At 38.1% G+C, this 144,179-nt stretch overlaps 6 protein-coding genes and 1 pseudogene across 7 annotated transcripts; 5 read left to right on the top strand and 2 right to left on the bottom strand.

The window, feature by feature from the left end:
• The first annotated feature begins 25,754 nt into the window (after window positions 1–25,754).
• On the top strand, window positions 25,755–47,567 carry LOC131153382 (uncharacterized). 2 transcript variants are annotated; one of them, XM_058105653.1, is made up of 2 exons: window positions 25,755–26,198; window positions 46,777–47,567. In XM_058105653.1, exons 1-2 carry the CDS (start codon window positions 25,863–25,865, stop codon window positions 47,305–47,307), a joined length of 867 nt encoding a protein of 288 aa, XP_057961636.1. In that variant the 5' UTR covers window positions 25,755–25,862; the 3' UTR covers window positions 47,308–47,567. The 2 variants fall into 2 exon arrangements, with proteins under 2 accessions (XP_057961636.1, XP_057961637.1); XM_058105654.1 differs by having other exon boundaries at window positions 25,804–26,150.
• A 4,698-nt stretch (window positions 47,568–52,265) lies between these two features.
• LOC131153380 (uncharacterized) lies at window positions 52,266–53,055 on the top strand. Its single transcript, XM_058105652.1, has 2 exons — window positions 52,266–52,399; window positions 52,485–53,055. The coding sequence occupies exon 2, from the start codon at window positions 52,494–52,496 to the stop codon at window positions 52,923–52,925; it is 432 nt and encodes a 143-aa protein (XP_057961635.1). The 5' UTR covers window positions 52,266–52,399; window positions 52,485–52,493; the 3' UTR covers window positions 52,926–53,055.
• Window positions 53,056–74,781: 21,726 nt separating this feature from the next.
• LOC131153900 (WD repeat-containing protein WDS homolog) lies at window positions 74,782–79,400 on the top strand. Its single transcript, XM_058106348.1, has 4 exons — window positions 74,782–75,435; window positions 76,577–76,678; window positions 77,607–78,242; window positions 78,895–79,400. The coding sequence occupies exons 1-4, from the start codon at window positions 74,782–74,784 to the stop codon at window positions 79,066–79,068; spliced, it is 1,566 nt and encodes a 521-aa protein (XP_057962331.1). The 3' UTR covers window positions 79,069–79,400.
• A 3,736-nt stretch (window positions 79,401–83,136) lies between these two features.
• Window positions 83,137–84,315, top strand: LOC131153636 (glucan endo-1,3-beta-glucosidase-like; annotated as a pseudogene).
• Window positions 84,316–93,639: 9,324 nt separating this feature from the next.
• LOC131153643 (uncharacterized) lies at window positions 93,640–109,410 on the bottom strand. The gene is made up of 9 exons (XM_058106093.1): window positions 109,121–109,410; window positions 108,959–109,018; window positions 108,795–108,842; window positions 99,870–100,002; window positions 99,704–99,780; window positions 94,355–94,453; window positions 94,196–94,266; window positions 94,005–94,095; window positions 93,640–93,910 (listed from the first exon to the last, which is right to left on the bottom strand). Exons 1-9 carry the CDS (start codon window positions 109,397–109,399, stop codon window positions 93,800–93,802), a joined length of 969 nt encoding a protein of 322 aa, XP_057962076.1. The 5' UTR covers window positions 109,400–109,410; the 3' UTR covers window positions 93,640–93,799.
• LOC131153641 (probable alpha,alpha-trehalose-phosphate synthase [UDP-forming] 11) lies at window positions 104,457–107,304 on the top strand. The gene has a single exon (XM_058106092.1). The coding sequence runs from the start codon at window positions 104,766–104,768 to the stop codon at window positions 105,792–105,794; it is 1,029 nt and encodes a 342-aa protein (XP_057962075.1). The 5' UTR covers window positions 104,457–104,765; the 3' UTR covers window positions 105,795–107,304.
• Window positions 109,411–136,125: 26,715 nt separating the features above from the next.
• On the bottom strand, window positions 136,126–143,857 carry LOC131154471 (protein neprosin). Its single transcript, XM_058107271.1, has 7 exons — window positions 143,009–143,857; window positions 142,801–142,887; window positions 142,403–142,693; window positions 139,277–139,447; window positions 139,098–139,151; window positions 136,902–137,048; window positions 136,126–136,815 (listed from the first exon to the last, which is right to left on the bottom strand). The coding sequence occupies exons 1-7, from the start codon at window positions 143,213–143,215 to the stop codon at window positions 136,438–136,440; spliced, it is 1,335 nt and encodes a 444-aa protein (XP_057963254.1). The 5' UTR covers window positions 143,216–143,857; the 3' UTR covers window positions 136,126–136,437.
• Window positions 143,858–144,179: the final 322 nt, after the last annotated feature.

Below are 144,179 nucleotides of genomic sequence, written 5' to 3'. Positions count from 1 at the left end.
CTCTCCGAACAATAGCAAGGAAATATCGCTCAAAGAACAACTCCTTAAATTGGTCCCACATCACTAGTACTGGAACCGACCTCTACTCCTTTATCAATCGCGTTAATCTCCACCAGTGCTTCGCCTCCCTTGTCAGTTTAAATGTCGCAAATACCACCTTCTGCTCATCCAAATAAGGAAGCACTGCCAACGTATCTTCGATGTCCTAGACCCAATTCTCAGCAATTGAGTCATCTCCTCCATCAAAGGATGGGGGCTTCATCTGCGTAAACTAATCGATCAAATAGCCACGCTCCCCAAAACTCATGGCTATCTCAGCCATCACCTTCTGAGTGACGCTGCGCAGTATTGCGTCGGTATCACCACCCATGCTAGAAGGTCTTGGCCTGTCTCTTTCAACATTCGTGCCGCTGCTTCCTGGGTGCATCCTAAAAACAAGAAACACACTTAAGAAGCTTATCTCCTACATAGACCTATCCTATACCAATTCAAAATCAACTACCTTCCCTGATCTTAATTTGATATCCAGTTCTGTCACCTAGACACATGACCTGACAATAGTTTACTATGGTTTTCTTGAAATCGTCACCCCAGGAAAAACACAGAAACCACCACGGTAATCCTATACCCAGACCACAGAACAAACCTCAAGTCATTTCCTATACTCTGGTATTGCTTCCGCTACACTTTAAAGTCTAGAGAACCTAGCAACCTAGGCTCTAATACCAAACTGTAACGACCTGCTATTTATTTTCAAGTTCTTTTTTTTTTATACTGTAAAATTTATAATGCTCTGATACCTACTAGATTAAACCAAACCATCAACCTAAGCAGCGAGAAGCGGAATTCATATAAACACAATCAAGAACATATACAATACCAGAGTGCTAAAATGTTCCCCAAAATATACATATATGACTGTTTCCCAAAATACCCTCAACTGGCTAGGGCTATACATAAATATTCCCAAAATACTCACTCTACTGATAAGGCAATACTGAAGCCCCTCTATCTGCGAGCTTGATCTACTCGCCTACCAGGATCACCTGAAAAATGTTAAAGTAATGGGATGAGATGACACTCAGTAAGATGAAATATTCTATTGCTAGTGTGTGGCAAATGAGTTACAATACTATGAAGATATGCATCTATATAATCATATATAACCGAATCTATAAATATAGTACAAATAATATAACCACCACCTTTCCCATGTTGTTTAACATATATGTATTTTAGGTTTCTATACATAATACTTTTAATATATATATATATATATATATATATATATATATACACATTTATTCCCTATTTCTGTGAAACTGTATATATATAATAATAACTGAAAACTTCCATGGATGGATGACTGTATATCATTATTTAAACCCTCATGACAGGGTTGTGCGGCCCGTAGGTGGGATCTATCCTGGCTGACCGACTAGGATAAACCACTATACTCCATCAATCTGATTAGCCCTCCTCAACCCATATCTAATGGGGAGCCTGTCCACACAAAAGCATTTGATCGACCTACTTACCACGTATTATCTAAATAGGTGGTTACACTCTATTTAGTATATTGCAACGGTACCGTGCTCTGTAAACTGTATCTGTAATGGTCCATTAGGGTCTAATACTATGTAATACATCTCTATATACATCTATCTGTTTTACCATGATTCTGTAATAACTGTATTAACCATGACGTTGTGATAAATTGTATCTTTATCAACTGTATTTCTGAATAAACTGTAAAACTGTATGTGATGGTACTGTAAACTGTATAATCATGGTATTGTGAAAATACTATAAAACATATTCCCTGTCTACATATTCTGTAAAACATAATCCTGAAAATACTGTGAAAACATGTTTCCGTACTATATCCATATTTTCAAGTCACACAGTAATTTAAAACATATTATTTATAATTAATAAACTGTATAAAGTTCTGCTGTGAATAATAACCGAGTAAAATATACATTTCACACTGAAAATCATTCTAAAACTGCTTAGCATAACATATTTCCTTTACCTGATTTTTGCTAAAAATCCCCTATTATGATGGGTCCTACACCCGCAGGGTTCTCCACTCAACACCCTGAAAACCATATATCTCAAAACAAAATATCACTATTTTTTCGTCTACAACATTTCATACAACTGCTAGAAAGTCAAATTTCAACAAAAAGGTCTTACCCTAAATTTGGGATGAAATCCAACTTCGTCCCACCGACGATCCGCTCCGATAGACTTGGAGAGAACTTCCCCAAAAGCGTCATGGTGGCCTCAGATCATCGATCCGGTGGGTAACGGGGTCGAAATCGAAGAGATAGAAGGGAGAGACTGTAGAGAAAGAAAAGAGAGGGTTTCGGTGAGTTTTCTACACAAGAAAATGAGTTTAGCACTATTTATACTGCGGGTTTCATCGACGAGCCACGTCATCTCATCAACGAGTCCTATAGAAAGTTTGTCGATGAACCTGCACCCTCGTTGATGAATTTCAGACTCCCAAAAATCCTCTCTTGGTATCTTCTCGTCAACAAAACTTGTCTTCGTTGATGAGACCCTTTTGTACCCTCGTCAACAAATCTCCTGTGTTCATCGACGAGGACAAGATAAATTCTCTTAGGTCATTACATCCCACAGTGCAGCTGCCTCCTTCTGTTACTGTTTCCATTTCCCTCCCTTTTTATTATTTAAATACCATTATTATTTGGCTCATTACATAGGAGGTGTCGTTCTCCTCTATACTGGGATGAGTTAGGTAAGCGGCGAGTTGTGGGGCCAAAGCTAGTGCAGCAGGCATATGATAAAGTTTGGCTCATCAAAGAAAGGATCAGTGCAGCTCAAAATCAGCAGAAAAGCTACGCCAATACTCACCGCCGAAAATTGGAATTTGAAGTAGGTGACACCGAAAATTGGAATTTGAAGTAGGTGACATTGTGTTTATGAAGATAGCGCCATTGAAGGGGGTTATGAGATTTGGGAGGAAGGGTAAGTTAAGCCCTAGGTTCATTGGCCTTTTCGAGATACTTGAAAGAGTGGGGTCAGTTACCTACTAGCTGGCTTTACCACCAGCTTTATTTAAAATTCACGATGTATTTCATATTTTCATGTTAAGGAAATACGTTCCAGATTCCTCCCATATCATCAGTTATGCTGAATTAGAACTTAGTAATACCTTGGCTTATGAGGAAACTTTAGTACAGATCTTAGACAAAAAGGAATAGGAATTGTGTAGTAAGAAAATACCATTAGTAAAAGTCCTGTGGAGAAATCATGCGATAGAAGAAGCTTCTTGGGAGCTTAAGGAAGAGATATGACAAAAATACGCACACCTGTTTAGCGAGGAATAGTAGTAATCAAAAAGAGATACAAGTAGATGTGTAATGTTTCTTTTATACAAGTTAGTCTGTATATGTAATAATTTTCAGTTGTAGGCAGTGTTTTGGTTTTGGGAGAATTTTATTTTATGTATTCTCCTAGAACCCTAAATGTAACCATGGTATTCCTCCGTCATAAGTGAGGGTAAGTAATAAAATAAGTAGCCCATTTTCTTTTAATGGATGGTGTCAATATATATAGTAAATTTTGAGGACGAAATTTTTATGAGGGGAGAATGAAGAGACCCAGTGAATTATAGCAATTAAATAATAAAAGAAGGAGAGAGAAAGGAATTTTTAAAGGGAGTCACAGTAGGATCTCGTCGACGAACTCTTCACGTTCGTCAACGAAGCGTTACAATTGGTATCAGAGCATAACAGTCTTGCAGACTTTAGGAGGATTAATACCAAAGTATAAGTTTGAATTGAATAAGGGTAGGAATGGGTAGAATAGGGTATTGACAAGAGTTTGAGGCTGTTTCGTAGCTTGGAGGTAGAAATCCCTTGACGGACTTCTGTGATTTTCTGAATCAGTCGACGGTTTCATAAAACCATGGTAAATCCATTGACGGTGATGTTTCCAAGTTGTGAAACCAAGATTTGGAATTTAAATATTGGAAGTTCATATGATTGTGGATAAATGGATATTGGATGTTTAATTGAGGATATGGATATTAATTTGGTTTTTCGTTATGATGTGTATGTCAAATATATAAAGATGTGGAGATTCTAAATTGCCTTTGTTGTACATCTATATTTAGGGATAGATCCTAGAGGCAAGAGAGTGGAAGAAGGAGGAGGAAGCAAAATGGGAGCTTCCAGCAGGGATGAGGTTGACACCTCTTGGCTGTTACGAGGAATAGCTCATCAAGTTAGGGAAGAAATGAGACGAGATTTTGGGGGAACAAGTTATCAACTGGTACACCAAGGTTGCACCATTGATCAGTTTACACGTCTGAAACCCTCATTTTTTAGGGTGGCACTGATCCGATAAAGGCTGAGATGTGGATTCAAGAAATGGAGAAAATTCTAGTTGTGTTGAATTGTACTGAGGAGCCGAAGGTCCCCTTTACCACCTTCAAATTGGTCGGAGAAGCTGAATAGTGGTGGTATGCAATGAAATTATTAGAGGAACAGCAAACAGTACCAATAGAAATGACCTGGGGTCGCTTCAAGCAGGTCTTCTACAACCGATATTTTCCTGCCACCACCAGAAATGCAAAGGTAGAAGAATTCTTCAGCTTGACTCAGGGGCGCCTCACTGTTCAGCAGTACGCTACTAAATTTCTAGAGTTATCTTGTTTTGCATCTTCTGTGGTTCCTGATGAATATCAGAAGGCGAGGTGGTTTGAGAGGGGCCTAAATCATAGGATCCATGAGCATATGGTGTGTTTGTAGATTCAGGATTTCACGGAGTTGGTGGAGAAAGCTACGGTGGCAGAGTCAAGTCTGCAAAGGGGTACGGAGGTATCAGAACGAAGGAAGAGGCTTGCGTCTCCACGATCCCAAACAAATGTCCAGCAAGGGTCATGGAGGGGAGACAGAGATGTAGCAAGCCAGGGGTCAGAAAAAGGTGATCGGGGTCGATAGGGCGACTCGTCACGCCCCTATTGTCCTAGGTGAAATCAACAACATTGGGGAGAATGTCGAGGCAAGAGCGTTATATGCTACAGGTGCGGCAAACAGGGACACATAGCCCGAGAATGTCGAGAATCGTCGAATAATGCACCAGCCCCAAACCAAAATCAGAATCAAAGGAACAATCCAATGCCTTGCGGCGGCGAAGGCTCGGCGCGTATCTATATGTCGAGTACACATGAAAAGGGCAACACTAAGGGCCCAAGTAATATGCTTATGTGTAATATGTTTACATTAGAATGTGTGTTGATGTTGTTTGACTTTGCATGATTTAATGTTGCACATGTTAGAGTTGCTTGGGATTTGTGAATGTGATTAATGGTGTGTAAATGGGTAACTAACGAATTTTGGGGACGAAATTCTTTTAAGAGGGGGAGAATGTAACAACCTAGAAAATTTTAAATAATTTAAGATGGTAAAGAAGATAGAAAGGGAAGAAAGAATAAATTCGAAAAGGTGGTAGCAAACATTCGTCGACGAATAGATTGGTCTCATCGACGAATGTTCTTCTTAGCTCGTCGACGAGGGTACGTGTCTTGTCAACGAGGAATTGTGAGAGGGGTTCTTTGCATGAATGAAATTCGTCAACAAGTTGGCTATCTCATCGACAAATTGTGTACTAGGACTCGTTGATGAATCGACGTGTCTCGTTGACAAATCGACGTGTCTCATCGACAAATCGTCGTGTCTCGTCGATGAATTCCTGTGTATAAATAGTGGATTCTTTTCATTCCAGCACGAAATTTTTGCATGTTCTCATTCTCTCTCTAAAAACTTCGGCCATTCCACCTTCTCTCCTCAATTTCGGGCCGGATTTAGCTCAGTTCAACGATCAGAAGCTACCACGAGACTCTTGGGAAGATTCTCTGCATTATAGGCGAAGTGGATCTTTGATTTAAGTAGTTTGGGAAACATCCCAAAACCAAGGTAAGTGAATTATTTTGGAATTTCCTTAGCAAATATTGTCATTTGGAGTTTAGGAAGTGTTATAAGGGTGTTTTTGCTAAGATTTGAGGAATTTGGAATTTCTGAATTACAAGGTCTCGTTTTGTTGATTTTGGGTCAAATTTTGAGGAGCATGTAAAGGGAAATATTTTATAATGGCCTTTTAATAATCTTAAATGGCTAGTTTATTATATGAAATTATATATATATATGTATATATATATATACAGGTATAATTTTCTAAACCTTGCTGGAATTGAAAATATTGTTTTTAGATAGATAAATTATATTGGTAAAAAACGTGTGGTTAAAACCATTTTTGATAATTTAATAATTATGGATATTGTGGAATGAATAATTATTGAGAATGCGAATATTGTTTGATTGTGAATTCTGGCTGGTGGAATATGCTGATGTGGTGTTTATTTGTGGTAGAATTATGAATATGTTGATTGATTGGTTGTTGTTGATTTGGATTGTGGTTTATGTAAATTATGATATAGCGTTGGCAGTGGTATAAGGAGGTCGTTATATTGTATCTGGTATAACCGTCATATAACGTTGGTAGAGGTATAAGGAGGTCGTTATATGGATGATTATATTGGGAGATAAACATTGGCAGTGGTATGAGGAGGTTGTTAACCTATTTACTATAAATGGAGTGTTGTCTTGTATTCCGTGTGGTTTGTATAGTCCTGTGTGGACATTTATGCTATGATTTGGTTAGTCTTGTGTGGACCAGACCTGTGTGGATATTTCTACTGCGATTTGTTAGGGTTCTGTGTAGACGATTATATGATATGTGGATGTAAACCCTGTGTGGGTAAAATAGGAAACTATATGAATATTCTTTGTGGAATGATTGTGATAAAGGTATAAGTGTGACTTTAATTATTAAGTGGTTTGGGTAAAGTAGATTATTCCACCCGAGGGCTTGCTGAGAAAGGCAAGTACTCTGGTAATTAATTGTAGGTACCAGAGTAGAGGGTAGCCACTTGTATGGGCGGGTGATCTTCCCTATTCTCGGTGACTTTACCTGAATACATAACCCAAGGGCTGACTGAGAAAGGTGAGTGCCCTAGTGTTAGCACTAGAGCAGAGGGAAACTACTTGCATGGACAGGTAGATTTCTCTATTCTCAGGAATTACCAATAAAATATTGATGATTACGGAATTTGATTGGTTGGCAAAGCCGTTGACTTTGTATGATTATGGGCACAATATTTTGGGTTACTTGCGGATTGTGGATGCACTTTGGATAGATATTTTTAATTGTATATTAAACATTTTGGCCACACATCGTTATAACTATTTTTTCCCTACTGAGAGGTGTCTCACCCTGTTATATGTTAAATCTATTCAGGCTATCCAGGAGATCGAGCTTAGATAGCTCCAAGGTGGGGTAGTTTTGTGAGTGAGACTTAAACGGTTATGTTTTAGTTATTATGTTTTATTAAATTCCTGTCAGGTTTTGTATTATAGAGAACGTGGATAAGTGAAATAAGTTTGATGATGTATAATTATAGAACTCTAGTATATTATGTTCGAGGTTGCTTTATTATTTTCCACTGTGTTAATGGTATCAGAGACGCGTGTCGGTCTCTTAACACTCTGGGCCCCACGTGGCGGGTCCTGGGCGTTACAGTTAGGAGTCCTGATACGACATTCACCCCTATGCCTGTTATTACATCTCTGACATTGAGAGTAAGACAAATTATTCTAATAACTAGAATAACCCCGATAAATCATCTGAGAATAATATCTAAAAATTCATCACCTATGGGTAAAGAAGTTTGGAATTCTTTAACTCGTATATTTCTTTCATTACTGTTACAACCCTAGACATGTGCCCAAATTCTATCCTTTCACAAGAACTCAAGATGTCAAATATGAGATCTTGTTAGTTAGAAAGAAAACCCTCACTCCATTTGGATTTTTGAATGCTATTTTCTTTTAAAAAAACAAACAACCAGGTGAATGATCAATCGATAACCACCAATGGTTAGCCTCATTTTTAAACAGAGAACTTGCAATAATGACTCATACTCATCAATAACCATACCTGCTAGGACATCCCAGACCAGGATGTGTAATCATTAGCTTGTCAGATCAAATGTATAAAAGCACTTCAAACTCTCATCATAACTTGTGATTCATTTGAGTAAAAACTATATAAGCTTCCAAACATTCTCTGAAATTTTAATTACCTTATTCCTTTTTAATGCCAAACTAATACACAGGCTTACACTTTTAACTTAGGGTAAAGTATCATTTTCCTACCAAATTGGTTTCTAACTTTTCTTGCTTCCAATAGTTTTAAGATTCAACTTCTAGCCTATGTTGGCAAATGTTGAATATCGAAGTATAGATGGAAAATTTCCTCAATGAAAAGCAAGGATTGCAATTATGGCAAGTCTAAGTCCTAGTATACTGACTTCAAGTCAACTATTACCTTACTCCAATGATTGGAAAAATATGCAATAAACACGTATCTTGGTTTTTGGTATAGAATACAATACTAATGAAATTGTTCAATCAGTTATGATCAGTGATTGGACATTGTCTGGCAGCATAAATCTTGTGTGAAATGGACTAAGAAAGACAGGGTGATATTCATTTGTACTAAAAAGTTGCTAATGGTAAAAGGATTAGATTCTAAAGATGGCTTCAAAAGCCATAATCAACTATAGATAACCACATAAGATTTCACATAAAGTTGTATACAAGTTAAATCCCAATCAAGTTGATGCCTAAGCGGTTAAATTAGTGTCTCATTGCCAAATAGGATTCGCGCCGGATAGAGCAGAAAGATAAAGCTCCAGATCCTAGCATACATGGTTTTATGATTTTTCTTCTAAGTAAGTTGATAAAGATGATTATGTTGGGTGTTATTTGATTCACAGGATCCTTCGGAAGACTTGGCAACGTGATGCCCATGACATCTTGTTCCCATGGTTAATTTAAGGTTATGGTGATGACCCCATGTTAGCTTTGGTGCAATCCCAAGAGAGGGGGGGGGGGTAAATTGGATATTAAAAAATTATCGTCTAGGTCAATCGGTTTAACAATAATATTACACAACCTAGGGTCAATCTATGCAATCAATAAATAAATATACAAGTGCAGTAAAGTAAAGTGCGAAAAAAGTAAACGATACACGCGATATGTTATCGAGGTTCGGCCAAAGTGCATAGGTCTCCACCTTGGCTACACCAGCACAAGAATTCCACTACGACTCACTTAAATGGGTGGAGCGGCACCTAATACAACACGCCTTACCAAGGTGGCGCACCTAACTTTCCTAACTGGGTCTAAGCCAGTTTGGGACTATTCCACAGGGCTAGTCTCCCTCTTCAAGCCCATGCCCGGAATACAACAAATGATATGAAATTTTTCTACATGAAAATACGCTTCTTCACAAGCAGATATGTACACCAGTATAGCTCAATATCACAAATCAGTGCGCACTATCGAATGATAAGATACGATAAGCTTAATGTAGTCTTAATGTCTACTCTCAAAGATTAATGCAAATATGACAATTAGTTCATGAGAGTGTATGTGAAAGGATCTTTATGTCAAAATAATAGTATCAATCACAATGTAGCAACAAAGATCTCAAGCATGCTTCAAATATCCTCAAAAAATATTTTTCTCACAATAAATCACAAAAGATATTTGAAATTGATTTGTAAAATAGTGTTTATCTTCAAACACACTTTCAAATACCTTCAACAAATATTTTTCTCAAAATAAACTACAAAAGATATTTGAAATCGGTTTGTGAAAATTATTTGATCTTTGTGTCAAGATGATATTATCAATCAAAAGGTACAATAACAAAGATCTTCACACGGAAATATCCCAAAAGTATTTTTCTCAAAAATAAGCACACGGGGTATTTGAAAACGGATCATAAAAATTAATTTCACAAACAAAAAGCAATACGAACTCTTGAGTATTACAATGATGATGCAAAACTCACAAGCTCTACGAAGTTTTCCTACGAAATTCTTATTAATGAAGTCTCCTAGAAAAACTCAAGCTTACTCTCGGATAAAAATGTATGTCAATCAACTAGAACTAACGAGAGTGTAAGTTAACTAGAAACTCGCAATAATACTCTTACTTAGCAAGGTTTACAATGGGGATGAGTAAGAATAAAAGAATGAAGCTTGAATATGAGAAATAGAGCTTTAGAAAATCAGAGAAAAGTTGCTAATCGTTTTGCTAATCTCTCACTAATTTTTGCAAAAGAGGGGGTATATATAGAGTTCCCAAAATTATAACCGTTCAGGACATGTAGGGTATTATTAGGATTGTTTAAAAATATTTTAGTAAAGTTAACCTCGTTTAAAAAATTTAACCTCGGTAAAAAACTGTCTAACCTGAGAGCACCGGTCGATCAAACTTAAGGTTCGGTTGACCGAGTGATAGAGTTCGGTCGACCGTGCAAAAAATGAACTGAGAGTTTGGTCGATTGGACTTGCATGGTTCAAGGGCAATTTTCCAATTTCGTGCGGTTTGGTCAACCAGGTCAATTTGAACTACGAAGTTCGGTCAATCAGGCGGTTGGGGCTTCTTTCGAGGATGTTCGGTCGACTAGAGCGTGGAGTTCATTTTCTAGTCGGTCGACTGAAGAGTCAATTGTTGACCCAAGGGAGGTTCGGTCGACCAGGGTATTGGAGAACATTTCTGGTCGATCGACCAAGCGGTCAACATATTGACTTGGTGGAGGTTCGATCGACCAAAGGGTTCTGCGTATAGAAGTTTGGTCGATCAAACATGCCCTTTTTGTGCATTTCGGTCTTTTTCTTCTTATAAAATTATCCTTATTCACATGATGATCAACACTAAGATTATGTGGGTCATTTTTATGCAATATTGTGGGTCTTGTGGTCGATCTAAGGCCTCTGAGCATATACCCTAAAAATATGGTGTCGGTCGATCGAATCCCTAAGGTCCATCTATGGTCTTGAGCTTATCTATCCTACCATGCAAGTAAGACATTAATTATTACAGACCATGTTCCTATGTTACTATTACAGATCTAAAATGATAAATATAAATTACAATGAATAAACATTCTGAGTCTTCGTTTTTTTAAGCCATGTGCGTGCACCATATGATACTTCCGATTAGTCCTGCACACAAACTCATCAACCATTAAATATCAAAGCATTTGTCATAATCAAAACGGGATATGACCTATAAGGTCAACACCCTACTTCCTAGGGAATAAAGAATTTCCACAGAACATAGGAGTCCAATTATTGCCCATTTAGTATCTTACATTCTTATGGGCATCCTAACTTTAGGATTACACTGTCCCCACTATTTTGTCCGACTTACGAAAATATGTAACCGATGCACACTCTCATAGACCCATCTTTCTTTTCCCTAAACAATACCGACGCTTTTCAAGGCGAAACGCTGGGCCGAATAAACCTCTTATCTAACAGTTCCTACAAGTGTTCCTTTAACTCTTTTAACTCTACCAGTGCCATTCTGTATGGCGCCTTCAAAATTGGCGTTGTCCCTGGAACTAAATCAATAACTAATTCTACCTCACGATCAGGAGGTAGTCTCGACAAATCCTCAGGGAATACACCGGGAAAATCCCTCACTACTGGAATATCCTTAATTTCCCCTTCTGGTACTTCCTTCACACAAGCCAAATATCCATGGCATCCCTCTAACAATACCCGCCTCGCCTGAATGGTGGATAACAACTATGGTCGGGTGCGCACCCATGACCCCACAAATCTATACCCCTATCCTCTTGGAGGTCTAAACACTACCTCTTTTTGATAATAGTCTATACTGGCATAGTTAGTTGTCAGCCAGCCCATACCCAAAATTATATTGAATCATTGCATGTCTAACATTACAAGATCAGCTGGTAATATTCTTTCCTAAATGCCCATTGGATAGTTTTTAAGTACCCTTCCACATCTCATTACTGATCCAGTTGGCGTGGCTAATGACAAATCAGTATCTCACAACTGTGTTTCAACTCCAGTCATCTTAACATATCCCAACGACACGAACGAATGGGTGGCACCTGAGTTGAATAAATCAACAGCTTTATATGATAAAGCAATAATCATACCTGTCACAACGTCGCCTGCAACCTCAGCATCTCCCGGTGTCAATCCATAGTCCTGCATTGGGTGCATGGAGACCTCCTCGGTATGGTCTAGGAGCAGGTGCAAAATTGGCGGTGCTCAGCAATCTCTCGCCATGTGGCTAGGCTGACAGCATCGATAACATGCCATCTCTCTAACCCGACACTATTCCCGGTGTCTCATGTAGCATATGAAACAAAGAGGGGGCATCGGTCTATCTTGTACCGCTCGACCTCCCATCACTTGTCTCTGACCTCCACTGCCCCCATTCCTTCTCCAAGGCCCCTGACTAGTACCTACCTGAAATCTAGAGGCGCGAGCCTCTTCCTCTGACTCTGTGCCACAGCACCTCTCTATAGGCCACTCTAAATCGCCATGGCTCTATCAACTATCTCTGAAAAGTCTGATTCCAGAAGCCTACAACCTGCTCATAGAATCCCTGACTTAGGCCCTTCCCAAACTTCCTTGCTTTTCTTTCCTCATCTGTCACCAAATACAGGGCCAACTGGAATAGCTCGATAAATCTGACTGCATATTGTTGTACCATCATCTGCCTTTGTGTCTAGTGCAGAAACTCTACTGCCTTCGCGCTTCTAACAATAGTGGGAAAGTATTGCTCGAAAAAAATAATTCACTGAAGCCGCTCCAGGTCACCACTATAGGCTCAGGTCTCTGCTCCTCTACCAGTTTCGTTCATCCCCACCAGCATTTGCTTCCCCAGTCAACTTAAATGCAACAAAGGATACTTTCTGCTCTTTAATACAAGGGAGCAATGCCAACATGTCCTCAATATCCTGAACCCAATTCTCAGCCACTAATGGGTCGGCCCTTTCGAAAGAACAACAGGGCTTTATACACATGAACTGCTCAATCATACAGCTCCATTCCTCTAGACTCCTAGCCATTTCCGCCATCACCTTCTAGGTGATGCTACGTAATACCACTAATACACTTAACAAACTAGGTTCCAAAATAATCTTCTATGACCATTCATTTTATCATCCTCAATCCTAATTTAGGATTCAGTCCTACCCCTCAGAAACAAGACCCAACGATAGTTTACTATGGTTTTCTTGAAGTCGTCACCCTAAGAAAATCACAGAAACAATCATGGAATTTCCTGCCTCCAAGCTGCAAGATAGAATCCTAAATTTCAATCTCATCCTCTAACAACAGCTGACTCATATCTCAAAATACCCATTTCCTATTCTCCTCAAAATCCATTCATATACTCTAGTATTGTATTCCGTTGTTTACTAAAGTCTGCAGAACCTAGCAACCTAGGCTTTGATACCAAAATGTAATGACGTGAAATTTCATACCATTTTTTTTTTCATATAATATATAAAATATACTGATAATCATTTTACTCTGATACCCCTTAAATCACCTATGCAGTGAAAAGCATAAAGTCATACATCCATAATTACAATACCAGAATCCAGTGTTAACCCAAAGCATACATACCTAATTATACATCATCCCAGCACCTTCTACCCAACACTCTTGAACACTACTCAAAAATACAATCCCTTGATAACACTTACCCTTCAGACAAGGTAGTGTAGATGACCTCTCTACCTATGAGCCTGATCCGCTCATCTAGCTAGAACACCTAAAAAATGTTAATTTTCTGGGATGAGACAACACTTAATACGAAGAAATATGCTATTACTAGTGTGCGGCGATTGAGTTTCGTAAATACTATATTGACAATATTTGAAACTGTAAAAGCTGGTAAATCAATGTACAGTATAACTTGCATCTAACATAGTTTAAAGTGTAACTGTAATATATGAGTTTTCTACTTTTTCAAACTTCTAGTATCATACTATATCTGCTGATATTCTGTAAATTTGTATACATATACATAACTGTGATGTTTACCCTGGAAAATTGTAAGTCATGTTTTAACCCCTCATGATAGGGTTTTGCGGCCCATAGGCGGGACTTAATCCTTGTTGGCCTATCAGGTAAGTCAATTGTAACTCTACCAATCCTCAACTTGGCCAAACTACAACCTCTCCTAAGCACGAAACTGGTAACTACCTCATCAAACCAGCCACCTCAACCCAGTCTTCTGGGGAGTCTGCAATCACTCCAGGCACGGTTGATGGAAACCTCCTACACACTATCTAAGATGTGTGGCTGCACTCTGATCTTGTAATAGCAACGATACCATGCTTTGCTGACTGAATCTGTATGAAATAATTCTTCAGGGATCTGATACTGTATGATACTAATATATATAATCATCTTGTTGTTTTATCATGATTCCAAAATAACCATAACACTATAAATCTGATATGAAATATTGTAATTTCTGACTGAAATAACTGTAATATCTAACTGAATAATCTGTAATGTCTGAGTGTTATGGTTTTGGAAATCATGACATTCTATAAATATTGTAAAATATATGTCTGTATAATATCTCTAAAATATCTGTTTGATAATATCTGTCTACAAAATATATATGCCTGTATAATATCTGTCTGTAAAATATATCTATTTATATATACGTTGTAATTCCTAATTCTGTAAAATCTAGTAAAACATGTTTCTATGCAAAAACACTGTAAATCATGATATTCTGAAAAACTGTATAAATCCTAAACTGATCCAATATTAACTCATGCCACACAATTAAATAAACAAAAATTCCTATAATAAAATATGTATTTTCCAATAATAAAATAATTTATACCCTGTAGAATTCACCCCAAAACACATATATACTACTAATGAAATTTCTGAAATTTCTAGCATAGCATATTTCCCTTACCTTGGCTAATTGAACTCGTCTACCAATTCTAACTCACGCCCATGGTGTTAATAATTATATTTCCCTGAAATCCTAAACTGATCCAATATTAACTCATGCCACACAATTAAATAAATAAAAATTCCTATAATAAAATATGTATTTTCCAATAATAAAATAATTTATACCCTGTAGAATTCACCCCAAAACACATATATACTACTAATGAAATTTCTGAAATTTCTAGCACAGCATATTTCCCTTACCTTGGCTAATTGAACTCATCTACCGATTCTAACTCACGCCCACGGTGTTAATAATTATATTTCCCTGAAAACATCATACATATATATATATATATATATATATATATATATATATATATTCCTGTCAAATAACTGAATTCCCAAAATAATCTCATACTCACATTTCCTAAATTATAAACTATTCATTATCTTACCTAAATTCCTAGGAACACCCCCTAAAAACCTAGCCTGCCTATTTTGTATATACCAACCCTAAATTGTATAAAATCTCAATTTCTCAATTTAATCTTAGAAATACATTCATATCTAAGCTTATACCTTCAATAAATTAATAATCAATCCAAAAATACCCAAATAACACCTTGAATTCAATAACCCTAATTTAATCAAATCAACCCTAAATAAAATACTATTTTAACATTTCCTATGCTCATAAATTCCTAATAAACATTTAAACCTCCAAATATAACCAATTTACTTAATTCCCTAAATCTCACTCTCGCTTTGGAGTGGTGCCTAGGATCCCCAAATTGAAAATATGCTCCAGCCAAAATGTCGACGATCGAGACTAGGATTCCATGGTGGTGCTTGATCTTTGATTTAGCTTAAGATCTAAGGAGAAATTGAGTAAAAAGTGAGGGTTTACCTTTCCGCAGGAGTGGTGCCTACGCCACGTCAATGACAAATCTGCTCCAGTAGAAATGTTGGTGGTAGAGATAGGAATCCAACGGTATCTTTTGTTTTTCGATCGGCCTAATATTTGTCGAGAAATTGAAGAGAGTGGAGAGGAGACGAGAGGAGAGATGCTGGAAGAGAGAGAGATGTGAGGCACATGCGGGGGGCTCTGTCTAATTGAATTTCTCAATTCAATTTCATCAGGAAGCTAGAAGCTTCCTAGTGTTAACCTATATATATATAATATACTTTATTATATATATATATATTAATTAATTAATTAATTATTTATTATTTAATTACTATTTAAATAAATTTAATTAATTAATTTTTTTTTGGGTTACTATAGTTTAGTTTAGTTTCAGGAGCACGGTACCATAGCTATATGTTCAGAATTATACTAATGCTACTACACGACCAGTAGTGTGGGAGATGGCAGTCGATATGACTTTAGTGTAGAGTAGAGTTGTCCCCCCTGGCAGTCCAAGACCAGGTGGGGCAGGTCCATCGTACTTACAGACTTATGTTTGATCTAGCATGGTCGGCCAGCTATTGCTAGGTCCTGCCTTCGAGCTACACAACCTAGTTATGTGGGGTAAGACCTAACATTAGCTAGTTATCCATCTTGGGTGTTATTTCAGTATTGTATAGTTATATAAGATGATTTTCATGTATAGAAATCTAGTATGCTTTATTATGATTTGACAATCATGTTTTACTCAGTTCTGCTACAGTCAGATGTTAGCAAATATGCTTATTATACTATTTATATGTATAACATGAAAATGCTCATAACGTCACATACTGATATTAGTTTATTTATTTTACTGAGAGGTGTCTCACTCCAGCTATATAAATATTTCAGGAAATCCAGGTAGAGGAGCAGATAGAACTCCGCGACAGTAGGGTCCGACCAAGCTACCCTGTCAAAAGGGTGAGTTGTAGAGCCAGGGTTGGATTTATTTTTGGAAAGTAACCCTAAGATACTTTTGATCTTTTGTGGATGATTGTATATATATATATAACAATTTTAGTAGGACTATAGTATTGTGATTGGTTGTATGGTATGTTGAAAATTACGTTTCCTGCTGCTTAGGTTTTAGAATTGTATTTTGGGTATATCCTTGGTACCCATGGGTCCAGGATGATTATGTTTTTCAGTTGGACATGTTATCAGGATTATTATATTATATGTTATTATGGGAAAAAAATGGGTAAATTAGGTAGGTTGTTACATGTCATGTATATTTAAGGCTTGCATGTCTAGGGATCCATGTGTTGTATTGCTTAAGCTTAGAGATCATTGCGCATCTTAATAAGTATCAATGTTCTAGAGGCTTACTTTTACTTTTTTTTTTTTTTTTGAAAGAGCTTGTTGATGGCAGATTCTGTTCAAGGTGTTGACGAAGAGGTAATGACGGTTCTCAAATGATAAAGCAACAGTTTTGATGAAAAAGGGATAAAAATAGTTAAAAACGGAGTCATCACTTTTTTTTTTTGAAAATGCAGGGGAAATAAAGAAAAACCCTAAAACTGGACTACAAAAACTAGATTAGAGTTTGGGAGTACATTTATGCGTAGGGAAGGTGATTAGTTAATCATCTCAATGATAGTTAGCATTTTAACACCCCTAACGACACTCGTTCATAGAACGATTATTGCAATTATGTAGGTGTTGCCTTCAAAAAGAAAAGAAACGTAAAATGAAAGATAAAAAACTCCTTTTGGTCCTCTAATGATTGAATCATTGTCCGAATACTTCAACATGGCTTCAAGGAGCCTAAAGTATTGCTCTAAAAAGGTTGACCTCAAAATATTAAGTTTTGATGAAAGTATGATGATGATGATGATGATGATAGTAGGATGAAAAAAAATTGTTGGTTTGAAAATGTTAGACTTGTATTATCAGCTTAGAAGACCAAAGTTTTAGAAAAGGGGACCGATCTTGTATTATCAATATTTGAAAATGGTGAGTAAAAACAATGAGCTTGAAAGTGGGAGTTGAAGTTGAATAGTATGGTGAAATGCATGAATTTTAGAAATCTAGGATTTCATCATCGGCATATTGAAAATCGAGAAAAACACTGCAAAATACATATTTGGGATTTTTGAAAATATTTTTAGAAAAGGAAAAACTTTGACACTGAATAAAACATGATTCGTTTTAGTCTAAATCTGCTGATTAGAGACATAATCTTTCTCAAATCATATCATTCTTGAAAGTTAAAACTCTTGTCGTGCTTAGAGATAAGGGAAGAAAACACTATACAGTAAAATTTTTCCCTTTATCACATCATCAGCTAGAAATTGATTGTGGGAAGCCCTACTTTCAACTCAAATTTAGGATTTTCTAATTTTCTACTTTTTTTTTGTTGTTGAGATTTTCAATGAAAACAAAGTAAAACACACACAAACACAAACACACATACACAAACATACATTACACACTTATGTGACAAGCATACGTATACACATGTTACATATATTGAACACCAAATACATAGAGTGAACACACACACACAACCAGTAGAGGAGGGTGGGGAAGAACTAATAAAGAAGAAGAATAAGAAGGAGAGAGAGAGAGAGAGAGAGAGAGAGAGAGAGAGAGAGAGAGAGAGAGTGAGCCTCGAGCAAGAGGAGGAGAAGGAGAAGAATAAAAAGAAAAATAAAAAGAAGAACAAATAGAGGAGAGAGAGAAGGAGAGTACTCGATAGACCCTTCCTACTGCCAGGTCCTTCGGGGCTTTTGTAGACAAGGTGAAGGAGAAGGAAAGAGATGAGGGAAAGGGAAAAGAAAAAGGAAAAAAAAAATAATAAAAGGGGTGGCAGTGCAGCTCTGACGTGGCCATTGAAGCCATATTGTTGGGCGGCTGCAGAGGAGGCAAGGGGGGCAAGAGGTGACGAGAGAGAGGTAGAGGAAGCGTGGGGGGCACGAGAAAGTGATAAGCTAGAGGGGGAAAAGGAGAGAGAAAGGGGAGGAAAAGAGGAGGATGTCTCCCAACCGCTGAAAATGGCGGCTCTAATAGGAAGGGCCCCGTCAGAGTAAGGAAGAAGATGAAAGAGGGTTCTAATGCCAAAATGGCATCGTTTTAGCCCCCTCAACATATATTTTTCCTTTTTTTATTTTAAAAGTTGGCAAAAATGGGGATGTTTTGTTGAGTGGGAAGGTGTGTGCAAGCACACACCCACCTATTTTTATTTTTTTAATTTTCCTTTAAAAAAATTATTTTAATTTTTAATTTTTAAATTTCCAATACTTTAGTACTAAAATATTATAATATTTAATTATTTTTTAAAAAAATTAATTTATTAAATTAAATAAAAATTTAAACAAAGTCCACCAAAAATGGCTAAAAATTTTAGAAGTGTCCAAAGAAGCCACAAAATTACAATAAACCTAGAATTTTACCTCGATTTATGTGTAAAAGCCAAAATTATGGTTTGACCCCTCCTTACCATTTCAGACTGTTTCGAATCACCTGGTATGGTCAAATCTGGCATAAAAAAATAAAAAATGTCAGAAATAATAGGGCTTTTACCTCAATTTTCGTGCTAGAAGGCAAAATTATTAAGGAACGCTGTCGTATCATTTTGAACTGCTCTAGATCACGTGTTGCAATTAGAAAGAAAAGTTAGAAAGAATAGGGTTTTACCTCGATTTATGCATTCGAAGTCAAAATATTGTCATACCTCTTCCTATTACTTAGGTCTAGTTTGAATCACCTGACATAGTCAGATTTGATAGAAAAAGTGTAGAAAATCTTGAAATGACAAGATTTTACCTTGTTTTGCATGCTTGATGTCAAAATCATTGTCAAATTTCTTCTTATTATTTTAGACTGCTTCGTATCACTCGGTGCAGTCTAATTTAGAAGAAAGAGTATAGAGAAGCTCGAAAGAATTGAGGTTTTACCTCGATTTATGCATCTAAAGTTAAAATTATCGTTTCAGACTACTTTGAATCACTTGATGTAGTAAGATTTGGTAGAAAGAGTATAGAAAACCTGGAACAACATGGGATTTACATCGCTTTGCATGCTCCAAGTCAAAGTCACTGTCAAACTTCTTATTACCATTTTAGACTGCTGCAAATCACTTGGTGCAGTCAGAATTGGCAAAATAGAGTAGAAATGTCCAAAATGACATAGGTTTTGTCTTAGTTTGCATGTATGAGATCAAGATCACTGTTGAATCCCACCTTACCATTTTGGGCCTTCTTAGGTCATTCGGGATAGTCAAAAATTGCAACAATAAAGTAGAAAAGGCAAAAACACAAAGGTAAAAGATAGAAAATGTAAAACGACTTGCCAACCTCCATTTTTGGATATTCAATCAAAATGGGCATTGACAGTGCTATTACATTATATATGCAATTGGAAAGTTTGGTTGGTTTGTAAATTCTACATGCACAGACACATAGACAAATGCAAAAAAAAAAAAAAAAAAAAAAAGTTTATTTACCTAAAAATGCATTAAATGAATGTTTTTTCATTATGTTTTGTTTTAGTTGAATGCTATTCTAAATGAAGTTGGTGTAGGAGCCAATAGGAAAAAAAAAGACCAAATTTGGTTCCCTTGCTTGGAATAGATGTTTGGGAACATGCACGCTACTTGCAGGTAAATATTTCAATCCTTTAAATCTATACATTGCTTTAAGCATAAAAAGTTTGTTACTTTTTTTTTTATATTGTAAAATAATATAACAATAGGGATTTATTATTTATGGGCTAGAGGGGAGGAAGGAACTAATTGAGGTTGCCTTCGTAAATGATAACAGATGATCTTTTAAAGTTGCACTCAAGTTTATGTACTATTTTCATATGAATTGTATTCAGGTCTATTGTTTCTAAATTTCAAACTTTAACCAAGTTGACAAAAATCTTCAAAGATCCAAGAGTTTGGCATTGAAGGCTTCTATTTGACCTTGGCTATTTTATTAGTTTATGCATAGATTTCATTCATTGCATTGCACAAATGTTAACTTTAGACTAGATTGGGGTTGTTTGGTAGGGTGTTTTTTTTTGTCTTCTCTTTTAAAATGACTGCAAGAATAAAATGAAAACACATATTCTTCTAACAAAGTGAATGGTTAGATCTTAATTTTGGATCCCTTAGAACTAGAACAATCCTACTAGTGTGTGTTGTCTGTGCTTCCACCAACAAAGTTGTTGTGTTTAATGGCTATGTTCGTTCACATGCATACATGGCTATGTTGTATAAACTTAAATGTGATCGTTGGCAATTAGATATAATTTTAGTTTAAGTATAAGCAAATTTTTGCTTTTCTTGGCTCTAGTTAGGCCAAAGCTGGCTTAAAGAAGTGAGCATTATTATTGTGCATCCTATGAAGTTGCCTGTGACCTTTGTAGCAATGGATGATGATATCACGACCTATATTTGCAACTCCTTTTCATTCTAGTAAAGTGGTTGACAACATACTTATAAATGAAACTTGTTTTTTTTTTTTTCATTTATATTTATATATTTTGCTAAAGTGCATTCCGGTGATGGATTTAGTTTGCCTTTCTCTTGACATCTTGAGATAGAAATTTTGCTATCACTGTGAATCCAAATGCTAATGTTTTGACATGATGAATATCTGTATCTCTACTCTGATTTTAACATTGTGAGAGTATAACACAAACTAGAAACTTTTCCTTCATCTTTAATTTATTTTGTGCAATGTTGTCATAATGAGCTTGTTTAGTTGGATATAAAAAATCAATTGGTAGAAGCATGGTTGTACTACGTGACTCTTTTTGTGAATAGCTGGTATTGGGATGACTTCGTTGTGGATTGTGACTCTAATGTGAATATTTAGGTAGTGTATCTGTTTGAGGAAAGAAAGAAAATTGCATATGACATAGTCATGTTACATTAGGCAAGGCACATTATATGAAACTTTAGGCGAGACACGACATAAACTTTAGGCAAAACACAACATATACTATTGAAAGTCACGTTACCTAATGTTCAATACTTTACAATTACTGTATTTTTTCTTCCTTTTCTTTTTTTATTTTAAAAAAATTATATAGCGTTTTGAAATTTGCTCTTTTTAGTATTTGAAAATGGGAGCCAAAAATTGATTATTTTTGTTTGAATTGATATGTAAGTTAATATTGAAATTATGGTTTCCATTTACATAGAGAACACAATCCTTTTGTTTATGTTTCCCTTTTTCCTTGTGTATTTTGTGTGCGTGTGTAGGGGCTGAGGCATTTTTGCATTCTTCGACAGCACTATCCATAAAAGTTAAGGCTTAATAGTGGCAAAAATGGGGAAAAAAAAAGAAAGTTTGAAGTCAAGCATGTGAAATGAGGCTTAATAAGGGCTAAAAAGAAAGGGAAAAGATTTGTAGTATAGGTATTCCTAAGCTCAAACTAGAAAGGGAGGTTTATGGGATTTAAAAAAAATCCCAATAGATGTCCTTATCTTTTTGACAAATCTTAGAGGAGGTGAAAATCTTTTACCGTCGTTCAAAATGCATTGTTTTTGAATTTTTAGATTAAAATAATAATGTTTTTTTTTATAAGAGACTCCGTCTTATGCAATGACTGTTGATTTCATTCCTTAACAAAACCAACCTTATGTCCATGCATATGAATGAAATGAAATTTAGAATGAATCAAATTTATTACTTAATTTTTTAGGAGCATTTAATCTGTGACATCAAAAGTATTCCCATGTCATGATATTCCCGTATATCTCATTCCTTAGAATGAAATGCCTACCTCACAAGAAAGGTGTTGTGAGAGTATTTTTGTTTGGTTATGCACCATAAGATTCGCATATAAGATTCCTATGTGAATGTTTGGTTGAACATAGAAATCCTAATAGAGATTTAAGAAGATGACAATTATACTCTTGACAAATGTATATGTTAGACATGAAAGACTAATATTATTTTCAACACAAAAATTTACTAAGAATATGCATGTAATTAAATCCATATCATAAAATTCCCAATAATTATCATTTTTTTTTTTAAAAAATCAACACTTTAATAGTCCAATTCACCGAAATAATTGGGGTACTATGGTGTTTATAATATACTTTCATTTTATTAATAATATATTATTTAAATATAATAATATAGCGTAATAATAGTGATTATAAGGGCAATGATGTTTCATTCACCAAAATAACTAGAATAATTTGATCCAAAAAATAAGATTTCCATAAGAATGTCATTCATATGAAACTTACAACATGACTCATGGGAGGATGGAATGAAATGTCCGTAGAAATCTTTTAATTTTTTGAAATGTTAAGATGCTTGTCACATAAAATTTGTGTTTAAACAAACGTGATTATGAAATGTCATTTTGTGAACCAAAAGCCCTGTAAGGTTTTTATTCAAAATTTTAATTCATAAACATCATGCCAATGACTCAATTACTTAACTTCCTCACTCGACATTTAGCAGTATTGCATTGACGTAACTGCCTCAAGAAAAGTAACCCTATGCATGGCATAACTATGACTATTATTGATTCACAAGTTTGTAATTAGGACTACAAAGGAGCTAAGTCGAGCCAAGCCGAGCTAAGGTTGAGCTCGACTCGAGTTTGACTCGAGTTTAAAACTTTTTGTTTGAGATTAGTTCATTTAGCATATATATATATATATATATATATATATATATATATATATATATATAATTCAATTTCGGCTCGAGTTTGACTCGAATAAAACTTAAATGAGTCAAGTTCAAACTCAAACTTGACTCGACTGAAGCTCGTTTTAAACTAATAAATGCACTAAACTAATTAAATTAATTGATAATTAATAAATAAAATTTGAGAGAAATATATTTTGAAATAAAAAATTTCAAATCTAATATTTAATAAAATAAATATTGAATTTGTTTACAAGCCTAATAGCAAGTTAATTCACGAGTCTAATATCGAATTAATTCATGAGTTACTAATAAATTAGTAACGAGCTAATAAACGAGTCGACTTGGGAATTTAACAAGTTGAGTATGAATCAGGTCGAGCTTGCCTAATTTAATTAACGAGTTTGAAATTTGAGTGTGAGTTCGAGTTGTTTAACTTAATAAATGAGTTGAAGTAAGTCATTATAAAGTCAAGTATATTGGTTAATTTGTAGTCCTATCTATAATCATTAGGAGTATAAGAGGCAAGAGACGAGAATGAAGCTCTTTTCTCTCAATGAGATAGCAAAATGATCGAAATTTTTTTCCATTTTAATTTTATTATTTAATAAAATATCAAATAATACTTTGTTCGAAAAATTTCTCATTTTAAGGCTTATGTAATCACGAAGATTTAAACAAATCTCCAAGTTGGGCGCAAGATTTAACAAATCTCGAAAGTTGGTCCTACATATTTGGGAATTTTTAAAAAAAAATCATATTTGCATGCGACACTTCCCCGGCAACGTGTTTTCTGTCGTGGGCTGTCGCCGCTGCCGTGAGCCCTAACCACCGCAAGTCCTCGTTGAATCCCAGTTGCCACTGTAGCAAATCCATCTTTGCCATGAGTCTTCACCTCGTCGAATCAAAAATCTCATCCGGAACAAGGCAAATGAATGATTCCCCTGCACAAGCATAGCCGCACGCAGAGGACGGAGAACAAATTCCAGAAGAAGAAGAAGTAGCAGTAGCGGCAGCACAAAATATGAGGACCCAAATCGCCCAATGATGTCCCGTGCTGATTCCACCGGTGATCAATGGCTTCAACGTTCCAGAGGGTGAAGGATTTGAATCCGTCTACAAGTGCCGCTTCGCCATGGAATCCATGATTTCGACTTAATGGCTCGGCGGCGACATCGTGAGCGGGAGTTGGATTTTCCAATTTTCCTGAAATGTAGATTTAAAAAAAAAAAAAAAATTACAGATACATGTCTGCCATTGGATCCTCCAAGACTCTCCCTTATACGCGTCTAGCTCGGCTAGTGAGACTCTTATCTATCTTAGACTTGGCTTCTTCTGGGTTCTTCTTGTAGGAGCTCTCCAAAGAGATGGGCGAAGCAGCTTTTCTCCGGCGATCATTCTCTCATCCTTCTCGGGAACGTAAAGAGGTCAGTCTATTAAATAACGGAGCATTGGAAATTTTCTCAACTTTAAAGGAAACTTTTTTTTTTTGGCTTAATGGGGTTATCAGCTTTCGAGGGGAATTTCTTACGGGTTTATAGTTATTTTGCTTTATTTTTCTTTCGAATGCTCTTTCTTATATGGTTCTTTAGTTAATCTTATATTATGTTTCATTTCTCGAGTTCCCTTGGTTGCTTCTCCCATCAGCCGAAGGGTGAGTTTCTAATGCAAATTTTTTGTTAGCCTTTGATCTTCTTTAATTTGTTTTTACCTTGGGTTTACAGCTACCATATCGTGCTCTTCTTCTGTTGAACTTTTCCAAAAGTTTCCACCGAGATTCCCAAAGTAATCTTCTGGCCTTAAATCAAATTCAAGCAAAGCGTGTTCCGCTGCATTGACAGCAACGACGACGGGAAGATATCGGCGACAAAGCTGAGGCACTGTGTGGGGTGGCGACCTGTCGAAGGAGGAGGAGGAGGTGGAGGCGGCGGTGAGATCGGTAGACTCTGACGGGGACAGGCTTTTGGGGTTGGAGGATTTTTTGAGCTTATAGAGGCAGAGGGAAGAACAGAGGCCGAAGGAAGCATGAGGAAGTGCCATGCAAATCTCGCAGGATGGTACAGTGAGATTTGATTGCCTCGCGTCACCACACAATTTCCGTTGGTCGTTTAAATCTGGACATGCCACATAAGCAGAAATCTTTTTCAAAATAAAGCATTATTTAATATTTTATTAAATAATAAAATTAAAATGGGAAAAAACCAAATGATCACACCTCAAATGTTAAAACGCAAAGACACGGCGGCGCGTGCATAGTAATCGCCGCGTGCCGCGTGTATTCCAAATTGCATCCACTCTTAACAAACAGTCCTACTTCACACAGCGGATATAAAAAAATAAAAAAATAAAAAAATAAAAAAAATACAAAAGCCGCAGCGCTTCCATTTTCATATATAACTGTCTTGCAAAATCGCCAAAATTGTTTTATGAAATCACCTAAATGCTTTCACTCCCTGCTTCCTTCACATCTTCGTCACCACCACTGCCAAAACCCAGGCTTCCAAGTGCGCCCCGGCGTTGTTCTTCTCCCGGCCGCCACTTTCGTGCTGGCTCCGGCTGGGACTCCAACGCTGAGGCCGTCCGGACTGGACGGTTCCGGTTCATCCCCAAAGACGAGTTCGTTACAGACGATGAGGATGATGGCTATGGCGACTGCGGTTTCAGAAGCTCCGCGAAGCAGAGGGTCTGGTGGTCCGAAGAGTCTTCTGACTTCGAAGATGATGAAGAGGTGGGGTTTTGGGACGATTCTATTGATACTGCTTCTTGGATATTCAAGGTACAAAAGATTTCTAATTTGTAGCTTTAGGTAAGTTAATAATCAGTCGCCTTTATCTTGTTAGGGTTTTGCAAAAAAGAAATTTTATTTTCTAATTGGAGCAATGCCCCGGTAACAGGGCTTTTAGGAGCAATGTGATTGTAGGATGATCCTTCCTCTCCATATGACCTACAAACGAAAAAAAATGGGATCCATGATGATTACCTGAACACCAGGTGTGTTGAGCTATGAGTTATATTCGGAGGAATTTATCCACTTGAAATTTGTTACTAAGTACAGTACAATACGTTTGAGTTGGGGCGTAAATATAATTGTATTATCATAGCAGAGTATTTTGAGAGAGATTTTTGTATGAGACTATATATACATATTGTATCTGAGAGTTGAAATTAAAAGGCAATTTTTGTTTGATGTGAAAATTATGTAGGGACCCCGTGGACGTAAGCACATTACCGAACCACATAAATTTGTGTTCTTCTTCTCCCTTTTAATTTTTTTTATTCTTTCATATTTTCTGTGTGTGCGTGCATAATCTTAGGGCGCAATTTCACAACAATTGGTATCAAAATGCTAGGTTTGTGCGAGGTTTTCTTGAGCTGGCATTTGGATCAAAGCAAGGACGAGCATGGTGAAGACCAAATTCAAAAAGTTCAATGGTACAAGGAATAGTCTATGACGTATGTGAGTAATTGATCAGTTAGTTCAACAAAAGGTTTACAGGGGTCGAATAGAAGAGAAATCAGAAAAAAATGGATGAAGATGATTGGATGGAACTAGAACATATTGCCTTCAGTACTATCTGATCTTGTTTGGTAGATTTTGTCACATTTGATGTGATGGAGGATAAAACTGTCAAGGATTTATGGACGAAATTGAAGAGCAATACTAACAAATTGCTCTTGAAGAAGTCATTGTTGTTTCTTCTTATGCTTGAGGTTGGGGATCTAAATTAGCATTTGAATCAGTTCAATCAGATTCTTAGCAATTTGCTCATAGTGGATGTGAGGATTGAAGATGAAGTTAAAGCGCTGATATTGTTATCTTCTCTTCCTTCTTCATTTGAACACTTGGTTACGACACTACTTTATGGGAAATCTACTCTAAGCTATAAAGAGATTTCCGGGATTCTCAAGTCAAATGAGGCTAGAAGAAGACTCAATAAAGAGGACCATGAACCACAAAGCTTGGTTGTGAAGGCCAAGGTTGAGCATAGGAGAGGGAAATTCAATGAGAAGTATTACCAAAGGGGTGAATCGAAGTATAGATCAAGGGTCAATAACATTGAGTGCTTCAAGTGCAAACAAAAAGGGCACAATAAGTGTGATTGTCCTCTTTGGAAGAAAGAGGAAGACAAGAAAGATTGACCTTCAAGCTTTGCAAGTGTTGTGGTAGATAGTTTAAATGATGAAGAATTCTTGTTAGTTGATTTAGGTAACAATTCTTTTCAGGATACTTGGACTATGAATTCTGATTGCTCCTTTCATTATTGTCCATATAAGGAGTGGTTTGATACTTAAAGGGAATGTGATGGTGGGCTAGTAGTTCTTGGGGATGATCATCCTTGCCCTATAATTGGAGTTGGTATTGTAAAATTTAGAATGATGACATTGTTGGAACATAACGAAATGTTGGACATGTTTCAAAATTGAAGAAGAACATGCTTTCTCTAGGTTACTTAGGAAAGACTTTGCACGGACTTTTAGTAATTCCTAGAAGTGGAATCCTAAAGATGCCAAAAGGTTCTATGGTTGTTCTAAAGGGTAAATGAGTTGATAACAATCTATATCATCTAATAGATAGTACAATTGTGGGTAGCGTAGTAGCCACTTCATTGGATACTAGCACAGTTGACACTACGTTCTGGTATCTGCACCTGAGACATATGAGTGAGTGAGGTATGATGGAACTCTCCACAAGAGCAAATTGCTGCAAGGGTTGAAGGAGTGCAAAGTTGATTTTTGTAGGTATTGTGTTTTGAGTAAATAGTGTAGTGTGGAATTCAAGTTGCCTTCCCAAAAAGTAGAGGCATTATAGATTATGTTTACAATGATGTTTGAGGCCTACAAAGGTACCAGTTAGGAACGAAGTTCTTTATTTTGTTAGCTTCATCGATGATTACTCTAGGAAGTTTTGGGTTTACATCATGAAGGAAAAGCCAAAGGTATTCTCCAAATTCAGTAGTGGAAGATGATGATTGAGAAACAAACGAGAAAGTCAGTGAAGTGTCTAAGGTTAGATAATGGGTTAGAGTACAAGTTTGATGAGTTTCTGAACTTCTGTAGGTCTAAGGGAATTGTTAGACATTTTACAGTTCATTGGACTTCACAGCAAAATGGGGTGGCTGAAAGGATGAATAGGACCTTGCTTGAGTAAGCTAGGAGTATGAGACTACATGCAAGATTGTCCAAGAATTTCTGAGCAGATGCAATCAACACAACTTGTTATATTATAAATAGATCACCTTCTGCAAAATGGGATAGTAAAGTGGTTGAGGAAGTTTGGATAGTCAAGAGGTTGACTACTTTATATTGAGGATCTTTAGTTGTCTAACATATGCTCACATTCCTAGTGAGCTTCGATTCAAATTAGACCCTAAATCCAAGAATTGTATTTTCATTGGCTATGAAAGGGGGTTAAAGGGTTCAAGTTGTGGGATCTAGAGGATAAGAGGGTATTTATGAGCAGAGATGTGGTGTTCGATGAGACATCAATGTTGAGGTACAAAAAAAATGGACAAGACAATAAAGTTGACAAGGAGCTAAAGGTGTAGGTGGACCTTGATAAACTACAAGACTAGAATTGAAAGTGCCCTTAGCTAAACAACGTGATCAACGGCAATCAGATGATCACATTTTAGCTACAAAATGACCTAGACACATTACCTGTGCATTGTAAAGATATGATTTTGAGGATATGGTGTCCTTTGCTCTAGTTAGTGGCAATGATGATCCATATTCTTTCTAGGATGTAGTTCCTGGTCCAGAGAGAAATAGGTGGATGGAAGCTATGCTAGAAGAGGTGGAATCTTTGTATAAAAATCAGACTTGGGAGTTGGTGAAACTTTCTAAGGGAAGGAAAGTAGTGGGATGCAAATGGGTGTTCAGGAAGAAAAATGATATTTCTTAAAGTGATGGTAAACGATTCAAGGCTAGACTAGTGGCAAAAGGGTACTCTCAGAGGGAAGGGATAAACTATTATAAGGTATTTTCTCTGATTGTTTGACATACCTTAATTTGGGTTTTATTGGTCTTGGTAGCTCAGTTTGATTTGGAGATAGAGTAGCTGGATGTTAAAACAACATTTCTTCATGGTGTCTTGGAATAACAAATCTATATGAAGCATCTGAAAGGTTTCATGGAACCTAGAAAGGAGAATTATGTTTGCACATTAAGGAAATCATTGTATGGCCTGAAGCAATGGCCAAGGTAGTGGTACAAGTGTTTTGATTCATACATGATGTGTAGCAGATATACCTAATGTGAGAATGATTGTTGTGTTTACTTTAGAAGTTTATCTGATGGTTTGTTTATCTTTCTACAATTAATATTGATCTTATGTTGATTGCTGCAAAGAATGTCCGTGATGTCAATGGTTTAAAGTCCTTATTAAGGAATTTGAGAAGAAAGATTATGGTGCTGCAAATAAGATCCTTGGGATGGAAATACGAAGAGACAGAAAAGGTTGAAAGCTTTATGTCTCTCAAAAGGCTTATATAGAGAAGGTGTTGGAGAGATTTAGCATGAGCAATGTTAAGTTAGTGTCTACCCCATTGGCAAGTCATTTCAAGCTATCTTCAACACAAAGTCCACAATCGGAGGAGGATGTGGAGGAGATGTCAAGGGTACCATACGCCAATGCAGTGGATTGCTTCATGTATGCTGTATTTTGTACTTATCCATATCTTGCACATGGCGTTAGTATGATGAGTAAGTGTATGGAAAATTTAGGCAAGGAACATTGGAGTGGTTTGAAGTGGGTCCTCAAGTACTTGAAAGACACTGCATATTTTGGCATTGACTTTGGTATACAGGATTCAGCCTTAGTTCAAGGATTTATTCATGCAAATTATGCAAGAGATTTATTCACTGTAGCAGGTGGACCTATTTGATGGAAATCCATGTTACAGTCAGTTGTTGCATTATTTACCACTGAGGCAGAATACATGGCAGTGACAGAGGCTACAAAGGAGGCTATGTGGTTGAAGGGATTGGTGACTGAACTTGGCATAAAGTAGCAGACTATTCATTTGCATCATAGTGCTATTTACTCAACAATGAATCAAATCTATCATGTTAGAGCAAAACACATTGTAGTCAGATATCACAAGATACAAGAGTTGATTGGTACTATTGAGATTTAGTTGGTTAAGGTGACTACACAAGAAAATGCAGCGGACATGTTGATGAAGGTTGTTAGTAAGGAAAAGTTTTTGCATTGCTTGAACTTACTCTATATATCTAGTTGCTGAATCTATGATGCACAACATCAGGTGGAGGTACAAGTCTAAAAGCTCCAAGGGGGTGAATATTTGCAAATATGGAGATTGTTGAGTTACAACTCATATTCAGAGGGGTTTATCCACTTGAAGTTTGTTACAAGGTGCATGGCACATGGAGGGATTGGTCTATTCTATAAATTTTCACATGCCTCTTGATCAAAAAGAAAATACTAAAAATTGCATTTTATATGAAATGCGGTTTAGTTGTCTTAGTCTAAATCAATGCAATCCGTTTCTAGTGTCTTTTGACCTCCGAGGGAAGTATTGTTGAGGGAGATGATATTACTATTCCACTTAAAAGATAAGCACCCCCACCCCAAACCCGAATTAGATAAGGGGGACTTTTGTCTAATGGCATTTCTTAGTAATAAATAGATTTTGTTTGGTTGCTGAGAAAATGTAAGGAAGTAAGAAATAGAGTTTTGAAACTGAGTCCTTTTTAATTTTTTTTGAATTTTATTATTTGAGTCTTAGGCTTATGCAACTTGGTATGGTTGAGGAGAATAAATGGTTTATATGAAGTGAAGAAGATAGTTTCATACTAACAGACTGCTTGTTGCTGTTTCTGTTGGAAGGATATTGGGTTATATTCGGCGTAGTAACCCAAGTAGTACAATTTGTTGTGTATAATATTTGTGCTACCATGTCATTTAATTGATGGCACATGCACTCCCTGCACTTACAATCATTGTCATAGTACTTTAGTTTTGGGAGCAGAGCTGGACTTTATATTTTTGGTTTTTGCGGGATACTTTTTTCAATGGTCCTTTTGCAGGGAAATAAGATGACATCCATAATTCTAATATTTTAATTTTATGCTAATTTGTTGTTCACTTTCTGTTATAATTGCCAAGATAATCACAAAATATTTTACTCTTAAACATTTTTAACAAGACACAACCTTGAAAACTTTTAGAGTGTGTATATATATATATATATATATATATATATATATATATATATATATATTATCACATGTTTTTGATAATTTTTTTTTCCCTGGTTGACTAAATGGTTGGGAATTATTCTTGTAGCTGTTTCTTGAAAATGTGTGGGAGGGTGGGGGGTACTTCTCTTCTCAAATCTTCCCTCATTAGTGCTCTTTGACTCTTCACATGCTCTTTGTTACAGTGAGGGGTTTTGTTGAGGGGTTTAAGTTGATGAAAAATTTAAGTTTGTGAAAAATTGACCTAGTTGAATGGTCCTACCCCTATTCAAATTTGAGAATATGAGGTTGATGCACCTCTCTTTTCAGGAATCTGTGAAGATTTGGTGGAGAGATTCAGTTTCAAGGGGCATAAGGCTTTAAATTGGTGAAAAATTGAAGTTTGTGAAAAAATGTTGAAGGAAATGTATTATGTAAGTAATTAGGTAGTGTGAATAGCGGTATGCTTTATCCTTTATATCTTTTTTTTTTCCTAATATATAAAGAGGGTAAACCTGGAGATGTTAATTTCACCAACTGCTACCTCTCCCTCGTCTCTTCATCTCTCATCTTCTCGATGTCTCTAACCAAAAGTGTTGTATTTTCTTCATTAAATATCTAATCAGTTTGCAACATGGTATCAGAGCTTTGATCTCCTCTATATCTTATTTATTTTGAGTTGATTTTGGAATTAAAAATCTTTCTCTATGGTCCTCAAATCTGAGTCAGTTGTTTATGGACACTGTTGCTGTCAGTTGGGCTGTGCAGCATCTTTGGTTGGATGCTGCATGTGTTAGTGGTGGTTTGCTGACGTGAAGGCAATCACATTATTTCAATATTTCAGGTAAATTGCTGTTGCTGTTCTGATGTTCCATTGGCTGTTTGTGGCCAGAAAATGCTGTTTTCATGCTGTATATGTTTGTAACTGATTGCTTGCGATATTGTATCAGTTGCTTGCAGGTTTCTGATTGGTCTTTGATGACTCTATGTTCTGTTCTTGCCTGCACTTGCTTCTAGTTGCTGCCAGCCATAATGCCATGTAGCTGAGTATTTTTGTTGTTCTTTTCATTTGCTTTGGTGCGTGTGGTTCTTATTGTTTCTATTGTGTTGTCCTTTCTGGTTCTGGTGGGTGCTGGGTTGTGATGTGTGGGGGTTGTTTTGACGGTCTTTACTGGGAAAGTTTTTGTTGATACTCTTAACGTACAAACCACAACTATCGAAGCAGATGGTTCCTTTAATTACTTCTTGTGGTCTGAAGTAGTGCAAGAGTATGTTAACACAGAAGGGAAGTCCAAGTATGTACTACATTCTCCTCTACCATCAGAATTAAAAGATTATGAAGATTGGATGAAAGAGAATGACACACTACTTGTCATGTTGTGGAACAGCATGGAGCCACGATTTGTTGCAAATGTGATATTTCATAAAGTCACCAAAACTGTCTAAAGATTATGCTTGTGAAAGCTTCTCTCAAGATAAAAATCAAATCTGTGTTTTTTGATAGAACTTCAAATTTGACCAAGAAGGTAGGTCCATCGGTGAGTAATATGGCATTCTCAAGGGTATGCATGAAGAACTCAATATGTACCCAACATTGAGATGATCAAGACACAATGAGCACGGTTGTTGGCTGCCAAGCCTTTGTTTGGGTTGTGCATTGAGCTGCCATTGCGGTAAATCCATGCCATCCATGAATGAATCATATACCAAAATTCAGTGGATCACCAAAGATGACTCTCTGTCTTCTTCTCAAGCTTCTTCTTGTAATAGTTCAGCCATGGTTGGCATTGCCTCTAATCATGGTAAGGGAAGTGTAGGAGGGTTAGGCTGAGGTTTGGAGGCTAGTCTTGGTAGATGTTGTGTATTTGGATGAACATCGTGGCAATTCTTGAATTCTTTTGTTGATAAGAAAAGAAGATAATTTCATTCAAAAAGAAAGAATATGCAATAAGTAGAGAATAAAATGTCCCCATTATTCAAAAGAAGAAAGAAAAGAAAGAAACAATCGAAATGACAGTGCTTGCCAATCATATATGAAAAAATCCTTTAAAACAACCCACATCAGAACACCAAAGCAAGGTGAGGTAATGAATCTTATCTTGTAACAAAGAAGTCAATATTTTTCCATCAATATGCACCTTTTTAGCCCAATCAAATTCCCCACAGGACTACGAAGATTGACATCTCCGCAATGCAGATGATTCTTGCATTGCACAAACTCTGGCAAGAAAAAGCATACTATTGATTGTTGTTGGGATCTCTAAGCTAACTGACTCGGGCTATGAGTCATTTACCAAGGGTGATTCTACCCATAGCACCTCACAGGCGCAAGAACTATGTTAGTGCTGATGTTGTTCTTGAGGGGACACTTTGTTTCTTTAGTATCAGGTCCTCCTCAAATGAATCTATTTTGAGTCCATTAATGATTTCTAGCATCTTTTCTTCTGCTGATCCTCCTGTTTATGTTATTCCTCCATAGAAAACTTTCACTTTTCTTTCGAATCCATTGGTTATGGAACAACATAAATGATTGAGAGGGTTTATGAACGCCTGAAAGCAAGTGTAGACATCCTACCACCATGTAACCACCTCTTTTGTCCTTCATTTTCTCAACTTCTAGCTTTGGAGATTCGTCCCTATGTGACTTGGTTTTCCTATTTGGCTAGAGTTTGTGCCAGAAAATTCTTAGTTGCTTATCCTATTGCCAATTATGTTTTAGTCCTTCATGTTCTTATTTCTCTGCATTCTTTTGTCGTGTCTACTTCATATGTTTCTATCCCTTCCTCACATGTTTAAATGCTCATTAACTCTAGGTGGAAGCATATATGATATATCCTTGAAGTACTTTTAACTACGTATGATATATCCTTGAAGCACTTTCAACTACAACTAGGGGATAAGAGTGTTGCGAAGTACTTTGTTGAGATGAAGTGTGTTTATGATAAACTCAATATTGTTCAATCCATAACTGCACATTTTTTTGAGATGCAAAACAGTGGGGGCGAATCATAATTCTTCATACCTTAGTAAGTTAAAACATTATTTTGAGTTGGTTTAGTCAGAGGTTCTTGGCAGTGCAGAGTTACCATCAACTGCAAATGCCAATTCTCTTTGCTTCGCCTCCTTTGGCATTCATACTTCACCACCAACTTCTGGCACCCCAAATTCTAGCATAGTGAGATATGCCTTTATTACTCAAGTTGTTTCCGGTACTTACCTTGGCAATAATAGAGGTTCACAAGGTGTTTCAGGAAATTGTGCTGGTAGAGATAGGCATGGTAGAGGTACACCATGCATCTTTATTCGTCGTGGATATAGCGTTCGCACTATCGACCATGTTAGGATCAATCCTCCTCGAGTACTTATGTTGGACTTGGACAACAACTTCTGCACCTATTCCCTGAATAGTTTGAGAGTAGTGCGCTATGTACCGGAGCTACAGTATTCTAAGTTTCTTTAGTATTTGCATCTTTTACGCATAAAGGCAAACAACCACTTGTTTGCCATTGTAATTCTTCTTTTAGATCTTAGGTCATGGATTCTACTGCCACTTTCCATATGATAGGTATACCTATTTTGTTTTCTAGAGTCCAGTATTCTCGATGACGAACTCTATGTTACCGTCGCAAATGGGTCTACACTACCACAATTAGTGGAACAATAATTGCAAACCCTACTAATTTTGTTTCTGTATTTTTATTTTTCCAAATTTCCTTTTAATCTTATGTTTGTTTGTAAATGAACAAATCCTTAAATTGTTCAATCGCTTCCCTCAAATTATGTTGTTCTTTAGGATTTTAAGATGAGGATGATGATTGGCGTAGGACATGAAGTTGGGGGGCCTTATACTTTGATGTGGATGATATTGTAATTACAAATGAAGCCTTTGCGCAATTTGCTTTTGATCTCGATAAAGCTACTCAGAATCGATTGGCAAGAGGTCAACAATTGCGAGAATTGCTCAAACAATCCCAATCGGACCCTCTCACGATGGAAGATCAGATAATGACAATTTATATTGGGACGAATGGTTATTATGCGCAAGGTATGCAACATCGGGGGGACTTCATAGACCTAGTCATTGACATGTTATCTACGCCCTAGGATATCTTAGGGGTGCACCTGGGAGAGGCCTCTTGTATTAGGATCAAGGTCATATAGTTTCGGGGTACAAGGATGCAGATTGTTGGATCACTCTTTGATAGAAGAGGATGACACAATAATATGTATTTATTGGTGACCACTTGGTATCTTGGACTAGTAAATGCAACCTATGGTTGCAAAGGTCAAGTGTGGAGGCCGAGTACAAAGCCACGACACATACTAATTGATTTTTCCAAAGAATATGCTGGAAAAGCTTGGGGTCTTAGCATTCATAGATGTTTTTTGTGAGAGGATAAAACATGTTGCAGTTGACTGTCATTTTGTTTAGAAAAAGATTGATGGGGATCAACATGCACCTTGAGTATCTTTCGTGGATATTGTGACACATGGATGACCACCCGAAGTCCACCATTGATGTGAACTTTATTTGCAGCAATTGAAGCTTCTCTTAGAAGCTAGCTTGGAAAGAGGATGACAACTTGCAAGTCAAAGAGTCTTGGGTTTTCAAGAAGCATTTATTTCATTTTAAGTTCCTAGACTCTATTGTCATAATTAATCTAGTTCCTAGGTACCTATTTCCTATGACAAACTATTTCCTAGGAACCTCATTGCCTATGTTTTAAATGTTTTTGTGGGAAAACATGTTTAATGACACTTGTATTCTATGATGTTTAGTTTATATTTATATTGTATAAAGCAGCTGTAAATAATGCTGCAAATCAGGCAGCATGCTGGCACTGAACATGTTGCCTGAAATTCTGGCAGCATGTTCTTGAAATTCTGGCAGCAGGTGCTTAAAATTCTGGCAGCATTTAGGTGCTGAAAATTTGCTTGAAAATATGGCACCAACTATGTAAATTTCTTCTATATAATGAAAGCAAACCCTATGGAAGGATAGATTAAGACCAAAAAACTGACATGGTATTAGAGCCTACTGCTGCTTCTTTGTACCCTGTTTTACCCTGGTTTTTAGTTCAAAACCAGAGTATTTTTGCACTTTTTCTGTTCAGCCTTCATTGTTGAAATTTCTTAGAGCAGTTTTTTGCACTTTTTCTGTTCAGCCTTCATTGTTGAAATTTCTTAGAGCAGTTTTTTTGCACTTTTTCTGTTCAGCCTTCATTGCTGAAATTTCTTAGAGCAGTTTCCGTTCTTATTTCTATCGTTGCCAGCCTTCATTGCTTGTGGTTTCTGTTATTTTTTGATTCGGCCTTCATTGCTGAAATTTCTTAGAGCAGTTTCTGTTCTTATTTCTACCGTTGCCAGCCTTCATTGCTGGTGGTTTCCGTTTCGAGTAATCTGCCTTAATCGCCAAGGATTCATTGTTCGTGAAGAATGTCAGAGGTTGCAGATATGACCGCTACAGCACAATCGGAGGATGATTGGACATGCTAGAGAGCGGATTGATCTGTACACCTTATGTGTCTACATATGGCCAACTTGCTAATGTAAGCCAAGGGGTTAAGTAGTGCAGTATTTCAGAGTGTTGTATCCAAGCTGGGAATGGAAAATACCTATTCGCCAGCTTGAGGGGGAATGAGGGAAAACATGTTTAATGACTTGAATTCTATGATGTTTAGTTTATAGATTGTATAAAGCAGCTGTAAATAATGCTGCAAATCAGGGAGCATGCTGGCACTGAACACGCTGCCAGAAATTCTGGCAGCATTTAGGTGCTGAAAATCTGCCTGAAAATATGGCACCAACTATGTAAATTTCTTCTATATAATGAAATCAAACCCTATGGAAGGGTAGATTAAGACCGAAAAGCTGACAGTTTTATTTTACTTTCGTATTTTCTTTAATCTTTTAAGAAGCCATGTGCAAGCCATGTGGATGTAAGGCTATAAATATGCCATCACTTGTATTATAAAAGGCATCGTGCATTATCAATTAAAAGAATAAACTTTTGCTTGAACTTGTAAATCTTGTTCCTCTCCTTGTGAGTGAGTAGTGTGAGGCTACGTTCCATCTCCCCGGATATTGGGCGGTGAAAGACCATGACAACATCAACGTCATCATCAACACTACACACCCTCACCTCTTTCATAGTTCATAGCCACAACTACATCAAGCTTCATTCTTGTCTCAAGATTCCTAAGGATCAACAAGCTTGTTCGTGGTGCGATTGAGTACTCGTGTGTTTTGGTGTTTGACATTCTGAACCTTTTCGTAAGCTCGTTTCAATTCCTTGTTTGTGACCATCTAAAACAGCCCTTAGAAATACCTTGTAAGCCTTGAAACTCTATCTTAATCCTTGCTTGAAAAACCTTGTTCATTCTCCGACTCTTTCTAGATTTTCAACATGAACATGCTTGCTAGTTCCGTGCTTAGGGATATTTGATTTGTATGCTAGTATTTGTGATCTAAGACTTTTAATATAACATCTTTTAAAGTGAATTTGATTACTTGAATGAAATGATCAACAAAGGGCTTTTAAACCAAATCATATACGTTTTCAAAATCTCAACAACTTGTGATCATTAGAATATGTTTGTGATGTTCATGCTTGGTTAATTCAATTCTTCCCATAGATTGTGATATTGTGTGCGCTACAAAAAGGGTCAACCGTAGGACTAGGGCTACTTAGAACCGTCCTACATCATATTAGTATCAGAGCCTAGGTTAGGTTCACATTTGACCCTACTTTGTGTCGCCAGATACCATTCCAAAGGGCTGCCCTAGTGTTGGCCGAATCCTTCCCCAACCCCTAGGATGTCTGCTCGAGCCAGGAATCCTTACCAAGGTCGTAGGACCGATGTTGAGAGATGCTTCAATAGATGAGCTTCAAGATCCAGTCTGTGACTTGAATCAAGAGCTAGTTGAGACCCACCAAAGACTAGATAGGTTGGAAGTCCAACTAATCCATAACCCACCTCAAGACAATTTAGAGCCGCTCCTTGAGCGAGGCAATGATGATGAACAGCCTAGAGAGCCACCTATGCCTCATAGAGAAAGACCTCCTCTTCCTCCACAAAGGCGAGTGAGTCGACAAGATAACTTCGTTAGGAGATCCCCACGTCATGAGCCCTATGCCTAACATTGGGGTGATGAGGACTATGACGTTGATGACTTTCAAGGTAGGAGACCTTACCGTAGGGACCATCGTGATCCTTACGAGGATGTGATGAGACAAGTAAAGATAGGGGCCCCCCACCTATGATGGATAGATGGACCCTAAAGTCTTCCAAGATTGGTTGACTGATATGGATTCCTATTTTGAATGGTATAGGATGACTGACCCTCATTGGGTTAATTTCAAAAATAAGGTTGACGGGGCAAGCCTATCTCCATTGGTTGAATGTCGAGAGGCAAGAGGCGAGGTTAGATCATAGGCCCATTGAGCATTGGGACCTACTGAAGGATAGGTTGAGGGAGAAGTATGTACCCCTTAACTATAGAGAGTGCCTTATGGATCAGCTCTACAGTTTGCGTAAGGGTAGCATGACCCTGTCAGAATACACGAGTCAATTAGATGAGTTGTCTATAAGATGTGGTATCTATGAGACTGTTAGTTAGCAAATCTCCCGATTTTGCATGGGATTAAAGCATGAACTGAGGAGAGAATTGTTTCCTCATCACATTGAGTCCCTTGAACATGCCTATAATTTAGCTCATGACTTTGAGCAAATGAATAAAGGGCCCATGGGAAAATGGTTTGGTGCCTCTTCAAATGAGCTATACTCTCGAAAGGTACAGAGTTATGACAAGTCCCGACCAACGCAATTAGGTTAAGTCACCTCTCAAGGGAGCAATCCCATAGTTCAGCAGCCTATGGTCAAGGGAAAAGCACCCATGACTAGATCCTCTCGCCAGAGTTTTGGCAATGCAATGTGTTTTAGGTGCCATAAATAAGGATACTTTGCCAAACAATGTCCCACTAGGAACTTGGCACTTGATAGGGAAGATGGTGAGGACGAGCCTGAGGAGGATCAAACATATGTTCTTGAAGTTGTACCTAATGAGTATGAGTTGTCAAGTGAGCCAAATGAGAGTGCCCAGTTGAGTGTGATGAGAGGCATTTATGATTATTTCCAAGGATTAGGAGGATTGGCGTCGCACTTCTATTTTCCATACTTACATCAAGTGTGAGTAAAAGTTGCAAGATGATCATAGATGGTGGTAGCTGTATGAATGTTGTGTCTAAATCCGCAGCTGAAAAGTTGGGATTGAAAGTTGAGCCGCACCTACAACCATATAAGGTAGCTTGGGTTGATGCCACTACCATGGCCCGTGAGCCATAGTTGCCTAGTCTCCATTAAGATTGGTGATTATGAGGACGAGATTTGGTGTGTTGTCCTTCCCATGGACGTTGCCCATATTTTGTTAGGACGATCTTAGTTGTATGATTTGGATGTCTCACATAATGGGCGTGCCAACACTTATTCCTTTAGGTGTAATGACAAGAGAATTGTTTTTAGTCCGCTAGAGTCGAAAGGTGAGAAAAAGAGGAAGGAAAAGATAAAAACTAGTGGAAAATCATTGAATATCATAAGTAAAAAGCAGTTTGAGTAGGAGAGTTGAGATACACAGGTAGTGTATGTGGTTGTTACTAGGGAGACCGAGGCGCCCCTTCCTGAGCATGAAACACCACTGGAAGTATCACCCATACTTTCCGAGCTTGAGGATGTCATCTCTGAGCCACCTAATGAGTTACCTCCCATGAGAGACATTGAACATGTCATTGACCTTGTTCCCGATTCATCTTTACTTAATTTACCACATTATAGAATGAATTCAAGAGAACATAAGGAGTTGATGAAAGAAGTGAATGAACTGAGAGAAAAGGGCTTTATTCAGGAGAGCATGAGTCCATGTGCTGCCTTGCTCTCCTCACTCCCCAGAAAAATGGCACTTGGAGGATGTGCATCTATAGTAGAGCAATCAACAAGATCACCATCAAGTATAGGTTTCCCATACCTAGACTAAATGATATGCTTGATCAGATGGTAGGATCCAAGATTTTTTCAAAGATAGACCTTAAAAGTGGATACCATAAGATTAGGATCAGGTCGGGAGATGAGTGGAAAACTGCCTTCAAGACGAAGGATGGGTTATATGAGTGGTTAGTCATGCCATTTGGGTTAAACTAACGCACTAAACACTTTCATGAGAGTTATGACTCAGGTATTAAGGCCTTTCACTGGACACTTCCTTGTAGTCTACTCTGATGATATATTGATCTATAGCCATACTAAGAAGGAGCACCTTGTCCATTTGAGGAGAGTTTTTGAGGTTTTGAGGGAGCGGAAGTTGTATGCCAATTTAAATAAGTGTACTTTCATGACTAAACGCGTCATCTTCCTTGGTTTTGTTGTGTCTGAGCATGGCGTTTCTGTTGACCCTGATAAGGTCAAAGCCATTAGAGATTGGCCTACTCCCCGGAACATACATGATGCGAGGAGTTTTCATGGGTTAGCCACATTCTATAGGAGGTTCATTAGGAACTTTAGCACCATCATGGCCCCCATTACAAACTGCCTCAAGAAAGGAGAATTTACATGGTTGAAATCTACGGCAAAAGCCTTTTTGGATATAAAAGATTTGATGACTAAGGCACCATTGCTACACCTCCTAGATTTCCAAAAATTATTTGAGGTTACATGTGACGCCCTAGGTGTAGGCATTGGAGTACTTAGTCAGGAGGGACAGCCCATAGGCTTCTTTAGTGAGAAGTTGAATAAGGCAAAACAACGGTATTCTACCTATGACAGGGAATTTTATGCTGTAGTACATTCACTGCGACATTGGTGACACTACCTCCTTCCTTAGGAATTTGTCTTGTACTCAGACCACCAGGCCTTTAGTTATTTACATACTTAGAAGAAGCTAGGGCATAGACATATGAAATGGGTCGAGTACATACAACAGTATACCTTTGTACTCAAACACTGAGCTGGTGTTGAGAACAAGGCTGCTGGTGCTTTGAGCTGAGTTGTAGCCACCATACAAACTCTTCAGGTGAAAGTCATTGGTTTTTTCAGGGAAGTAGTGAGACTTCATGGTCTTTCCAAAACCATTGTTTCTGATAAGGATGTAAAGTTTGTGAGCTACTTCTGGAAAACCTTATGGGCATTATTAGGTACCAAGGTCAAATTTTCTAGTGCATATCACCCACAGACTAATGGGCAGATTGAAGTGGTAAAGAGGAGCCTTGGGGACCTATTGAGATGTTTGGTAGGTTATAACATCATAGCTTGGGATTTATGCCTTCCTATGGCCGAGTTTGCATTCAATAGTTCAATGAATAGGACCACAGGACTTAGCCCATTTTAGGTTGTTACAGGATATAATCCTAGGAAGCCTGTAGATCTCATTCCATTACCACCTGAGTCTAGAGTGAGTGAGCAGGCTGTTGCATTTGCAAAGCACATACATGATTTACACTCTCAGATAAGAATGAAAATTAATTTAAGCAATGAGCATTATAAATCTATTGCTGATGTACATTGCAGGTTGCAGGAATTTTCAGAAGGTGATATGGTTATGGTTCGAATTCACCCCGAACGGATTTCTTTAGGAAAGGTAAGAAAGCTTTATGCCAAAAAGATGAGGTCATTCAAAGTTCTCAAGAAAATAAGTTCTAATGCTTACATGTTAGATATTCTTGATGATTTTAGTATAAGCAATGTATTTAATGTTGAAGATCTAAAGCCTTTTCTGGAAGCTAATTCTTTTGCAGAACCTAGCCTTACTAGCCTTGTAGATGAACCTACTCCAGTTGCACCAAAAAAGCCAAATTTACCTTTGCCACAACCATTAGTCCCACCAAAGAAACTTGAGCAAATTGGAGACATTATGGATGTTAAAACAACAAACACACAAGTTGGAACGTACCAAAAGTTTCTGGTCAAATGGAAAGGGAAGCTGCTATCAGAAAGCAGTTGGATTCTTAAAGATGATGTCCTTCGTTTCAACCTGGAGCTGCATACCAAGTATTTTCAGCATAATTCTCTGGAGGATAATTCTTTTCAGTTGGGGTGAGATGATGGGGATCAACATGCATCTCAAGTATCTTTCGCAGATATCGTGTCACGTGGACAACCACCCAAAGTCCACCATTGATGTGAACTTTATTTGCAGCAATTGAAGCTTCTCTTAGAAGCTAGCTTGGAAAGAGTATGACAACTTGCAAGCCAAAGAGTCTTGGGTTTTCAAGAAGCATTTATTTCATTTTAAGTTCCTAGACTCCACTATCATAATTATTCTAGTTTATAGGCACCTATTTCCTTTGACAAACTATTTTGTAGGAACCTCATTACCTATGTTTTAAATGTTTTATTTTACTTTTGTATTTTCTTTAATCTTTTAAGAAGCCACGTGCAAGTCATGTGCATGTAAGACTATAAATATTCCGTTATTTGTATTGTAAAAAGCATCTTGCACTATCAATTAAAAAAATAAGCTGTTTCTTGAACTTGTGAATCTTGTTCCTCTCCTTGTGATTGAGTAGTGTGAGGCTACGTTCTGTCTCCCCGGAGATTGGGTGGTGAGAGACCACGACAACATTAACGTCATCATCAACACTACACACCCACACCTCTTTCATAGCTCGCAGCCACAACCACCTCAAGCTTCATTCTTGTCTCAAGATTCCTAAGGATCAACAAGCTTGTTCGTGGTGCGATCGAGTACCCGTGTGTCTTGGTGTTTGACATTCCGAACCTTTTGGTAAGCTTATTTTGATTCCTTGTTTGTGACCATCTAAAACAGCCCCTAGAAATACCTTGTAAGCCTTGAAACTCTACCCTAATCCTTGATTGAAAAACCTTGTTCATTCTCTTTGACTCTTCCTAGATTTTCAACATGAACATGCTTGCTAGTTCCGTGATAGGCATATTTGATATTTGATTTGTATGCTAGGACTTGTGATCTAAGACTTCTAATATAACACCTTTTAAAGTGAACTTGATTACTTGAATGAAATGATCAACTAAGGGCTTTTAAACCAAATCATATATTTTTTCAAAATCTCAACAACTTGTGATCATTAGAATATGTTTTATGCTTGGTTAATTCAATTCTTCCCATAGATTGTGATATTGTGTGTGCTACAAAGAGGGTCAACCATAAGACTAGGGCTACTTAGAACTGTTCTACATCAAAGACCTTGTGGAAAAGCTCATTATAATAAGTTATGTGAAGTTTGAATATCAATGGCCAATTTGTTTACTAAGTCTTGTAACAAGCTAGGAGCATATGATATATGCTTTAGCTTGAGGAGTGTGACATGTTAGTGAGTTAGTAAGGGTATTATTATCATATATTGAATTGGATATATAATAACGTTTTAAAAGGCACATTCATGGGTTGCCTCAAGGCAAGCTTTGCATCTTAAGACAAGGCATGCCCCTTAAGACTGATCTTGTTCAAAAGCACATTTTGACCATTTATAAATGTGCTTTTGCAACAATTGTATTTGATTTTTTTTTCCCGAGTTTTATTTGTAATATTCCAAAAATTTTTTCTTCACTGTATATGCAAATTTTATTTTTTAGATAAAAGAGAAATTACAACGGAAGAGGACAAGAAGTCCAACCCCCCCCCCCCCCCCCAAAAAAATAGAAAATAAAAATAAAAAATAAAAATAAAAATGAATGATTAAACAAGGAACTCCCTCATCAATCCTTTTCCTTCATAGTTCACCGAACTCTTCAAGTTAGCTAACTCCCTTCGACTCTTTTTAGGTCTTTTTTTACACCCATCAAGACTCATTTCATTTTCCCCAAGATCACAAAACTTTAAATCCAATTTATCCACGAGATCTTGGACTTCAAAGTCCTTGAAATCTCCTCCACTAGTGTTGGTAAAATACTGTCCTTGCTCTTGCAACTCATTAACCAAATACTCATGTTCAAATATAGAGACCCTCTTCAATCCTTCCAAAGGGGATGGGTACATATGATAAGTCCATTAAACCATCACTGGAGTCAGAAACATAACCATATTGTTCTCTAATTTCATCCAATAGTAAACCCCCACCATAATCAAACTTACTAAGACCATTGCTTTCATTATCTAATAAATCCCTCAAATTTGTTACTTCCTTTCCTTTGCTAACCCCATCACGAGAATTTCTTGTTGTTTTCTTAGCATTTATGTCTTCCACAATATCTAACTCTACTAAATTCCTCTTTAAAATCTTTGAGACTACCTCATCAGAGTGCTCTTTTTCTTTTAACAATTTTTTTCGTATCCACACCCATCTGCGCAATCTTCCGATGAGTATAAACCTCTTTCCTGCAGCATCCTCTTGCTCCAGAGCAATCATTGACCAAAATTCCAGAAAATTGTTTGAAAGAAGACTTTCCTTCATTGCTTCTTTCTCTTTAACACTTTCAATGCCGTTGCTTCTTTCTGATGAATATTGCAAACCTTCTTGGTCATCAAGAATCTGCTTTGGAACTGAACATTGCAAGGTATGGTTTGTACCCAGAATCTGCTTGGAAGACATCAAACCTGTTATGTCCCTTGTCTGCCTACACTGATAAATGGGAAAATTCTGGGTTTGAAACTCAACCTGATCTCCAATTTCTGGGAACTGCTGCTCTAGCTGAGAGGATCCTTCCATAACAGCTTTACGCAAGCGCTCTCTTTACCATTGGAAGGATAATCTTGGGCGCTAATTCAGAACTGAACAGTTCCTTGAACATTTATACCAGCCTCTTGGGCCTGGTCCACATTATTTTTATATATTTATAGAAAAATAAAATTCCCAAAAGGCTTATGCCTCATTTTGTTACAGTTAAAACGCCAGGCATTACACTTTTGCTCTTTAAAACGCTGATATTATAATAAATAGAATAGGGGACCTAAATATTCTTGATGTTCTCCAGTTATTACAATTCTTCAAGAATGTTTAATGGTCATCAACTGGCCTTTTTCTCAATGCACTTGGTAAAAATGTGCACCTATATATATGCATATGTGTGTGTGTGTATATATATATATATATGTACTTTTTCTTCTGATTTTCTGTCCTGTCTTTTTCTTCTCTCTTGTATATGAACAGTAGCCTCAAATCTGAATTACTTTTATAAACATCAGGAGATGTCTTTTACGAGCAATTTTGATAAATGAAATCCCACTATTTGCTTAAAAAGGACCTGCAGGTCTGTGCAGTCAAGTTTTGTTTCAACTGTGTTTTGTTTGATTTTTGATGAATCAAACTATTTTTATGTGATAGTTCAGTGCTTGATCCATTATCTAAGGAACCTAAAGAAAGGGTTTCAAAGTTCTAATATTGTGCAGGTTCAAGACCTCTCAAGTCATTCTGAAATCACACATTCTAAAACTCATTGATTTGTATTTCACATTAAACTAGCATCTATGGGGCATACGCTGCCTCCAATACAAACTCAAAAATATGTATGTTTTCATTTTCTGGTATGTAGTTTAATATTGAGGTAGATGATACTGGATTTTTTCCTTCTGCAAATTGCATGTGTATTAAATATTAGGGTTAGCTGGTAAAATGGAAAATATTTTATAATTTAAGGCCCTGTTGACTTGTGGAGAACAGTTTTATTTCCATTTCCAGTTTTTCAAATAATTACAAAAATGCTACCTTGTTTTTCTCTTTTCCAAACTTGTATAGGAAAGTTCAAATACATCTTTTTGTTGTTTTCTATATTTCCTATACAAATCTTGGAAAAGTGGAAAACAAGGTGGTAGTTTTGTATTGGGAATGTGAAAATGAAAAATGGAAACTGTTCATAGCCGAACAGACCCTTCGAGTTAAAAAAAAGAAGAAGATGGAAGGCATGGAAGATGGATTTTCTAAAAATATAATGAGCTGTTTTCATGTTAGGCCCCATATGCTTCCACATCCTGATCCATTACCCTCTAAAGCTCTCTATCATCTAGGCATGTGTGTGCACTCATTTTTATTTGCATCCCAACTCCCAATTGTATGGGGTTGTAGACGAAACTGAATGTAAGTTGTCATTTTAAAGATGTCATCCATGATATTTTCCTAATGTATGCAGTGCAATCACTTCTGTGAAAAAATGTTTGACAACGATCAATTTTCTTTTCTTCTTGTCTCTCTGCAGATGTTAAGAGCCATTGGATGGATGCTTCCAGCCATCATCATATCCTTGGTCCTAGGGACAGGCTCAAATGCTCTCTTCATGGCATTAGCACTTCCACTAGGGCAGTCTGCACTTTCCCTTGTAATTGATAAATTGTGGGGAAGTACAAGCAGCAGCCCAAGACCCAGGCCCACAACCAAGAAGAAACCATTTGCCAGAAGAGCAAGCAGCAGTAGAACAGATGAGGAAAAACGAGAAGAGAACATCAATACTAACAGGGAAAAGGGGAGCTATCGGTCCTGGAATTCTGCAAATGATGCTTCTGTCAAGAAGGGTGCCAAAACTGTTCCCAGTTATGGAGGGTGGGATGACCTAGATAAGCATAGTGCCAGCAAAGCTTCTGAACGGGTGCAGACTCGGAGGGTGGATGGTCCTCAAAGGCAACAAAGGAAAGGTAAACTGAGTAGGAGAAGGAACAGAGACGCACCACTGCTGCTGAGGTTGATGCTTGCCGTGTTCCCATTCCTCGGCTTCTGGACCAAGTTATTATAGGAACTACATACGCTTGCAGAATTTTGAAGTACTAATTCCTATGCTCTGCTTTTAAGTGACCAGAGAGTTTTCTTGGAACATGGCATTTCCTCACATTACTTATGCATGCTTCCTCATGTCATCAGTGATAGGCAGCTCTCAACTGCTCAAGGGTAATTCATTTGTCCCATTGTTATTTCTAGTTTTTTAATTTCCTAGAATGTTGATGAATCCTTGTAATTATTCTGTTACAATATATGATTTCTGTTGTCCTCGTGTCATCCCCTGATTATTTAGCAGCATTTGATCTAATATGGTGGTCTAGAACACCCCCAACCTGTTTGAAGAAGAATAAATATATCGTAAGTAAAATATATTTTACTGAGAATTTTGAGAATTCCATTTTTTTTCCCATCCAAGGGGAATAAACAAACAGGCTTCTAAAATGTATGAAATTTGTTAACTATGCATGTGTATTATGCACTGGATTTTTTATTTTTATTTAGTGTGGATAGAGGTAAGAATGAAAAATATTAGCACGGGAAAACAGAATACAAGGGGTATAATGCTGGCTTCCGGAGCTTTAGCCTGGAATGGCAAAGGAACAACAAACAGGAGACCAACAGGCTTGTGCCTTTGTATTAAACAAAATATATAAAAACAAGTCCTCCAAGTTTACGGGTACTTTTGGGAAAACTGCATTGTGGCAGTAAACACCTTTTAACAACAGTAGCAACTGGCTTTTTCCTAGGGAATCCAGCCTAGGGGTGTATCAGAGTAGAGGCGTTGATGCAGTGATTACTTAATCTTGATTCAATAATGTTGAATTAAAAACTCGACTTGATCTTGATCAATTTCAAAATTGTTGAACTTGATTTTGATTCAATTACAAATTCTTAAAACTCGACCGACTTCAATTCGATAATAGATTAATAGTAAATACATGTTTAAGTTATATATATATATATATAGTGTAAATGATGTTAAATATTCATATAAAATATATACTGTATAACCTAATCGTATATGATTTGCATAACTAGGTTCAATCATGAGTAGTATTACAAAATTCAAATTCAAATTGTTGAGCTACTTGAGTTCGAAGTTAAGAAGAATCGAGTCGGGTGAGTTGAATCCTAGTAAGTTGAGAAGACTTGATGTAGCCGAGTGGTTGGGTTATAGGTTTCAGTTTGGGCATAAATAAGGGCCAATGATTGTTAATTTCATTAGTTTGCTAAGGAGACATGCCCAAGCATATATGGAAGTCATGTTGGTGATTTGGAAGGCTAGGCACTCCTATTTGTACTGTTGCGGGGTAAAAAGTTGGGATGCTCCTTAGACTCTCGTTGACCTGAAAGAAGAAAAGAACAAAGGCTTGGAGGACCCGGGGTGTACTCCGGGGGATCACTCCGATGCCTAAGTAAGAGGAAGGCTTTTAGGAAGGCCAAATGCAACAGTAGAATAGTATTTAGTTACCTCTGCTTGTATTCCCAGTCCCTACTTATAGGGGCTTGAGTTGATCGCTGGTTGGCTCGGATTTATTGCGTGGGGGCGCGAATCGCTCTTCGGCCATAAGTGCGTGCACCTATTACTCGGTTTATAAGGGTGTCGGCGTGAATCTCTCCTTCTCTTTATTAGGTTGGAGCTAATCACTCGTCAGAAAGTCAAACTTGGAGAAAGTATGAGACAGGCGTTGACCTGCCCTTATTAGCGTGATTTATTATGGGCATATCAGTTGTCCCCCCCTCAGTTTCAAATTTCTGGATAGAATTTTGAATCATTATTTGTGTTTGCATCTTTCGGTTTTAACACTTCCTCGTCTTCCCCGTTTTTTTTTTTTTTTTTTGGCAGAATACTTGAGTAGCTCGTGCCGACTGTTTGCGCCGAGCTGTTTTGTGCCGAGCTGTTTCGTCCCAGCTGTTTGGGCCGAGCTCTTTTGACCGAGCTCTTTGAAGCAGGACCCGTGCCGAGCTGTTTCTGCCGAGCTGTTCGGACCGAGACCCTCGAGGAAGGATTCGTGCCGAGCTGTTCGGAGAAGGATTTGTGCCGAGCTCTTTTGTCCGAGCTCCATGAAGCAGGACTCGTGCCGAGCTGTTTTCTGCCGAGCTGTTCGGGCCGAGCTCTTCAAGGGAGCATTCGTGTCGAGCTCTTTTGTCCGAGCTCTTTGAAGCAGGACTCGTGCCGAGTTATTTCCTGCCGAGCTGTTCGGAGAAGGATTTGTGCCGAGCTCTTTTGTCCGAGCTTTATGAAGCAGGACTCGTGCCGAGCTGTTTTCTGCCGAGCTGTTCGGGCCGAGCTCTTCGAGGGAGCATTCGTGTCGAGCTCTTTTGTCCGAGCTCTTTGAAGCAGGACTCGTGCCGAGTTATTTCCTGCCGAGCTGTTCGGGCCGAGCTCTTCGAGGAAGCATTCGGGCCGACCTGTTTCTGCCGAGCTGTTCGGAGAAGGATTCGTGCCGAGCTTTTTTGTCCGAGCTCTATGAAGCAGGACTCGTGCCGAGCTGTTTTCTGCCGAGCTGTTCGGGCCGAGCTCTTCGAGGGAGCATTCGTGTCGAGCTCTTTTGTCCGAGCTCTTTGAAGCAGGACTCGTGCCGAGTTATTTCCTGCCGAGCTGTTCGGGCCGAGCTCTTCGAGGAAGCATTCGTGCCGAGCTCTTTTGTCCGAGCTCTATGAAGCAGGACTCGTGCCGAGCTGTTTTCTGCCGAGCTGTTCGGGCCGAGCTCTTCGAGGGAGCATTCGTGTCGAGCTCTTTTGTCCGAGCTCTTTGAAGCAGGACTCGTACCGAGTTATTTCCTGCCGAGCTGTTCGGGCCGAGCTCTTCGAGGAAGCATTAGTGCCGAGCTCTTTTGTCCGAGCTCTTTGAAGCAGGACTCGTGCCGAGCTGTTTCTTCTGAGCTTTTTGAACAATCAGGCCGAGCTAACCAACCTACTCGGCTGTGCGACATTACAAATAATGCTCGTTGCTCGGGCTTTCCGCGTAATGAGTCGTGCTCATCTGTTGAGTTGTTCTGGCCTCACGAGTCGTGCTCGTCAGTTTGGGCCATCCTCCTGATGAGTCGTGCTCATCTGTTGGGTTGTTCTGGCCATACGAGCCGTGCTTGCCAGTTTGGGCCATTCTTCTTATGAGTCGTGCTCATCTGTTGGGTTGTTCTGGCCTCACGAGTCGTGCTCGTCAGTTTGGGCCATCCTCCTGATGAGTCGTGCTCATCTGTTGGTTGGTCTGGCTTCACGAGTCGTGCTCGTCATTTTAGGCCTTGCACCGATGAGTCGTGCTCATCTGTTGGGTCGTCCTTTGCGCTTTCCCGAGGCACTTGCACGCTTCTATCCTGTGGGAGATATCAAAAAGCAGGTATTAAATGCGTCCTACCTCGGAAAGTGGGTTGGAGGAAAGCATTATTGATGGCCATCCGTCTGTCGTTGTGTCCGAGGCAACTTGGTGTTTCCGAAGTGGCGTTTGTCCTCGGGAAGCCTCGTCTGTGCATTTGTCAGAGATTTTCTGTTTCCTATGCCTCCCTCGAGACGCAATCCTTCTCGTAAATGAAAATTCTTGAGATTCCCGCCCCAGGGATTCGTGCCCTCCTCTCTATATAAAGGCCAGTGGACTCCTTCATTCCGCACTCGTCTTCATTCCAAGAGGACTGCTTCCTTCTCTACTCCTCTCCATTCCACAAGTCCCTTATTCGGTGTTAGGTATGCTTTCCTTTCTATAGTATTTTTGTCTTGTTGTTCTTCATGTTCTTCATTGTTCTTGCGCTAGCTTTGTATGTTTGATCTTTTCTTGTAAGATTGCCTTGTTGTTTGTGTGAAACTTTATTGTCTTGATCTGTGTTGGCTTCCTTTCTTCTTGATCTTTGCTGTTTGCTTGCTCCGCTTGACCCTTAGGTCTAGGTAGTGTTTCCTTCAAGCTTGTTTTTTCCTATGGAGACCTCCTCACAGCCCTTTAGGGTACCTACAACAGTTCGGAGCGCTCGTTGTGAGCTCTCCTCGTCTGACCTGCAGAATGCCCGTTATTTCTTTGCTGTACCATCGAATATCACTGTTAGGTTACCTTCTGCTACTGAGTCAGCTCTTGACCAAAAATCCGAGGAGCTCTGCCTCTATACCGATTATCTAGACTTGGGTCTCAGGCTCCCTTTTTCCCCTTTTGTTTCTAACGTACTACGTTTTTACCGCATAGCACCATCACAACTCGTTCCGAACTCTTATCTTTCGCTCACTTGTTTTGCTGTGCTCCTGCTCCGCTTGGGCCATCAGCCTACCGTCCCACTTTTTAGAAGTTGCTTCCAAATGCGGTCTCATTCCGCAGAGAAGGAGCTATATTATTTCAACTCTCTACCAGGCTATAAACTCTTCTCACCAGGCAGTTCTTCCATCCATAATTGGAAGACCCGTTACTTCTTTGTCTCGGGAGAGTTGAACTACAACGGATCCTTTGTCTGGTCTTCTCCTCTTGATGGTAACGTTGTTATCTTTCCCCACCCTCTTTTGCAGGGCTTACAAGTAGGTTATCCGTCTAACCCATTTTTCTCTTTTCACCCTTTTTTCCTTTGTAGTACGGGTGCGCCATCTCCTTCCCAGACTTTCCCCCGAAGAGCAGGCCACCCTGAAAGAACTTCATACACTCGGTGAACGGGGTATTATCCCTCATGAGGAGCTGCTCCAGGAGCGTGTCCTTGTGCAGTGGGGAATCAGCCCCGTTTCCTCAAGTCATTCTCTCCCCTGATTTTGTGTATGTGTACGTTCAGGTGTTACCTTTACTGTGGGTGTTCTTACTCTATTTCTCTTTTATACTCGCAGATATGGACTTCACCAGGTATGAATCGCTCATGGGAGAAGCTAGAAAGCAAAGGGTGAGTCGGAGTAGGAAGAAGAGAAGAGAGGTCGAGGGAGAATCCTCTCAAAGGGAAGCCCCTGTAGTAGGTGACTCCGGCACCCTTACTGACGAGGTCCATGCAGCTCCTCCTACGCACTCGCAGGCTTAAGTGGAAGCCATTTTTCACGAGCCGACCCGTTCTGCGTCTGCTCTCCGCCGGGCTGTTCATGCTGAGGACTTTGTGCAGGCCCAGTGTACCCTTCCTGACGCTCTCTCGGCGAAAATCCGCCATACTTCGTACCAGGTGTCTACTTTACTTGCTTTATAATTTTTTTTTTTTACTTATGCCTGCTCTTTCTAACTGTTCCATGCCTTGCATTTTTTCCCAGCTGGCGACGATGGCTCTGGCCCAGGAGGAGAAAGTCGCGGAGATGTATCGCCAGACACTGGACGCAAGGGAAAAATATGTCCTCGCTCAGAACCAACTGCATGAGACCGAGCTCCGCGAGCAAGCTTTGAAGGCAGAGATCGATCGCCTTCGTAGGGAGGAAATTCCTGCCCGAGAAGCTACTGCTGCTGCTTCTGCTTCCCGAACTGCAGTGAAGAAATACAAGGACTCCAATCAATTTGTTATCGACACCTCTAAAGCTTACCGAGTTGGATTCAGGAGGTGTCGTGATCAAGTGAGGACTAAACATCCCGAGATCCCTCTTGATGGTGTAAGCTCTCATGGCTATGGCGAGGAGAGCCCCGAGTCTGCGGAGGATCTGGAAGAGGATGAAGAAGGGGAGGAGGAGGAGGAAGCTGGAGAAGGGAGCAAAGCAAATTAGTTTGTAGGAACAGAATATGTATTTTGAATTTTTCATCCTTTATTGATGTAGTGCAACTTTTGTAAGCGGCACTTTTATTACAGCGCTGCAAGAAGCGGTTTTTTTTTTTTTAAGAATAGTATTTCTTTAACATTTCAGAATTCCACGTGTTCTTAATTTCTTTCCCCCCTACATCTTCCAACTTGTATGTCCCGGGTTTTATTTCTTCTGTGACCCTGTATGGGCCCTCCCAATTAGGCTTTAACTTGTGCGACCCCTGCTCGGACGGGTTGTTTCGCCTCTTTCTCAGGACTAAGTCTCCTGAATGGAAATTCCTTATTTTGACGCGATTGTTGTAGTACTTGGCTACCCTCTGCTGGTACGCTGCAACTTTTAAACTCGCCTGATCCTGCCTCTCTTCCAGTAGGTCTATTTCTGACCTGAGCTCCTCACTGTTGGTCTGCTCGTTAAAGTATTTCCTTCGCCAAGAGGGTATGCCCACCTCTGCCGGGATGACTGCTTCTGCGCCGAAGACAAGCATGAACGGGGTTTCCCCTGTTGCTGCTCTCTTAGTGGTGTGGTACGCCCATATAACGGAAGGGAGTTCCTCTGCCCATCTACCTTGCATGGATTCGAGTCGGGTCCTCAGTCCGTGCAGAATCGTCCGATTCATGTTCTCTACTTGTCCATTGCTCTGTGGGTGCGCCACTGACGCGAAGAGTAGCTTAATAGATAGGTCCGAACAGAACTTTTTGAAGCGCTCGTTGTCGAACTGCTTCCCGTGGTCTGTAACTATCGCTAAGGGAATACCATAGCGGCAAACTAATGAGGTCCACACGAAGCGTGTAATATTCCGCTCTGTTATGGTGGCTAGGGGTTCGGCCTCTACCCACTTAGTGAAATAATCTATTGCTACCAACAAGAATTTTTTCTGGCCAGTCGTCTGTGGAAGAGGTCCACGGATATCTATCCCCCACTGAGCAAAAGTGCAGGGACTGGTTAGAGGAGAGAGTAGACTTGAGGGGGCGCGTGGCACAATTGCGCACCTTTGACATCTGTCACATTTTTTTACGAGCTCGACCGCGTCCTTCTTCATTGTGGGCCAGTAAAATCCCTGTCGCATAGCTTTGTGAGCTAGAGCCCTGCTGGCAAGATGGTTTCCGCATACTCCTTCGTGGATTTCTCGTATTATGTATTCCCCTTCGTCTTTGCCTAGACATCGGAGGTAGGGCAGTGTCAGGGATCGCCTGTAGAGCTCCCGGCCCATCAACGTATATCTTGCCGCTTTCCTCCTCATCTTTTGAGCCTCCTTATTATCTCTTGGTAAGGATCCGTCCTGGAGGTACAGGAATAAGGATGCTCTCCAATCGTCCTTGCTGAATTCAGACGCCACTGAGTTAATTCTGTCCTCCTCGTATGAGGGTTTTCCTATGCGTTCAAGATAGATAGTGTCTTTCCATTCCGAACCGGTTGCTGAGGCTAATTTCGCTAGTGCGTCCGCCTTTTTATTCTCTACTCTCGGTACGTGTTCTATGTCGAACTGGACGAATGCCTCTATGTATTCTCTTGCCTTGGAGAGATACTTCTTCATTCTTGGGTCCCTAGCTTCGAATTCTCCTTTGAGTTGCTCTACCACCAGCTGGGAATCACTCAGTACTTTGATCTGTGCCACCCCTAATGCCTCCGCCAATCGCAGGCCGGCTAACAGGGCTTCGTACTCCGCTTCGTTGTTGGTTGCTGTGAACTCCAATTTTAGGGCGAAGAGAGTTTCATTGCCCTCCAGGTCAGAAAGGATGAAACCAGCTCCCCCTCCAGCAGCATTAGAGGACCCATCAACGTGCAGTGTCCACTCCTCCGACTTGGTGGATGACTCGGGGAGCCTTTCTGCTGTAAAATCCGCGAGTACCTGAGCCTTGACCGCGGACCTCGTTTGATACTGTATGTCGAATTCACTTAATTCTACCGACCACTTCGTCATTCTCCCCGAACTCTCCGGTCGCTGTAGAATTTGTCTCATGGGCAGGTTTGTTAACACGACAACCCTATGGGCTTGAAAATAGGGTCTTAACTTGCGCGCTGCACAGATGATGGAGAAGGCGGCTTTTTCCACCATACAATAGTTCTTTTCGGCGCCACTTAACACCTTACTTGTGTAGTATATAGGCTGGTGCTTTCTACCCTCTTCCCGGACCAAGACCGAGCTGACGGCATTCTCTGTGGAAGCTATATATAGATAGAGGTCTTCCCCATTCTTTGCTTTTGTCAAGAGAGGAGGGGATCCGAGGTATTGCTTAAGCTGCTCGAAGGCTACCTCCTGATCTTCCCCCCATTCGAATCCTCCCTTCTTCCGCAGTGCTCTAAAGAAAGGTAAGCCTTTATCTCCTGAGCAAGAGATAAATCTACTGAGGGAGGCTATCCTTCCGGTCAGAACTTGTATCTCCTTTTTAGTCCTTGGAGCTTCCATCTCCAGCAGCGCCTGTATTTTATCCGGATTTGCTTTTATACCTCTGTGAGTCACCATAAAGCCTAGGAATTTACCTGCAGAAACGCCGAACACGCACTTCGAGGGATTCAACCTCATGTGGTACCGACGGAGGAGCTCGAACGTTTCCCTCAGGTCTTTACAATGTTGCCCTGCTTCCATGCTCTTCACCAACATATCGTCCACATAAGCTTCCATTGTTTTTCCGAGCTGTTCTTTAAAAATCTTGTTCACTAGCCTCTGGTATGTGGCCCCCGCATTTTTTAGGCCGAAGGGCATCATCCGGTAACAATATAAACCCCTTTCGGTGACGAAAGAAGTTTTTTCCTCATCCGCGGGACTCATAGGGATTTGGTTGTACCCTGAGTAAGCGTCCATGAAGCTGAGGAGCTCGTGTCTCGAGGTCGAATCTACTAGCTGATCAATTCGAGGGAGAGGAAAACTGTCCTTTGGGCACGCTTTATTCAAGTCCGTGAAGTCTATGCAGGTGCGCCATTTTCCATTGGGCTTTCTGACCAGGACCACATTGCTCAGCCACTCGGGGTAGTCCACTTCTCGGACGAAGTTGGCCTGCAACAGTTTCGTCACCTCTTCGTCAATTATTTTGATCCGTTCCATCGCGAAGCTCCTTTTTTTCTGTTTTACAGGTCGGTGGTTGGGGTTGACCTGCAACCTGTGCTCTATCACAGCAGGGTCGATGCCGGGCATATCTGCTGCCGACCATGCGAACAAATCAGAGAATTCGTTTAAGAGTTCAGTCAACTCTGCTTTCAAAGTATCGGGCAAGTGATTCCCGATCTGTACACTTCTCTCGTGGTGGCCTTGCAGTGGTATGTGTTTGATATCTTCGTGTAATGTACTGATCTGGGGATACTCTCCTCTGACCTCCAGATCTTCCACCGTAAGAGCTTCTTTGGCCTCCATCTTCCCTTTTAAGGCCATTACGTAGCAACTCCGAGCAGCGGCCTGATCTCCTTTGGCATATCCTATTCCTTGTGGTGTAGGGAACTTAACTTTGAGGTGGTATGTTGATGTTACCGCTCGAACTGTGTTAAGGAATGGACGACCCAAGATGACATTGTACACCGAAGGTCGGTCAACCACCAGGAACTCTGTCAACGTTGTTACCTGCTGCGGGGTCGTCCCTATTGTCACTGGTAAAGTGATGGTTCCCAAGGGGTGAACAGTGTCTCCCCCAAATCCTACCAAAGGGGTCGATACGGGCTTCAATCGCTCCTTGCCAATCTTCATCCCTACCAAGACCGACCAGAACATGATGTTGGCCGAGCTCCCGTTGTCTACCAGTATACGTCTCACCAGGTAATTGGCTACGAGTAGGGAGAGCACTAGTGCGTCATCATGCGGTTGTTGCACTCCCTCTTCATCTCCGCTGTCAAAGGTTATGGCGTCACCTTTCTTGTTTCGTTTGCTACTGGTTTCCCCCTTTTCTATAGTCAGCACCTGTTTAGCATATCTTTTGCGTGCACTTCCACTATCTCCTCCACTGGCGGATCCTCCGAAGATCACCGCAATTTCCCCAATAGCTTGCTCTTCCTTCTCTTTTGCGCCGTGCCTCCTCTGCTCGATTGGTTCTCTTTGTGAATTTTCTTTCTTGACAAATCTTGACAGGTGTCCCCTTCTTATTAGGACTTCGATTTCTTTCTTCAGCTGAATGCATTCTTCTGTGTCGTGGCCGTGATCCCTATGGAATGCGCAGAACTTGGACATGTTCCGCTTATGTAGAGGCGTTCGCATAGGTTCGGGCCATGAGACGTAGTCCTTCTTTTTGATCTGCATCAGCAACTCTGAGCGCGGTACATTTAGAGGTGTGTAGGTGGAGAACTTGTTGTGCTGTCCTCTACTCTTTTGACCTGTTTGCAGCGCACTAGTTTCGTGCCTTTTTGTAGGTCTATACGTGTCTCCGGATTCTCTGCCGTTGTTTCTCCTTTTCCGCTCTAGACGATTTCCTCTCGTGTCCATCATCTCCTCCAGGTTAATGTATTTCTCTGCTCGAATCATTAGCTCCCCCATGTCCACTGGAGGTTTTTTCCCAAGGGAGTATAAGAAACTTCCGGGTTGGAGAGCCGTTGTCAGGGCGGCCAAGGCTACCCCCATATCTAAGTTGCGGATTTCTAAGGTCGCTGTGTTGAAACGGTGCATGAAGTTCTTTAAAGTCTCCCGGTCCCCTTGCACCATACTCATTAGATGGCCTGTTGTTTTGGCAACTCTCCGGCTACTAAGGAAGTGGCCAATGAACATTTGCTCCATCCCTTGGAAGGAACCAACAGATCCTGGTCGAAGAGTTCGATACCAGTCTCTGGCGGTACCCTTAAGGGTGGTAGCAAACGCTCGGCACATGATGGCGTCCGGAGCCCCTTGCAGCTGCATTAACATTTTGAAATTTTCCAGGTGATCAATGGGGTCAGACAAACCTTCGTATCTCTCAAAGGTGGGCATCTTGAATCTGCTGGGCAATGGAGCTTCCATGATCTCTTTGCTGAACGGAGATTCCGCGCATTTTAGGGATGTTTCCCCATGGTAGGGCCTGGTTCTGCCCTCTTTCATCATCTTCTCTATGTAATCTATCTTCTTTATTCTTTCCTCGAGCTCGGTGGATCTTTGTTGGTTGACGTCCACGCTATTTGCATCTTCTACCTTCTTGCTGGGTTGAGTTTTCTCTTCTTTCTCCCTTAGTTCGTCAGCTTGTTTGTCTGCGCTGGATTTCTTTTGCGGTTGGGGAAGGACGTGCCCCTCTTGACTCTTCTGTTGTAAGAGTTGGTTGAGCATGTCCTTCATTTCCTTCTGGAAGGCAAGGAACTCCTCCCTACTGACACCAGATGAATCGGAGGTCCATTGGATGGATTGGGATGGTTCTTTGTTATCAGGGATGGAGGTGGAATTGCATGAGGTTGGCATTGCTTGAATGTTTGAAAGTCAAGAGCAAGATAATATCGCCTCCTAAAAGTGACTTCCCACAGACGGCGCCAACTGTTGCGGGGTAAAAAGTTGGGATGCTCTTTAGACTCTCGTTGACCTGAAAGAAGAAAAGAACAAAGGCTTGGAGGACCCGGGGTGTACTCCGGGGGATCACTCCGATGCCTAAGTAAGAGGAAGGCTTTTAGGAAGGCCAAATGCAACAGTAGAATAGTATTTAGTTACCTCTGCTTGTATTCCCAGTCCCTACTTATAGGGGCTTGAGTTGACCGCTGGTTGGCTCGGATTTATTGCGTGGGGGCGCGAATCGCTCTTCGGCCATAAGTGCGTGCGCCTATTACTCGGTTTATAAGGGCGTCGGCCTGAATCTCTCCTTCTCTTTATTAGGTTGGAGCTAATCACTCGTCAGAAAGTCAGACTTGGAGAAAGTATGAGACAGGCGTTGACCTGCCCTTATTAGCGTGATTTATTATGGGCATATCATGTACATTTTTGACCCGAAGAGCCAAAAACTTTTTTTTTCTTTGGTTAATTAATTTCATGAACTGCTCAAATTTTATTTTGTTAAGTTATTCTTATTTTTGGGTAATTTGTGAAGTGTTTCTTGGTTAGTTTATGATTACATTCAAAATTGATTGATCAAGACTTTAATTCCTTAGTTTATTCAATTTGTCTAACCTTTAAATATTGGACAGCCCTGCGAAGGATAGAGATTGTAGTCACCTCAAGATTCAAAAGCATACTAAGAATACAAGTCCCGGTGATCCTTTCGAGGATTATTCATTCAATGTTTTTCCTTTGTTTCTTTTAAAAGATGCTCATTACCTAACTTTTATTTTTAGGAAGACTTGCATAGTACAAAGACTTTCTACTTTTAAACCTCAAAGGCATGCAAAGACATTACCTTTGAGATTTAGTTTAAAGGAAATATTCATTAAGGTTTTAAACCAATGACACATCAAATAGACAAGAAAATGAAGTAATTAAACATATTTACAACATATAATTAGAATTACAGTTTATACAAAAAAGTACATGCAAGGTGTGCACCATAATCGAAAGATTCTAAAAGAATTGCTAAAGATAAAGTGATTTGGTTAGAATCTCTGCCCCGCAAGAGATAATTTAGGATTAAAATTCTCCATTTCAATTAATTTTTCTCATAAGGGGGAAGTGCACACATGCACGCGAGCATGTAGACAGACACACATAAAAAAATAGCAAAACATGCATTAATGTAGCAAACATGACACACATAAACAAATCACGTAAGAAAAATACTAAAAAATTATCAAACTTGGGTAGGAATGGTCCCAATTTTTTTTTAGAAATTTTCTCAGAATTTTAGAATTTTCCTACAATTTTTCAATATTTTAAATAAATTTCCCCATTTTTCTTTATTTTTTTGAACTTTCAAAATTTTGAGCTTTCTTAACGCTTTTGTCAAAAATAGCTCAGAGAATTTTACTTATTTTCTTTGATTTTTTTTTTTTTACCAATTTTCACAATTTTTTTTGAATTAAAAATGAATTTATAAAAAAAATAATAAAATACAAAATCGGCATATCAGAGGATAAAATCGCTTCAACCGATTTGAACTAGGTCAACAAGTCAGCCCATGTTGAACCGGGTCAAATCAAGTTAACCTAGTTCAAGGGGAGAAGCAGAGGCAAGAAAAGGGTTGGGTTGCCACGTTTCAGCCATACGTGCTAACACATGGGAATGCAGAGTGCTCCAAGGTTATATTATTATTATTTTTTTGGATTGATAGCATAAGGTGACATCAACATGATGCAACCTTACCATGTAGCAGAGAGCCACTAGTCTGGATAAAATGGCATGGATCGCTGATGTAGTAATAATTTAACTATTGAGAAAAAAGCACATAACCAATGGTTGGAAGCGTGCCGCATCACACGGCGACAATCGTCCTAGCCCTGTGATAACTATTGTGCCACGTGTCCCATTTGGATTTAAAAAAAAAAAAATTTTCAATATGTATATTTTCTTTTCTTTTTTATTTTTTTCCTCTTTTTTATCTATACTCGAACACCCTCTCTGCGTCTCTCTTCCTTCATTCACCCTCTCATTCCACTCTTTGCTGTCGGCCTTCGACGTCACTTGTGGCATTCTCCACCGTCCACAGTGGGGGGTAGGGTAAGGTTTCTCTCCCTCTCATTGCATCTTTTTGTTTCTTTCATATCATCCATCTCCCTCTTTTCTCTTAGATCTTCCCATTTTCCTTCTCTGTCTCTCTTCCTTCTCATTCTCTTTCTCTTCTCATTTCTCTAACTTTCCCCTTCATCTCTTTTTTTTGTAGGTTCTGAATTAGAACAAAGAGTAGAGAGCCTCGAGCTCTCTACCATTTGACCCTAACCCTAGAGCCCAAATCGAATCCCACAAGTGAAACCCCTTTTCCCTTTCCACTATTTTACCTTTTTGTTTTGATTTTTTTCCTGTTAATTTTTTTGTTCTCTCTTGGATTTTCTTAGTTTTTTCCTTCTTGACAATTTTCCCATTGTCCAAGCAAGATGGAAGTGTGGTTGAGATTCTAGGTTGGGTTAGGTTCAGTTGGTTGGTAGAGTTAGAACTTGGGTTAGATTTGGATTGGGCTAGGTTGGTTTGGGCTGGTACTTGATTTAGATTTTAGGTTAGCATTTTGGGGTTGGACTGACCCAATTGGGCTTCATTTTAAATTGGGTTTGGGCTTCCTTTGGGCCATGGGTTTTAGGGTTATTGGGTCTGGGTCTAAGCTTAAGTGGGCTACTAGGTTTTTCTATGCCTAGGTGGGTCCATGGATTAGACTGGGGCCGAGTCAGTTAACTCAGGTTTACCTTGACTTGGATCTGGGTGGAAGGGTTAGACCCGGGTCATTGGACCTGGGTAAAGTTCTCAGGTTAGTTAGCTTGGACTTAGGTCAAGTTAACCCAAGTCCCAGGATCGAGTTTGGGTTTTGGATCAAGGTCTTCTTTTTTCAGATCCAAGTCAAAATCCTGAGTCTGTTCTAGGAATTTTGGTCCAATTTTGGGGCTTTTGTTTTAGGACTTTGGCTAGAATTTTAGGGCTCTATATTAGAACTTTTATGGGCTTTTGGGGATCCTAGATTAGGATTTCAATAGCTCTGTTTGGGGTTTCTTTTGGGGAATTCTTTGAACTTGATTTTCAACCAAAAATTTAGAAATTTAACAGTGATGTCTAGGGTAAAGGTACTAACCTTTTGGACTTCCAAAACTCCCTTTGCACTGATGCCTCTGCCCCAAGTCTTGTTCAATTTCTCTACTCTTTGGTCCTTTCTAGCCCTTCAATGCCAACCTTTCAGCACTTTATTTTCTTTCTCTAGCCTTCAAATTTCAACTTTACGACCCCTTCTCCTTGCAATGTCAATCTCTCTTCTCTTTCAAATTCTCAGCCTCCCGATGTTCCTTGCTATTTTTAATCTCTTAGCTTTAACTTCTCTTTGAATTTTTCCAACATTGTCCTTCAATTTCAGCTCCTCCCAATTTGATTTTAGCTTGCGCTAGCACATAGGAAATAGGTGTAGGTGGCTGGCCATGGAAAACAACCACCGTAAGAATTGGTGCATGGGAAGAGGGAGAAGGCATGCATGCCTACATTGGGGAACTTTCGTGAGAGGCAACTAGTTGGGCATCATGGCTGCCCTTAGCCCAAAATTATGCTAACTTTTCAAAAACTAAACCCATAACTGGCCTTTCAATTACCCAAAATTAAACCCAAAAGCTACCACTTTAAAAAACAAACCCAAGATGGGTTCACACTATACTTTAAATTCAAAATTGGCCCAAAAATGGGCGTAACTTGCTTTGATTTTGAACTAACATTGAAATTCCTTCTTGTGCGTGGAGGTGACGAAGAAAGCCCAGTAGTGGTGGCCCAAGACATGAATACCCGTATTTGCTAAAAATTGCACTTTTAATACTCAAAATGTATGAATGTAAAAAAAATTGTACAAGAATTCCTAATAAATGAAAAACTCAATTCGGCTCGGTGAGGTTGATAGAATAAAAAATGAGAGACCCGCACTAAGTGTAGACCTTAGATGGAACTTAAAAATGATGACTAAAAGGACTAAATTAAATAAGAAAATCCCTAATTTTGGCTATATAATTGCCAAACAAAATAGGGCGTCTACATATGCCCCTCTTTATATATTTGTTACTTAGAAAGAAAGGAAAGCTCAACTTTCATCATCTTAAGGTAACAAACATATAAAGACAAAGACATGAATGCTGGACCAGACATCAGATAGCCAAACCTGTAAAAGTGTGCCCCTACTTTGCATGCGTGTTTTTTTTTTTTTTTTTTGACTGAAAATTGGGTTATTTCCACAAGGCACAAACTGCCCCAGTTTATGACATAACATTTCCTAGGATTTGGGAACCAAGCCACATGCCTCCTAAGGTAGACTAAAAAAAATAACAATTTACAAAGAGAAAAATACTCGAATTGGCAGGGGAGAATTGGCCTGTATACTTGGGATAGACAAACCAACATGGTTTGTAAAGAAACTACTTGGATTTGGGAACTAAGCCACATGTCTTTAAAGGTAGAGTTGCAGACCATACCGGTCTATGGAAATGAAAACTATGGAGGATTAGGGAGAATAAGCCCCCATACCCAAGAAAGACAAACCCACACGATTTGCAATGAAATTACTTAGATTTGGAAACTAAGTCGCAGGCCTTTGAAGATCGAGATGTAGAGCATATCGGTCTATGGAAAGGAAAACAATCAAGGATTAGGGAGACTCGAACCCTTTACCCAAGATAGACAAACCAACATGATTTGTAATGACACTACATGGATTTGAGAACTAAGCCACATGCCTCCAAAGGTAGGATACAGATCATGCATACCAGTCTATGGAAAGGGAAACTATCGAGGATAGGGGAGAATCAACCTCTATACCTAAGATAATCAACATGATTTGTAATGAAACTACATGGATTTGTGTACTTTGCCACATGCCTCCGAAGGTAGAGTTGCAGATCATACCGGTCTATAGAAAGAAAAAAAATATAAGGATTAGGTAGAATCGACCCCTATACCGAAGATAGACAAACCAACATGATTTGTAATGAAACTACCTAGATTTGGGAACTAAGTCGCATGCTTCTAAAGGTAGAGATGCAGACTATACCAGTCTATGGAAAGGAACACTATCAAGGATTGGGGAGAATTGACCCTTATACCTAAGATAGACAAACCAACACGATTTGTAATTAAACTACTCGGATTTGAGTACTTTGACACATGCTTTCGAAGTAGGGTGCAGACCATACTGGTCGATGGAAGGAAATGAAATAAGGGTGCAAGAAGTAAGCTAACCATTGCTAACAAAATCTATGAAAGAAATTTTCATGAAATGAACAATATAATGCATGAAGTGAGGACACATCCCAACTCTACTAGTGCTTTTTCTCATTGTTGATGCCATGTATGCAATGAAAAAGGATGCACAAATCGCCACTTCAGAAAGGCTTGCAAACAAATGTCTATCTAATCAATTTTCTGATGGAATTTTGAAATCCAATTTTGAACATGTCTCAACTTCTTATTAACATTCCTCAAATCCCAAAGTGTGGAGAGGTGGGTTAGACCTTGCCAACAATGCCCCAGTTGACAACATTCAGGATACTAGGCTCTTATTTTCTCTTGAAATGACAATGATGCCCTAGTTAACAACATTTAGGGATACTAGCCTCTTATTTTCTATTGAAATAACAATGATGCCCCAGTTAACAACATTTAGGGACCCCAACCCTCTCATCTTCTCTTGAAGTGGCAACAATGCCCTAGTCAACAAATTTTGGGCAATGACTTTACTTTAACTAGCATAATATTCCAAACAACATAATTAAAACATTATCAAACTTAGATTATGCATGCTTTCCTTGTCTGCTATTCTACTACGCAATGGCTTTACCTTATCTAGCATTATGAACCCATACCCTAGTTTTGAAATCCGACCTTCCATCAAACACTCAAGGCCTTCTTTCATTTTCATTTTTCTTCTTTTTCTTTATCAATGCTCAACTTCTATTCAACTGCATTACTAATTTTTGACAAGGGTTGGCACCGAACAAAGGCTACAGTTCCAAAGAGATGGATGCTTGCATCAATGCTTGCAACACAGATATTTGTTAAATCACATCATCTCTCCTTTGATCTCTGCTGCATAATGAATTATCTCATAAGTACCATTGCCAACATTTCAGGAACTCGAGGCGGACTTTAAATACATGGACAAAACGTATGTTGGGTTTTAGGGTTAAGAAAGGATAGGCAACTAGGTTTGAAATCCCCAATTTGCCCCTTATCTCAGGGCATCCCATTTTATGGGATCAAGGATCCATAAGTTGCCTACGTACCCATTATGGGATCAAGTTATTAAATAGTTCAGGACACTTGTCCTGAATTGACAATTCAAATGAAGAAAAAGCACAAAAAATTGATCTAGTCGGGACTTTTATTAAGACTGTAATGTAGACTATGGCTGTGGGTTAAAGAAGAACGGATTTATAAAGCTCAAATTTTATTGACTTGGGAGGTTCAATTGGATCACAAGATCACCTTTTAGGGATTTTCACCACTTTTCAATTCCTTTTTGATATTCACTTCTCCTTTTCCTAACTCAAGGAATTACTTTGCCAATATTTCAAAACTTTTTCATTCATCATTCATTTTCTTTTATTTTCTTTTCTTTCTAAATTTTTCTCCATTCTCCTTCATTTTCCTTGGCTTTTCACAATGACTTCCTTTTCCATCATCCATAAAACTGCCCTTGTATTTTTGGGGGGGGGGGGGGAACGGGGGGACCATATAACAGGTAGTGAAGGAATAAAATAGGCTTAAGATGGTCTACTTTCATTTTGATATCTACCATTTCCTTAATTGAATTTAAACTTGGTGACGTAGACCATTGACTGCTGGCTTTCTTGGATCTAGATGACCAATAAACTAGTAGTGTAACGACCTGCTATTTAATTGGTTTTTTTTTTTTAATACTATAACATTTAAAATGCTTTAATACCAAACTGTATTAAACCCAATCAGCAACCTAAGCAGCAAGAAGTAGAAATCAAATAAACATAACTATACGTAGTTATATACAATACTAGAGTGGTAAAGTGTTTCTCAAAATATAAATATATGTCTGCTTTCCAGAGTACCCTCAACTGGTTGGGGCTATACAAAAATATTCCCAAAAATACTCACACTACTGTCAGGGCAATACCGAGGCCCCTTTATCTGCAAGCCTGATTTGCTCGCCTACCTAGGTCCCCTGAAAAATGTTAAAGTAATTGGGATGAGCCAACACTCAGTAAGACAAAATATGTTATTGCTAGTGTATGACAAATGAGTTACAACACTCTGAAAATCTGTTTTTATATAATCATGTATAACTAGATCTATGAATAATATAAAAATAACAGAAACCATCACCAGTTCCATATTGCTTAACATATCTGTAATTTTAGGTTATTAGTCAAAATACATCTAATTTACATAAGTATATTCTCTACCTCTGCAAATCCGTATATACATAATAATAACTGAAAACTTCCCTGTGGATAACTGTGTGTCATGATTTACCCCTCATGACAGGATTGTGCGGCCCGTAGGCAGGATCTACCCTAGCTGGCCGACCAGGGTAAACTACTATACTCCCTCGGTTTGATCTGCCCTTCTCAACCCATATCTGATGGGGAGCTTGTCCACGTCAGGGCACTATACGATCGACCTACTACCACGTATTATCTGTATAGGTGGTTGCACTCTGTAACTGTATGTAGCTACGGTACCGTGCTCTGTAACTGTATAGTCCAACAGGGTCTAATACTATATAATACATCTCTATATACAACTATCTGATTTACCATGATTCTGAAATAATTGTATTTACCATGAAAATGAAATAAATTGTAACTGTGTCAATTGTGTTTCTAAACTGAACTATAATCTGTAAGTCATGGTACTGGAAACTGTATAATCATGGTACTGAAAACTGTAAAATCATGGTATTCTGTAATTACTATAAAACATAACCATTGGATGTTTATTCTGTAAAACATATCCTGAAAATACTGTAAAACATGTTTCTTTATTATACCCATATTCTCAAGCCACATGGTAATTTTAAACATATTATACATAAATGATAACTGTATAAATTTCTATTGTGAATAATCATATGATAAAAACGTATAATTTATACTGAATATAGTAAAATTGCCTAGCATAACATATTTTCCTTACCTGTTTCCTACTAAAAATCCCCTACTATAACGGGTCCAACACCCGTAGGGTTCTCCACTCAACACCCTGAAAACCATAAATTTCAGAACAAAAAACTACTATTTCTACATCTATTACATTTCTTACAAATTGCTGGAAACTCAAATTTCGAATAAAAGACATTACCCTAGATTTGAGATGAATTCCAACTTCGTCCCACCAACGATCCGCTCTGGTAGACTTGCAGAGAACTCTATCCGGAGTGTCGTGGTGGCCTCATATAGTCGATCTGGCGACTGATGGGGCCGAAATTGAAGAGAGAAGGGGGAAGGGCTGTAAGAGAGAGAGAGAGAGGAGAGAGTTTGCGGCTGAATTTATGCGATTAAAATCAGTTTAGGGCTATTTATACTGCGAGATTCATCGACGAGCCACATCATCTCATCGACGAGTCCTTAAGTAATTTCATTGGTGAACCTTACCCTTTTTTGACAATATTCAGAGTAGCCCAAATTCTTCTCTCGGTATTTTCTCGTCGACGAGGTCCTGAAGAACCCTCGTCGACGAAATCCATTTGTTCGTTGACGAGGCCTGGAAATTTCTTGAAATTATTATTATCTCCAAAGTGCGATGTCGTCGATGAACGCGGAGCGTTCGTCGACGAAGTCTACTGCCTCCTTCTGTTCCTATTTCCATTTTCCTCCCTCTTTATTATTAAAATACTATTATTCTTTGAGTCACTACAAGTAGGATATTAAATAGGTGTTCTAACCGCACCTAGAATAAATAGATTAGTGGCGACTCTGTTGTTTTTAAAAGTAACTCATTTATCAGTCCATGTATTACACCAAGATTCATATCACACATAGTATCGAGTCTGCCACTCAGTCGAAGCATTTTGAAATTTTTGATCCCGCTCATTTCCTAGGATAGGCCCTCTGGGATGTTGCAACACATATATTTTCCATTGCATCATATGATTTTAAAACCCCTGTTAGCCCCCTTCAGGTGAGGGGGTTAATAGGTTTGCCTCTTGCTATCCAAAGGGCATCCTTGTTTTCATGTAGATGGACCATATATGCTAAAAATACACATTACACATGTTGTCAAATCACAAGCTGATAGAAGCCCATCCCACCTACTTGGTGCAAGGTTGAAACCTCTTGCATGAGTATACGTTATGGACCGCCATCAGTCAAAATGGCTAGAATGAGTTCATGAGGTTTCGGATTGGATCACGAAAAAAAAAATATTTTCTCATTTAAAATATGACAATCCACCCCATTAGATTTTGAAAATTATCATAAAATCTCTTAAGATTTAATTTATTGACAAAATAAACCTTCTTTTAATTGACTATTAGTCAACTATTAAGTTTAGTGAAAAAAATTAAAATTATCTTTAATAAAATAAAAAAATTTACCTTTCCACTCAATTTTGATAAGATAAATAAAGAAAATGACATCAATTTAATAAATTAAGTTAGAAAAATTGGTTAGTTAATTACAATATGTTTAGAAAATTAAAATTATAAGTGAATCGAATATTTAATGACTTAATTGGGTAAATCAATTGACATAAGTATGACAACATAATTAGATTTATTATTTTAAAAAAATAAAAATCATAAAAAAATTAAATAGTAATAATTCAGAAAAAAAAAAACTTAAATAATTATGTTGTTACAAAATATTTGCTATATACATTTCATGAAAATTATGACCAAATATGTCTTTAATAAATAAAATATAATTTAAAAAATTAGCTCAAATTGGACTATTGGTCAAATTGTGACTTACTTTTTTAGTTTGATTGAATATGATATTTAATAACATACCAATTGGAATAAAATTAGTAAAAATCAATGAATTGTCTCTGTAATAACCCAAACCTAGCAAATAAAATAAAAATAAATAAGAGAAGAAGAAAATAAAAAAAGGGAAAGAAAAAGAAAAATTTGAAGGGCAGCACAGCAGGGCACTCGTCAACGAGGAATAACCGAGAGTAAGGAATTTCAGGTTTTTAAGGATTCGTCAACGAACGCATTCTTCTCATCGACGAATGTCCTTCTGTGGCTCATCGACAAGTCTTTTCTTCTCGTCGACAAATCCACGTGGCACTGCAACTTATAAATTGACCTTGGGTCATTTTTTCTTCGAAAAATCTCTCTTCTCTCATTTTCTCTCTCTAGGGCTATGACCCCTCTCCCTTCTCTTCGATTCTGGCTCGAATTCAGCCCAAATCGACGATCGGAAACCACCACGAGGTTCTTGGAGTGATTCTCTTCAAGTTAGTTGGAGCAGAATCTTGATTTGAAGTTCTTGGGGCACCATTCCAAAACTAGGGTAAGATAGTTATTTTTTAGATTTATTAATTATTTAACTGTATGGGCTAGGAAATATTAGAATATTAGACATTCTGGGGTTAAACTGACTAACTTAGGATTTTTGGAATACAAGGTCTTGTTTTCCGTTCGGTTTAGGCAGAATTTTGTGGAACAGGTAAGGGGAAATAAATATTATCGAACTTTATTTTAATTTGAACCAGTTACCTTTGAGTGTAAAAGTTGTCTATTTATAGTATGTTTTTTTGAATAGTTTAGAAATTGAAAATAATGGTTTTTGATTAATATACATATATATTTGAAAAAAATTGTGTGGCATGGGAAAATCCTTTATAATTAACTGGTTGTTAATAAATGTTGGTTGAGAATACTGTTGCTTGTGAACAATATTCAGTTGAGAATGCTGATTGTGAATACTGCTTAATTGAGAATACTGTCTGGTGGTGTATAATGTTATAAATGTCTTAGATGTGTAATGTTGTTCATGTAAATTGCGATATAGAGTTGGCAGTGGTGTGAGGAGGTTGTTATATCGTATCTAATATAAATCACTATATAACGTTGGCAGTGGTATGAGGAGGTCGTTATATGGTTATTTATATAAAGGGGAGGGGGTAAAACATTGGCAATGGAATGAGGAGTTCGTTTTACCAATTTACTATGAATAGGTTTGTGTGTGGAATGGGAACCTGTGTGGTTATTTATCTTATGTGGACATGGACCCTGTGTGGGTGTGAATGAAGTGTGTGGTATCCTATGTAGATATGTGAATCCTGTGTGGATGATTGATGTGGAATGTGATGGATATTGGATTGTGTGTGAATACTGGTATGTAAACTTAAATGTATAAATATTTATGGCGAAGTAAATCTCTCCGTCCAATGGCTTGTTGAGAAAGGCGAGTGCCCTAACAATTATAGTCTGTTACCAAAGTAGAGGGAAGTTACATGTATTGGGGTATAATTTTCCCTATTCTCGGAGACTTTACTTATAAACATAACCCTGAAGGCTTACTGAGTAAGGTGAGTGCTTTAGTAGTTGTAAAGGTATAAGAGCAGAGGGAAGGTACATATATGGGTGTGTAATCTTCCCAATCCTCGGGAATTTTCACTATAAAAATTGGTTTTGTTTGTGTGTGACTACAGTTTGTAAGTGTCTTGTCAGTTGTTGTTGATTAATTGATGAGTTTATATTATATATATATATATATATATATATATATAATAAAATTCTTCTGCCACACACTGTTATAGTTTATTTCTTCTTTACTGAGAGGTGTCTCACCCCAAGGATTTCTTGACTTTTCAGGTCCTTCTGGTGATCGAGCTTAGAAAGCTCAGGGGCAAGGCTGAGAATTTTGGGTAAATTTTTATTAGGTAGTAAGAACTGAAATATGTATAATTATATTTTAGAAGTTCTGGTTCTGTAGTATAAGTGAAGGGATACTCCTTTTTGGGTTGTATATAGTACTCTAATATTTTATTTGAGGTCGTTTAATTATTTTCCGTTGCATGAATGGTATCAGAGACGGTGTTTGGTCTCATCACATCTTGGGCCCCACCTGGCGGCTTCGGGGCGTGATAGTCTCAAACAATGGTTAATCAATTAATATAATTTTGAGTTTTTTTTTTTTTTATCCATTTAGCATTCATATTTACATAGAAGAACAAACATTCAATTTTATAATCCTAATTTACAAATAATGAATTTTGAAATTTTAGTTTCTCTTTTTTTAACACTATTTTTGATAAGTTACATGAATTTAAAAAATAATGAATTATGTTTTATTTATTTTATGATGTGTGTAGTTATTAAATTCTATGAAAATTACATCTAGCAAATATTTTGTAGTATTATGATTAGTAGGTATTTTTTTTATAATTTATTCGTAATTTCTTTTTATACATTTTTAAAATATTTTAAAATAATAATAATTTTTTTATTATTTTAATGTCAATGGTTGATTTAAAGCGATTAACTTGATAGACTGGTTAATTTGAGAATCAATTAAGTATTTGAATCATTTAATTAGTTTTCAAAACATTATATTCATCAATTTTTCAATTTAATTTATCCAACTGGTGAATCATTTTATTATGCATAAAATTAATTCACATATGGGGTTGACTAATAATTAATTAATAAAAGATTTATTTTTTCATTAAAATTAAAATTAGGAAATTTTTTTTGATAGTTATTGAAAATAGAGGGATTGAGCATCATTTTTTGAAAATTTATTGTTGAATTTTACTGAATAATACTAATACAGTGGGGATGTATGGTGACTCGAGTCAACGTGACTAATGAACAATGGATGCAACAATATGGGATTTAGGAATCTTTAGAATAAAGGTATGACCTATATTTGGTCTCTTTCAGCATTGTGGTTGTTAATGTGTATTATGTTTTGGGTTGAAGCCCAACCCTTATTTATTTGTATAACACTCTTATTGCTTGTATTGCACTTGTACTATTTGTACTACACTTTTATTACTTGTACAACACTGGTACTGCATTCCTATATACTTGTACAACACATCGTGTCTCCTATATAAATAGGAACCAATGTATACTCTTAAAAACAAGAAATACGATAATACTTGTTCAGTATTTCTAACATGGTATCAGAGCCACTGCTCTGACCTTTACTTAGCAGTTTTGTTTTCTTGGTATTGCTCCTTCCCTATCACGCTTACGCCACCATCAAGGAACCACACCACAAACCACTGCATCCTTTGTCGCTGCCGTGCTAATTACTCCGATCAAGCTTCTTCAGGTACCATCAAGATCGTTGTTCGACAACGAGCTACCCAACCCTGAGCTTGGGTCCCCTGCTCCTGCTCCGCCTGAAGATCTTGTAGAAGACATTCCACCTCATCACTCAACTCGGGTAAGATCCATTCATGCTCACTTACTTGACTATCATTGTTACATTGCCCTTACTACACTACATGAGCCTCACACCTATTGTGAGACCTCCACTGACCCTTTATGGCATATTGCAATGAAAGAGGAACTTGATGCATTATCTAAGAACAATACTTGTGATTTTCTAGATAGTCTGTTGTTGGTTGTAAGTAGATCTACAAGATCAAGACTCGCTCTGATGGGTCCATTGAGTGCTATTAGGCTTATCTTATTGCAAAAAGTTTTACACAGGAGTACGAGATTGATTATGAGGAGACCTTTGCTCCAGTTGCTCGTATCTCTTTCTATTTGTGCCCTCTTACCCGTTGCTGCTGCTAGTAAGTGGGAACTTTTTCAGATGGATGTCAAAAATGTCTTCCTTAATGCAGAGTTAAGTGAAGAAGTTTATATGCAACCTCCACCTGGTCTCTCTGTTGAACTAAACAAGCTTTGTCACCTTCGACGTGTACTTTATGGTCTTAAACAAGCTCTGCGAGCTTGGTTTGCCAAGTTCAGTTCCACCATCTTTTGCTTGGGTTACAATGCCAGTCCGCCTTATGATTCTGCCTTATTTCTTCGTCGCACTGACAAAGGTACCATTTTGCTTCTTCTATATGTAGATGATGTGATCATAACTGGTGATGACCTTAGTGGCATTCAAGAACTCAAAGATTTTCTCAGTCAACAGTTTGAGATGAAAGATCTTGGTTGTCTCAACTACTTCTTTGGTCTTGAAATCACTCATTCCACAGATGGTCTTTACATTTCTCAGGCCAAGTATGCATCTGAACTCTTGTCTCGATCTGGACTCACTGATAGCAAGACTGTTGACACTTCAGTTGAACTTAATGTGCATCTGACTCCGTCAGAGGGGAAGCCATTGTTTAATCCCTCTATTTACAAACACTTGGTTGGCAGCCTAGTTTATCTCACTATCACTCGTCCAGACATCTCCTATGCTGTTCACCAGGTGAGCCAGTATCTGTTTGCTCCACGATCAACTCACTATGCTGCTATTCTGTGCATTCTTCGATATCTGAAGGACACTCTCTTCCATGGACTTTTCTACTCTGCTCAATCTCCGCTTGTTCTCCGTGCATTCTCTGATGCTGATTGGGCAGGAGATCCCACTGATCGTAGGTCCACCATTGGTTATTGAGTTTCTTCTTGACACTTCTCTGATTTCTTGGTGAAGTAAGAAACAAATCCTTGTGGCCCACTCTAGTATTGAAGCAGAATATCGTGCCCTTGTTGATACCACATCTGAGCTCCTTTGGCTATGATGGCTTCTTAAGGACTTAGGTGTGTCCACATCCTCTACTACTCCTCTTTATTGTGACAATCAAAGTGTCATTCACATTGCTCACAATGATGTCTTCCATGAACGTGTTGGGAATTAACAATAAATTCTCGAAATCTGTGAGAAACAAAATAGAGAAAGAATACATGCCAAAGAAAAATCATCACACGTACAAGACAATATTTACGTGGATAGGCAATTTTGCCTACGTCCACGGAGTTGTAGAGATTTCATTATTATTAGGAAGAAAATATAGAGAGTGCGGCGGTACAATACTCTCTCTCTCTCTCTCTCTCTCTTGCGAAGTGTGACGGCTAAACCTAATCACTCAAAAAACAATCGTTTTATATGCTGCGCACAGGGTTCCGAATGGGTTACAAAACGGGCCCAAAATTTTTTTTCGGGGGCACCCCCAGATTGTTGAGAATTCCACTTGTGAGTTTGTCTTACATTGGAAAATTTGAGTGGATGATGAGTACTCATATACATGGTTTGCCCCAAGACCCAATAGGCTTAAGTTTTTGAGTCAAGTTGGTATTCACCCATGTATATCAAGCTCACCCATGAGCTCCTCCGATTCTAATAGAATACTAACACACATAGAGATTGATTGTCATTTTAACCATTATTATCTTGTCCATGGTGCTCTCAAGTTCTTCTTAGTTTCTTTTAAAGTTGCAAATATCTTCACCAAGTCACATCCTAAGAGACGTCATCGTGCTTTGGTTGACAACTTCAAGTTGGTCTCCCACCTACCTTGAGTTTGAGGGGTACTATTAACATGCATTAGGTTTTGAACTGAAATCCAACCCTTATTTACTTGTATTACACTCTTAGTACTTGTATTCTACTTGTACTACTCGTATTACACTCTTATTACTTATACTGCACTTGTACTATACTGCACTTGTACTATACTCCTATTTACTTGTATAGCACTCTGTGCCTTCTGTATAAATAAGCACTCATATATACTCTTAAAAATAAGAAATACGATAATAGTTGTTTAGTATTTCTAATAGTGGTATTAATATACGCTGGAATAGTATTTAAAAAACCTATTGAGCGCGCCTGGGTTCACTTATCGTGTGAGCCCGTGTCTTCCGGGCCAGCGTCATACGTACTTTCCTCCTCAATTTTCGAACAGAGATCCTCATATTCATGCAGAAGGTGGAGGATGGAAGGCCTTTGATTGATTCCAACGGCCATTTCTTGGCGTTACCCGTGCCAAGAAGGTACGTTTCTTGCATCAGTCCTCTTAGCTATCTGCTTTCCTTTGCCCAGAACTTCATTTTTCTTCTTGCCTGCATCTCAATTCGTTTCGCATGCTCAGCAATTAACATTTTTTTCCAAGTCTCTGAGTTTCTTCTCTCTCCTCTGCTACTCCTCCTTTTACGATCTTCTGGATTTTGTGCTTCTGGGTCGTAGTTTTCTGGCGTTCTTGTGATGTGGGGTTTCGTGATTTCTTTGCTTTTTGCCTTCTCGATTGCATTCTCATGCAACTTCCGCTGATTGGCCATCTGGGTTTTGGATATTTTTCTCCGAATCAGTGGTTTTCTTCAGTTTCAATTCTTGGGGTTTTGGGTTTAATGGTTTGGTGATTAATTACCATAAAAACTTATAAGAAGCAGCCTCAAAAATCCCCCAAGAACTTCACATGAAGAGTGACGAGAGGACGTGTCTTGGTCCACGAGGCTTTGTAGCGAATGAAGAACTTGTAAGAGTTGTAATCCAATTCCTATATTCTTTAGGTTACAAGGAATCTGCAGCTTTGTTGGAAAATGAATCTAAAATTTCATACAAGTCTTCGCAGTTTGTTATGCTTGAATCACAAATCCTCGCTGGGAAATGGGAAGAAAGCATCAATACAGTTTGTAAATTGAAGGATGTCAAGGATGAGGATACTCGGGTTAAGGCTGTGTCTCTTATTCTTGAACAATGCGTTTCAGAATTTTTGAGCAAAGGAGATGATACTTTGGCTTTGAAAGCAGTTAGGAAGGACTTCTCTACATTAAGGGTTGGGAAGGAGAAGATTCATAACTTGTGTTCACTTGTCATTGCAAAAGATATTAATAGGTTGGGTGAATTAGAAGATGGAGTTATTGGTGAAATGAGGCTAAATTTGCTGAGCAATTTGGAAAGAGTGCTTCCTCCACCCATTGTGGTGCCTGAAAGAAGGTTAGAAAAATTGATTGAGATGGTTCTTTATAGTCAGACAGCATTTTGCTTGTACCACAACACCTTGGATCCAATCTCCCTATTCGAGGATCATAGTTGCGCTAAAGATGATCTCCCTACTGAGACTGTACAGGTTGACTTCCTTTAACCGCTTTTTGTTGATAATCTGCTACTTTCATTCAACATTTTCGATATTTGTTTTATAGAATTTGAGTTTTGCATGTTTCCTTAGCAAAAGGTTCTGCTAGCTTCTAATTTTCTGTATATCATCAGAGTGGCATTGTAGAACAGTCATATTGAATTTGCTAGCTGCTCTTTTTCTTTATGCACCTTTACTGCGTTTGGGAGCCTGGATTTTGAGTTTTGGATTTAGATTTGTATGGATTTGGACAACATTCAACAAACTTTGTATAATATTTGGTCCAAATCTACACAAATCCAAATCCAAGACCTCTCAAGTCCCAAACACAGGGTTATTGACCTCTCTCTCTCTCTCTCTCTCTCTCTCTCTCTCTCTCTCTCTCTCCCTCATTGTTATAGTATACCAATGATTATCATGAATTAGAGTTATGTTGGTTTCAAGAAACTGATGTAGAACATTTTCCAATTCATGTGGCAACGGTTGTCTAGATTATGCAAAGGAAAGTTTGAGTCTTACCAATTGAACATTTTAAAATTGGGAACATCAATAACTGGAAATAATTAAGCAAGCACCGGGTAGGTAGTGCAATAGCAGCAGCCACGAATTGATCATGGACCCAATGATTCTTTACTGGAGTGTTCTAACTTGAAACTTAGTTTAGTTAATTACATTTATATGATGTTAACTTTGTTTGTCAAACTGGTAAAATGGATTTTTGCAAGATAAAATGAATAAGTTGGGATTGTTGTATCTGCAGTAATCTGATATGGCCCCATTAGATTTCTTGAAGCATAGAAGTTTAGGATGGTACAAATTTCTTATTTTCTCGAACAGAAATGCAGTTTCTTGTTTAAAACAACAGCTAACATTTACTTCAGGTTTTAGATACAGAGACCTATATTCCAACAACTTAGTCAAAAAAGATTAGAAGCCGCTGTTTAAAATAGCAGGCCAAAGTATAAGTGTTGACCATGACAGTTTATAATGACCTGCTGGCCTTCTAATTCAAATCACAATGTATATACTATAGATTGAGAAATGCTATCGATTCAACTCAAATCACGAAGGAGAATACTATGCAGTGCTAAAGCCTTTTTGAGTCAATAAATATTTTCTTTTGTTGATTTTGCAGATTTTAAGGGGTCATACCCACGAAGTTTTGTTTGTACAGTTTTCAAATAATGGTGAGTACCTGGCCTCATCATCAAGAGACTGCACTGCCATAATATGGAAGGTATTTATTATCTTTCTGAAATACTTGTGCAGAGTGTCAATTGTTGGTATAAATTTGGACAGAACATGATAATCTGACAGTCAAGTTTTGTACTAAATCCCATGGCAGTAAACATACTGTGGTAGCAAAATGTAGGAATTATTATGACATGAAAGGCTAGCCTCCAAAAATAAATCCATTGTCATTACTTGTTCTTGTTCAGTAGGCTATAAATGCTTGATGATCTGCTTTGCTATGCTATTAATAATGTTTTAAGCCACCAAGTGCTATAAAAAGAGAGAATGAATTTTTCTTAGTACTTAATTCAAATATTTTGTACTAAATCCTCTTTAGAACTTGAAGAAGGGTACAAGGTAAATTGCAAACACTTTGCATTGAGTTTAGCAAAATTTCCAGTAGGGCCCTCAATTTTCTTTTCTTTAGTTTTTGAATGTACGTCACACCCTTATGTTTTGCCTACCTGATCATTTTTCTTAGGGATATATATGTTCTGTCATATGGTTCAATGCAATGATTTTTAGGACAATGATGCACCCCTTGGTTATGGGTATTGATTTACTGAAAGTTTTCCCTTATTCAATTCTGAAAATTGTTGTTTTCCAATTTTTTTAAAATTTTCTTTGAATATCCATTTTAAGCTTTTCTCAAAAGTGTGGAAATGCTGCTTCTGTGTCAAAGTAATAGTTTGTAAGACAGGAATTTATTACTGACCATTTCGTGGTAAGTGGGCTATTTAGGGATATATGTGGATTTTTAATCCCACCTAGTGGGACTTAAGATTGGTTTTGTCGTCGTCGTTGTTATTAACTCTTATGCTTGTTGAGCTTGATGTAATTTCATTGTCATTTTTTAGCAGAATGATTTCATGCTATGGAAAATCACTTATATTTGTAAAATCTTGTATCATTTTCCTTGGGTTATGGTGCAGGTACCAGAACATGGTAGTCTTACATTGAAACACACTCTTCGTGGCCACCAAGGCCCTGTTTTGTTTGCATCTTGGAGCCCCAATGACAAAATGCTACTCACAGTTGAAACTGAAATTCTTAAGCTATGGGATGTTGAAACAGGAGCATGCAAGCGCTCAATCAGGGAGCATACCCCAATTTGCAGGTCGTGTGCTTGGTTCCCCGACTCCGAATGGTTGGTCTTTGGAAGCAACAAACCAAGCCCAGATGGATGTGTCTACAAGTACAAATTTGATGAAGACATCATTGTGCACATGACAGAGATGGATCTTCCAGAGCTGATTGATCTTGCCATATTGCCAAACGGGGAAAGTGCTATATATATCTTTCCAAGGGGTATATCAATACAGAATTTCAATGATTATGATGGCCGCTTTATCTTTGAACAGAGTGCTATTACTTCAGTTTCTGTCTCTAGAGAAGGTAGATTTTTATTAGTGAATCTCGTTAACCAGGAGATCCATGTGTGGGATGTCGCTGGAAAAAATACCCAGCCATTAATATATGTGGGTCACAAGCAGACCAAGTTTGCAATCCGTTCTTGCTTTGGTGGTGTCAGTCCCATGTTCCTTGCCAGTGGTAGTGAGGATTCACAGGTTTGTTCAACTCCTGAAATGCATACTACTTCAATGCCGTTTATGTAATTTTCTGAACTGCTTGATGGTTTTTTAGTATGAGAATCTGCATTATTTTGAAGTGTTGAAGTGCGTGCGCGCGTGTGTGTGGGTACAAAAGTGTTACAATAAAACAACTTATTTTTACTGCATTTTGGTCAGTTGAGACTCGAGAGACAAATTTGAGGGAGCAAATATTATCAAAATAATTCGTGGGCTGCTTGCCTGTTTGTCAGGCTGTCAAAATCCCATGTTAATATTTTCATTATTTGGAAGAAAGAGTGGTGTAGATAATACAATATTACTATAAATGATATATTTCAGGAGCAACATCGAAGTATTGCCTTACACGAAAATATAAAACGCAGAAATATTTGCACATGTAATTTATGTAATGCTTGGTGGTTTTTAGGTTGTTTTGAAGAGGTGTAGTGATTTTTTTGAAAAGCTTATAGTAAGTGAAACTGATGACACTTGCTGGTTGACAATTGTGGGAATGATGATCTTACTTTCCAGAGGAAACAAAGCCTGATAAACCTCAAAGCTGCTAACAAAATGTCAATAAAATGATTGCATGAAATTTCAGTTTTATTATGAGTTGTGTCTTAAGCTTATATGAACATTCTACCTGCAGGTCTATATCTGGCATGCACATACTGGAAATCCTATCAAAGTTCTATCTGGTCATTCAATGGTTGTGAACTGTGTTAGCTGGAATCCAAAACAGATTCAGATATTGGCATCAGCAAGCGATGATCGTACCATCCGAATATGGAAGCCTCCTGGAAGTGATAAAAATATAGCCTAAGCTTTTCCACTCAACTAGAAAGCACAATTTAATTCTGGGGTATGCATGAAAAAAGAGTTCCATTTCTGTTTTTCATCAGATTTTAATGCTTGTTTGAAACCAAGTGGTAGGCAGAATCACAATACCTGAACCCAGAATTTGTGTCAAGTTATCTGCAGATCTGAAAGTTTATAGCCGGTCCCTTAGCCCACATTTCTGGGTTCTGAGTTTTGGGATGTGCCAAATTTAGTGGTACATTTTCAGTCTTATTTCCGTGGCATATTGGTGTACGACAAGAAGCCAGACCATGGGAAAACCTCGTTGGAGACAAACACATAAAACTGGGTGAAGAGATTGTTGGTTTAATTAATAGTTTATTGTGTTCTTAGTTCAATTAGTATAGGGATTAAGGATTATGTGTATATGTGGGGTTTTATTTGTATTTGTGTTTTCAAGGGGTGCGTTTGTAATTTCGTGTAGGTTTTTAGGGCATGTGTGTAATTTCCTATGTTATAAGCCTTTGAGTAGGAACTAGGTGAAGGGATTGTTTGGCTTTCCTATATTTGAATGGAGAATTACATGTGTGCTTCTTCTTCTTTGTTGACCCTATGGGTCATACCCTATTTTGATTACGACAAATACTCCGGTATTTAATAGTTGCCAAGTGTGTGTGCAGGTTTCATTGACAATATCATATGATGGCACTCGGAGACTCGAAGGAAAATGAAGACCCGAAATGTTTCTTTTTAATTATTGTAATCTATATTTCATTATGCCAAGTCTGTAATAATAATCATCCAAGGTCTGTAATAATTTGCATATCATGCATGTATGAACTACAAGCTCAAAGGCCTTAGAATGACTATAGGTCCGTACACATCCTTGAAAAGCAAATGACCTTATACGTTGGGTTTTTTAGGCTAAGATAAAATGCTTAAAACCTTAGAAAGATCCTAGGTCCCAGCACTTACAAGTAAAATAGTCTCCAATGTCACATATAATATCAGGGGAATAAATTGAATAGAATCAGGACTTAAAGGGCAAAATAAGTGGGCTTCAAGCAACCGAACTATAGTGTTCAAAACACTTCGGGCGACGGAACTGTGGAAAGTTAGCATTGTTGACTTGACTTTGGGCGACTGAACTAGAATGAGCGTATCTTCCTCAGTTGATCGAACTCGTTTATGACTTTTCCTCAACTGTTCGGGCGCCTTAACCTTCACGTGTAAAATACCCTCGGGTGATCGAAGGTTGCCGTTCGAGCTACCAAAATTATGTACAGGCAATCGAACCTCGAACGATTGGAAAATCGCTTGGTTCAACCAATCAAACCTTAACTCGGACACCTGAACCTCGAAAAACACCTTTTTTTTGTTGAGTCTGTTCGGGTGACCGAACCATGGTTTAGCCACCCGAAACTTTCGGGTTGGCAAATTTTTAACCGAGGTAATTTGGGGTAAAAGGCGGGTTAATTTCTTAAACATAATTAAAACAAATTTTAAAATTATCCTTGAGTCCCCAATGGTCATAATTTGCCTATTCTCTATATATATGCTTTTATTTGTACAAATTAGGGATGATTAGCAAATAGGATTAAGCCAAAACTCTCTCAAATATTCAAATCCTATTTTGTTCATACTAATCCCATACACTCTCATACACCTATTGCTTTGATCATCTAAGCTTTGTGAGAGTGCCTTGAGTGTTTATGCTCCACTTCATTTTTCTTAATACTCTCATTTGTGTTATTTGTTGATTGATTTTGATATTGAGAGTGAAACATAAGTTTTCCCACTGATTTAATCTAATAAATCTTGTGTGGGGAAAACTTTGTGGCTTGTAGGTTTTTGCATCAATATTGTAAGATACCTTAACCTATAATTTTTGTGTGTGCAAAATTATTATTTTTACAATTGTACATTCAAACATCTCTCGTGTCTAGTAAATTAAGAAAATATTTTTGAGGCTGTTTGAATAATCTTGCTAGCACTGATCGTCAACTTAGAGGATCATTGGGTGGGAGTACATAGAGGATAGCCCATTATCCATTGGAAAGACCTTCACAATTCTTTTCAACATTAATGCTTAAGACCTTGAAAGTTTTAAATTATAACATTTGGATGTTGCCTCAAGGAGACATGAAAAATACTTACAAGAGTGAATTTCTGCACATAATAATGTCAACTAAATAAGATTTTTTAAATTGTCGGTATCATTTCTTGATATAAAATAAATTTTTTGAAATTTTTATAGGTAGTGTAATATTCATGGAGATGGATATGAATTTACTCAACAATATATAATAAATCAATATATAATAATTTTAATTTAATAAAACACAAATAATGAAATAAAAGTCTTACCTCAGATGGGGGTTCTGGATGCATCTTACAAACAACAAATCGAAATGCAAAATTCTATATTGTGAATCTAGTATAACAAATCTTCAAGAACGGCCATGAAAAAATCAAGAAGATTCAATGCAAATAAAATAGATTTAGGGTAAAATACAAACCCCATTTCTACCCTTTTATAGTTTGCTCAAATGGACACCTACAAAACACCTCGAACGGTCACCTGCAAACCTCCCTAAATGGTCACCTGCAAACCTCCCTGAATGGTCACCTGCTGCTACTGCCATCCTCCTCCTTGCCAGACTCCGCTCTCTGTCCCTTCCTTTGCGTTCGCGAGTGAAGCGAAGGAGAAGGGAGGAGTTGAAGGCAATCAAAGCAAATCTCGCTAGACCAAGCAGCGAGATTTGCCACGCGTCACACACCAATCAACCGTTTCATTTCCCAAGCAAATCTCACTGCTTGGTCTAGCGAGATTTGCCTTGACACGCATCAACACCCGATTTGTCTAACCCTTTAAATCTCGCTGCTTGGTCTAGTAAGATTTGTTTAAATTTCGCTGGACCAAGCAGCGAGATTACGTGAGCATCATTCTGGAAAATATATTCCCAAATAGGGTATTAATTAATATATTATTTAAAATTAAAGATAAAACGAGAAAAAAACTCTGTATTATACAGTTATTTAAAGTAGTATAAATATATACCATGCCCTCTTACAGGGATGGTAATACACATATATAGACCATTATTGAAACCTATTTTTAGATATACAAATATTATGACTAGAATAAAGGATGATCCTTGAATAAGGGGATTTACAGTCAAGGCTCATCCCTATAATCTCCCTAATTGATTCTAATGACAAATCAAGCCAAGTAGCATTAGTGATATGATATTAAGCCTTTCATGGAATGTCGTTGATTTGGGTACACATCCCATCCATGGCAGCCCCAATTAAGACAGATATCGTAGTTGATGTGTGTTGGCTGAGCTCCAACAATTATTCCAACCAGTGTCGGCCTGACCATAAGGCCATTGAGCACTTTGCCTACGACACCAAAATTTTTGAGGCTCCTAATTTTTTTTTTTTAATATTAACATTATTTATGATATCATCTCTTCCCATATATTGATTTTCCCACTATCTCAAAAGTTGAGGCCCTCAATTTTTTTTTTTTTTTTATGTTAACATTATTTATGATGTCATCTCCAAAGTAAATAAAATTATATTTTGAAAAGTAAAGTAAATGTAATTTAATTCTTTCTTTTTCAAGTCTTAATGTAATCTTGAATATAAAACTTTAATTAGTAATTTTGCATCTCAAAAAGTTAGAAAAATTAATTTTAAATAAAAATAAAAATTAAACAAAATATTAAGTCTCCTAATTAAATCATTCCCCAAGGCCCCATATTGTGAAGAGCTGGCCCTTATTCCGGCCGGCGTCCCACGCGGTTATGTAAAATTAATTACCATATTAAGCCACAGCCTTGCGTCTTAAAAATTGGATTGTGGATATTCAACGAAATAATCTTCCTCATCCACACGTACAGTACATTCCAAAGAGTATTATTAATCGACTGGGCACTGGCGTGGCAGGCTACTGGATTACAAACTCCACGCCTATATATATTATACAAATTCACAAACACATGCACTACGCTACCTACAGGCTACTACACACTTGCTGTTCATTTCAGTTGTGCTCTCTTATTTTTCGCCAAGCAAAACGCTTCCCATGGCCGCTCTACTTATCTTACTTGCACTCTCTATTGCCTCACAACTTAAAGGTCAGGTTTCCAATAGTATATTCTCAGTCTTAATTTTGTCATCTATATATATATATATATATATATATATATCCTTGCACTCAGCAAGCATTTACTACTTAAATGGTCCAATTTTTTCCTTTTTTTCCTTTCTTCATGCTAATTAAAATAAGTTTGAATGGATGAAACACAGGGGCACAATCCATTGGGGTATGCTATGGAAGACTGGGTGACAATCTCCCAGCCCCTCGAGAAGTCATGGGCCTCTACAAATCCAACGGCATTCCCCAAATGCGACTCTACGACCCTGACCCATCTGTCCTTCAGGCTCTCAAGAATTCCAACATAGACCTCATCCTCGGCGTCCCGAACCAGATCCTCCAAGCCCTGGCTTCCGACCCCTCCGCCTCTACCCAGTGGGTCAAAACTAACCTCCTCGCCTTCTCTCCCGATGTCAAATTCAAGTACATCGCCGTCGGCAACGAGATCAAGCCTGGCGACGCGGAGGCCTCCTCTGTTCTTCCTGCCATGCAAAACGTCCGCGCTGCCCTCGTCTCTGCCGGCCTCCAACACCAAATCAAAGTTTCCACATCCATAGAGGCCGGCCTCCTCGGCGCCTTCTACCCGCCTTCTGCCGGCTCTTTTAGCGACGTCGCGAAACCCTACTTAGAGCCCATTATAAGCTTCTTGGCCAGCACTAGTTCTCCGCTCCTAATGTGTACCCCTATTTTAGTCACATTGGGGATCCCCAAAACGTCCAACTCCCCTTTGCCTTGTTCACCGCCCCTGGCATCGTCGTCCACGACCCGACTAGCAACCTCGACTACCAGAATCTTTTCGACGCCATGGTGGACGCTCTGTACTTCGCTCTTGAGAAGTCCAGCGGCGCGAATGTGGGTATTGTGGTGTCGGAGAGTGGGTTGCCGTCGGCCGGTGGCACTGCAGCAGCCACACCGGAGAATGCACGGACTTATTATAAGAACTTGATTCAACATGTTGGCTTAGGGACCCCAAAGAGGCCGGGCGTGTTAGAGACGTATTTGTTTGCCATGTTCGACGAGAATCAAAAGACTGGCACAGTCACCGAGCAATACTTCGGCCTCTTCTCCCCTAGTAAACAGCCCAAGTATCATATTAGCTTTAATTAATTAATGAGAGAATGATAAAATTAAAAGTAATGCATGTAAACGTTATCTTAATTAGACATTTAAATTAATACACAAGTGCATCAATGTTTTTATTTTTTGAATTATGTACAGGATATTTACGTGTCCGTTTTATGGTCCACGTGACTAATCCTGCCTCCCTTGAATTGATCAACTCTAAAGAGAGATAAATGTGCATCAATGTTCTTGTGAATATGCATGTGGGCTAGATAGCTGCACGTCCTCACTCCTATTGTAATAAGGCTTGTTTTTTTCTAACATATAAGGCATGCTAGCTATACATCTGCTACCATATTTTAGCAATAAAAATAATTTTTTTTGAAGAAAAATAGGAGTATTTTTTCCCAATATTATTTTGCTGCAGTATTTTTTTATGATCATTTGAGGAATTTTATGTCATAATTCGTGGTTGTATATTATTATTATTATTTTAAACGGTAAGGAATGCAATTTTATTTAATATATATATATAACATCTATAAATTTATTTAATCCTTGCTAAAGGTTGCCATGAATGTTATATATGATTAAATAATATTTAATCATTTCTTATATCTTCTCTTCTAAGTGAGCTACACCCAACTTACCACTCATCCATCTAAGTATTCTCATCTCGGCAATTTCTTACTTTTGGATATTCTGTTTCTTTGTCCCCCAACATTCTGAGATGGTCTTATAAATGTCCTATAAATTCCCCTTTTAATTTTAAGGGTATTTTACCATCACAAAGCACACTTGAAACATTTCTCCACTTTACCAACCTACTTTAACTCTATGCATTACATTATTTTCAATTTCTTTTTCAACTTGCATAATATATCTAAGGTATCGAAATCTACAAGTGTTGTTTATTTTTTCATCATCAAGTTTAACTTTTTCTCCAATATCCTTCCTACCATTACTGAAATTACATTTCATGTATTCTTTCTTATTTCTACTTATCCTAAAGCCTCTAGTTTCCAAAGTTTTCCTTAATAATTTTAACACAGTCTCTACTCCATCCCTAGTTTCATCAATTAATACAATATCATATGCAAACAACATATACCATGAAACCTCCTTTTGAATACTATTAGTCAGTTGGTTCATCACTAAAGCAAAAAGATAAGGGATCAAAGAAGATCCTTGATGTACACCTATGGTGATTAGAAATTCTCTAGTTTCTCCATTTATAGTCCTTACACTAGTTATTACTCCATCGTACATATCCTTAATAACATCAGTATATGTGATGACCCCAAATTTTACTTGTCTGATACCTTAATTATAACTACTCGACCCAAAGTGGGGTATCATATATCCTGTCCAAAACTCCTTATCAAACATGCAGCGAAAAACATAAATACCACAATTGTTATACCAGAGTTCTAATTCCACCATAATTATACAATTACATCAAAAATCCTGATTATTTATGTAACGGCCCAAAAATTCATACCATTTTTTTAATATATATATATGCTGTAAAAATAAATTACTCTGATACCTCTTATAAAATCCACTATAATGTCTCGGTCCCAAAATGGACGCTAAGAATTCCTGTTCATAGAAACAAAACACCTATGCAGCGGAAAACATAACCATAATTACAATAACAGAGTTTCAGTATTATCCCAAAACATACATACACATTTTCTCAAAAATATCCCACTAGATCTCCTAGGAACTACTGAAAAATACATCCCCCAAAATCACTTACCCTACAGACAGGGCAGTACAAAGGTCCTCTCTATCTCTGAGCCTGACCTGGACGTCTAATTGGATCACCTGAAATGTTCAGAATATTGGGATGAGACAATTCTCAGTAAGACGAAATATGTTATTACAAGTGTGTGACATTTGAGTTTATACACAAAACATATTCTTTAATTAAAACTATTGACGAGATATCATGTAAAAGTATCTGTACAAAAATCCACAACTATGTCATTTAAAATATAGAAACTCGGAGTTATCTATTCAAATATACTTCTATCTATAATATATAATCTCGGTTTTCTGTGTATACTGTATATGTACATAATTCTGAAAACTTCCCTAGATGATTGTATGTCATGATTTAACCACTCATGATAGGGTTGTGCAGCCCGTAGGCTGGACTAAACACTGGTTGTCCTATCAGTGCTAGTCAAACTATGTAAATCTGTAGCATGAAAGGCCTGCTCCACCTGGTCTGGATGCCAGGGAGCCCTCTACTCTACCTGTGGCACAATCGGCATCCAACACCATACTCTATTTGAGACGTATGGTTGCACTAACTATACTGTAATAGCTACGGTACCGTGCTTTGTAAACTACTCTGTTCCATTAGGGTCTGATATTATGTAATACTATTTCTATAAATAATCTATCTGTTTTACCATGATTCTGTATCAATTGTATTAACCATGATTCTATAATTCTCTTTATTAACCATGACGCTATAATAACTGTATATTTGTATAAATTGTATTTCTATATGTCATGATTCTATAATATGTATATCATGGTTCTATAAAACACTGTATAATCATTTGTAGCTTTGGTGTATTCCCAAAAGAGGGAGTGAATTGGAATTTTAAAACTAATTCCTAGGTTGAATTAGATGTTAGCCGTATTTCACAACCTAGGGTCTTTCTATGTAATTCCAAATGCGCAGAAAAATAAAATGTACAGAAATTAAATCATGCACAACATTCACAGAATAATATACATGTGCAGGAATGTAAATTGCAGAAATTTAAACAATGCACACACGATATGTTATCAGGGTTTGGCCAATACTGCCTACGTCCCCACCTCTAGCTCGCAAGTCCGAGGATTCCACTAAAGCTCACTTAACGGGTGGAGTGGCATCGATTACAGTCAGGTTAATTAGCGGGGCTAACCACAACCTATACCTTACCAAGATGGTGCACCTAACTTTTCTAACCAGGTCTAAGCCAATCTGAGACTATTCAATAGGGCTAGTCTCCCTCTACAGGCCCATGCCTGGAATACAACAATCAACTAAAATTTATGTATACAGAAATGCTTCTTACACTAAGTAGGCTGAGTCGTTCTGAGTTGTGCTTCCAAGTGCAGAAGTGTCAAGTTGTATCAAGAATGAGTCCAAGATCGTATTCCACAAGGACCACTGCATATCAAAGTATTTGTGAAAATTTAGTGAAATTCTATTGCTGTAAAATGTGGTTTGAAAATATTTTTGGTCTTTTATGATTTTGAAAATAGTAAACAAAGTGGGAGGTATTTGAGAAAAATGCTAAAATGTGACTTAACTTTTATCGAATTTCCAAAAATATAAACCTACTAACGCAACCAAACTAAACAGATTAACTAAAACAATTTACCAAACACTCGGGTTACAAGTTCAACGTCTGTTTGCTTCCACCTAGGATCTCATCAATGTTTAATCCCATAAAGACTTATCAAGAATATTAAATTTGAAATTCACTAATCATATAGATAGGTGATAGACATGAAAAATACTTATAAGAGTGAATTTCTGCATATAATAATGTCAAATAACTAAGATTTTTTAAATTGTCGGTATCATTTCTTGATATAAAATAAATTTTTTGAAATTTTTATAAGCAATGTAATATTCATGGAGATGGATATGAATTTGTTGACTTTGGTGCAATCCCAAGAGGGGGGTGAATTGTTATTTTAAAAATTAATCCCTTAGGTTAATCCACTAGTAGTAATATTACACAAGTCTAAGGTCAATCTAATGCGTATAAGATAAATCAGTATATATATTTAGTGAAAATTAAACAATTTAATTAAGCATGCACGATAAAGCAGTAAATAGAGACGACACTAGAAATGTTATCGAGATTCGGCAAACTGCCTACGTCCCCGCCTTGGCTCACTAGCACAAGGATTACACTATGGGTTCACTTAACGGGTGGAGCGGTACCTAAATATAACTAGGTCAATTAGCACAGGGTTGACCTCAACCTTTACAACAAGGTCAAATTAACACAGGACTGACGTCAACCTTTTACAACCAATCCTTCCAGGCCAGATTACCGCCCCTTCAGGCCATGCTTGGAATACAACAGATTTACAATAAAATTTGCGTACAAACCATATGCTAGATTTGCACCAATATAATCAACACACTACCAAATGATAAGATATGATAAACTCAATGTAGTGTTAATGTCTACTCTCAAAAATAATGCCAATATTGCAATTAGTACGTGAGAGTGTATATGGTAGGATCTTTCTGTCAAATGATAATGTTAATCACAAAGTGCAATAACAAAGATTTTTAAGCACACTTCAAATATCTTCAACAACTATTTTTCTCAAAATAAACCTCAAAAGATATTTGAAAGATGGTTTGTAAAATATTATTTCACAAACAAAACACAATATGAACTCTTGAGTCTTGCAATGAATATGCAAAACTTAGAAGCTCAAGGAAGTTTTCCTATGGAAGACTTATTTATGAAGCCCCCTAGGAGAACTTGAAGTTTATTCTCTATGAAAAATGAATCTCAATCAGAACAAGCAAGAAAGAGTTTAAACTTGGTGAGATAAATACAAGAAAACTCCTACAAAGAAGTATTTGCAATATAAATGAGTAAGAGGAGTAGTACATGGCTTGAATATAAGATTTTGGATTTTTGAAAATCAGAGAATATTTGCTAATTATAATTGCTAATCTCATGCTAATTTTTGCAAATTAGGGGGCATATATAGAATTCCCCAAAATTATTACCGTTCGATACATATATGCCATTTTTACAAAGTTTAAGTGAGGTTAATAATATTAACAGCGTTTTTAACCTCGATGAAATTCGCCAACCTGAGAGCACCAGTCAATCGTACTCAAAGTTCTGTTGACCGAGTGTCTTAGTTCGGTCGACCAGGAGTATTTTGAACTGAAAAGATGGTCGACCAAATGAAAGGAGATTTTCTGATCCGCGTGGTTTGGTCGATCGTGCTTAGTTCGGTTGACCAAACTGGTCGAACTTTGATTGACTGAGATATTTTGAACTTAAGGGTTCGGTCGACCAGGCGGTTGGAATTTCCCACGTGGAGGTTTGCTCGACCAGGGCGTTGCCTATATGTTTCTAGTTGGTCAATTAAAAGGTCAACTTGTTGTCTCGGTGGGCGTTCGGTCGACCAAAGATCTCAGTGTAACTGAGTTCGATTGACCGAACATGTCATCCTTAGGCATTTCAGTCTTTTCCCTTTATTAAATTGTCCCTATTTATATTATGTTTATTTTCAAGACTATGAAAGATATTTTTATGCAATATTTAGGGTCTTAAAGACAATCTATGGTCTTTGTGAGTTAACCCCAAAAATCTGATGTCGGTCGACCCCCTAAGGTCATTCAATAATCCTTTGAATTTATCTACCCTATCATGCATGTAATGCATTGATTATTATAGACCATTTCTTATTTACTATTATTGACCCAAATAAAACTTAATTAAATTACAACAATGTTTAAGGTCTTTATCTTCTTCAAGTCCATGTGCGTGCACCATATGATACTTCTAATTGATTCTACACACAAACTCATCAACCATTAAATATCAAAGTATTTGTCATAATTAAAACGAGATATGACCTATATATAAGGTCAACAGAATTTACTCAATAATATATAATAAATCAATATACAACAATTTTAATTTAATAAAATACAAATAATGAAATAAAAGTCTTATCTCATATGGGGGTTCTGGATGCACCTTCCAAACAACAAATCGAAATGCAAAATACTATATTGTGAATCTAGTATAACAAATCTTCAAGAATGGCCACGAAAAAATCAAGATGATTCAATGTAAATAAAATAGATTTAGGGTAAAATACATACCCCATTTCTACCCTTTTATAGCTTACTCGAATAGACACTTGCAAAACTCCCCTAACGGTCACTTGCAAACCTCCCCGAACAGTCACCTGTTGTTGCTGCCGTCCTCCTCCCTGCCGGACTCTGCTCTTTGTCCCTTCTTTGCTTTCGCGAGTGAAGCAAAGGATAAAAGAGGAGTTGAAGTTGGTCAAGGCAAATCTCACAGGACCAAACAACGACATTTGTCACACATCACACACCGATCGACCGTTTCATTTCCCAGGCAAATCTCGCTGCTTGGTCCAGCGAGATTTAAACAGTAAGATTATGTGAGCATCATTCTAGGAAATATTTTCCCAAATAGGGTATTAATTAATATATTATTTAAAATTAAAGATAAAATGGGAAAAACTCGTATTATATACATAGTACATCATCCACAAAACGTAGGTATATATATGATACAACTTTTTATAGCAATAAGTATGAAAAAGTATGATATTTGGTAGGTAAGTATAGTATTAGTGTTATTATAATACTACACTCGCAAATATATATATATATAATTATGGAAATTTTAACTCAACTTAAAATTTTTAAAATTTTTCAAGATTTGTTTTAAAAAAGTAGAAAATAATTTATTTTTTTAATAAGTTGTCATTTTTTATTTCTAGATTTCAAAATAATCACAAAAAAATACAACTTGCTTTTCAATTTTCCAAAATTCATATAAGGTAATATTTAAAATCATGAATTTTGGAGTAGAAATTTTGATTTATGTGAATTTAGAAGAAACTATACACATAATCCACTCCCACCTGTTCCATCATAAGTCGAAGTGAAATCATGTAAAGTAACATAAAGACACCTTCACTCATCAGATAAGACCAAAAGAACACTTAAATCTCCAATTTACACAATCAAAGAGATAACAAGTTGCCCCCAGACGTTGGCTCAGGTGGCAGGGGGATCTGCGGTGGGCAGCTTGACAGTATAAGCTCGGGTTCAATTCCTGCCTCATTGAGCAAAAACCTGAATTTACCTCCTGCGTTGGTTGTGGGATCAAACAGCGTGGGCGAGGGATTAGTCTGAGTACTTCGTAACGCCACCGGTGATCATATATCATGTAGCTGGATGAGACGAGGGCACCAAGACACCTGGCATAACCCAAAAAAAAAAAAAGAGATAACAAGTTAAGAGACCAAAAAAGCAACAAGATAGTGAAACATGTATAAAATCTACATTAAATGCACATAAAATTAGAATTTTATTGTTAAATAAAAGTTATTTCTAATATTTTTTGCTTTTATTGCCTTTAATTTTAATTTTTTTGGAATTTTTAATTTTTTTTTTTTTTTTTTTGGATTTTTTGAAGATTTATTGACATTTTTGGGATTCAAGCAATTATTGCAATAAATAAATTAAAATAAGAAGACCTACTCTATCATACAAAGAAAATAATAAAAAAATAATGATAAGAGTAATAATTATAATATAATATTAATTAATACAAATATAGATCATTATAATAATAAAATATATAATATAATTTGAATAAAGACTAAAAAAAGAATTTTTATTTTATTTTTAAAATTTTGGTTTTTTTTATTTTTTAACTATTTTTTAATTAAATAAAAAATGATTAAAAATTATCTAGATTTGCCTTAATAGAAGAGAGATGCACTTTTGCACATGTAGACATAGTAAAGGATAATATTGGGTTTTTAAATTTATTATGATTCCAAGTGAAAAGAATTTGATTTCCAATTGGGAGGCCAGACTTTTCTTCTCTCTAAAGAAAGAGACTGAAGAATAGAAATACAATCCTTGTTCCAAAAGAGAACTGGAATGGAATTACAAATCGATCAACCATTATAGATCAAAATTCAAGATTTTGTTTCTAATTCCTATATCTCAATTCTAAATTACCGAACACCGTCTTAATTAATGCACCCTCACTTAACTTTGATTCTAATTAACTTATAAATTTAAGACTTGAATGTTGCGCTTGCTTTTAGGAAAAGGGAGTAGGAAATGAATTTCTTTTGAAACACCTAAAATAAAAATCCTTGCAAATCGACGTAAGAGTAAATTTAGATTAATATTTTGTTTCAACTTAAGGGTCCGATTGGATCGAGAATTTTACTAGGAAAAAGAAAAGAAAAGAAAGAGAAAGAGGAAACTCGTTTTCTCTTACATTTTCCATCTCTATTACATACTAACAAAAAATTAAAGTTTATTACTCCCAGGGTGTGGTTCAGGTGGTAGTGCGGATTGCAGGAGTGCCTTTCACGAGGTCAGGTATTCAAACCCTCCCGGGCTCGTTTCCGCCCCTAGACTCCTGAATTTACCCTTCCTTTGAAGTTGTGGGGTCAACTTCAAGAGGTACAGGATTAGTCACGTAAACCGTAAAATGAACGCGTGGATACCCAGTGCGTATTCCAAAAAAAAATTAAATTTTATTTTCATATGACTAAAAATTAAGAAAAATGAAATATTAATGATGTGTAAAATCAAAATTCTATTCATAAATTTGATACATTTTTTATTTTGCTTCTCACTTTTCTTGATAACCAAACATGAAAATATAAATTTCTTAATATTTCTCTTTTGTTTCCCTAACATTTTCTTAGTTCCAAACGGAGCTCAAATATTAAAACAAATGGCCTATTCAATTTCCTTTCCATTCCCTTTGTTGAAAATAGAAAATGGACTCTTCAATTTTCTTCCCTTCCAAGCCTCAGACATGGTGTTAATAGAGTCTAACAAGGGAGGGATACTAATAAAAAGTAACTATTCTCAAGTTTCGCAGTAAGAATGTGTACTTTTTATTCTATGTCAATGAGAATAAAACAATGGTCTAACAATGTATTATTGGCATTTGAGGCTCTTGTGCAGCTGTGCTCCATTTGGGGATTATGATTTAGAATGATGCAAGGTTCCCAATTTCAAATTGAAATTAGGGGTCAATTTGAATGTTAATTGGTTAAGGCTAGGGTTTCAATTTGGATAAATTTGGGTTGATTCAAATAGGGTGAAGTGGGTTAGAGAAAGCACTTGGCTTTCTGATTGAGGGTTCTTTCTAGCTATGGCTGCATTGGGTGGCATAGGAGCAACAACATTAAGCTACACACCAGAATGGTGCGGAGAAAACATATGGCCAAGCAATGAAAATTCCAAAACTAGATTTGATTTTCCAAACCTACAATGAATAAATAAATAAATAAATAATTTAGTGCACAATGTGATTTATAGGAACCTAATTGAAATAAAGCCCCGCTCTCCTAAAATAAAGAGGAAAAGGAATCATTTAACCAACCCTCTTTCCCTGAAAACTTCATAGCTTGATAGTCGTCGTCCTCGTTCATAAAGTAAAATAAATCCATAGAAAACAAAGAACTTTAATAAGAACAGTCCAAATTTCCTACGTTTCTTATAATTCTTGGATAACTCATCGTCGGATCGCCGTGTTTGCTATTGCATTAGAAGATCCCTAGATAAATTCATTGTCAAAACTTGAGCGCATTTTGCATTTCTCAAGTCCATGCCAGATATATTAATAGCCTCGTACCTCTTGAAACATTTTCTTTAGTGCAACTCATGCACAAAAGTTATATTAATACATTACCATTTACAGCCAGAAACTGAGAAACCGCACCAAGAAGCTCACTTTTCCTTTGAGCTTAGTCGTCTTCCAAGTACGAGAAGTCCCACAGAAGCCAGAGAAGACAAAAATGTTGATGAGTAGAAAATCACAAGCAAAGCTCCCCTCAGAGACTGCATCCAAAAGTTTTCAATATTCAATGTTTCAGAAGTAAATAATGATCAATAACAAAGCTGAATACAAATCAAAGGTACTGCTTCGAAGCACCTTGGCCATCGCCAAAGCATTGTCATTTGCATATACCATTGTGCTCTCCGGTACGCCTTGGACACCCTGAGCTAGTTGCCATGAAAGAATCCTACATTTTGGATTTTGAGGAAATAATTCAAAAACATTATTGTTGAGCCTGTGTCAAACATAGAAATAGAAAAAGAGAAATCACAGTTCATATTGGATACCCAAAAATTAAGCCAATCACAGCGCCGATGTTGGCTTTATCTGGCGTTATTTCAACCTGAAGTTCCCCAAACTGCAAGTGACATTCAGGAAAACATTCATTTTCAGATGCAAAAATTACAGGCTTTAAATTTGAATGCAAATAAAGAATTATCATCCACCTTCAGTATCCTCGTTTCCTTATTTAGAGGTTTATCAATTGTTGTAGATCCTACATATGCTGACAGAAGCTTTCCAGTCGTAGTCATTGCTTTTGCAATCTACAAAGTGCAGTAAAACTGATACTCTAGGAAGGCAATTACTGGCAGTCACACCATTAAATTGAGAACAGGAAAAAAAACACAATACATAAAATGTTATAACAGAAATTTGAAGTACAATTCATTTTAACAGGCTTTAGCTGACCCTACCTTTTTTCCACAATAAAAATGCATGTAATGCTTTTTCGAACATGACAGTCAAATGGTAAGAGTAAAAGACAAATGAGAAAAATTATGCAGTGAGCAGAAGCAGATGTACACATGCAGGCGTGGTCAAAAATGCAGACAAGGAAATTCCTCTTCTTCTTTTTTTCCTACACATGCATGATTTCTTCTACTGATGAGCTAGTTTGAAGTAGATCAGGAAAATGGCATGACGACTTCTAAAATTTATTACAATTAGTAGAACACTTTTCATCCGAAAGCAAAAAATAACTTGTCAAACCATTGCAGAGCTCAAAATCTTCTCAGCCGGTAAAATAGCATAATTGAACAATTCCAAAATATGACATCACATGTAATGGCATTAACAACTGCTAGCAAATAACTGTTAGATGTCCCCTGGAATGTGATGCCTTGAAACCTATGCCCATGAACAGCATGCCTGTCTCTTAGGAATTTTTGGGTACTATTTACATTATAGGATACCCAAGAGTCTACATAAGTGCCAATGTCTCTTTTTATTAAGATTACCGTAGTATTCCTTAACTTGTGTACCTAATATTATATTATAAATATCTATATTTCACCATAGTAACCTAACGATAAATATAGCAAGTTAAATCCATGCCCTAAAAATTTCAATTATAATAAATAGTTATCCCCAATTTATAAAGTTGTATCATTAGAATAGTCCAAAAAAAAAAAATCAACGCATAATAATTCTAATTATCCATCATACAAAATAACTGTTCCATGGAATTTCATTTTACTAAAATAAAAGTGAAGGGCAATTTTGCCTTGGTGAGCTAAATATGGAGACATTTTGATCTTGTACTCTTAAATAACCATAAAATCAAAGAAAATCTACGGGGAGGATTGGTATAGAAATCCAAGAACCAAACATTTTTTTAGGCTGCATTTTAGTAGATTCTTAAATGCACCCGATGAATGAAATTAAATTATATTCCAAAGAATACTTTTATATAGTTCACATTACACAAAACGTGAAAATCTACAAATTATGCCCATTTCAAAGTCTATGGTTATTTCAATGTCGCAATCTTAACAATTATTTTAGCAAAATTGCCAAAATCCCTCTTAGACAATGCAACATTCATACTTTCATGATATATAAAGATATTTATTTTAATTTTATAATATTATGGTACTGTATTATTATAGTATCATAATATTATATGATACTGTAGTAAATTGTGTTATCATATTTTTATAAAATAATATTATGTTATTACTATTAGCCTTAGTGGCTACACCATCATTGTTTAATGTGTTTTGATGATATTAGCTTATATGTTGTTCCTAGTGTTTTCTTATCTTTGCAGATCATGTTTAGTACAAGTACTCGTACATGAATTATTGGATCAAAGGCAAAGATCGGACCAAGTAGACATCAAATAGGAAAGATCGAAATGAAGCTAACTCAAAAGCACCAAAGCACATTCCGGAGTTTTATCGTGTATAAATTAATTGTAATAAGGGTTGTGTGAGTGCGTATTGTAACTCTTGCGGTGTGTGTCTTGCATGATTTCAGAGTAAGAGTTGAGTCATTGCATAAGCATACTATGACACATAAGCATATAGGATCTGCACAAAAGTAACAAACTCACAATTCATAGTTTTCAAAGTAAAAATAAAGTGTTTGTCAAAATAATCCTATACTCAATTAAGTTTTCAAAATGAGACAAGTGTTAAGTAATATATGAGTTATAAACATTTTCATAACTTGGTCCAGGTTTTACAAAACTAGCTCTATGTCCTAAAGTCCTAAAAGTCAAGCATATTTCAATAAAGGACATACTAAGCATATAAGATATCGAAACGAGTTTTCAAATATGTTTTCATAAAACAAGATATCTTATATTCATGGGGAAACTCACTTGGACAAGTTTTAATCATCATTAGACTCAATATATTTCATATGCTTTTGTCAAAGAATGTTTTAAGTCATTAAAATGCTTTTTGACAAGGAAAAAGAAAGCAATCGTCACTACCGTAGTGTAGCCTTGAGTCCTGAACACGTTTCGGTATTTTGAGCATAACTTTTACTAGAAAAGTCCAAAAGGACAATCTTAGTGTCCCTAGAAAGTTAAGACAAAATGCCACAACTTTCATGCTGATTACTTTTTCTAATTCAGGGACCTCGTCGACGAATACAGGGGATTCGTCGAGGAGTTGTAGTATGTGGTTAGTCAACGAGTGCAGGGGCCTAGTCGACGAGTCCAACGGGCAGAATGACGCTAACAGGCGGAAAACGGCTAGTTTACCAAATAAAATATCTTTTCTTCCCCCCAACAGCTAGTTAATGGCTCCTAAAGCTCTTGGGCTATAAATACAATCTATTAGACTTGTATTAATATGGTTTTGAAAGCTTTTGATCATTCTTAGTGAAAAATATCTTTTTACACCAAAACCTAAGCACCTAACACTTTGCATTGTTGTTCTTCATTCACAAGTGCTCATTCTCTCTTGCTCTTTAATTGTGTTTGATTCATTACTTGAGAAATAGTGTGAGGTTTGCTTTGTATTTAATATTTGCTCATTTGAGGAGCATCATATTATATTTCCATCATCTTCTTGTAAGGTTCTTTGTGAACCATTTGGTGAAGGTTCTTTGTGAACCAAAGAGGCTCTTGGTGAGCGGGTAGTGATTTGTTCCCAAGTTGTAAGGCTTCTCCACCTGTGAAGGAGATCGTATAATGGAATACTTGAGTTGGTCTCAAGGCATGGATGAAGGCTTGGTGCCGAACCACGTAAAAATACCGTTGTTGATTTTCTCTCCCTATACTCTTTATTATTTTTCTTGTGTATGATTTAAATTTCATATATTATGATATAATTGCTTGCATCTTGCCAAGTGTTTTATTTTGTAGAGAAAGTTTGTAATTCCGCAAAAAAGTTCATTCACCCCCCCTCTAGACTATATGAGTCCCGGGGTGGGACATCTAACAATTACAACAAAAAAACATAGTGTCACACCTTCAGTATACAGTATCGTAACATTTTATAATTGTAAAAATATCATAATAGTTAATCATAACAATATGCTATGACGGAGCATTAACATATCATTTTATTGAGTATAATGCCAAAAAAATAATTAATATTACAATAAATTATAATATAACTTAATATAATATTATTTATCACATAATAATTCCATTTGTTTTTTAAATACTATAATAATATATTACTATAAATATAATAATAATGTGTGACAATACTATATTATAAGGTGTATTTTTGTCCTCAGTGGTTAAATTCTAGGGACATTTTAGTTCCATAAATTAAGATAACAACAAGAATCCCACATTACCAACTAATTATAGTTTGTGCAACACAAGGGAAATGTAATGCATTCAAGTATGAGTACAATATAGTAAATTTTGAAAAGGGAGAAGAAATCCAAACTCTTTATAGTGATTTTAATATCCCAAGCTTGCGTCCACTCTCTCAAAGATTCAAATACCTAGATATCCACCAGGTTCTCACAAACCCTTACTTCCTAAAGAAAACAAGCAACCATACACTCTTGGAGGAACAAAAAAGAACTAGGAAAAGACTAGATCCTCTGATTTACAAATGAAGCTGTAATGATATTAAACTTCAACCAAGATAATCAAAATATGCACGAAGAATTTGATGGCATTCTCTTGAAAATGAAAAGACAAACAGAAACGCTTAATTGAAGATATTCAAGATAATAAGAGTTGCTTTCTGAGATTTTGGGAACTTATTTGTAGGTTTGATGGTCAAACAAGGCCATTCTTGCAAATGCTAAAGGCGACAATTACCAACCATTCACACGTGAATTGGTGGAATGTACTAGAGGGCTAAGCCGCCCTTTACTTACACCTAGGTTAGTCAACCACCCCCCAAGTCCCCAAAGGCAACTGCAGGTCAATGGTCATCCACTTTGGAATGCATATATGGTTGCTTTTTGCCTAATTTTTAAAATTATTTTTCAAGGTTATGAATTTTTTGACATTTTTAAAAACAAATATTTTTCTAACTGCCAATATGATGATGATTGTGCATAAAAATTTAACACTTACAATATATGAACAAACATAAGGCAACTAAATATTAAGGGTCTTCAAGCCTTAAATAGATCACTTGATTCTATTGAATTGGATCTAGAAATATTCATTCTAAATCCAATTAACAATAATCCAAAACAATTTGCTATAATGAAAGCTAAGATTATGAAACCTTGGGGCTAACAGATGGGAACCATATTTTGTGGAGAAATTTTATTTCTAGGAAATCTTTTGGTAGTCGAAGATTATCATCACATAAGATTTTGGGGTTGAACCAAACTAGAGAATGTGCATTGCATTCTGAAAGAATCCTCAAGAATTTTACAAACCAAACACCCCCTCTAATGTAGGACAAGAAGCAAGAGCTTGGGAAGATCCATGCTGGAGATTACTTAAGAAGAATTGGATCGAGAATCATTGGCTTTAATTAGTAGTTTACAATGTGTTTAGTTCAATTAAGATAGTGTTTTGTGTATTTGGGGGCTTGTTTAAGATAGTGTTTTGTGTATTTGGGGGCTTATTTGTAATATTTATGTATCTAGGGATATTTTTGTAATGTAATGTAGTTTTAGGGGTATATGTGTAATTTCAGTGTGTAGAGGCTTTCTTGTAAATAGTGTGTGAAAGCTATGTTGTAGACAGTTATTGTCAAATTTAAGTTAACTTGTGAATGTGAATTCCCCCTGGTATCTCCTCTCTCCTCCCTTCCCCCTCCTCCTCTCTTCTATTCTTCAAATCTCTCCCATGGCTGCAGAGCCTTGATGCTGCATCTGCATCACCCTTTTTACCTTCAACATTTTAAGACCAGGTATTGAGCACTTCTTTAACAGAAAATACTAATGATGGCCATTTCTTAGGACCAAATCACAACTCTAGAATGTCAAGAAAAATACTTTAGGAAAAAAATAAAAATTGCAGCAATAGGGAAAAAATTGTAGATTTTCTCTATAAGTGTACTTGCCGTTCCAAAAATTTTGCCAATATATTTTTTGCAACAATAGCATCAAACATTCCCAAGTGCTGTATGTACCCTTTGTAGTTCACCTCGACCATACTGCCCCATGGACTGGAACCTCCTTCCAGCAGATAACAAGCGCTTCCCAAATGCTGTATCACCAAACAGAATGGAAACAAGCTTTAGAAGAAACAATTTACATAAGTAAAATAAACATCATTCTCATCTGGCTAGTTCTTGCCTGATTTGGCACTATTAGGCAAAGAGCTCTCTAACAAAGGGAGCTTGCATACTAAAGCATGGGAAGCTGATGTGTCTGCCATTTCCCATGCTCGTGATAGATTTAACAATATCTCCCCTAGCTCCTGACCACACTGAATGTATGATAATTGAAATAGTAAGTTTCTACACATCAGGTTTCGGCAAAGCAAAGCATTTAGTCACATAACGAGAGGAAAACTTAGAAAGGCAACTAAGAAGTAGCCAAATGAGATTAATCAACCCCAACTGGAGAAAAAACCAACCAAGCATGTGTCTTTGGTCCAGTAGATCAGAACAGATGGTAGCAATAAAAAATATTAAAACTTTTTATGATCTTGTTTAAAAAAATCACATACTCTAATGCCATGCAATTGTTTTGTTCCATCATGCAGGTTTCAAATTTCAATTTCTTCTAATAAAACATCAATTTCTTAAGATCATAAACTCTGCATCTGTAAAAAATATATACTCCCCAAAATTGTTTTAGATTAATGGCTTCTGTAGAATTGACCACTATTACAAGGAACATATCATATTTATTATAGTTTCAAATACTTAAAATAAATGACCAATATATGATAAGATACAATTTCTTTAAGGAAATCAATACGTATCATAAAGATTATCTTAATTGACAAAAAGATTTACAGTACATATTGTACAACTTGTCATTCACAATACAATATGGTATTCATGATACTTGTCCAATTAACAAATTTGTGGCTACTAACCCTTCATTCCACTCCTCCACTTCACAAACCTACTTCCAAAATATTAAATATATTATTGGAGATTAACTATGAAATCTACAACCGTGTTTGTGCAAATTTTCCGGGACCCAGATAAACTTTGCTCTTCTTTAATGACTACTACATTTAATTTTTATTTTAATTAATATTAAAGGAAATTCCATTGATACATGTTACTCTAGAAGTGAATGGTGTCTAATGTCTATTATTAGGCACACATTGTAGAATTTAAAGAACTTGCGATAATTGACATTTTCACAGTTCAAGGTCTTTTTTATTTAGTAATGTATTTCACATTGTTTATTATATAAGTGTGTAGAAAAGGAATGCGATTAGGAAGGAGCAGATCCCTGTAGGACATACATATAGTGGTGCAAGGGAATTGAGGGATATGTTTTTGGAATGCCACAAAATGTTGAAATAGACACTTCTATAGTCATATCTAACTCTTTTAACTATATGACGTCCATGAAAAGTTCTATTTGGTACATATACTTCATTGTACTACTATAGATATTCATTTTCTAACTGTATATACATTTATAAATAAATTTACTACATTGATTAAAAAAATAAAAAGCCTTGCAACACACAATACAATGCAATAGATGATGCAAAAAATTGAAAATTGATACAAAATAGATACACAACTAGACAAGACCTAATAATAAAGTTTAACTGCACATTTGTTTCTATGGATTGTCATAATCAAATTTTTTTTTCTATTGCAGAGTTGGATTGCCTAATTCACAAAAACCGAATGGCCAAGTGCCGAAACAAGACCACAGAGTTCACTTCTGACTATTGACAAGTTCTTGCTGTAGGGTACTAACAATGAAATCAATTTCTAATAGATACATGAGTTGATTAACTACTTAATTTTAATTGAGCAAAATAGAAGTTATTGATAAGATTGAGCACTACAAATGATAAAATATTCTTCAGGAAAGAAAATAAATGAAGGCAGACCCCTAGAGTCTCTACACACCAAAACCTAGTATTATGATAGTGCTCATCAAGAAAAAAGTGGAGATAAGGCTCCTTCTTTGGCTAAGAAGTTTGCTGACAATCCATCAGGGAGGAGGACAACCTGCGCCCCTACCCCCTAAAGAAAAAAAAAATCTCTCTGAACCAAGTCCAGAAATGCCAAGATTCGAAATCAGTACATTGACTCGGAACCAGAAATGCCAAGATTCTAAACCAGTACATTGACTCAGGAATTAAAACTATGCCACCTTGCTACGGGCCAAACTTGAATAAGGGTGGAGGAAGACCAGCGGGGAGCTGGGAGAACGCTGAAGACAGCTGGCGAGCACTGGAGGGGATTAGGTGCACATGCGAGTTTGGGCTGAGTTACCGTGTGGGGGTTGGGCTGAGTCCTTGCGAGCTGAGATGTGGAAGTCGGGCCGAGGCACTGTGGGCCAAAGCCCATTTTATCTTTTATTTCAAAGTCTTCTTTCATTACAAACTCTATCTTTTGCTTTACGTAAAGAAAAAGCCCATGTGGGTATTCTAGAAGCAGGTTGTTGGAAGTTGTTAAGGGTATATAGTGATTAGTGGGAAGGAGGGAGTTAGCTAGAAAATTGGTAATCAATTTGTTTTCTGTTTCTAGAGAGTGGCTTTCTCGAACCAGCCAACCTGTTGTTTCTTATTTCCATTTCCTTTGTATGCATTGCACTATTAAATTCAGTTCATCTCTGTAATTTCATTCTCTTGCAAGTAATTCATTCAATCAAGGCATTATCACTCGCTTGAGTTCATTACAAATTGTGTTGAGTTCATTCCATTTCAAGTGGGTTCATTACAATTGGTATCAGAGCCAAACTCCTATCACCATGGGAGAGGGAACTCGCATGAACCAGATGTTGGAGTCCATCGCTGCCCTGAAGAGATCACAAGAAGAGCAGCAAATCACTCAATCCGTACAGCAGAAGCTACTCATCACCGTGACTCAACAGTTGGGAGCTCTCTCCGATGCTGTGAAGCTTCTCGGCAAGCAGAAACTCGACCAGGAAGGGGCAGGAGAGACATCGAGCCACAACTTCGAATACCGACACCGTGAGAGCTTCAATGAGGAGCAACACATTATAGACAGAGCAGAGACCCTGCTCGGCAAAGATCAGAGACAAATGGTGTCCTCGGAGCTCGTCTCTGCCATTCACCAAATCATCATCAACAACGCAGCTTTACACGCCTGCACTCAGAATCTGGGAGCACCAAGCCCATCGGATCTGGTCAAGGCACCTGCTAATCAACAACTGGTCGCTGGAACCAGCATTCCTGATGCAAAGATTTTGATGAAAGGCGAGGTGGTCGACGAGGAGGCGGTTGATGAGATGGACAGTGACAATCAGTACGAGATCGTGGAGCTCAACGCTATGGAGTCGCTTGCCGAGCACATCCACTTCTGCGGGATCTGCAAAAAGGGGATTAAGCGAGATGTCAATCTGAGAAAGCACATGCAAGCTCACGAAAATCAGCTCACAACCCCAGAAGCACTCGCCAAGCCACTAAGCTACGTTGAGACCAAGAAGACGAGGTCGTTCCAAGGTTGCAATCATATAAAACCTCACTATCTTGTGTTTGGTTTGATTTCCTTGATGAAGTCATCAACGGGTGTCTCGAAAGCGAGTTCTATGGGGGCTTTCGAAATGTCTTCGTTCAAGGGTCCTCCTATAATGGAGTTTTTGCAAGGGTCGAAGCTGCTTCCTGCTAGCGGGGTCTCGGTAGCCGAGGAAATGGATAAAAGGGGAACAATGTGTTATGAGGATGAAGATGATGAGAAATATGTGGAGGTTTCTAAGCAGTTTCGTGTACATGGGGATTTGTCAATCACGCCAGAATGGCAGATCGTGGTCACGAACCAGCTTTCGGTGCGGGCTTTTCACAATCCAGAGAGCAAGAACTGGTGCTTTGATGGGGACATAGATGCCTTGGTGTTGCAGCTGAAGGATAGGTTTCCACCAGAGGTTGAGGTCTTGTATGGGGGGAGTTTGGAGGCGGAGATTGAACCGGCGGAGCGGAAAGAGGTTGCCCAATTCTTGTTGAAGAAGTTTGGGTGCGTGCCTACTTTTTTGTCCAATGAAATTCAGGACAAGTTTTACCATGGATTCTGTAAGTATTACCTTTGGCCTCTGTTTCATTATATATTGCCTGTTTCGCCAATCAATGATGCCCAGTTCAACCCGTCTCAATGGCGTGCCTATGTAAGGGCAAACCAGATTTTTGCCAATAAGGTCTTGGAGGTGCTAAACAACCCTTATGAGGACTTCGTCTTGATACATGATTATCACCTCATGGCTATGTTGTCTTATCTGTGGAAAAAAATTCACCAGGCAATAATGATAAAAGCAAGGGTAGAAGGTTCTGGTTTTCAAGTTTATGAGTTTTCAGAGTCAGATATAGCAGTATGCCGGCTAAAAATTAAAGGAATGACATGCACTGGCTGTGCTGAGTCTGCTGAACGTGCCCTTTTAATGGTTGATGGAGTGAAGAAAGCTATGGTTGGTCTTGCCCTTGAAGAAGCAAAGGTCCATTTTGATCCAAATGTCACTAATACTAACCACATCATTGAAGCAATAGAAGATGCCGGCTTTAAAGTCGATCTTATAAGCTCTGGCAATGATGTTAACAAAGTGCACCTAAAACTTGAAGGAGTGAGTTCTCTAGAAGAAATGAATTTTGTTCAATCCTCTCTTGAGTTTGCTGAAGGTGTGAAACAAGTTGAAATGGACATGGAGGGAAGTGCAGTAATTGTTAGTTATGACCCGAACCTCACTGGCCCAAGATCTCTTTTGCACTACATTCAGGAAGCTGGGCGTGACACCAAAAGGTACAATGCAACCTTGTTCCATCCTCCTAGACGAAGAGAAAGAGAGCGGGAGCATGAAATACAGATATATAGAAACCAATTCTTCTGGAGCTGCCTATTTTCAGTTCTTGTTTTTGTTTTCTCTATGGTACTTCCAATGCTTCATCCTTATGGCAATTGGTTAGATTATATGGTGTACAACACGCTCACTGTTGGCATGCTTCTAAGATGGATCCTTTGTACACCAGGGCATTTCATTGTTGGCTAAAGGTTTTATGGGCGATCGTACCATGCTCTGAGATGGAGATATGCTAATATGGATGTTCTAGGTGCACTAGGAACCAATTCTGCTTATGTCTATTCTCTGCATATAGTTATTAAAGCATTGACTTCAGAGGAATTTGAGGGTCAAGATTTCTTTGAGACTAGTGCCATGTTAATATCCTTTATTCTCCTAGGAAAATATTTGGAGGTGGTGGCCATGGGGAGGACATCAAATGCATTGGGAAAACTGACAGACCTTGCCCCTGAGACAGCTTGTCTGCTTATATTGGACACTGATGGAAATGTTGTCTCAGAGATGGAAATCAACACTCAATTGATACAAAGGAATGATATAATTAAGATTTTTCCAGGAACAAAAGTTCCTGTTGATAGGGTTGTTGCCATGGGTCCTAACTTCAGGAAGTTTTCCATTGATCACATTGTTAGTGCCTATGTGAATACAAATAGCCGGTTGATACTTTTGGACTATGATGGGACTATGATGTCAGAATCTTCAGTGGACAAAACTCCCAACAATGAAGCTACTACTGTGTCGAATGCTTTGTGCAGTGATCCCAAGAACGTTGTTTTTGTTAGCAGTGGTAGGGGGAAGGATTCTCTCAACAAATGGTTTTCTACATATGAAAAATTGGGAATTTCAGGAGAGCATGGTTCCTTTAACAAGTGGACTAAGGATTTTCCATGGGAGTTTTGCCCATTAATGATGGAATTTGATTGGAAAAAGATGGCAGAACCTATGATGGAGCTTTACACTGAAACAACTGATGGCTCTTCTATAGAACAGAAGGAAGGCGCACTTGAAGGTGATCTTACTAATGAGCCTGTTGTTGTTAAAACAGGTCAACACCTAGTTGGAGTGAAGCCACAAGGTGTTAGCAAAGGCTTGGTAGTGGAAAACCTTATATCGACCATGCGAAGTAGGGAAAAAACCCTAGAGAAACATCTTTTCGCGAAACCTAATTCTCTTATCCAAAGCTACTGTTGGTTTGTGCGTGTGAGAGGGGAGAGAGAAGACAGATGGCGTTGTTCAGAGAAGCACCGCCAGGAAATCCTGCAGTAGGAGAAGGAAGATGCGACGTGGGAGTGGTATCATATGTTGAAGGAGCCGTTTTCTCACCTTGTGGGCAAGGTGCTCTCAAGGGGAGGGTATTGCTATGGGCCAAACTTGAATAAGGGTGGAGGAAGACCAGCGGGGAGCTGGGAGAACGCTGATGACAGCTGGCGAGCACTGGAGGGGATTAGATGCACGTGCGAGTTTGGGCTGAGTTACCGTGTGGGGGTTGGGTTGAGTCCTTGTGAGCTAAGATGTGGAAGTCGGGCCGAGGCACTGTGGGCCAAAGCCCATTTTATCTTTTATTTCAAAGTCTTCTTTCATTACAAACTCCATCTTTTGCTTTACGTAAAGAAAAAGCCCATGTGGGTATTCTAGAAGCAGGTTGTTGGAAGTTGTTAAGGGTATATAGTGGTTAGTGGGAAGGAGGGAGTTAGCTAGAAAATTGGTAATCAATTTGTTTTCTGTTTCTGGAGAGTGGCTCTCTCAAACCAGCCAACTTGTTCTTTCTTATTTCCATTTCCTTTGTATGCATTGCACTATTAAATTAAGTTCATCTCTGTAACTTCATTCTCTTGCAAGTAATTCATTCAATCAAGGCATTATCACTCGCTTGAGTTCATTACAAATTGTGCTGAGTTCATTCCATTTCAAGTGGGTTCATTACACACCTTCATCAATGGGACCCCACAGTATTTTAGATTCTTTTAAGCCCTGAATAGACGCAAGCCTCTGGCTTCATAGCATCTCCTTTATTCATTTATTTATTGGACAGATAAAGAAATTTATAAGGAAGAAGAATGTACAAAGAGGATGAAGAATCCTCAAAAAGTTAAAAAGAAACATAGGAAGCTAATACAAAAAAGAAACCCAAGACTAAGCCAAAAAGAGCCAGTTAATAACATTGAATATCAGCAACGCCACAGTGCCAAGACGGCCTATAGTTAACACCCAAATGGACACAAAAACAGCATCTCCTTTATTACATTTACAGTCCTGGACCTCCTGGTTAGTAAAGAATGGCATCCTTTCTAGCATCATATAAAACATTTCCTACATGTTATGAATAATCAAACATAAAGGTTTAAGGTTTTCTTTTTATGATTTTACAATATGAGAGTTCTAGGCTTCTAGAAAACATGCTGTAAAGCCTATTCTTGTATTGTGAATAAGGTCAACTTATACTTAAATCCATAAAATTGCAGTCAAACAATGTGTGATTTCAGAAGTTACAATACAAGCAGCACAAAAACATATAGCTAGCAGTCCAAGCTCCTCCAAGCCTTGTCTACCTAACTAGTAGAGGCTCCTATTGTCATTTATCAAGACCAAAGGGGTTGCCAAGAACCAGTCATCCTTCATGCACCCTTTTCTAGAGATGTGTGTGTGTGTGTGTGTGTACGCATGCGTGCACAAAAATTATAGTTTAAAAAAATGTCCTCTATGTTTTATTTTATTCTTCCAATATGAAGGTTGTTCCTTCACTGAACAACTTAGTTGCACCAAAAAAAAACAAAAAAACAAACATGTCAAGCACCAACACTCATTTACATTTTATTAGTACAAAAATATTAAATAAGAACTGATCGAAAGCACTTCCCCTCAATGACCAACGCCCAAACAAAGGCTTTCACACAAAATTGCAAGTGGGTTATTTTAAACCAGTGATGCTTCCAAGAACAAAAAAAAACTAAATCAAGATAAATATTCAGCAAGCGTGATTAAAATAATAATAATAATAAGAGCGTCCCCGGCTCACAAGGCTCCCTGCTTTGCGAGGCTAGGGGGAGGATCATCACAGTGTATGCAGCCTTACTGCTGCTTTTTCATAGAGAGAGGATGTTTCCTTGGACTTAAACCTGTAACCTACTAGTCGCAAAGGAGCAACCTTATGTTAATCCAAGGTCCACCCTCATTCAATACGCGTGATTATAAAATTAAATTAAGAATATCACAGAAATGTGGGTATTTTTTATAACAAGTTCATAAGGAAGCCTTAAGGCCAGTTTAGTTCTAGAAAACATTTTCCATTTTTCATTTTTTAGTTTACCAAACTATTACAAAATGTTGACATATTTTTTAGTTTTTTCAAGATTCATATTGAAAAGGTAATAAAGAGTTTGTTTAAATGTGCAAAATATTTTTTCATTTTTCATTTCTAGATGTCAAAATAATTACCAAAAAAAAAAAAGATAACTTATTTTTTAATTTTTCAAAAATCATATAAGGTGCTCATTGATTTGGGGCTCAAATTTGGACTAGTGTGGATTTTGAAGAAATTCAATCCATAATTCATACAAATCAAATTGAATATCTGCATTCAAATGCTCCCATTAGAAATCTATAAAATAATAAAAAGATGTTTTTAAGCTTTTCAGCCTTTTCTACATAAATTTAGCAAATTGGAAAACATGTGTCATTTTATAATTATTTGAAAAATTAGAAATGAAAAATAAAACTATTTTTACAAGCAAATAGGTCAAAACTTTTATTGTTGTTCATTTATTTCAGACAAATGCCGTAAAAATGAAAAATTAGCTAACTTTATTTTGAAAAAGCTAAACTTAAAAAATAAAAATTATTTTTTACAACTAAATGGCTTCATGGTTTTCTTAAGAACAACAACAACAAACCAAGTCTTAGGTCCCACTAGGTGGGATCAGTTACATGAATCCTTCTCTGCCACTTTACACAATCATGGCAATTTCCTCCATCAAATTTAGAACTACTAAATCCTTACTATCCCATTTCAAATTATTTTATATCAACCTACCCTTTCTATTGCCCCTCACAGTAATTAGATCACTCCTCTTTACTAGAACACTTTTTGGCTTACGTTACAAATGTCTAAACCATTTAAGTTATCTTTCCCCTATCTTTATCTTTTACAGAAGTATTTCACTTACGCAAATATGTTTATTCTTTAATTTATTTTTTAATTTTCTTCATAACAGAAAAGAAATAAATAAATAAACTTAACTGAAATAGCCGCAAATAAAAGTAACTAACCTCATCTATGACAGGTCCATTTGAAAGATCAAAAGCTGCATCATTCAGCTTCACCAATCCCAAAAAGCATTCACCAAAACATATGAACTTAAAAAAATCACAATACCCAGAAAAATTAATCACTTAATGAACCGCATTCTAAAAAACATACGTGCTTCACTTACATCTAACCGAAGATCACGAGGAAGCTGGCCGAGATAACCTGGCGGAAGATTAAAACTATCCTGCCAAGGGGGAAAAGAAGAATAAAAAAAAAACCAGCAGAATAAAATCAAGATTGAAACCAAAAATTACAGATTGTAATCAGATTTAACACGTGCAATTACAACTAATTCTTTAAGGAGGGTTTGTGGGTCGGGGCCGAGGGATTTAGGGGAGTCTGAATCAGTGAGAGCAAATGAGATTTTAAGAGGCCTGAAGAGTAGGTGTCTTTTGGTGAAGGAGGGTTTGAGAAGGGTGAAGGAAGGGAGATAGTGGGGATTTTGGAGAAAGAGGAGGGTACGAGAGCAAGACAGACTGGGTAGAGAATGAAGAGGAAGAGAAAGAGGAAGAGAAGCCATTAGAGGAGCTTTTTGAGCCATTCGAATTGGATTTGTTTTCGACATATGAGGAGCCCGTGCGCGCTTTCCAGATTTTGATGGGAGTCACGTGCCTTGCACACATGAGAAGCGGGTTTTGAAATTTTTGTTGACAATACTTTTTAGCCCGTTTCGGGGAGTACTTAAACAATTAAGTGCTTATGAGGCTTATAACTTAAATACATTTTGCTTACATTACAATAAACACTTATTACAATGAGTACATTTCTATAACCACTTTTTTGATAACTACTTAATTGAACTTTGAGAAATAATTTATGATAATTTTTTTGTCACTTATAAGTGATACTGTTTATAGATTGGGTCAATTATATAAACATAAGAAAATTTAGTGAGTATTTTGTAATTTATAAAATGCATTAGAAGATAAATATGTATTATAATATATTAATTATTAATGAGTTATAATTAAATTTTAGAATAAAGAACAAAAATCATCTTGTTGACTTTTGTGCAATCCCAAGAGGGGGTGAATTGGAGATTAAAAAATTTTCTCTTATGTTCAAGTAATCCAGTAATAGTATTACACGACCTAAAGGCAGTTTAAATGTATATGAAATTACATATATGATATATTAAACAATTTTCAGAACATACAACGCAATTCCAGTATTTCTCAATCAAATGCAATATAGTGTCAATCAGATTTGTAGTATATTTAGTAAGGAAATTAAATCAAGCACAACGCAAAATATAATGCAGGAAATATAAACTTGACACCGAATATGATATAGAGGTTTGGTCAATCATGCCTACGTCCCCGCCTTAGCTCACAAGTATAAGAATTCCACTAAAGACTTACTTCATGGGTGGAGTAGTACCGTTTACAACACCTTATCAGAATGGTGCACCTAACTTTCCTAACTGGGTCAAAGTCAGTCCGAGACTTTTATAAGGGCGAGTCTCCCTCTTCAGGTCCACGCCTAGAATACAATAATCAATATAATTTTTGCGTACAAACAAAATACTTCTAATCAAGTAGATATATACCACAATATAGTCCAAATAATATATACAAGTACAGATGATGGTATGTAGTAACCCGACCCCAAGAAAAAATAAATAAATAAAAAATAAATAAAGAGATATTTTGGAGAAGATATTTTGAAAAGAGATATTTTGAGATATTTATATATAAATATCTTGGAGGAGATATTTATTTAGATTACTTAAGGGCTAAGTTAGGTTTTATTCTATAAATTCTCTCATTTTCTCTCTCTTATTCTCTCTCTCTCTCTCTCTCTCTCTCTCTCTCTCTCTCTCTCTCTCATTCTCTCTCTCTCTCTCTCTAAGATCCTTTGCCATTCGTCGTCCGTTTCCAAAAACGGAGGGTACTGCGTGGATCAGAAGAGGAAAGTTTACACTTTTAGTGGATCAGATCGTCGTTTCGGAGAGTTTCGGGTTTTCCCAAGAATCGAGATAGGAATCTGATCCTATTTTTGATTGGATATTTGGATAACAGTAGAAAACATAGTAAGGTTATGTTCTGTGGTTTTAGGTTTTCGAGATCTCGGGTTGTCGTTTTGGACCGTTTTCGTACGAAGTTTCATTTCGAGTATAAGGTAAGGGGAATTTGATTACAACAGCTATTTTGGAAAACTAAACCGCTAAAAATCTACTTTATGTTACTATATATGATTTAATTGCTTATTTGTTAAATTCTACTGAGTAGAAATGCTGGTTTGACGATTTTACGATTTTTGGTAAAAACGAGGATTTCGACGTGTGATCTCCAAATTTTACAAATATTGTTTATTTGTATTTATACTATAGTAGGAGAGGCTTGAATCCTTTATTTATTGAGTTAAACTATGTATATTGAATTTCTATCATTTAGCGGGTTTTTGTATCAAACTTGTGTGATATATGTTGAAATGGAAATGAATGTATTTTCTATACTACTGATATAGAATATGGGAATGAAATTCCAATTTGTTATACTGAGAATGTGAAAAACTGAGGCTGGTGATACACCGAGCTGAATCAGTAAACAAAGAGGGGTAAACTGAGTAGAAAGACGCCGGTTTGAACCCGCTAGGATTATTTCTATACTATTGATATAGGGTTGAAAAATACTTTCTTTGTAGAGTTAAAATAAACTCCTGTTATATGATACGGCTCGATATCGTAGCTAGATGTACACGTGCAACCACACGTACTAAACGATGTGGGTACCAAGATGGTCGGCTAGCAGGGTGAAACCATTGGCTAATATTGGGCCAATGGAGGCAGTCGGATCATAAGTAGGTACTCGACAGTGCCTGCACGAACATGGCATTGGACGAGTATCAGTGCACAACCCGGGCCACAGGGTAAAACTGGTTATAGGGATATTTTTCTGTTGGTCATCTCATAAACCATAAAATGGTCGAAAGACAGATGTGGGAATTTTGTAATATGAATAATGATATAACTGATGCATTACTGTATTGAAAATATTTGATTTATATTCTAGATGTTGAATGAAAATATGCATGCATGCAGTCACACACTGTTGTAACTCCTTCTTCCTTTCTGAGAGGTGTCTCACCCTATCATACAACCTTTGTTTTCAGGTCCATCAGTGCGTCAATCCTAATAGCTAAAAGGACTGGGAGATTGTTTTTGAATAGCTTACGTAAGCATCTAAATCATGTAGTAAATTTTAGATGAAGTTCCTTTTTGGAGGGTTCTAATAATGAGAATTGTTCTAAGTCCGAAATATGTAAATTATGGATGTATTAGTGAACTCTGGTATAAGTCTAGTAGAAATCCCAATGGATGTTTATGTTTTTCTGCGACATTTACATCATTATTATGTATGTTTTACACCTGTATGTCCCTGTTTAGGGCGGGTTGTTTCCATATCTTGAACAAGTATAGATATTATGTAATGAAGAGTGACACCTGGGTCCGTATAAAAGATCGGGTTGTTACAGTTGGTATCAGAGCCCGTAGCCAGCCAGAAGTATGATTTGATTCATGCTGCCTAGTTAGGGATATGTGCTAAACTAAGAAGTTGCTAGTTGTTACAGTCTAGAATATACTAGAGTATAGGACATGGATATGACCTTGAGTTTTGTTTTGTATACCTGGAGACGAAAACAATTGGCAGACTTTTGCCTTTTTCTAGATCATTCAAAGGGTTCAAAAAATCATGGCAATCTATTAATGGTGTTGTTTCCAAGTGGAAGGGTAGAACTTGAGTTAGAATGATGATGTTAAATAAATAGAGTACATCGATATTCAGGATGTGGATTTAAGGGAACTGAGTCTATAGTATGATAGTGTTAGTTAATGCTTAGGCTATTACCTTCTAATGGAATCTTGTAATTGTTTTCAAGATGGAATCCAGGGATATCACTGCCAATATAGGTGGCAGTAGTAGTGAGGGTGCCGGCCCCAAGGCTGGTAACGACTCTACTAGTGTGTTACGTGAATTCGCACAGCAGCTTATGACTGAGGTAGTGCGTACGAATAGAGGGCAGGATCGTCCTATAACTGAGTTGGGTTGCTCCATTGATCAGTTCACCAGATTGAAGCCCTCTGCTTTTGTGGGCAGTGCAGATCCAGTTCGTGCTGAGAATTGGATCCAGGAAATCGAGAAGATCTTAGATGTGTTAAACTACACCGAAAAGCAAAAAGTCACCTTCGCCACGTTTAAGTTGGCAGGGGAGGCTGAGAGATGGTGGGGGTCGGTAAAGCAGATGGAGGAGCACTGATCGATACCGATAGCGTTGACATGGGCCCGATTTAAAGAGCTCTTCTTTGAACGTTATTTTTCGGCCACAATTAGAAACGCGAAAATGAAGGAATTTATGAATTTGACGTAGGGTTCACTGACAGTACAGCAGTACGCTGCCAAGTTCCAGGAGCTGTCTCAATTTGCTTCATTTGTGATTCTTGATGAAGCAAAGAAGGCTTGGAAGTTTCAGAGGGGTCTAAGGAGCGAGATCCGTAAGTAGACGGCGATTCTGCAGTTGCAGGATTTTTCTATGTTGGTTGATAAAGCTACGGTAGCAGAGGAGTGTTTACTAGAGGATGCAGAAGTTCAGGTTATGAAGAAGAGGCCAGCGCCTCCTAATTATTCTTCTGGGGCAAGATAGAGTAAGTGGAAGAAAAATAGTGGTGGCACGTCCCAGAATTCCGCAAGTGTTCCACGTTGCTCTTTATGTGGTAAGAAACACCAAGAGCAGTGTTGGTTGTCTATGGGAGCATGTATGCGGTGTGGTAGACAAGGACATTAGATGAGAGACTATCCGAGGTAGAGGAATGATGAGGTCACGCAGCAGCAATACAAAGGGAATGCTCCGACATAGTGTGGCGGTCAGCAAGGGGGTACTGCCGCAAGCGAGAGGTGGTGTTTAAACCACCAGGGGAGCAGGAATTCAGATTCCAGGGGTCATGTGTGCATTCTGCACCACGGATCCTTTTAGCTTTGCAAGCTAGGAGGCTACTCCTAGATGGCTGCCAAGAGTATCTAGCGTTTGTGAAAGATGCGCCGGTTGAAGAAAATAAGTTGGAAACAATTGTTGTACTGTGCAAGCTCCCTGACGTATTTCCAGAGGACTTGCCAGGGTTACCTCCGAACAGGGAAGTGGAATTTGCGATAGAGCTAGTTCCAGGTACGGCACCGATATCGAAAGCTTCGTACCATATGGCTCCAGCTGAATTGAAAGAACTAAAGGAATAACTTCAGGAGCTCCTAGACAAGGGGTATATTCATCCTAGTGTTTCTCCTTGGGGGGCGCCCGTTTTGTTTGTTAAGAAGAAGGATGGGTCGATGAGGATGTGCATCGACTACAGAGAACTCAACAAGGTGACGATAAAGAATAAATTTCCACTACCTCGAATCGATGATCTGTTTGACCAGCTTCAGGGCACGCAGATCTACTCTAAGATTGATCTACAATCTGGGTATCACCAACTGAAGGTGAAAGCGGAAGACATTCCTAAGACAGCGTTTCAAACTCGGTATGACCATTATGAATTTATGGTTATGCCTTTTGGTTTGACTAACGCACCTGCAGCGTTTATGGATTTGATGAACAGGGTCTTTCACAAATATTTAGACCGGTTCATCGTAGTATTTATCGACGACATCCTAGTGTATTCTAGTAGGGCTGCATAGCATGAAGGGCATTTGAGGCTTGTCTTGCAAATGCTTAGGAATAAGAAATTGTATGCTAAATTGAAGAAGTGTGAGTTCTGGTTAGAGCAGATTGCGTTTCTTGGTCACGTCGTGTCCAAGGAAGGTGTATCCGTGGACCCAAGTAAGATTGAAGTAGTAGTGGACTGGGCGAGACCAAAGAATGTTCAGGAAGTCAGAAGCTTTTTAGGTCTTGCAGGTTACAACTGTCGTTTTGTGGAAGGGTTCTCCAGTTTAGCAGGTCCTTTGACGCGACTTACGAGGAAGAATGTGAGGTACATTTGGATTGAGGAGTGTGAGTTGAGTTTCCAGGAGCTGAAACGGCGACTGGTTACTGCTTTAGTCCTGACCATTCCTTCAGGGGATGGTGGATTCGTTATTTATAGTGACGCCTCTAAGAAGGGTCTTGGCTGTGTTCTAATGCAGCAGAGTAGAGTAATTGTTTACGCTTCTCGGCAACTTAAAGAGTACGAGAAGAACTACCCAACACATGATATGGAATTAGCAGCGGTAGTATTTGCATTAAAATTTTGGAGGCATTACTTGTATGGTGAAAAGTGCGAGATTTTTACTGACCATAAAAGTCTTAAGTACTTTTTCACCCAGAATGAGCTGAACATGAGACAACGCAGGTGGCTAGAGTTGATTAAAGACTACGACTGTGTTATTAGCTATCACCTAGGAAAGGTTAATGTGGTAGCTGATCCTCTGAGTCGGAACTCTGTTGATGCGTCTGTTTCAGCGATTAGAGTTCAGCACCAATTTGTATGGACCTGGAAAGTTTGGGCTTGGAAGTGGTAGAAGGAAATCATCAGGCTGTCCTTGCCAGCTTGGTGGTGCAACCGACCTTACAAGAGAGGATCTGTGTAGCGCAAAAAGAGGATCCAGAGTTAGTTGAGGTTATGGAAGGAGTTCGGAATGGTTTAAGGCCAGACTTCAGTATTTCTAGTGATGGGATACTGAGATTCCATAGCAGGGTTTGCGTTCCGAATGATGCCATGATTAAACGGGTTATTGTGGAAGAGGCACACCGTTCGCTCTACACTGTACATCTTGGTAGTACGAAAATATACCGAGATTTGAGGGAATCTTTCTGGTGGTCTAATATGAAAAGAGAGATCGCCCAATTTGTAGAACAGTGTCTGACATGTCAGCAGATCAAAGCAGAACATCAGAAGCCAGCAAGACACCTTCAACCACTCGACGTCCTTGAGTGTAAGTGGGAACATGTCTCGATGGATTTTGTGACGGGTTTACCTATGGCGATACATGGGCAAAATGCCATATGGGTTATAGTAGATCGGTTGACGAAGATTGCACACTTCATTCCAATCAGAGTTAGCTACTCTCTGAATAGGCTGGCAGAACTTTATGTGCAGGAGGTGGTACGACTCCATGGTGTTCCTATATCTATTGTTTCATATTGAGATCCGCATTTTACATCTCGTTTTTGGAAAAGTTTACAAGATGCATTGGGATCGCGATTGATGTTCAGTACATCTTTCACCCACAGACGGATGGACAATCGGAGAAAACTATTCAGACGTTAGAAGATATGTTGCGGGCTTGTATGCTAGATTTTGGTAATAGTTGGATGCGATATCTACCGCTTGTTGAATTTGCATATAACAACAGTTACCAGACGAGCATAGAGATGACACCTTATGAGGCTCTATACGGTCGTCGGTGTCGATCTCCGTTGTACTGGGATCAGGTAGGTGAGCGGCAAATACTAGGTCCAGAACTAATTCAGCAGACCTCTGCAAAGGTCGCATTGATCAGGGAAAGAATTAAAGCAGCTCAGAGTCAACAGAAGAGTTATGCAGATACTCGTCGGCGAGAGTTGGAATTTGAAGTAGGAGATATGGTATTCTTGAGAATCGCTCCGATGAAAGGGGTGATGAGATTCGGGAAGAGGGGGAAGCTAAGTCCTCGGTATGTCGGGTCTTTTGAAAACCTTGAAAGGATAGGTTCAGCTGCTTGTCGAGTGGCTTTACCTCCAGCATTATCCTGAGTTCATGATGTATTTCACGTGTCTGTACTGAGGAAGTACATACTAGAACTATCGCATGTACTGAGTTACAAACCTTTAGAGATCAGTGAGGCTTTATCATATGAGGAGGTACCAGTACTGATATTAGATCGGAAAATTCAGCAGTTATGGACTAGGGAAATACCGCTAGTGAATGTATTATGGCATAACCATACAATGGTGGAAGCTTCATGGGAGTTAGAGTCAGAAATACGTCAGAAGTACCTGCAGTTATTTTTGGATGGTACATAGTTATGTATAGTAGTATAGATGGTATGGTCTTCGGGAGAGTTTTGTGTGTGTGTGTAATCTTCCAAAGCATCACAGTGTAATCACGGTATTCCTCCGCCATAAGCGAGGGTAGATAGTAGCTTCGGGCCGGAGCTGCTTTGAGGGTGGCTGCCAACTCTTCTGTAGGTCTCCGACGTAAGGTAGAGTATGCTTGGTATCAGTTGGTGAATTTCGGGGACGAAATTCTTATAAGGAGGGGAGATTGTAGTAACCCGACCCCGAGAAAAAATAAATAAATAAAGAGATATTTTGGAGAAGATATTTTGAAAAGAGATATTTTGAGATATTTATATATAAATATCTTGGAGGAGATATTTATTTAGATTACTTAAGGGCTAAGTTAGGTTTTATTCTATAAATTCTCTTATTCTCTCTCTCTCTCTCATTCTCTCTCTCTCTCTCTCTCTCTCTCTTTAAGATCCTTCGTCGTTCGTCGTCCGTTTCCAAAAACGAAGGGTATTGTGTGGATCAGAAGAGGAAACTCTACACTTTTAGTGGATCGGATCGTCGTTTCGAAGAGTTTCAGGTTTTCCCAAGAATCGAGGTAGGAATCTGATCCTATTTTTGATTGGATATTTGGATAACAGTAGAAAACATAGTAAGGTTATGTTCTGTGGTTTTAGGTTTTCGGGATCTCGGGTTGTCGTTTTGGACCGTTTTCGTACGAAGTTTCATTTCGAGTATAAGGTAAGGGGAATTTGATTACAACAGCTATTTTGGAAAACTAAACCGCTAAAAAGCTAGTTTATGTTACTATGTATGATTTAACTGCTTATTTGTTAAATTCTACCGAGTAGAAATGCCGGTTTGACGATTTTATGGTTTTTGGTAAAAACGAAGATTTCGACGTATGATCTCCAAATTTTACAAATATTGTTTATTTGTGTTTATACTGTAGTAGGAGAGACTTGAATCCTTTTATTTATAGAGTTAAACTATGTATATTGAATTTCTATCATTTAGCGGGTTTTTGTATCAAACTTGTGTGATATATGTTGAAATGGAAATGAATGTATTTTCTATACTACTAATATAGAATATGGGAATGAAATTCCAATTTTTTATACTAAGAATGTGAAAAACTGAGGCCGGTGATACACCGAGCTGAATTAGTAAACAAAGAGGGGTAAACTGAGTAGAAAGACGCCGGTTTGAACCCGCTAGGATTATTTCTATACTATTGATATAGGGTTGAAAAATACTTTCTTTGCAGAGTTGAAATAAACTACTGTTATATGATACGACGCGATATCGTAGCTAAATGTACACATGCAACCACACGTACTAAACGATGTGGGTACCAAGATGGTCGGCTAGCAGGGTGAAACCATTGGCTAATATTGGGCCAATGGAGGCAGTCGGATCATAAGTAGGTACTCGACAGTGCCTGCACGAACATGGCATTGGACGAGTATCAGTGCACAACCCGGGCCACAGGGTAAAACTGGTTATAGGGATATTTTTCTGTTGGTCATCTCATAAACCATAAAATGGTCGAAAGACAGATGTGGGAATTTTGTAATATGAATAATGATATAACTGATGCATTACTGTATTGAAAATATTTGATTTATATTCTAGATGTTGAATGAAAATATGCATGCATGCAGTCACACACTGTTGTAACTCCTTCTTCCTTTCTGAGAGGTGTCTCACCCTATCATACAACCTTTGTTTTCAGGTCCATCAGTGCGTCAATCCTAATAGCTAAAAGGACTGGGAGATTGTTTTTGAATAGCTTACGTAAGCATCTAAATCATGTAGTAAATTTTAGATGAAGTTCCTTTTTGGAGGGTTCTAATAATGAGAATTGTTCTAAGTCCGAAATATGTAAATTATGGATGTATTAGTGAACTCTGGTATAAGTCTAGTAGAAATCCCAATGGATGTTTATGTTTTTCTGCGACATTTACATCATTATTATGTATGTTTTACACCTGTATGTCCCTGTTTAGGGCGGGTTGTTTCCATATCTTGAACAAGTATAGATATTATGTAATGAAAGAGTGACACCTAGGTCCGTATAAAGGACTGGGTCGTTACATGGTAAATATGCTCAGTGTCAATCACGTGTGCTAAACACTCAATCTGATATAGATATGCAATCAAGTCTTAGAGTGTATTTCCAAACAACCTTTGAAACAAAGTGTCAATGTAAATCAATCACCATAAGTTTCAAAGTGCTCCAGCCAGAGTATTCAAAATATCTCAAATAGGATTTTTCTCAAAATAATAGCTCAAAAGATATTTGAAAAATATGTAAGCTTGTGAAAAATATTTTGCTAATCAAAAAACACAAGTTTAATGAGTCTTGTAACAAAGATGTAAAGACTCACTAGCTACAAAGGTTTTCCCACATAAAGATTTATTGATTAAATCGAGGAAAAACCCTAACTAAAATCTCTCAATGAAAACAACAATCAATTTATAACAAGGAGAGTTTTAGCAATTTGAATCACTTAATAACACTCTTAGGAAGTTAGATTACTTAAAGGAATAACAAGCAAAGAGTGTTTGGACTTTGTATGGAAAAATATGCTCTTTGAAAATTGAGAGGATTCTTTTGCTTAATGATGTTGCTAATCTTCCTTAGTTTTTGCAAATGAACCCATATATATAGAGAATGCCAAAATTATAACTGTTTGGGACATACAGGGAATTATTAAAAAAGTTTTAAATGTGTTTAAGAAATTAATCACGTTTTACCCTAATTAACTGTGGTAAAAATTTGGCCAACCTGAGAGTTTTGGTTAACCGAGTCATTGGTTCGATCGTCCGAACAAACACAAGAGAAAAAGTAATTTTTGAAGTTCGGGTGCTTGTATGAGGGTTCAGTTTGCTAACCAAAGGGATTTTCCATTTGGTCCGAGATTCGGTCGTCTGAACCAGAATTCAGCTTACCGAACTTCCAAGTTCGGTCGCCCTAGTGAAAATGAACTATAAGTTCGCGCGCCCAGGGACGATGGAAAAGTACAAAGTACAAGTTCGGTCTACCTTGAACACTCAAGTTGTGATGCCCCGACCCGCCAAGTGGGGCCCGGGTGCCACGTGTTCCAATCACCTGCATCTGATACCATAATTATCATGCATGCAACGGAACATAAATAAATAACCTCAAATAAATACCAGAGTTCTATATACAACCAAAAACCAACACTACAACATCCAAATATCTGTATCCACAACCAGCATTTAAAACGTAATTCCGTACAAATATATCTATACATATATCAGTATCTCACAATACCCCATAAAGAAACTATCACAAACAATCCCAGCCTAGGCCTTCAAACCCGATCTCTAGAAGAACTTGAAAAATTGTTAATCCACTAGGGTGAGACACTTCTCAATAAGGGTGGAATAAATTATAACAGTGTGTGACAAATGAGTTTTAATATTTATATCTCAAAATAAACTGCTTCTCATATAACATCAATAACAACTGAGAAAATGTACCATTAATAACATTCCCGACATCCAATACCACACACACATTCAATATGCATAAGTACATAATTTTTATGCAGGCGAAAGTCCCCAAGGATAGGAAAGATTACCTGCCCATACAAGTAGCTTCCCTTTGCTCTGATACTAAAAACTACCTACCAAAGCACTCACCTTACTCAGTAAGCCCTTAGGTGAAGTATTACCTCGCCCTCAGTACACACATCTTTATTATTTTAAAGGCGAAGATTTCCGAGGATCGAGATGTCTACCCGCCCATACAAGTAGCATCCCTTTGCACTGATACCAAAAAACTACCTAACAAAGCACTTGCCTTTCTCAGCAAGCCCTCGATGGTATGTTTACCTCGCCGCATGCACACACATGCATTCACAATATGCTATACCATTATTTTTATGCTATAATTAAATTCACATGCACACAACACATCCACACAGGAATCATGCATCTCATACTTCATCTTCCAATGTCCTCAGTACGTGGCCCACACAGAGCAACTGCGTACATGTCAGTACGTGGCCCACACAGGCACCTATGTACTTCTTATCTACACGTGGCCCACACAGGTACCACTAACCACACAAGGTACATGACATGGCCCACACAGGCGCCATTATCCACACAGGATATAACGTGGCCCACACAGGCACCACTACCCACACAGAGTATATAACATGGCTCACACAGACGCTATTATCCACACAGGATATAACGTGGCCCACACAGGCACCACTACCCTCACAGGGTATATAACATGGCTCACACAAACGCCATTATTCACCAGTATCCAATCCCCATGACCTACCCGTCATACATCAGTAGAATAAGCTCCTCGACCTGCCAATATCCTACCCCATATAAATAACAATATGACAAGCTCCTCAACCTGCCAACGTCATATCATGATTTACATTTAGGCAATATAACAACCTCCTCATGCCAACGTTATATTGAGATGCATACGAATAACCACACCAGTTAGTTCACACAGACGCATTAATGCATTTCCACACGGGAATTCAACAGATTAATTCATTTCCCACACAGTATCCCCACAAATCAATACATTTCCACACAGGAGTCAAACATAACAACTCATTCATTATGCCATAATCATTTCAAACACCCCCACATGCAAACTCAAATATCACAGTAATTCATATTCAATTTATTAGGAAAATTACTCCCATGTCACATGAATTTAATATCATAAACAATTATCCCAAATATAACCGTAAACCAAATCATCATTTTTCCAATAATCAGGCTATTCTGAAAATCATATAGATAAATAATAAATTTCATATACTCGTAAATAACCAGTTTACCTTAAAAAAAAATACTGATATAATTTTATTCCCACTTACCTGATTCCCTGAATTACGCTTGCAGGGCTCCCAAACTTATACCTGCGATGCTCACTCGAACCCTGATTCAATCAAATCAACCCCAATAAAATATTATTTTAACATTTCTTAATTTATAATAATTAATTTCTAAATAACACATTTATCCTAATTTTGGACTATTTCTACAATAACCCCACGAGAATTTCACTCCGCTAGACTTGTAGAGAATCATCCCTAGATTCTCGTGGTGGTGTCCGATCGTCTATTTGGCTTAAAATTTAGGAAAAATTGAGATAAAAATAAAAATTTTTGACTTACCCCACGAGATATGCCCACGTTACTCCTACGACAAATCCACTTCAGTAGATATGTCGGTGGTGAAGAATGGAGTTCGGTGGTATCTTCGGATTTTCAATTGGACGAGAATCGACCGCGAAATCGTAAAAAGAAAAGGAGTGGAGAGTGAGAGAATATATTTAATTTTTTTTCTTTCTCTTTCTTTCTTTCCTTTCTTATCTGCACGTGAGAAGGAATTTCTTCTTTCCTATGTTTTGTTCCAGCAGGAAAACTTACGCACTAAGTTTTTTTTTTTTTCTTTCCTTTATCCTTTCTTTAACCTTATCATATAATATATATATATACTTATATATACTTATACATATTACTTACATATATACTTATATATATATATATATAATTAAATATACATATATATATATATATCCACAATCCTCAAATTTCTTAATTTAATTAATTTTCTTAATAATAATTAATTAATTAATAATAATAAATTTTTTGAATTAATAATTATTTATTATTATTTTATTTTTTTTATTTTTTTTGGGTCGTTACGCAAGTCATTTGAGTTCGGTCACCCGACTCCAGGTCAACTTTTTGACCGTTTAGCAGTTTGATTAATCGAGGCAATTTGACTTGCCAGGTTTTATCACACATTATAACTTATTAATTATTAAAAAATATATAATTAAATTCTAGAATAAATAAAAAGGACCATCTATAAATTTAAATCAATATTAAATAAATTAAAATTTTAATTTAGTTATTAATACTATTTTTTACATAAATTAATGTGATAACTATATGTTATAAATATACATTAACAACAAGGTTTTTGTTAATTAAAAAATAATATTATTTTATTTTAGCTGATAGAAAATTTTTAAATTTTAGTCAGAAAAATAATATAATTATCATTTCAAATTTTAATTATAAAAATATTAATATTTTAAAATACATATTAGTAATTATAATAAAATTCTAGATTGAACAAGAATTATTTATTAATTTAAATTAACATTAAATAAATTAAAATTTTAAATTTAATTAATAATATTATTTTTATTATAATTTAATATTGTTGCGGGGTAAAAATAGCAAGGATGCTCCTTCGACTCCCGTTGACCTGAAAGGGGAAGAAAAGAAAGGCTTGGAAGACCCGGGGTAAACTCCGGGGGATCACTCCAATGTCTAAGTAAGAGGAATGCTTTTAGAGAGGCTGAACGCAACAGTAGAATAGTGTTTAGTGACTTACGTTGGTTTTTTCTCTAAATCCCTTCTTATAGGGGGTCGAGTTGACCGTAGGTTGGCACGAATTTATTGCGCGGGGGCATGAATTGCTCCCCAGCCATAAGTGCGTGCACCTATTACTCGGCTATTAAAGCCACCGACGTGGATCTCTTCTCCTCTTTATTGTGTTGGAGCTGATCTCTCGTCAAGATGTCAAACCCGGATAAGGTGCGAGATAGGTGTTGACCTGTACTTATTGGCTAAATTATTTTGGGCGTATCAGTTGTCCCCCCCTCAGTTTCAAATTTCGGGACAGAATTTTGAATAATGGTTTTGTCTGCATCTTTTCTTTTAGAAGGTTTAATGCTCCTCTTTTTTTTTTCCAGCTGATTTGAAGAGCTGTTCGTGCCGAGCTGTTTTGAAGAGCTGTTCGTGCCGAGCTGTTTTGTTCGAGCTATTTTTTCAAGCTGTTTTGTCGAGCTGTCCGTGCCGAGCTGTTTTGTCCGAACTGTTCGTGTCGAGTTGTTGTCTGAACTGTTCTGAAGAGCTGTTCGTGCCGAACTATTTTGTCCGAATTGTTCGTGTCGAGCTGTTTTGTCCGAGCTGTTATGAAGAGCTCTTCGTGCCGAGCTGTTCTATGCAGGGAGGTTGTCCGACCTGCTCCATGAAGGGAAGTTGGACGAGCTGTTCGACCTGCTCCATGAAGGGAATTTGGCTGACCTGTCCCATGGAGGGAAGTTGGCCGAGCTGTCTAACCTGCTCAATAAAGGGAAGTTGGTAGACCTGTCTGATCTGCTCCGTGAAGGGAAGTTGACCGACCTGTCCGACCTGCTCCCTGAAGGGAATTTGGCCGAACTGTCTGACCTACTCCATGAAGGAAAGTTGGCCGACCTGCTTCATGAAAGGAATTTTGGCAGACCTGTCTAATCTGCTCCGTGGAAGGAAATTAGTCGAGCTGTCCGACCTGCTCCATGAAGGGAAGTTGGCCGACCTGTCCAATGGAGGGAAATTGGCCGAGTTGTTTAACCTGCTCCACGAAGGGAAGTTGGCAGACCTGTCTGATATGCTCCGTGAAGGGAAGTTGGCTGACCTGTCCGACTTGCTCCCTAAAAGGAATTTGTCCGACCTGTCTCATGGAGGGAATTTGGCCGAACTGTCTAACCTGCTCCATGAAGGGAATTTGGCAGACCTGTGTGATCTGCTCCGTGGAGGGAAATTAGCCGAGCTGTCCGACCTACTCCATGAAGGGAAGTTGGTCGACCTGTCCTATGGAGGGAAATTGGCTGAGCTGTCCTATGGAGGGAAATTGGCCGACCTGTTCAATGAAGGAAATTTGGCCGACCGAGCAGCTTCATGACATTTTTATGTCTACTGTGCCGCGCTTATATGCTGGGCTGTTTTGGCCTTACGAGTTGTGCTCATCATTTGGGCCTTTGTGTCTATTGAGTCGTGCTCATCTGCTGGGCTGTTCTGGCCTTACGAGTCGTGCTCGTTAGTTTGGCCTTTCTGCCTGATGAGACATGCTCATCTGCTGGGCTATTTTGGCCTTACGAGTCATGCTCGTCATATGGGCCTTTGTGTCTATTGAGTCATGCTCATCTGTTGGTCTGTTCTAGCCTTACGATTCGTGCTCGTTAGTTTGGCCTCTCTACCTGATGAGTCGTGCTCATCTGCTGGGCCGTTTTGGCCTTACGAGTCGTGCTCATTATTTGGGTCTTTGTGTCTATTGAGCCGTACTCATCTACTGGGCTGTTCTGGCCTTACGAGTCATGCTCGTCAGTTTGGCCTCTCTGCCTAATAAGTTGTGCTCATCTGCCGGCTGTTTTGGCCTTACGAGTCGTGCTCGTCATTTGGGCCTCTCCACCTGATGAGTCGTGCTCATCACTTGGGTGTTTCATCTACTCATTTTTCCGAGGCGTCGTCCCATCCTTCTGTCCTGCAAAAGATGGATAAAAGCAGGTTTTAAATGCGTCATACCTTGGAAAGTGGGTTGGATGAAACGTTCTCATTTATGGTCACCCGTCTAACGTTGTGTCCGAGGTGATGTGGTCTTTCCGAGGCACCGTTTGTCCTTGGGAAGCCGCGGCTGTGCATGTGTCAGAGATTTTCTGTGGGTTCATATTCTCTGTGTCCTTTTTCTCCCTCAAGACACAATCCTTTTTGGCAAACGAGAAATTTTGAGATTCTCGCCTCAGGGTTTCGTGCCGTCCTCTCTTTATAAAGGCCAGGAGACTCCTTCATTCTGCACTCATCTTTAGTCCAGTGGACTCCTTCATTCTCTTCTCTCCTTCAATCCATGGGGTCCCATATTTGTCATTAGGTACGCTCTCCCTATCTACTGCATGTTTGTTTGGTTGTTCTTCATGTTCTTTGCTGTTCTTGCGTTAACTTTGTGGTGTTTGATCTTTTCCACTAAGATAGCCTTGCTGTTTGTGTGCGGAATCTTACTGTTTTGATCTGCTTTGGCATTTTTTCCTCTTTGTTTTTGTTGGGTGGCCTGTTTGATCCGTTGGTAAAGGTATTGTTTCGTTCACACTTTTTTTTCCCAATGGAGTCTTCTTCACAGCCTTTGAGGGTTCCTACTACACTGAGGAACGCTCGTTGTGACCTCACCCCCTCCGACTTGTAGAATGTTCGCTATTTTTTTGCTATACCATAGAGTATTACTGTTAGGTTACCCTCTGTTTCCGAGTCAGCCCTTGACCCTGGGTCTGAGGAGCTCTGCCTCTATACCGATTATTTAGATTTGGGTCTCAGGCTCCCTTTTCCCTGCTTTGTCTCTAATGTATTACATTTTTACCGGATAGCACCTTCCCAACTTGTTCCGAACTCCTATCTCTCGCTCAACTATTTTTCCGTTCTTCTGCTCCGCCTAGGCCACCAGCCAACAGTTCCTCTCTTTAAGAGTTTTTTTCAAATGCGAACACATTCTGTAGAGAATGAGCTATACTATTTTAACTCCCTACCAGGTTATAAACTTTTTTCATCGGGTAATTCTTCCATACATAACTAGAAGTCTCGGTATTTCTTTGCCTCGGGGGAGTTGAACTACACAAGCTCTTTGGTCTGGTCTTCTCCTCTTGATGGTAATGTTGTCTATCCCTTGTCCACCTTCTTTTGCAGGGCTACCAGTAGGTTATTTGCTGACTCACCTCTTTTTCTTTCATCCCTTTTCCTTTATAGTTCGGGTGTGCCACCTTCTTCCAAGGCTTTCCCTCAAAGAGCAGGCCATCTTGAAAAAGCTGCAAGCCCTTGGAGAGCAGGGTATTATCCCTCACGAGGAGCTGCTCCAAGAGCGTGTCCTCGTGCAGTGGGGGATCAGCCCCGTTTCCTCAAGTCTTTCCTCGCCTCTGATTTCTATATACGGGTTCAGATATTATCTCTATTGTTGGTGTTTTTACTTATTTTCTCCTTATCCTTGCAGATATGGACTTCACCAGATATGAATCTCTCATGGGGGAAGCCAAGAAGCAAAGGGTAAGTAGGAGTAGGAAGAAAAGAAGGAAGATTGAGGGGGAATCCTCCCAAAGGGATGCACCCGCTATAGGTGATTCTGGTGCCCTTACTGATTAGATCAATGCTGCTCCTCCTTCGATCCCACAGACTCATACTGAAGCGATTTTTCACGAGCCGACCCATTATGCCTCTGCTCTCCGTCGGGCTGCACACGCTGAAGATTTTGTGCGGGCCTAGTGCACCATTCCTGATGCTCTTTCAGCAAAAATCCACCACACCTCATACCAGGTATATATTCTTCAAATGGCTTTATTCTTCTCCCCTTATACATAGTTTTGTTAACTGTTATGTATTTTGTATTCTTCCTCAGCTGGCGACGATGGCTTTAGCCCAGGAGGAGAAGGTTGCCGAAATGTACCGGCAGACCTTGGATGCCAGGGAGAAGTATGTTGTTGCTCAGAACGAACTGCGTGAGGCCGAGGTCCGTGAGCGGGCTCTGCAAGCTGAGGTTGAGCGCCTTCGTAGGGAGGAATTACCTGCTAGAGAAGCTGTTGCTGCCGCTACTACCTCCCGAATTGTAGTAAAGGAGTATAAGGACTCCAACCAGTTCGCCATTGATACCTCCAAAGCTTACCAGGTGGGATTCAGGAGGTGCCGGGCTCAAGTGAAAAAAAAAAACACCCTGAGCTTCTGTTAGATGGTGTGAGCTCACACGGTTATGGCAATGAGAGTCCTGAATCCGTGGAAGACTTGGATGAGGATGAGGAAGAGGAGGAGGAGGAAGCTGGAGAGGGGAGTAAAGCCAACTAGTCTGTAGGAACTGGACTTGTAATAAAATTTTTTAAACTTTATTGACGTAGTACAACTATTGTAATTGGTACTTTTATTACTGCACTGTAAGAAGCACTTTTTAAGAATAGTATTTTTTTAACATATCCGAGTTCCATGTGTTCTTAATCTCTTTCCCCCCTACATCTTCCAACTTATGTGGACCCTCCCAGTTTGGCTTTAACTTGTGCGACCTTGACTCCATTGGGTTGTTCTGCGTCTTCCTCAGGACTAAGTCTCCTGACTGGAAATTTTGTACTTTGACCCGATTGTTGTAGTACTTTGCCACCCTTTGCTGGTACGCTGCAACTTTTAAACCTGCCTGATCCTGTCTCTCTTCTAGCAGGTCTATTTCTGATCTGAGCTCTTTGTTGTTGGTCTGCTCGTTAAAGTATTGCCTTCGCCAAGAGGGTATCCCTACCTCTGCTGGGATGACTGCTTCTGCGCCAAAGACAAGCATGAAAAGGGTTTCCCCTATTGCCGCTTTCTTGGTGGTATGGTTTGCCCATATGAGGGAAGGGAGTTTCTTTGCCCATCTACCTTGCATAGATTCGAGTCGCGTCCTTAATCCGTGCAGTATCGTCCGGTTCATGTTCTCTACCTGTCCATTGCTCTGGGGATGCGCTACTGACGCAAAGAGGAGCTTAATAGATAGGTTCGAACAAAACTTTTTGAAGCGCTCATTGTCGAACTGCCTCCCATGGTCTGTAACTATTGCCCAGGGGATTCCAAAATGGCAAACCACTAATGTCCACACGAAGCGCGTAATGTTCCGCTCTGTTATGGTGGCTAGAGGTTCGACCTCTACCCACTTAGTGAAATAATCTATTGCTACCAACAAAAACTTTCTTTGACCAGTCGCCTGTGGTAAAGGTCCCAGGATGTCTACTCCCCACTGTGCGAAGGGGCAGGGATTGGTTAGAGGGGAGAGTAGATTAGAGGGTACGTGTGGTACTACTGCACATCGTTGACATCTGTCGCATCTTTTGACGAGCTCGACCACGTCTTTCTTCATTGTGGGCCAGTAAAATCCCTGCCGCATGGCCTTGTGGGCTAGGGCCCTACTGGCAAGGTGGTTTCCGCATACTCATTTGTGGATTTCCCTTAGTACGTATTTCCCTTCTTCATTGTTTAGACAACGAAGGTAGGGCAGTGTTAGAGATCGTCTGTACAGCTCCCGGCCTATCAGCGTATATCTTACTGCTTTCCTTCTCACTTTCAGAGCTTCCTTGTTGTCCTCTGGTAGGGATCTGTCCTGGAGCTATAGAAATAAAGGCGCCCTCCAATCGTTTTTGTTGATTTCGGACTCCACTGAGTTAATTCTATCCTCCTCGTATGAGGGTTTCCCTATCCGCTCTAGATAAATAGCGTCTTTCCATTCCGAACCAGTTGCTGAGGCCAATTTCGTGAGTGCGTCGGCCTTTTTGTTCTCTGCCCTTGGTACGTGTTCTATATCGAACTTGGGCCTTAACGAGATATTTCTTCATTCTTGGATCCCTAGCTTCAAATTCTCCTTTTAGTTGCTCTACCACCAGCTGTGAATCGCTCGATACCTTGATCTGTGCCACCCCTAATGCTTCTGCCAAGCGTAGGCCTGCTAACAAAGTTTCATACTCCGCATCATTGTTGGTTGCTGTAAACTCCAGCTTTAGTGCAAAAAGAGTTTCACTGCCGTTCGGGGTTGAAAGGATGAATCTAGCTCCCCCCCCAGCAGCATTAGACGACCCATCAACATGTAATGTCCATATGTCTGACTTAGTGGATGAGTTGGAGAGCCTTTCTGCTGTAAAATCAGCGAGCACCTGGGCTTTGACAACGGGCCTTGGTTGATATTGTAGGTCGAACTCACTTAATTCGATTGACTACTTTGTCATCCTTCCCGAACTCTCCGGCCGCTATAGAATTTGTCTCATCGGTAAGTTTGTTAACACAATTACCTTGTGGGCCTAAAAGTAGGGCCTCAATTTTTGTGCTACACAGATGATGGAGAAAACGTCTTTTTTCGCCGTGCAGTAGTTCTTTTCGGCTCCACTGAGCACCTTGCTAGTGTAATAAATGGGTTGATGCCTCCTGCCTTCTTCCCGAACCAGGACAGAGCTGACGACATTTTTCGTGGATGCTATATACAGGTAGAGGTCTTCCCCATTCTTTGCCTTCGTCAAAAGGGGAGGGGATCTGAGGTATTGCTTGAGCTGTTCGAAGGCTTTGGCCTACTCCTCCCCCCATTCGAATCCTCCCTTCTTCCGTAGTGCTCTGAAGAAAGGTAAGCCTTTGTTCCCTAAGCAGGAGACAAACCTGCTGAAGGAAGCTATCCTCCCTGTCAAAACTTGGATCTCCTTTTTTGTCCATGGGACCTCCATCTCTAGCAGCGCTCTTATTTTATCTGGGTTTGCTTTTATACCTCTATGAGTCACCATAAAGCCTAGGAACTTTCCTACAGAAACACCGAACACACACTTCGATGGGTTCAGTTTCATGTGGTACCGGCGAAGGAGTTCGAATGTTTCTCTCAAGTCTTTACAATGTTGCCTTGCTTCCAAGCTTTTTACTAGCATGTCGTCCACGTACGCCTCCATTGTTTTTCCGAGCTGATCTTTAAAGATCCTGTTCACCAATCTCTGATATGTGGCTTCTGCATTTTTTAGCCCGAAGGGCATTATCCTATAACAATACAAACCCCTTTCGATGATGAAAAATGTTTTTTCTTCGTTTGCTTGACTCATAGGGATTTGGTTATATCCTAAGTAGGCATCCATGAAGCTGAGGAGCTTGTGCCTTGAGGTTGAATCCACTAGCTGGTCGATTCGGGGAAGAGGGAAGCTATCTTTTGGGCACGCCTTATTCAGGTCAGTGAAGTCTATGCAAGTGCGCCATTTTTCGTTCGGCTTTCTTATTATAACCACGTTGCTCAGCTACTCCGGGTAGTCTACCTCCCTGATGAAGTTGGCCTGCAGCAGTTTCGTCACTTCCTCATTGATTATTTTGAGCTCGCTCCATCGCGAAGCTCCTTTTTTTATGCTTCACAGGTCGGTGGTTGGGGTCGATCTGCAGCTTGTGCTCTATGACTGCAGGGTTGATGTCAGGCATGTCTGCAGTCGACCAGGCGAACAAATCAGCGAATTCATCCAACAGTTCGTTTAGCTCCGCTTTCAAGGTGTCGGGCAAGTGATTTCCGATATGTATACTTCTCTCCTGCTAGCCCTTCAGTGGTATATGCCTGATGTCTTCATCTACTGTACTGATCTGGGGATACTTTCCCCTTACTTCTAGATCTTCCACCATTAGAACTTCTCTAGCCTCCATCTTCCCTTTCAGGGCCACTACATAGCAACTCCGAGCAGTAGCCTGATCTCCCTTAGCAAATCCTATCCCTTGTGGTATAGGGAATTTGATTTTGAGGTGGTACGTTGACGTTACAGCCTGAACTGCATTAAGGAAAGGGTGACCCAAGATGACATTGTACATCGAAGGTTGGTCGACCACCAGGAATTCTGTTAGCGTCGTAACCTGCTGCGGGGTCGTCCCTATTGTCACCGGTAACGTGATTGTACCCAGGGGTGACCAATGTCTCCCCCGAATCCTACCAGGGGGGTTAAGACCGGCTTGAGTCGTTCCTTACCGATTTTCATTCCAACCAGGACCGACCAGAACATGATGTTAGCCGAGCTCCCATTGTCCATCAATATGCGTCTGACCATGTAATTGGCCACAAGTAGGGAGAGCACTAGTGCGTCATCATGTGGCTGCTGCACCCCTTCTTCGTCTCTGCTGTCAAAGGTTATGATGTCATCTTTTTTGTTTCATTTGCTACTGGTTTCCCCCTTCTCCATTGACAGCACCTGTTTAGCATATCTTTTGCGGGCACTCCCGCTATCTCCTCCACTAGCGGATCCTCCAAAGATCACCGCAATTTCCCCTATGACCTGCTCTTCCTTCTCTTTTGTGCCATGCCTCCTCTGCTCGAGAGGTTCCCTTTATGAATTTTCTTTCTTTATAAACTTCGACAGGTGTCCCTTTCTTATTAGGACTTCGATTTCTTTCTTCAACTGAATGCATTCTTCTGTGTCGTGATCATGATCCCTATGGAATGCGCAGTACTTGGACATGTTCTGCTTGTGTAGAGGCGTTCGCATAGGTTCAGGCCACGAGATGTAGTCCTTCTTTCTGATCTGCATCAGTAACTTCGAGCACAGTTCATTCAGGGGTGTGTAGGTGGAGAACTTGTTGTGCTATCCTCTCATCTTTGGGCCCGGGTGCAGCGCACTAGTCTCATGCCTTTTTACGGATCTATAGGAGTCTCCTGATTCTCTGCAATTGTTTTTCCTTTTTTGCTCTATGTGACTCCCTTTCGCATCTATCATCTCCTCCAAGTTGATATATTTCTCTGCTCGGATTATTAGCTCCCCCATATCCACCGGCGATTTTTTTCCTAGGGAGTATAAGAAGCTTCCGAGTTGGAGAGCCGTTGTCAAGGCTGTCAAAGCCACCCCCATGCCTAAGTTGCGGATTTCTAGGGTCGCCGTGTTGAATCGATGCATGAAGTTCTTTAGAGTCTCTTGCTCCCTTTGCGCCATACTCATGAGATGGCCTGTTGTTTTAGCAACTCTCCGGCTACTAAGGAAGTGGCCGGTGAACATTTGTTCCATCTCTTGGAAGGAACCAATGGATCCTGGTCGAAGAGTTCGATACTAGTCTCTGGCAGTACCCTTAAGGGTAGTTGTAAAAGCTCGACACATGATGGCGTCTGGAGCCCCTTGCAACTGCATCAACATTTTAAAATTATCCAGGTGATCAATTGGGTCAGAAAAACCTTCGTACCTTTCAAAGGTGGGCATCTTGAATCTACTGGGCAATGGAGCCTCTATGATTTCTTTGTTGAATAGCGGCTCTGAGGACCTTAGGGATGCTTCCCCATAGTAGGGTTTGGTTCTGCCCTCTTTCATCATCTTCTCTATATGATCTATCTTCTTAATTCTTTCTTCGAGCTCCGTAGATCTTTTTTGGTTAACGTCCACGCTGTTTGCATATTCTACCTTCTTGTTGGGGTAGGTTTTCTCCTCGTTCTCCACTGGTTTGTTAGTTTGCTTGTTTGCGCTGGGGTTCTCTTACGGTTGGTGGAGGACGTGCCCTTCTTGACTCTTTTGTTGTAAGAGTTGGTTGAGCATATCCTTCATTTCTTTTTGGAAAGTGAGGAACTCCTCCCTACTGACACCCGATGACTCTGCGGGCGTGGATTGGATGGACTGGGATGGTTCTTTTGCAGTAGGGATGGAGGTAGAACTGTGTGAGGTCGGCATTGCTGGAATGTCGAAAGTCAAAAGCAAGATATGATCGCCTCCTAAAAGCAGGTTCCCACAGACGGCGCCAACTGTTGTAAGGTAAAAATAGCAGGGATGCTCCTTTGACTCCCGTTGACCTGAAAAGGGAAGAAAAGAAAGGTTTGGAGGACCCAAGGTGTACTCCGGGGGATCACTCCGATGCCTAAGTAAGAGGAATGCTTTTAGAGAGGCGGAACGCAACAGTAGGATAGTGTTTAGTGACTTACCTTGGCCTTTTCTCTAAATCCCTTTTTATAGGGGCTCAAGTTGACCGTAGGTTGGCACGAATTTATTGCGCGGGGGCGTGAATTGCTCCCCAGCCATAAGTGCGTGCACCTATTACTCGGCTATTAAAGCCATCGGCGTGGATCTCTTCTCCTCTTTATTGGGTTGGAGCTTATCTCTCGTCAGGATGTCAAACCCGAATAAGGTGCGAGATAGGCGTTGACCTGTACTCATTGGCTAGATTATTTTGAGCGTATCAAATATGATAGTAATATGTTATAAATAAACTTTAATAACAAGATTATATTATTTTTAATAAAATATATTTAAAAATAAAAAAAATCTTTAGGAAAAATAGAACGAAGCCAAATTTTAGTTGTTTAAGTACTAAAGTTTAAGCCAATTTAGACGATTTGGTCAAAAATGACTATTTGTAAAAATAAAGTCTAACAATGTGGCAAAAACCTATTTCATTACCCAAAAGAAACTCTTACCAAAGTTGGCTCATTAGTAAGATGTTGTGGAAGAAGTTGACTTCGAATGGATTCATAAACCAAGAAGGCAGAATTAATTAACTGATGCACAATCGAAAAGAAATGGAGGGCTATGTTGCATCACTAGATTAGTTGGAATACAATTTCATTTTGGAGGATGGATTATTGTACACCAAGGGAAGCAGAGTTTATGTTCTTTACATTAAAGGGCCTTAAAACAAATTGTTGAGTAAAATGCATGATGCACAATGGGATATGTTAAAACTCATCTTGTATGCCAACAAGATAAGTTAGAGAGTGTCGATGCCCATTTTTTATCGGATGTTATTTCAATTAGGCTTTTGGAATAACTTGTGCTTATAAGGGGGCTTGGGGGTCTTTTTGGCACAATTTTAACCTTTTACTTCCATGATGGATAGAGTTAGGGCATCAATTTCATGAGGTTAGCATTTATTCTTAGTCTCTTCTAAGTGTTCTAAGCTTAGAATATGTTTCATTGGGTTCCCAACACTGTAAAGGATAAGGTCACAAATTTCCTTGCCTCTCACTCTCTCTCTCTCCTCTTTATTGCACGTAACCTCCTCCTTTAACTCTTCCCTAGCCTTCTTATTTATAAAATGTGGTGGACTAGGGTTTAACAAAAAACCTCCTTCCAATATTGCCTCTAAAGGAAAGGGAAGTTATCACCTTCTCTTCTAGGGTGTTTGGAACCTAATGAAACATATTCTAAGCACGGAACACTTAAAATAGACTAATTAAGGATAACCACTAATTTCATGAAATTGACACCCCTACTCCATTCTTCATGCAATTAGAGGTTAAAATTGTGCTAAAAGACCCCAAGCTCCTTTACAAGCACACAATGACGAGTTATTCCAAAAACCAAATTAAAATAAATTTGAGTTGAAAATAGGCAATGACAATTGCCCCTCTTGGCTAATGTCTTATTCTGAAGTTATAATATAAAGAGAGAGATACCATTTTGACTGGGGCTAACTGTACAAATGCTTGATGAGCATGCATGGATTGTTGAATGAAGTTGAGAAAACTGGATCATATATAGGGATTTTGTACCTTACCTCAAATGGATTCAAAGACAAAAAATATGATCTCTAGGGATTTCATACCATATGAAGGACAATAGTGAGAAATAAGATCGAATAGAATCATTTGTGGGTACCTTAATCCTTTCCTACCTTAGATGGATTCTATGATAAAATGAATATCATCATATTTAGGGATTTCGTACGCTACCAAAGATGAAACTAAAATATAGGAGTTGAGTCATTCTAGGAACCTTAATCTTGTCCTATCTTAAATGGATTCGAAGATAAAATGAAGATCATCTCTAGGGATTATGCACACTAACAAGGATTATATTGAAAAATTAGAATTCATTCATAGGGATCTCTTGCCCTACCTTAGATGGATTCAAAATAAAAATGATGATCATATTTAAGTGCTTCATACCCTATTGAGGATGATACAACAGAGAATAAGAATTGAATCATCCATAGGGATCTCTTGCCCTACTTTATATGGATTTGAATTCTTATACTGTAATAATTTGTAATAATTTGTCTCTTTGTTATAGTTTTCTTTTAATATATGGTGGAGTATAGTCTATTCCTTGCCATTTTTATACACAGAACTAGGGGGAATCAAGAGGAGGGCCACACTGCATGGGTGTTGATAGTGTAAGTGGGTCCTATAAAATTAATATAATATGCCAATTTGAATGGGTCCTAGCCACCAACACCTATGTGCTTGGTGATGCATGCCCTCCTTCTCTGCAATTTATATCACATTTTCCTTTTCCTTGCTCTATTATGTTATGACTTGTCACACTACAAAGTAAAATGGAAAGTAAAGGGTGTGGTCCGGTAGGAAAGCATACACACATGTCTAAAAGTAGAAATAATACCACACATTCAAGAAAAGTGCCATCTATATAGGTGAGGCAAAACTTGAGGGACCATGCCTCGAGTTCTACCTCTTTAAAAATGAGATTTCAACTTTTGAATTTGTTTTAAAAGAATTTATGTTTGGCATGCAAAATTTGTGGTACCGATTGCTTGAGGTTTTATTCTACATTAGTTTGGGGAAAAAGTTTCGAACTCTCTTAATTTTGAAATTATATTTTTTAGTGAAAAACTCATAAATTCTCTAGGAACGAAACTTTTTCAAGATTTTGCATCGAAAATTTTCCTAATTGATTTGGGATTTAGAAGGCCTAAATTTACTTGAAGCGATAAATGGAAGGATGATCGTTTGATTAAAGATAGACTTGATAAGGCTTTTGCCGATAGGAGTGGTTGAATTTAATCGAAGGAATAGAAGTCTAAATTTTACTTAAGGTATTCTCAGACCATTGGATCCTTTGTTGCTCTCTCTAATGAAAAGCTCAAACATAGATCAACCCATGCAAAAGTACTTTAGATTTGAACAATGTTAGTTGATGAAGAAAGCTTTGGAAGAGATGGTTAACAAATTAAAGCGGACAACAACAAAGCTCAAAGAATGATTGAAAGAAGGATTAAGGATTATGAATCAGTCTTGGGAACTCTACATGACTTGGCAATAGAACCTCCATCGCAAGAATATGCGGATACAAAAAGCTTGAAAATAAATGTGAGCTAGCCTCACTTAATTTATTGCAATTTTGTTGCGATACAAAAATAAATAATTTAAAGCAAGAAGTTGAAGAAAAAGAAGCGAAAAATAGCCGATAAAACATTTTAACAAAATGGCAATATACATATATAAATTTTGAAGATCGACATTAGTGATGCGACAACGATTATCATCAAGCTAGAGCCGTATGATTCATCACCGGCTCAAGTATTAGCAAAAGAAATCATGATACACAGATGCACAAACCCTTCTTTCCCTCTCGGTCTCCTGTTGTCACAGAGTTCGTGATGTCTTCAACTAAGGGCACTTCGGGTTTTTCCCGGGCCCGCCGTAGTAGAAGTGAGTGCCCCAGTCATTGGTGTAGAAACTCTTGATGTCGTAGCAGTTGGTGTTCTCGGCGAGGATGGAAATGCCTTGGGCGGAGCTGAGGCTGTTGTCGGAGTCGACGATCTCCAGGTTGCGGAAGTAGCTGGCCTGGCCGAAGCCGTCTTCGGCAAAGTGGCCGGAGCCCATCTGGGTGGAGGTGTGCATCCCGTTGGGCCGCGAGTTCACCACCTCGCCGCCCCACTCCACCATGGTTGCATGGTCTCCAAGGTGCGTGAACAGATCTGCCGGCCAGTACCCCACCAGCGTGCTGTCGCCAAAGCTCATCCACCAGTTTCCCAGCTTTGGGTCCTGTTTTTTAGCCACGACATTTTTTTTTTTTAAGGTTGGATTGAATTACCAAAAATGTGAAATAATAAGAATGAGACATGCATGACCTTCCAAATGAGGATGCTAATGTCAAACTGGCCGCCGGAAACTGAGGAAACCGGAGAAATGGCAGCTCCGATGGCTATCCGGCTGTTGGTCTGCACAAATCCCGCACACAGAAGGTTGTAGCATCCGGTAGCCTGGTATGAGTCCGTCTGTAATCTACAACATGCAAATCATTATCTTTTGTATATACTACTCTTTTTATTTATTTTTTTCTAAGAACTCTGTGTGTGCCAGTAATTAATTTCATTTTTATTGCATAAAAACATTTTTTGCATTGATAATTTCATTTTTTTTAATTTTTTATTTAAGTGGTATTAAAAATTTTGCGTGATTGAGTTTTAGAGATTTTGAAACTTTTTATGACCTATTTAGCACTTACAAATTGTTGCTTTTATTTTATTTCTTGACTAAATAAATTCTTTTTATCGGACCATTTAAATGTCAATTAATATATATTGTTCTAATTAGTTTTAGACTCGAATTCGAATCCAGGCCGTTTGGTATGAAAGTTAATCGATTGAATCAATCATTTCCGTACTTACTAAAATTAAAATTAAGAAAAAATTAGAAACCCTAGCCTTCCATGACTTAAAAAAAAAAAATTATATTTTTAAAACCACATAAGATCAAATTCTTACGTAGTGTTTGGAAGTGCGAATTTCAAACTTTGTATTAAACCAATGCTCTCCTAACTACTCACTACTTCATTGAGAGTACATTTCATTGATGAAGAGGAAATAAGCCTTAAACTTTGTTTGGATATTAACTAAAACAATTGATATCATAATATGATTATTTTGATCGGTCAGTTTTGCTCATAAAAATTAACAAGATTGCATTTTATCATAGTTTTTAAACACATAAGGAGACTTGGTTTTTAGTAATAAAATCACAAGATAATATATATATATATATATATATATATTATTAGGTCAAAGCATAAAAAAATTTCAAAATTTTTTCCAAAATATAGTATTTTTTTTTTCATAACCTTCAATGATATTACGGGCTATAAAATGGTTATGTATAAATTTTAGTAAGTTGTAGAACCTAAAATCTCATTCTCTAAAGTATAATAATTTTTTATTACAAATTCTTTTGAGGTATGGCAAAAAAATGCATGGTATTAGAGCTGGAGGTCCTGGATTCTAGTCTTATTATTTGCATTTATTTTGCATTATTAAAAATGATTATTGTGTTCTCTATAATGGGTGTTATTTATAGTGTGTTCATCTCTCCACGTGCTGTCGGGCTGCACGTGCAGAGAAGTGTTGAAGTTTGATATACATTAATTGTTGGCTCATAACCTAATAGCTTAAACTTTAGGTGAAGTAATAATCTAACATGTCAAATGTTAAGAGAGTCGGAAAAGATTTATCTTTTTCTAAACTTGGAGAAGGTCAATGGAATCAACTACATGCTAAACTCCCTTCATGCATGACACCACCAAACCCTAACTAACCTAAGATTTGGAATTGAATCACGAAGTCCCAAGCTTTGACTTTAAGATTGCTGATTTCTTAGCTTTCACAGTAAGAATGCAAGCTACTCATCAAAGGAATCAGATAATATGCATTTTTAGCAAGAAATTTAAATATATTTTAATTTTTAAAAAAAAAAAACATAAATAATTACCTGACAAGTCAAAAAAAATATATATTTTTAGCCCATTATAATACATAATAATAAAAAAAATATTATCCCTTTTGCTTTTAAAAATTTCGTTAATCTTTCAGTTTTATTTTTATTTTTTTACAAATGCAAAACCGCCATTAAATTTATGAAGGTATAAATTCCCTTGGGATAAGAGCTAGAGTCAAGAAATACCATATTGACAGCTTATGGAAGCATTTGAAAAATCGAAGGAGTTTGAACAATTCAAAATAACTTGAAAGAATGAATCAAGATTATATTGGACCTTATCGGCTTATACAGATGTTGAGCCTTCAAAATTTTTTTTGAAGAAAAAGATAATACTTAAATATTCTAAAATGAATTAAAGTTATTTAAAAAATCATCGACGAGAGCCGACCCCATTTTGTTTTGTAGGTCGATTGGATTTGAATCCGGTGAGTGGGCCGCCGGTTTAATTATGAGGTTGTATGTAATGTAATTATAATTAAAAATGATCAATTTTTATAATTAATTAAATATTAAAAGAGTGATTATAGAATTAATGATGGAGGAAGAGATCTGACCGTCCAATAAGTGAAAAGTCTGGGCCTGCTATCCCCATACAGCTCCGGACTGACCTGACTAACACTATAAATAATTAGTCAAGACTTAAAAATCCACCAAATTTTTATTATTTTTATTATTTTTTAAAAATAGAAAGAGGGGTTAGGAATTAGGATAGAGTGTGGGGGAGGAGAAGCACCTGCCATCCAGCTTCGATGCTGTTGAGATCAGAGCCGTCGAATGATCCCGAGAGGACCCAGAGCTGGGAGAGGCTGAACTCGTTGACCACTTGGATTGATGGGTCCCACACGTTTATGGTTGCTTTGGCTCCGTACACTTCTTGGGATGCCCCCGTGTAGGCAATGGCGTGCTGTCATCAATTATCAATTAATTAATTAATTAATTAATCAATTAAGCTAAAAAAGAAAAATAAAAGAATTATAACGTGCATATATAGCGAACTACAAGGAAGCATTCTCAAGAGCCCATTAGGTGGGGGAAATCATTTCAATAATCATGCACAACTCACAAACTCACAACTCACACTCTCTCTCTCTCTCTCTCTCTCTCTCTCTCTCTCTCTCTCTCTCTCTTATTTCAAAAATTATTTTACCTTCAAATTTGATGTCGCACCGAAGTGTTCAAAGTGACACGTTGATGGCTCCGGGTTATATATTTTTCTCTTCAATCTCATATAAAATCTTTAATTTAATAAAAATTATTGAAATTTTTCGTGAAATCAAATTTCTTAAATCTCGATTTCAAACTTGAAAATTATTAGAAAGAGCGAGAAAATATAAAAAAACAATTTATATTTGACTTCGCACATGATTAGTATTTAATTTTTTTGTAATTTTTAGTCACGAATTTTTATTTTTAATAATATTTAATAAAAAATAAAATACAAAAGAAAATGAGTTTTTTTTGCTTTTGTTTTCCTAAACAAAATTCGTAATTCAAACAAATTCTAAAAGATTGAGGGGAATAAGCACACAAAGTAAAAAATATAAAAGGGGCGATTGCCCTAACCCTATGTTTGGATAGACTTTAGATTTGGATTTGCATCCAATTGGGAGAAGATGTAGCATTTGAAATTTATCCAATACTTCTCAAATTCAAATCTCGAAATCCATGGATCCAAACAGTGTATAATTTCATTTGATCTTATTTGGATCTATTGGCACATGGCATCCAGATAGAACATATCTATGAAGAGACGACAAATTTTAGTACACATTTTGCTCCTCTCATTATTCTTAGAAATGTTTTTTTCTTCTACAATTTTAAAATTAAATAAAATTTTCAACTAACGATTAAATTTTAAAAATAATATTCCTAAAAAATCTATCTATTACTTTCTCATTATCTTCCAAAAAACAATAAATTTTAGGGTTTCAAAACACACACACATAGTATGCATTCAAAATTAGTGTGAACAAATAAACAATATCATTTATGTTCTATTTTTTATTTTCACATAATGAAACGATAAATTTGTCATTTTCTAAATTTTTTATTTGCATGGTAAAAATAAAAGAAAAATTATCATTTAATACATAAAAAAATAAAAAAACAAAGTGCAGTAATAATTTTTTTTATGGCAAAAGACATTGTCCTCCTCTAAGGCTTGAAAAAAAACAGATTTCCCCTGAAATTTTAAAATTTATATGAAACTTCCTTAAGGCTTCAAAATTTTCACAAACTACTCTCTCTTTAGGTTTGTCAAAAAGACACTAACCTATCTTATATTTTTGTTTAAAAATTTGAGAGAAGGTCTGTAAGAGTTTTGAAATCTCAAGGAAAGCTTATGAAATTTTTTAAAACCTGAGAAAAGGTTAGTGTCTTTTTATCGAACCCAAGAAAAGTTAATGTCTTTTACTTTTTTCTTTTTATTACTAATAAGACCTCCCCAATAGTCCAGTTAGGTCAGCTCAAGTAGTAAGGACGATTTGTGACTTTGGTAACCCAAATATTACAGGTTCGATTCCCCCTTGAGGAATTATCAGGGGTGCATCAATGGACGGATGACTTTCACCCCTGAGTTTGGTACCGTACCATAGTATTCAAAGTGACGCGATGGTAACGGGAGTCCTGGCGTTATCAAAATAATAATAATAATAACTCCCAAATATCTTGATGAATGAAGATTATTTCATGCTGATGTCATAAATACATTAAATTCAAACAAAAATGCAAATTTAATGCAAGCATTGGGGAGAGTGATTAGGAGGCACAACAATATGCATTTAATAATTTAATGGGTCAAGAGTTCATGTGGGGTTGAACCATTATTATGCTCTAGCAGGTCAGCTGGTGTGCCAAATGAAGACTTCAAACTTACAAATGATATGAAGCATCAAACTGCTGTACTTTCAACATAAGAATTCAACTGCTCTGAACCAGCTTGCTAAAATCTTCTAATATCCTCTGACTTTTACACCCTTCGCAACATTATGAGCTAATGGTACCAAGAATAAACTCCCTTAATTAAGCACACACTATTTGTCTCGCCTCCTCATAAATATATGAATAATTATAAATTATATCGACTTTGATTTTTTAGGAATGATTATTGTTTATTTTGTGGGAGGAGAAAAAAGTGTCGCACAGATGACAACATTTAAAATTAGCCGGTCGTTTTGTCTCGTCTAAACTGCTTAGTTAATGTGTTGACTTCGTTATAATTAATTACTACTAGTTATTTCTAATGAGAATAAAATATAATTGCTCTCGAACTTGCAAAATATCTATAATTGCCTCAAAAATATGTCAACCCTGACCATCCATAAGTTGCCTCAAGGAACAGCAAATTACAGCCCTAGATGGACCCTAAGTCAACAATTCATCGGCTTGGAAGATCTAAATCTCGGTCTCCTATATGGGAGTAGAGGAGATGAATTATGAAATGCTGAAATTGTGAGTCGAGGAGATGAATCACGAGTGCTCAAATTATTCATCATTAATGTTTCATGTTAATTTCAGTATATGCTAATTTCATGTTTGGAATCTGTTCAATTGACAATCTTGTAACTCTCTTGATTAGATGTTAATTTGAGTTTTGGAAAATATGGATGAATTTTCAATTTAAATAAGGCTTTAATATTTAAGTGAAAATAAGAAGAACAATGGGTGAATTCATTATCTCAATGGATTAAGAATATTAGGAATAACAAAAGAAGATTTAATTAAAGAATATTAGACGCCATAATTAATTTTTTAAACGCACAAAATTAAAACAAAATCTAGGTGTCTCAAGAGGGACCTAACTCCTAAGTTGTTCGTGGGAAAGCGGATGAAAAGGACGAGGAAAGAAAAGGGAGGATACCTCATGGCCATTGCCGCTGACGACATCTGGTGCGTCGACGCGCCGAGCCAGCGGCGGCGACCGGTGGTGTTTCTTGCCGAAGTCAAACAAAGACCTGGCTCTCAGCACATCGTGCACTGAGCTCCGCCGTATGGGCACCGTCCCCTTCGGACACCGATTCCCCCCGCGGTGCCACATTTGCCACTCTCCTTCTCCGGCCAGGTCACTGCTGCTCCTGTTGTTCTCCATCCTTTCCTTTTCGTCATCTCCGCCCTTCATCCTCCTCACCTTGGGCATCTCCGGCGGAGCTCTCTGTTAAAAACATTCATGATTAACACTAATCATGAGAGAGAGAGAGAGAGAGAGAGAGAGAGAGAGAGAGAGAGAGAGAGAGAGAGAGAGAGAGAAACTGGGTGTACCTGGATCTTGTGATTTTTCAAAGCAGGATGATCTAAAGCTGGTTGTTTTCCTCTATGGACGCAGTCTATGATATCTCCATCGGGGCTCTGGTAATGAATCAAAAGCACAAGAACAAGAGATTAAAACCCTCATGGATCGAATTGATCATAACTACTTTGTGAGTATGTATATATATATATATATATATATATGTATTGGTATGCATACCTCGATGGTGATGACGGGGGGCTTGTTGATATTCTTCAAGTGCCTCTGAATCCTTTCGAGTCTCAGGCTGCTAACCTCTCTGTATTTGGTGTAATTTAGAGCCGAAACGACGGCAAATCGGTCGAAAACAAGGATGAAAAATGCAAGAAGAAGAGGAAGAAAAGCCGACTTAATACTAGTCCCTCTCTTCCTTCTCCCCATACCCATATCTCATTCAGTGCCAATTAGAGAAGCAGCAAAAAGAAATTCAAACCTAGCTAGCTAGAAAGCAGCTACAACACACCACCATTACTCAGAATTGAAAACGCACAACACACCAATAAATCGGAGCCTCTCTCTCTTTCTCTCTCTCTCCCCCCTTAATAATATATCCCAGCCCCATCACCAAGAAGAAGAGAAACAAACCCAGAAAATGACCGGTAGAGACTCTCTCTCTCTCTCTCTCTTAATGGTGTGATGAGGGGGGTTGGTGGATGCAAGTTAATTAACCTGCGGACACAGCAGCCAGGGCTGGTCTTTTATATATCATGATTTCTGGTATTGAATGGCAATAGGGATTTATGTCTATCGAGCAAGCAAGCTATCTTGAATTAATCTGTGTAGCAGGTGCAGTTTGGAATCGCAGCAGTGGTACTAAGGAAGGAAGAGAAAAAGGGAGGGGCCGGGGCACTATAAATTAAAACCCTAACCTACCCATCTCTTAACTCAGCACCCCCTCTTTTATTGCACCCCTTTTGAATTTTGTATCTGCCACCACACAAGCTAGCTAGCTATAGCTGCCATTAAAACCCCCCACACCACCTTATTTTCTTTGCTTCGCTTTGCTCTCTTCTTTCTTACCTTCTCAGCGTCTCCATTCCATTCCTTGTTTTGCCTTTTTAAAGCCTTGCTCGCACGCAATGACTCTGCTTCCTAGCAACCTTTGCTGCTCCCACGTGCCTCTCTCTCTCTCTCTCTCTCTCTCTCACACACACACGTACGCATACACATGCGCGCCCACATGTTTCCTTTTGCTTCTATATTAAAAATTTACTGAATGACCTAAAATCTCGGGTATTTGGGGTTATCCTAAACAAATATGAAAACGAAAAATCAGAAGGAAATTGAATGCGACAGAAGTAAAATATTTGATATGAAAATGAATGTAAATTAATTTAAAAATTTTATAATA

Source organism: Malania oleifera, chromosome 4, assembly GCF_029873635.1.
Source record: "Malania oleifera isolate guangnan ecotype guangnan chromosome 4, ASM2987363v1, whole genome shotgun sequence".
Taxonomy (NCBI): Eukaryota; Viridiplantae; Streptophyta; class Magnoliopsida; order Santalales; family Ximeniaceae; genus Malania; species Malania oleifera.
Note: the sequence above shows the minus strand (reverse complement) of the source record. Positions and strands in the feature narration are given on the sequence as shown.

Excerpts from the sequence above, each read along its gene's own strand:
- LOC131153382 (XM_058105653.1), top strand. The coding sequence starts at position 25,863 with ATGCTTTCACTCCCTGCTTCCTTCACATCTTCGTCACCACCACTGCCA. Across the intron at positions 26,199-46,776 it reads CTGCTTCTTGGATATTCAAG|ATGTTAAGAGCCATTGGATG; the intron begins GTACAAAAGATT and ends GTCTCTCTGCAG.
- LOC131153380 (XM_058105652.1), top strand. The coding sequence starts at position 52,494 with ATGGCTCTGGCCCAGGAGGAGAAAGTCGCGGAGATGTATCGCCAGACA.
- LOC131153900 (XM_058106348.1), top strand. The coding sequence starts at position 74,782 with ATGAAGAGTGACGAGAGGACGTGTCTTGGTCCACGAGGCTTTGTAGCG. Across the intron at positions 75,436-76,576 it reads TCCCTACTGAGACTGTACAG|ATTTTAAGGGGTCATACCCA; the intron begins GTTGACTTCCTT and ends TTGATTTTGCAG. Across the intron at positions 78,243-78,894 it reads GTGGTAGTGAGGATTCACAG|GTCTATATCTGGCATGCACA; the intron begins GTTTGTTCAACT and ends TTCTACCTGCAG.
- LOC131153641 (XM_058106092.1), top strand. The coding sequence starts at position 104,766 with ATGGATGTTCTAGGTGCACTAGGAACCAATTCTGCTTATGTCTATTCT.
- LOC131153643 (XM_058106093.1), bottom strand. The coding sequence starts at position 109,399 with ATGTCGAAAACAAATCCAATTCGAATGGCTCAAAAAGCTCCTCTAATG. Across the intron at positions 109,019-109,120 it reads CCCTCCTTAAAGAATTAGTT|GATAGTTTTAATCTTCCGCC; the intron begins GTAATTGCACGT and ends CCCCCTTGGCAG. Across the intron at positions 94,454-99,703 it reads GTCGAGGTGAACTACAAAGG|ATTGCAAAAGCAATGACTAC; the intron begins GTACATACAGCA and ends TGCACTTTGTAG.
- LOC131154471 (XM_058107271.1), bottom strand. The coding sequence starts at position 143,215 with ATGGGTATGGGGAGAAGGAAGAGAGGGACTAGTATTAAGTCGGCTTTT. Across the intron at positions 139,152-139,276 it reads GCATCGAAGCTGGATGGCAG|GTCAGTCCGGAGCTGTATGG; the intron begins GTGCTTCTCCTC and ends AGTGTTAGTCAG. Across the intron at positions 136,816-136,901 it reads TTAGCATCCTCATTTGGAAG|GACCCAAAGCTGGGAAACTG; the intron begins GTCATGCATGTC and ends GCTAAAAAACAG.